This window comes from Staurois parvus, unplaced genomic scaffold (assembly GCF_062004578.1).
Source record: "Staurois parvus isolate SC_StPar_1 unplaced genomic scaffold, SC_StPar_1.0 ptg000187l, whole genome shotgun sequence".
NCBI classification, from domain to species: Eukaryota; Metazoa; Chordata; class Amphibia; order Anura; family Ranidae; genus Staurois; species Staurois parvus.
Window position 1 is genome coordinate 5446900 of NW_028317983.1, and position 144179 is coordinate 5591078.

The following is a 144179-nucleotide window of genomic DNA, read 5'->3' on the forward strand; positions in this document are numbered from 1 at the left end:
AGGATGAGCAGGACACCTTACAACCAAACAGCCAGGGGTGGTCTTGAGGGTGACAGGCTGTAAACCTGCCCAACTACTTAGCAATTTCATGATTCTAATAATCCAACCTGACCCAGATAAATGCAGCACCCTCCACTGAAGAACAGTGTGGGGATCTTAATAACATCATCGGATTGAGGACAGCAAACAGGATAAAGTATAAGGGGGCTTCCTCATAAGGCTGCAGTTCAGCCACAGAAGGAGGACCTATTTCCTGGTGATCAGGCCCCACAGAGGCCTCTGGACTAATATTATTCCCCATAAGGGAGATATGCAGCAGTTTCCCAGTGTTTTCTGCTTGCTGACTGTAATAGGCCATCAGCAATGCACACTTTCTTCCAAGCTGGAAAGAGGCACCCAAGTGCAAAGGATTGAGAGTCCACACGGAAGGAGAAACCATACTAGAGGGACATCTCCCAACCACCTCACATACCCCAAAGGTGGAATGCAGAGGAATTTTTGTGACATACAGAAAGAGTCTTGGCCTGAAACAGCAGGCTAATCCTCTAGAAGCAAGTTAGAACACACTGCATCAATCACGTTAGAAACTACCCCTTACAAATCTGACATCTAAAAGTGGCTCAAAAACAACCTCTCCAGGAGTAATATGTTGGGTCTCTGAATCAGAATCAAAGATGGCAACAGTGGCCTCAGGCACAAATTGATTAATGGGCCCAGAAATGTCAGAGACAGACCTTGTGGAAGCTTGCAGAGTGTGCATAGAATCTCTGCAAGTGGACTGCTCCAGTAACTGGGCACAAACGCATAAAGAAGTCCAAAGGGGGCCTTATAGATAAGGTGGGGGACTTGCCCCCACCCTGAAGAGCTGAAGAACACTCCAACCCTATAACAATAGGACTCCTGGGTTCTAGAATGCCGGTGTGACTTCCGAGTGGGGATAACACCAGGTAAAACCCCCCCTGAACCACTGGGCAAGCTCAGATCCATTGCTGGGTTTGATCTTAGGGAGCATCTTTTAAGGCTACAGCAGGTGAACACATAGTGAGGTAATCCACTGAAAAGCATGTTTCTCACCGTATTGCAATATGCAATTCAGAAGTGCTGAAGCCAGAAGCAGCATTCTTTAGGAGGTCACCACTAGCAGTCCACATATTTACTTCATGACAAATTTCCTTGACACTGGGATCGGTTTGACAAGCCAACAATAACAAATCTTGGATTTCTTGAAAGTATAGCTAAAGCCAAAACTTTCTTTATTAGTTTTAGATTTGAGTAGGAAATGGTTAACACTGGTGAATTTTTTTTTTTCCCCTCTATCTTGAGGTTTATGTCCCATTAGAGACATTTCCTTTCGCTTCCTATCTTGTAGACATAACGGGAAGTGAGAGGCTCTCTTCAAAGGCAGAGAAAATCCTCTCTTGGATAATTGCCACCAGAAGAGGAGCCCCGATGGAAGACTTACTCTCTGTCCTGTTTTGGTGGCAACTTAAGAGTGTTGGATTTTCCCTTTCCCTCAGTTCCAGTGACAATATCATTAGGACAAATTGAGAGGGTGAATCAGACAAACCAATACAAACCTAACAGGGGTATTTTTCTCCATCTTTACCTGAAGAACAAGCTTTCCAGCAAAAGGATAGTGATGGAATGGGACAAACTGGAACACTGGGGACTTTCCCTTCCAACCCTGGTTGAATTCATGATTGCAAGTCAGCCTGGAAATGTGAAAAAAGTTCTAAGTATGTAAAACAAAACAAGGAATTATAAACTGAATATTATTATTGCATGCATTACCAGCATACAGTCGCATCAATCCATTAGTAACACTTGTTTATTCATGCAAATTGCATGGCAGCAAAAAGTCATGTAGATCCAAGGCAGGAGCTTCAGTTAACTTCTTGCCGACCGCGCATAGCCGAATGACGGCTTCACCGCGGCCGGCCAGTTCTGAGTGGACGTCATATGACATCCTCCCAGAACGCGCTCTCCTGCGCGCCCCAGGGGGCGCGCACCCGGCGATCTCCGTGATCGCTGTGTCCTACGGACACAGCTGATCACGTGATGTGGTGAAAGGCCGATCCCACCGGCCTTTTACCACGTGATCAGCGGTGTCCAATGACACGCTGATCACAGGGAAATGCAAGTGCCGGTTCTCGGCTGCACTTTCCTCACGCTGTCAGATCGTGAGGAAAGTACTGCCGAGAACCGGCAGTTGTCAGAGCGGGGATCGGCACCGATCATCAGGGCACTGATGATCAGTGCCCTGATGATCGGTGCCCAGCAGTGACACCCGCATGTTCCGCCCAGCAGTGCGCCCACTAGCCCCGCCCACCCGTTCCCAGCAGTGCCCCCACCTGTGCCCAGCAGTGCCCCCACCTGTGCCCAGCAGTGCCCCCACCTGTGCCACTCTGCAGTGCCACCTACCTGTGCCCAGAAGTGCCACCTACATGTGCCCAGCAGTGCCACCCACCTGTGCCCACCCACCAGTGCCGCCCACCAGTGCAGCCCAGCAGTGCTGCCAGTCAGTGCCCAGGGGTTGTGCCAGTCAGTGCCGCCAGTCAGTGCCCAGAAGTGATGCCAGTCAGTGCCGTCTATCAGTACCCATCATCAGTGCCACCTATCAGTGCTGCATATCAGTGCCGCCTATCCGTGACCCCTAATTAGTGCTGTCTATCAGTGCCGCCTATCCGTGCCACTTCATTAGTACTGCCTATCAGTGCCCTTTAGTGCCGCCTATCAGTGCCCATCAGTGCCGCCTCATCAACGCAAATCAGTGAAGGAGAAAAAATACCTGTTTGAAAAATTTTATAAAAGAAACAAATAAACTTTTTTTTTTTTCAAATTTTTTGCACATTTTTAATTTATAGCGCAAAAAGTAAAGCGCCCAGTGGCGATTAAATACCACCAAAAGAAAGCTCTATTTGTGAGAAAAAAATGATCAAAATTTCATATGGGTACAATGTTGCATGACCGCGCAATTGTCAATCAAAGTGCGGCAGCGCTGAAAGCTGAAAATTGGCCTGGTAAGGAAGGGGGTATAAGTGCCTGGTAGGCAAGTGGTTAAAGTAGTTGTAAACCCCTATATATACCCAGTGAAGTGACTATTCTCAGATGCTACTCATAGATAAAACAAATCCTCTTACATACAGTAAGCTGTACCTGTATATCTGCAGTTTTCTCTTCACATCTGTTCAAGATGCTGAATTTATAAAGCTTGTCTGATCAGAAAAAAAGGGACGGAGAGATGAAATTACACACTGCAGATCTCAGTGAGGAGAGATCTTAAAGATGTTTAGAAGGAAGGGACACACCATATCCACAAAACTCAAAGGAACAGAGCTGAGGCTGTGAATCTGCTGGAGGTTCCTGTCACCATTTTTCTCTTTTGTCAGGAAAACTTACCAGAAGGGATTCATGACGATAGAGGAACAAGGCAGCAGACAGAAATGACACTTAGTGCTCTTGAGACAAATACACAATGTAGAAGGGTATACTTTGTTCATATTTCATGTCTGAGGTTTACAACCAGTTTAACCCCTTTGCGCCGGCCGCACACAAATGTGCGGCCTCCCGGCGTCTGGGCCTAGATTTGCGTCCATGTAACTAATTACATATGTGCTGAGAGTGCGCGCCCTGCGCGCTCCCAGCACACATGTGTGGTACTCACGGAAAGGTCCTGGTCCGCTCTTTCGAACGGGACCTTTCCTGATCATGTGACCGCCGTGACGCGTCATCACGGCGGTCACATGATTCCTAAACCACGCCCCAACCGCCCCGCCTCCCGGCGTCTGAATCTCTTAAAGGGCCGGGAGGCGTCAGCGGGAAGGGGTTAATGTTCACATCAAACACCAAAATGGGGAAAACATTCTCAGTGGTTGCTGGTGCCAGTCGGGCTGGTTTGAGTATACCTGAAGCTGATGAGCTCCTGGGATTTTCACGCATACCAGTCTGTAGAGTACGAAAACATAAATAACAGCCAGTATTGGCAGTTCTGTGAACGAAAATATGCCTTGTTGAGAGGAGAATGGACAGAGTAGTTCAAGGCTCATAAAAGGGCTATGGTAACTCAGATCATTTTACAATATTGAGGAGCAGAATGTCAACTTTGAATGTACACCTCGAATTTTGAGCCACATGGACTACAACTGCACAAGACCACATCAGGTTCTGCTCCCATCATTCAAGACAGAAAAACGTGGGCTCTAGTTCAACAGACTCACCAAAACTGGGTGGTTCAAGACCAGAAAATGTAGCCTTGTCAGATGAATCTCCATTTCTAATGAGTCACGAGATTGTCCATCTGGCCAGGAAGGCCAGTCACTGGATCTAAATCCAATGAAACACCTTTTGGGATGTTGTAGAACAGGAGATTCGCATAAGGCTTGTAAAGCTGACAAACCTCCTAAAATGGGGAGCTGCTTGGTGTAATTATGTCAACTCCAAACAGAATCTCAAAGAAATGTTTGGAATCCATGTCACAAAATATGAAGTCCTTTTTCCGTAAGGTGCTAAGAAAGGCCCTACCCAGCAATAGCATAGCCTTAGAAACTGCTCAGTCTGTACATTTTACATTAAAGGTCCTTTAAATGATATGTCTGAAAAGTTTTATCACACAGTCGCTACCTTCTACACTCACTCACTTGCTAGTGCCAAGAAAATATCTCCCACACCATTACACCACCACCAGCTTGAACCGTTAATACCAGGCAAGATGGATCCATGCTTTCATGTTGTTTATGCCAAATTCTGACCCTACCATCTGAATGTCGCAGAAGCCAGTCTGTCCATTCTCCTCTGATCTCTGACATCAACAAGGCATTTTAGTCCACACAATTGCCACTCACTGGATATTTTCTTTTTCGGACCATTCTCTGTAAACTCTAGAGATGGTTGTGCGTGAAAATCCCAGCAGATCAGCAGTTTTTTAAATACTCAGAGCAGCCCGTCTGGCACCAACAACCATACCACGTTTAAAGTCACTTAAATTCCCTTTCTTCCCCATTCTGATGCTCAGTTTGAACTTTTGCAAGTTGTTTTCATCACGTCTAGATGCCTAAATGGATTGAGTTGCTGCCATGTGATTGGCTGATTAGCAATTTGTGTTACCAAGCAACTGAACAGGTGTACCTAATAAAGTGGCCAGTGAGTGAAAAGTTTGGAAAAATTTAATGTGCAAAATCTGTAAAAATGTGAATGCCTTACTATTACACCAAATAAAATGCATTTTTACAAACTGGCTGATACCAATGACACCAATAGTAGCCAAAACTTGACACATTATTATTAGGTTAGATGCAATAAAAGAAAACCAAATTTGTACCCAGAAATTCTTCAATACCTGGAGCCATTACTTATACACAGTGACCTACGAGAGGACCTACTGACAATATTCAAAACCAATGCCAAGCTCTCCCAAACCAAATTTTGCTGGTGTTGCTTCATAGAGGTCGGCACACATACCCATACTTTGTGGAGCTGCCCATTGGTTCATAAGACCTTTTCTAAGATAAGATTTCCCACATTTCTGATAAAATCTCCTCTAAGTCTACCCTTTCTTCTACTCCTCTACAATCACTGGCTCTATTTCAGCTGCTGGATTCTTCCTTTCTTTGCAGCCAGAGAACCTATCCCTAGGTACTGGCCTTCCATTAAAGCTGAATTTCAGCTATGGATTGTGCAGTATAGTTCCACTGGTTCCCCTTAGACCAGGAAAGTATGCGAAAGCCATAAATTGTGGAAAAATGTTATCTTTCGCTTGATGAAATTATAAAGGGTGTGGCAACCACAAAAGTTTGAATACTAAAACCAAGAAAAACAACGTAAAAAAAGTTGCGCTACTCCAAATCTAGTAAATCAATAATTATCATGTGACAGAAGCGTAGGCAGGACAGAACACACAAAGAAGATGGTAAACACACAAAGAAGATGGTAAACACACAAAGCTTTATTAAACCATGGCAAGCACGCAGTTAGGGTACTAAGGTAAGTAGGAGAAGAGGGGGGAGGAGTCCAAACAGTTATAATCCGGCCCACGATAGGGCGATTTGGGTAGCGATGGCCCGAGCACTCGGGGACAGTCCAGGTAGCTACAATACTCCAGACACGCAATAGGCAGTTCGAGCGAGTATTAGTCTCGACACACAATAGGGGCAGTTGAGGCAGCAAGAATCCCAGCACGCAATGGGGCAGTTCAGGTAAGGGTAATCTGGGCACACAATAGGGGCAGTTCAGGGCACTCCGCAACATGCGGCTTGTAGGGACACTCACGGCAGGTGGCTTCCAGGGACAGTCACGATAGGCGGCTTGCAGACACTCAGCAGCAGGCGGCTTCCAGGGACACTCGGCAGCAGGCAGCTTCCAGGGACACTCACGGTAGGTGGCTTGCAGACACTCAGCAGCAGGTGGCTTCCAGGGACACTCGGCAGCAGGTGGCTTCCAGGGACACTCACAATAGGCGGCTTGCAGACAGCAGCAGGCGGCTTCCAGGGACACTCGGCAGCAGTCGGCTTGCAGGAACACTCACGGTGGGCGGCTTGGAGACAGCATCAGGAGGCTTCCAGGGACACTCAACAAAGGCGGCTTGCAGACACTCGGCAGCAGGCGGCTTCCAGGGACACTCACGGTAGGCGGCTTGAAGACACTCAGCAGCAGGTGGCTTCCAGGGACACTCACGATAGGCGGCTTGCAGACACTCAGCAGCGAACAGCTTCCAGGGACACTCAGCAGCAGCAGGTAGTGATACTCCTTGGATAACAGGCAGGGGCAGCTCCCCAGGGACACAGCGATCAGCAGACAGGGGGCAGCTTCCCAGGGACACAGCGATCAGCAGACAGGGACCCTCACGGTGCTCACCCTTCTAGGGACACAGTGGTCAGCAGGCAGGAGAAGCTCTCCAGGGACACAGCGATCTGCGGACACTCAGCGGGGTCTGGCCTCAGCTCAGACCCCACACAGCCATTCTCTTCTAAAGAAGGGGACCAACAACGATCGGCTTTCCAGCAGGCCTAGAGGGACTCAGCGGGAGTTCTGGCTGTGGGGTCTGGCCTCAGCTCAGACCTCACACAGCGCTTCTCCCGAGCGCAAGAGACCAACAGCGGGCTTGGTCCTGCTCTGGTCTTCTTAAGCCAGAGCAGGACACTTCCCGATTGCCTCAGCAATGGCCAGCCCAGCGAGGCACGCCCCCTCACTCGGGCCGCGCTCTGGGAGCACGGCCTTTGTCTCCGGCGAGCACAGAGCGTGGGGAGCCTCCTGCATTCTTGCAGCCATTGAGAAATACTGTGTGAGCTGTGATTGGTCACAGCTTGTCACATGGTACAAGGCGGTTGTGAATAGCCTTGTACCATGTGATCTCTGTGATCATTCACAGATTTCACACGTAGGAAGCAATGATGTCAGAAGTGACATCTTGCTTACTACTTTGCATGTGATCACTGATTGGCCAATGAGTGATCACATGATCGGGACCTCGCACAGAGGTCCCGTACGATGATCAGTGTTCCACTGTGTCTGGAGAACACAGTGGGCACTGGATCGTAGTGCTGCGCGCTCCCAGGGAGCGCGCACAAGCAGGGGGTGGGGAGGTCGTTTATAAATGGCCACCCGACCCTGCACTGCCACCGTCCAGCCGTTTATATACAACCGCCGGACAGGAAGTGATTAAAACTGAACACATATTAATGACACAGGTTCTGGGGCTGGTTAAGGAGGTAATTAAATTCACATAAGTGCCTTATCTGCATTAAGTTAGCCCCAGAATCCGTTTATATATTGTGTTCGGTTTAAAGGGATGAGGTGGCAACTATAAGGTCCTCTTGCACACAGGCAAGAAAAAAAAACTACTATTTTTGAAACAGATCTAAGAAGAAAAAAAAAGCCACACAGGTACACACAGGCTTCAGCTTGTACAAGAGCAGTGTGAACAGCACTTCTTAAAGCCTACTGAAGCCTGCTAGCAGCTGCTTGTTTACCCTGTTCCCACCCGGCTAATAGCAAAATGATGGCCGAGCAGGACTGTCGTCGTTCCGGGTGGGTGTCATATGATGTCCTTCCGGTCCACCTCCCGTGGGGCTGCACTGTGGCAAGACCTGTCACTGGCCAGTATCGTGACTGCTGTGACCAATCACAGCAGGTCACATGACAATTGTAAACAATGGATGGCTTCCTTTCATGCCATTGTATACAATTGTGTCACTAGCTGTGATTGGTCACAGTGATCACATGTACAGACTGGGCCAATCACAGCCCATCTGTGTCATGTGATTAGCTTTGGCTAATCACAACAAAAAAAAAAATCTGAATTTTTTTTTTTTGCCTTCCTCTGGCTGAACTGTGGGTATAGGACTATAACGTTTTTTTTTTTTCTTAACAGTTGAACTGGATGGACTTTTGTCTTTTCTCAGCCAGACTAACTATGTAGTTGATGTCATCCCATTAAATGTCTGCTTATAGCAAATAAACTTTCCTATAAGCAATCGTGTAAAAAAAAAAAAAAAAAAATACTGATCACTTCCCCAGAGTAGTACAATGTTACTATGGGAACATTACACTACTCTGTTTACAGTGTGTCATGAAAAAAAAATTTAATAAAAAATTTTAATTTTTTTAAATTTGTTTATTATTTTTTAAATTTTTTTCATGCTTTTTTTAATGGTTGAACTGGATGGACTTTTGTCTTTTTTTCAGCCAAACTAACTATGTAACTATGTACTGTCACCAGTCAGGGTCCCTGATCACCACACCTACCCATGTGAATTGTGAATTATTTTTTTTTTAATTTCTTAATTTTCAAAAATTTTTGACAAAAAATTACAACTTAAAAAAACTCGCCATGCCGCTTACTAAATACCTTGGACTATCTACTTTGCAATAAGGGGTCATTTGAGAGATATCTGTGCTGTCCTGACATTTTGGGGCCTCAAGAAATTAAATAGGCCATTAGTACTTCAGGATTGATCGATGTTCAGATATATATATTTTGTGAACTGTATAACTTTCCTACAGACTAAATAATAAACACTGATTTGGGTGATTTTCACCAAAGACATGTAGCAGAATACATCTTGGCCTAAATTTATAAAGAACAATTATTAATTTGCAAAATTTTATAACAGAAACTAAGAAAAACTTGGGTTTTTTTTTTCCAAAATGTTCAGTTTTTTTTCATTACTTTAGCAAATAATAACCCCCCCCCCCCCATAGTGATTAAATACCACCAAAGGAAAGCTCTAGTTGGGTGAACAAAATTATAAAACTTTAGTTTGGGTACAGTGTTGCATGACCGCTTAATTGTTCAAACTGCTCTTATACAAGCTGCAGTCCGTGTGAAACCGACCCTACTGATCTGAGCTCAGGTGCATCCTTGCCCGTGGGAGAAACACTCAGCCACGTAAGGATCCATGATGCAGCGATATGTTCACAAAACGTTTTAACATTTTACATTTGACTGGCAGTTAGAAGAGGATGAACAATTGGATGCAATTATACGCATGCACCTGTATGCAAGGTCTTCAATTGTGTTTTTCTGCCAGCAAGATCCAGCATATAAACATCCGTAAATTGTTACATTTGTATGCTAGAGGCCTTACCAGATCAAAGAACATTCAGCCTGGGTTCACATACAGTAGTGTTCAAAATAATAGCAGTGTGTTGAAAAAAGTGAATAAAGCTCAAAATCCTTCTAATAGCTTTTATTTCCATCCACACAAATGCATTGGGAACACGACACATTCTATTCCAAATCACAACATGAAGAAAAATACATCAAATTTGTGTTGTTCCTCTAAAAAAATTGAAGAAAAGTGAATATTAGACGGTTCAAAAAATCGCAGTGTTTGTATTCTTCTTTACAAACTCAAACATTCACTATATAAACTGAAAAATGTTTGAAGATTTTGCTTTCCTTTGAATCACTTAATGAATATTTGGTTGTAGTCGCACTGTTTCTGAGAACTGCTGTACATCTGTGTTGCATGGAGTCACCCAACTTCTGGCCCCTGTGATCAGGTATTCCAGCCCAGGATGATTGGACTACATTCCACAGTTCTTCTCTATTTCTTGGTTTTGCCTCAGAAACTGCATTTTTGATGTCACCCCACAAGTTTTCTATTGGATTAAGATCCGGGGATTGGGCTGGCCACTCCATAACGTCAATCTTGTTGGTCTGGAACCAAGATGTTGCACGTTCACTGGTGTGTTTGGGGTCGTTGTCTTGTTGGAACACCCATTTCAAGGGCATTTCCTCTTCAGCATAAGGCAGCATGACCTCTTCAAGTATTCTGATGTATTCAAACTGATCCATGATCCCTGGTATGCGATAAATAGGCCCAACACCGTAGTTTGAGAAACATCCCCATATCATGATGCTTGCACCACCATGCTTCACAGTCTTCACAATGTACTGTGGCTTGAATTCAGTGTTTGGGGGTCGTCTGACAAACTGTCTCCGGCCACTAGACCCAAAAAGAATAATCTTACTTTCATCAGTCCACAAAATGTTGCACCATTTTTCTTTAGGCCAGTCAATGTGCTCTTTGGCAAATTGTAACCTCTTCAGCACATGTCTTTTTTCCAACAGTGGGACTTTGCGGGGGCTTCTTGCAGATAGCTTGGCTTCACATAGGCGTCTTCTAATTGTAACAGTCCTCACAGGGAACTTTACACCTTCTTTCATCTTCCTGGAGCTGATTGTTGGCTGAGTCCTTGCCATTTTGGCTATTCTTCTATCCATTTGAATGGTAGTTTTTCGCTTTCTTCCACATCTTTCAGGTTTTGGTTGCCATTTTAAAGCATTTGCGATCATTTTAGCTGAGCAGCCGATCATTTTCTGCGCTTCTTTATATGTTTTCCCCTCTCCAATCAACTTTTTAATCAAAGTACGCTGTTCTTCTGAACGATGTCTGGAACGACCCATTTTCCTCAGAATTTCAGAGAGAAATGCACTGTAACCGGCGTGTACAACATTTGCTGCCTTCCTTCCTTAAATAAGGGCAATAATTGCCACCTGTTTTTCAAAGAATGAATGACCTCACTAATAGAACTCCACACTGCTATTATTTTGAACATGCCCCTTTCAATGAGTGATTCAATTACACAGAATCAGCAGCATGCATGTCATGACTGTTGGGTCTGTTGGATTTCTATTACTCTACTACACCTGCTAGTAAATTATTTGCCATGTAGAAATATCATTTCTACCAAAAACAGTGATTGATCCGGTTAGTGATGTCTGACCGCTATTATTTTGAACACAACTGTATATGCGGTGCGGTATGTCGCATGTGATTCGCACAGGCACCGCACCACATTCCTGTGCAAATCACATGCAATTTGTGTGCAGTGCGATTGGAGTCATACATTATGTATGGCTCTAGTCGCACCGCGCCCACACCAAAAAGATGCAGGACCCTTTTTTGGGTCCGCACTAGAATCGGATCACACGGGTATTCACACCTATGCGATCCGATTCTGCACATCACACCGCGTTTTGCAGACCATTTTCGGGGTGTTGTTAACATACACATCCGCAGCAGTTCGCATGAACGGGGTGCAATTCTAATGCGGTGCAGAATTTGCATATTAAACACTGTGAATTCTGCCCCGCATCAGTGTGAACCAGGGCTAAAGGGTAACTCCACTTTAAAAAATTTAGCAAATTTAAAAAAAAAACAAAAAATACAGCCTATACAATTACGACATGTCGGATTGTGATTGTATGTTATTAAAATGACTTTTTCTTTTCAATCTGCAGCTCTGTACATTTTTTGTGTCATCTGTACCGCAGTCGAAGCTCCCACGCGCATGCGTGGTAGTGACATCATCGCGGCTCAGCCAGATGGCTGGAGCACACGAACCCGGAAGGAAGGCCGGGTAAAGATGGAAGCCCTGTCAGCAGTTATAGCACCCTGCTGAAAGGCTTTGTTCTAAGGCAAGTACTTCATAATGTGCTAGTATGCATTGCACATGCCATTGCCTTGCAGGGTTTAAAGCGGAGCTCCACCCAAAAGGGGAAGTTCCGCTTTAAGGACTGCTCCCCATTAAGGATTGGCACCTTTGGGGGGGAGGGTACCCGAATTTGACAGGTACCCGCTCCCACTTCCGCTCTAATTGCCTAGGCGATTGGAAACGGAAGGTGTCCTCCCTCCCTGTAGTCTTTTGAGACACGTGACAGGTCCCAGAAGACTACAGGACCAATTAGGAAGCGCAGCGCTACTCGCACATGCGCAGTGGGCACCCGGCTGTTAAGCCGCAAGCTGCACAGCCGGGTGCCCACACTGAAAATACCGGCCTCCTGGAATACAGGACAGCTGGTGAAATGGGCTGCGGGGGACACACCACGGGACAGGTAAATAGCTGTTGTTTAAAAGTCAGGAGCTAGTTTTTGTAGCTGCTCGCTTTTTTTTTTTTGCCAGCATGAGTGGAACTCCGCTTTAAGGACGCGGTGGCTGGTAGTACACCCCACTCCTTAACAATCAGCTATTCTTCACAATTAATTCAAATGAGTTTTATATTTTTTATTCAAATTTAATTTGAATGCTTTAAATCCATTAAAAAATTTTTTAATCTGGTCAAAAAAACAAAAACAAAACTTTTTTCATGCTGAACTAATCAAAGTGACCACAGCTGATCAGTTTAAAGTCAAAGGGCTTTGTGTGCCATTGAGAAGGTGATTAGCTTTACAAGTCGTTTTTAGGAAGGGGGTGATCTTTTTCCCAACTCGGAGTCTGTTTTTGAATTTTTTTTTTTCTTTTCCCTCGGAAATGTTGGGTGTTATATCTTTCACTTGCATGTTATAAGTTGCGTTGAGTAGACAGCTAGATAAAACAAAAACCGTGTCTTCATTTCAGGCTGCAAAGTAACAAAATGTGATTCTGTACATACACAACTCTCATAATTCAATGGGGGGGGGGGGTTGTTTTAACCACCTCCCGTCCGGCCATTGTATATAAACAGCCGGACGGTGGCACTGCAGGGTCGGGTGGCCGTCTATAAACGGCCTCCCCGCACCCTGCTTGTGCGCGCTCCCTGGGAGCGCGCAGCACCGTGATACGGTGCCCGCTGTGTCCTCCGGACACAGTGAAACACCGATCGTCGGACGGGACCTCTGTACAAGGTCCCGATCATGTGATCACTGATTGGCCAATCAGTGATCACATGCAAAGTAGTAAGCAAGATGTCACTTCTGACATCATTGCTTACTACGTGTGAAATCTGTGAATGATCACAGAGGTCACATGGTACAAGGATATTCACAAAAGCCTTGTACCATGTGACAAGCTGTGACCAATCACAGCTCACTCAGTACTTCTCAATGAGTGCAAGAATGCACACAGAGAGAAAGCGAAATGATTGCTTTTACATCCTATATGGGTGTAAAAGCAATCAGTGTAAAAAAAAAAAAAAAAATCTTAATCACCCCCCACAAGTAGTACAGTGTCACCATGGTGACACTGTACTGCTAGGGTGACAGTATGTAAAAAAAATAAAATAAAAATGTAAAAAAAAAATGTTTAAAAATTATAATTTTTGCTTATAAACTAATTTGGATTTTTTTTTTACTAAAAAGATAACGGAATAAATTTTGGCCAAGATTTATGATGAAATATTATTTATTTGCAAAATTTTATAAAAAAAAGACTTTTTTTCAAAATTTTTGGACATTTCATTTACATAGCAAATAAAATACAAATCCCAGTGGTGAATAAATACCACCAAAATAAAGCTTTATCTGTCTCAAAAAAATGGTAAAAAAATTCATTTGGGTACAGTGTTGCATGACCGCGCAATTGTCATTCAAAGTGTGATAGCACTAAAAGCTGAAAATTGCCCTGGACAGGAAGGGGGTAAAAGTGTCCGGTCTGGAAGTGGTTAAGTAAAAAAAAAAAAAAATAATTATGATGTTCATACTTACCTTACATCTTATCCAATGAAACTTAATGGTGATTAAAGTTTATAAATACAGTGAATGAGATCCCTGCTTTGCACATTCACTGCCTATAGTCCAGAACAATTCTTAGGGCATTGTGTGTGTACTGCACATGTCACACTCACACCTACTGACAGATCTTCACTACTCAAATTCAGCAAACCACTGTTTTACAGCGACAGGTTATGTTTTTGACATTTTGTGGTGTCTTCATGTCAGCACCATTTTCATGCAACTGTAAAATCAGGTTTAATTAAAGCCCAATACTTAGTAAAAGAAATAGGGCAGCACAGTGGCTAAATGGTTAACACTTCCGCCTGGCAGTACCAGGGTCGTTGGTTCAAATCTCAACCACGGCACCACCTGCCTGGAGTTTGCATGTTCTCTCTGTGCCTGTGTGGGTTTCCTGAAGGTGCTCCAGTTTCCTCCCACCCTCCAAAGAAATGCTGGTAGGTTAATTGGCTCCTGTCTAACTTGGCCCTAATATGTATGAATGTGAGTTAGAGACCTTAGGTTGTACGCCCCTTGAGGGTTATGTGAATGTACAAATATATATACACACACCAAAAGTAATTGTACAAATAAATATAGTCATAAATAAAATGTTCATTTTTAATATTTTGTTGAGAATCCTTTACTGGCAATGACTGCCTGAAGTCTGGAACCCATGGACATTACCAAAGACGGGGTTTCCTCCTTTCTGATGCTTTGCCAGGCTCTAACTGCAGCTGTCTTCAGTTGTTCTTTGTTTGTGGGTCTTTCTGCCTTTAGTTTTGCCTTCAGCAAGTGAAATACATGCTCAATGGGGTTGAGATCAGGTGATTGACTCGGCCATTGCAGAATATTCCACTTCTTTTCTTTCAAAAGTTCCTGGGTTGCTTTTGCAGTGTGTTTTGTATCATTGTCCATCTGTACTGTGAAGCGCCGTCCAATCACCTTTGCTGCTTTTGGCTGAATCTGGGCTGACAGTAAATCTCTAAACACTGCAGAATTCATCCGGCTGCTTCTGTCACATCATCAATAAACACCAATGACCCAGTGCCACTGGAAGCCATGCATGCCGATGCCATCACACTGCCTCCACCATGTTTTACAGATGACGTTGTGTGCTTTGGATTAGGAGCTGTTCCAAGCCTTCTCCACTTTTCTCCACTCAAGCCTTCTCCGTCATTCTGGTACAGATTAATCTTAGTTTCATCCATCCAAAGAATGCTTTTCCAGAACTGGTCTGGCTTTTTTATTTTTTTATAGATGTTCTTTGGCAAAATCTAATCTGGCTCTTCTATTCTTCAGGCTTATGAATGACTTGCACCTTGTGGTGAACCCTCTGTATTTGCTCTCGTAAAGTCTTCTCTTGATTGTAGACTTGGACAATGATACGTCCACCTCCTGGAGAGTGTCCTTCACTTGTCTGGATGTTGTGAATGGATTTTTCTTTACCATAGAGAGGATCCTGCGATCATCCACCACTGTTGTCTTCCGTGGACGTCCATGCCTTTTTATGTTGCTGAGCTCACCGGTGTGTTCTTCTTTCCTCAGAATGTACCAAACTGTTGATTTGGCCACTCCTAATGTTGCTACTACCTCTCTGATGGATTTGTTTCGTTTTCAAATCCTCACAATGGCCTGTTTCACTTGCATGGACAGCTCCTTTGAACACATGATGTAGGTTCACAGAAATAGATTCCAAATGCAAATACCACACTTAGAATCCACTCCAGACCTTTTACCTGCTTAATTGATGAAGAAATAATGAAGAAAGAGTAGCCCACACCTGGCCATGAAACAGCTTTTGATTCAATTGTCCAGTTTCTTATGGTCCCTTGAAGAAAAAAAAAAGGGGGGGGAAGGCTAATCTTAAGAGCAGTAATTCCTAAACCCTTCCTTCAATTTGGATGTACATACCCTCAAATTAAACCTGAGAGTGTGTACTTTCAGCCCATATCCATTATATAACTATAGCTTGAATATGTTTTGGTAAATACTTGAAAATAAACAAACACATTTTTATATATATATATATATATATATATATATATATATATATATATATATATATAAAAATATATATATACACACATACACACACACACACACACACACACACACACACACACACCAAACTGTATATGTAAAGCGCTGCCTAAATTGGATGGGGCTATACAAGTACCTGAAATAAATAAATGGGACAATATTTCCTTAGGATTCAAGTTGTTTATTGAAGAACGGTGGTTCAAGTGAAAATGAAACATAAATTACATGCTGCAAAAATAGAACATTGCAGACGTTTAGAGCTGACAAACGTTTATTAAATCCCTGGTGTCAGACAGGTACAATGTCCAGCTGGCTCTTTAATCCCTATAATTGCGGGGTCGGGTTACATAGCCCCACCAGAGTGGAGGAAGATCCCCCTCCTTACGGGCTGGTGGCAGAGCTTCAGTGCGTGGTCCATCAGCTGGGGTCTCCTCCATCAGCTGCTTAACCTGAGGGAATACAAAGCAATACATTCTGATCCATAACAAATGGCTTAATCCAGGGCACTGACTAGAATGAGGACAAAAGCCGATACTAGGCTATGCTGAGAGTAGAAAGAGATGTGTTACCAATGATTTTTATTTGATATTGAAAGAGTACCTAGTCCCTCATGATAACCATGGTAAGATCAAGGACTCATGAACACTGGGCTTAAAACTGATCTCCACTTTTTGATATACTTTACATAGTTAATTTGGGACAGCTTGGCCCAAACAAACTACCGTATTTTTCGCTCCATAAGACGCACCTGACCATAAGACGCACCTAGGTTTTAGAGGCAGAAAACAGGAAAAAAAAATTCTGAACTAACGGACTGCAGACATAGTACAGGAGGTGACCAGAGACTGCGGACAGTACAGGGATGACCAGAGACTGCGAACATAGTACAGGGATGACCAGAGACTGCGGACAGCACAGGGATGACCAGAGACTGCGGACAGCACAGGGATGACCAGAGACTGCGGACAGCACAGGGATGACCAGAGACTGCGGACAGCACAGGGATGACCAGAGACTGCGGACAGCACAGGGATGACCAGAGACTGCGGACAGCACAGGGATGACCAGAGACTGCGGACAGCACAGGGATGACCAGAGACTGCGGACAGCACAGGGATGACCAGAGACTGCGGACAGCACAGGGATGACCAGAGACTGCGGACAGTACAGGAGAAGACTGCTGACCTTTGGGGAGGGGGGGGGGGGGGGAGCGGGTACCTGAATTTGACAGGTACCCGCTCTTACTTCCGCAGAGTTGTTCTTTGATCTTACCTGTTCCTCTATCCAGCGGCGCGCTGTCTTCCCGGCTTCTGTAGTGTCGGCGCTCGGCATGACAGCCGGGTGCCCAGTGCGCATGAGCGAGAAGCGCTTGCGCTTTGTGATTGGTCCGGCGGCTTCTGGGATCTGTCATGTGTCCCAGGTACCGCCTTACCATTCACAAAAAGCACCGCTTCTTGCGCATGCACACTTGGCACCCGGCTGTCAAGCCCAGCGCCCACACTACAGAAGCCGGGAAGACAGCGCGCCGCTGGATAGAGGAACAGGAAAGAACAACTCCGCGGAAGTAAGAGCGGGTACCTGTCAAATTCAGGTACCCGCTCCCCCCCCCTCCCCAAAGGTCAGCAGTCATCTCCATAAGGTCCCGCTGCAGAGCTGAGCGGCCAGCCCGGTATTCTGACACGGCGGCGGTGGAAATACCGGACCGGCCGCTCCATAAGACGCACTGACATTTCTCCCCCTTTTTTGGGGGGAAAAAAGTGCGTCTTATGGAGCGAAAAATACGGTATGTCCCTCAATAACCTGTGAGGCCACTGGATGTGCAGTATAAACTTAACGTAGCTGTGGCTACCGTACATACAGCATACCGCACTGTGTTCCGGGTGCGAGCCAAGACTACCCAGAACACAAGAGTATCACAGCGGCGCTCAGCCATTCAGAATAAGCGATGTATTCGATCAATCAATGCAAAGCTTCCTCGGATTGGCAGAGTCAGAGAGGCGGGCTGATGAGGTCACAACCAATGTACTATGTACCCCATACTCATTCACATGGGGGGGTTGCCAGGATCTGGGGGCCCCCCCTTGTTAAAGGGGGTTTCCAGATTCCAATAAGTCTGCAGCCTGCAGACTCCCACAACCAGGAAACCATTTAAACAATAGACCCGTTTAACGCTTGAGCATTCATTCCAATGGGCAGAATAAATGAATATGCTGGCCAATGGAAATCAAATGCTCAGCGCTTGATGTGCCTTAATGCACCTAAGTGCAAATATGTGGCTTTAGGCGTGGGGTATTTTTTAAGCAGCCTATTCCAGCCAAGAGTAAAAGGCATTCAGCTTAGCTGAGCAAATGTGTGCATGAGGCCTAAATGGCAGGTGATAAAGCTTTGAATACACAACGTTTAGCTTCCAGCACACTTTCAAAAAGCTTTAGTGCCACTTCATAAATGTGTTGAGAGCCAGCTGGCAGCTTGTTTACCCTCTTGTGACCGGGGTCATTGATGTCTAAATGCACAGACCAAGCTAGAGACTGCACTGTCCACTTAACTCTTTCCTGTAAAGACCGGAAGTTCAGGGAAGCAGCACAGACAGAAGGAGCCAGCAGCGCTGAAAGTTGTAAACTGCAAATGCTGGGGGAAGAATTTTAACAAAATAGTTTACTGGGGAATGTTTATTTTATTGTGCTCAGTGTGTGTGGTTTCATGTACACTGTACATTTTGCTATCTCTCCTCAAAAGTCTTTCCTCTCAGCAGCAGCATTTTGGCAGAAAAAACACTTGGTGCTTGTAAAAGGGTGTAACACGTTTAGGCGCGTCAAGTGTTTGGGCATTAATTCACCCTGAGGTCATCACAGAGGACAAGGGGGCACTCTTTACATCTGGAGGAATGTAATCTCCAAACACGGAAAGGTTTCTTCACAGTAAGAGCTGTGAAAATGTGGAATAGAATCCCTCAAGAGTTGGTTCTGGCCAGCTTGGTGGATGGCTTTAAAAAAGTCCTGGACTGTTCCTTGGATACACCGAATATAACATTTATAGGTAAAGTTGATCCAGGGAATATCCGATTGTCTCTCGGGGGATCAGGAAGGAATTTTTTTCCCTGTAGGAGCAAATTGGATTATGCTTTGCTGGGTTTTTTTCCTTCCTCTGGATCAACTGTGGGTGTAGGATTATAACTTTTTTTTCTATGGTTGACCTGGATGGACTTTTGTCTTTTTTCAGCCAGACTATGTAACTATGTAGAATATGCTGCACTATGAGGCTTTATATTTTACATGTTCATGAACGTGGGAGTGGAGTCTGAGCAGAGTGCAGAGCCGGAACTTCATCCCATCATCAGCTAAGGATTTTTTTTTTTCAGCCAGCCTAACTATGTAATTGTGTAAATTCATTTCACTGGCCAGAATAATAATTTGCACATTTAGCTGCATATACAGATGTCAAGTGTTTTTTTCTGCCAAAATGCCACTGCTCCTGGATGCACTGCCAGTGTTTTGTTTTTTTTTTCCTGCCTCCAAACTCCTTTAAAAGCCCTTGTGTGCATGGACAAACAGGCTAACATGCAGGGTGGTTTAGAGGCAGAAAAAAACAAAAAAAAAAACAAATTAGAAAAAATAGAAATAAATAAAAATGTCAGACGCCCCTAGAAGCAGCTGGAAACACATCCAGTGTGCATGAGGCCTCAAGCTAAAGAAAGGAGGGTTTAATACTTACTAGATGTCGCCTGCCAACTGCTTCTGTTAAAGTGCCTCTGTTGCAAGCACAATGCCAGTACAGCATCCAGTGTCAGCTAGTTTGTAAACATCATGTGATCACTATGGTCTTACTGTGATCACATGACTGGGAACCATTGGCTCCTGATTGCTGTATCTGACAGCCTGGCTTTAAGGCAGGGACGTTGGTTGGTTGTACTAATCTGTTCAGTCATTTATACAATGAGATGCTACAAAGACTGCCTTGCGCTAGGTTGGCTTCATGACAATAGCAACAAATATGTCATGGCAATAACTTGCGCGTTTTGGATACCAACTAGTACATTCAAAAATGAAAAAATAATAAAAAAAGAAGCGCCAATAAAGCAAACACAAAGCTGCAATCCTAACCAAAAAAAAGGTAAATATTAAAGTAATAAAGGAGTGCGCTAAATAAAATAAAAAATAAACACAAAATAAAAGTTCAACCACCATTCAGAGTGATAACAAATAAATACAACGATCTTGTGTGAAAAAAACCTGTGCAGGAATCCACCACCGAATGAAATGAATACGCTCACCAGAGCTATATGCTGATCAAATTATAAATCAGCGTAATAGCAATTGCTCTGTGAGCGATGATCTGCAGGGATATCCGGAGTATGGGAGCAATAAACTGCAATCAGCCAATCAGCACAAATGGAACAGCCTTATAGCAAGTGGTGATCATTTTCTCCATAAACAGTGGTAATGCTCGAGGAATCAGACGAAATATAATGGTGCAGCACGTTTAAAACCATTAATACTTTATTAACATAGCCAATATAAACTCACAAAAATGGTGTCTCAACCGACACCAGCATGAACAGCATCTGAAACATCCACTAAGGAAGACAGGGACGGACCTCGCACACCGCGATCTCACAGCCGACAGCTCCAAGGAACGTCCTGACGTCACATCCGTTAGGCCACGCCCTACACGTTTCGTCACACGTCTTCAAAGGGCGGAGCCCGCCCTTTGAAGACGTGTGACGAAACGTGTAGGGCGTGGCCTAACGGATGTGACGTCAGGACGTTCCTCGGAGCTGTCGGCTGTGAGATTGCGGATTCGTGCACAGTTTTTTTTCACACAAGATCATTGTATTTATTTATTATCACTCTGAATGGTGGTTGGACTTTATTATTATGGACATTATTTTGTGTTTTATTTTTTATTTTATTTAGCGCACTCCTTTATTACTTCAACTAATACATTCGCAGGGTTGGGGCTCTCAATGACACTCAGACACTGACCTCTCTGTCCCAACTCTCCTCCCGAAGTTTCTTCCACTGCTCTCTCTTTGCAAAGTAATCTGGGTACATGGCCTTTTCTGATGGGTGCCAGTAGTCCAGGGCCCATTCAGGAACCTGGATTAAAATGAAATATAAACATCATTAAAGCAAAACTCACAGAACCCGAGTTCTAACAGAGTGGTTTAGCGGTCTGCCCCTAGTTATACTACGCTAGGTTACGCTCTACTCCACTATTCATTTATTATTGCACACTGCTGGCTTAGGAAGCCTTGCGCACATTTGTGAAGCACACCACCATGCTTTATAAATGTGTGGTAAGACTGTGGTATGGCTGTTACCATTCACTAAATATAGCAGAGTGTGCCAGGGCACCATACGCTGAGATTAGTGGTGCACCGAAACTAAAATTCTGGACCAAAACCAAAAGTTTCAGGATGCACTTGACTGAAAACCGAAATGGACAGTTTAAAAAAAACAAAAAAAGAAAACTCAAAATAGTAATAAAGATACATACATATATAATCAATATCATAAATTTAAATGAATATGTATAAAAAATACAATCAAGTAATGCAAAATAACTTACTGAAAGTAGCACAGGAAAATTGGACAGAAAATAAAATTAAATATATATATATAAAATGAAAAAAAACTTAAATAGAGGTGTCTCTGCACTGAAGGCAACGGGGGATGGGGGTGTGTGACGTCTCTGCACTGAAGGCAACAAGGGGGAGGGGGGGCATCACTCCACCGAAGACTGGCAGGGGGGGGGATAGGGGAGGCGTCTGCACTGAAGGCAACGGGGGGGGCACGTCTCTGCACTGAAGGCAACGGGGGGGCGCGTCTATACACTGAAAGCAATGGGGTGACATCTCTGCACTGAAGGCAACAAGGGGGGGGGGGGGGGGCGTCTCTACACTGAAGATGGGCGGGGGGGGGAATGGGGGCATCTTCACTAAAGGCAACGGGGAGGCACGCCTCTGCACTGAAGGCAACGGGCGGCCTCTCTGCACTGAAGGCAACAGGGGGGAGGGTGGGGGGGCCTCTCCGCACTGAAGCCACCGAGGGGGGGGGGGGTTTGGGGCGGGCGTCTCTGCACTGAAGGCAACGGGGGGGGGGCACGTCTCTGCACTGAAGGCAACGGGGGGGCGCGTCTATACACTGAAAGCAATGGGGTGACATCTCTGCACTGAAGGCAACAAGGGGGGGGGGGGGGGCGTCTCTACACTGAAGATGGGCGGGGGGGGGAATGGGGGCATCTTCACTAAAGGCAACGGGGAGGCACGCCTCTGCACTGAAGGCAACGGGCGGCCTCTCTGCACTGAAGGCAACAGGGGGGAGGGTGGGGGGGCCTCTCCGCACTGAAGCCACCGAGGGGGGGGGGGGGTTTGGGGCGGGCGTCTCTGCACTGAAGGCAACGGGGGGGGGGCACGTCTCTGCACTGCGGGCAACGGGGGGGGGGAATTTTGTGTCTTTGCACTGCTGGTAACTACAGGATTCTTAAACGTCAGCAAAAAAAAACTGAAAAGTGTAGTAAGAATGTTCTCAGGAAAAACAAAATAATCTGTACTAGAGGTCCGGCCCCAACATCATGATTCACTGCTGGATGTGCATATGGCGGTATATCCAGAGGTCAAACCCCGTCAAACAGTAACTGCTGCTGACCTTCCAGCAGTCGTATCTCTCATAGCTGGTCCCTCCTGGGGAGTCTGGGAAGATGAATGGCTTGGGGTGCTTTCGAACGTAGAATTCTTCCTCTCCGGCCTTCAGCAGCAAAGTGGCTTTTACTAAATCTTTTTCATCTTTATGTTCATCGAAGCGCGCTCTCAGGATACAGGCCTGGTAGCGGCATTCGTCTCTGCAATGAAAAGAGAAAAAAAAAAGAAAAGAATTGAAGAGTTTTCCCCACTTTAGAAAATGTCAGAATCACCTCACTGACCAGGAGACACACCAGGAAGAGATCTGTATTGTTCATTTATGATCACAGAAGGCTCCATGATGCTGTAACCTTTAAAAACTTTACATCCAGCAGTTGTACCTGAACAGGCAGATGTGTCCCTATCAGAGCGGGTGGACGTACCTGTATGACTTTGAACTTTAGTCTGCACCAGTAAACAACAACCACTGGCTGCCTATCCACAGTAGATTTACTGCAGGCGGGTGGCAGAGCCAAGCCAGGCAAAGCACAGGTATGTCGTCTGGCACATGAGCAGTAGCTTGCCCCTGGTGCGAGCAGCGTCACGGTCCAGTGGACACAGCAAATTGCAGCACTTGGTGCCTGGCTGCTATGAGAGGCCAGGATATCATGTGATTACTATAACCGCTCATAGCGATCACCAGCAGACTGTCATGGATGGCTTTCCATTCAGGATCGCTTGATTACTGTTGTGATGCTGTGATTGGCCTACAGCTATCACATGGTACCTTGCTAACTGTACCATGTGATTAGCTGTAGTCAATCGCAGATCACAGTAATCAAGCTGTCATTAATGGCAGCTAAAATTATTGCTTAGAACAGTGATCATCGTTCTAAGCAATGACAGAGTAATAAAAAAAAAAAAATTAAAAAAAAAAAAAAAAAGGGAAGATTTATCAAAATCAACCCTTGTGCCACCAGAGCTTTTTTTGTGTTTTTCTGCACACATTAAAAAAAAAAGTCAAATCTCCAGACACCCTGGAGAATGAAAGGACAGTAGTTACAATTTTATGTCACAGGACATTTGCATAACAGTTTGTCAAGGGGAAATTTTCAGGAAAAAAAAAAAATGGCAGTTGATGTTAAGGAACAGAAATACAATATTACCCATTTTTTGGTAAAGTATAAAAGATGAAGTTGTGCGGAGTGAATATACAGTATACCCAACGCGTCAAGCTTTAAGGGCTCATGTACACTGCAGCTGATAAACACACATTTAGGATCTGTTCAGCCTGTTTTTCAGCAGCCCCTGAACTCTCCCTAATGTTTCCTATGTGTCCATGTACACATCTTCGTTTACAGTCGTGTACAGGCATTTGAGATAACAGTTGTTTTTTTGAATGCAGAAAACTTGCGTTCAGCAGTCGATTTTGCCAGCATTGCAAATGCAAAAACGCTTGTAAACGCGGCAAATCGCATTAATAAGCGTTTAAAAATTTTTTTTTAACTCTTCCAGTTCCCAAGGCTGTCCAGAGCCTTTTTTCATCATGAAAAATGCATGCAAAGTGTTAGATGGACAAAACACTGAACACAGGATGTTCCTACCAAGCTGGTCACACATTGTAATGACCAATTCACACCTCAGACCTCTCCCACCCTTGGAAACAAAAGATATGTTAAATGACCATTCACACCTCAAATTCCTCTTGAAGACCCCCTGCCAGGTGACCTTAATGGCTCCCTCCACCAGACACCTTTCCCACCCTTGAAAACAAAAGAAATGTTAACGAGCAACTCACACCTAAGCTAATCTCAACACATACTGCTGTCTCTGCTTCTACTCTCTGTATTTCTCTGAAACAGTCTGAAATAGTTAATTTACCACTTTTCAGTGCATTCTGGGCATTTGGGAGGTTCTCCTGTGCTTATCTTTAAAAAAAATGCTTCTAAACGCAAACACACATAAATGCATTATGCAAACGCAGCTAACTAAACAGCCGTTTTTTAACCTACGTTTTCCAGCTGTCAGTTTCCATCGTTCAGAAGTGTCCCGTGTATGTGGAGCCTAAAACTGCATGTGCCCTCAAAACAACAGACTTAGCCTTCCTATATTTTCTATAGAAGACCCTTTAAAAGCCCCTACAGGTCATCAGTTCAGAGTTAACTGTGAATATGTGCACAAGAATTATTGCTCTCACTTTGGGGTGTGCAGCTACATGTAACATGTGTAGTACAAGTGATGCTTTCATACAAAGGTGTACCCAGCGGGCAAGTTTACATTACTAAGTGTTTGTATGTGGGAGTGGGGTGGGTGCAAATTTTTTTTGGGTGGGGTCGGTAGGAATGCATATGCTTAGGCTCAACCTTTTTTTTTTTTTTTTTTTTTTTTTTTTACATGTTTCTAGGTTACCTCCAAACTCATGACCTACCTCGGTTTCACAGCGCTCTCCTTACATTAGCCGGTGGTTGTGTTCCCAGGCTCTGGTAAGAGCGGAAGATCCCTGGTACCACAGGAGGAGGGGGACTGCCGGCACCATGCTGCCAACTCTTGTGTACCACTAACAAGTCACATGACTAATGGCTAATTGGGCCCAATTTGGACCTGGTCACTTAGGGGTGGACTCACTTTTGTTGCCAGCGGTTTAGACATTAATGGCTGTGTGTTGAGTTATTTTGAGGGACAGCAGATTTACATGTTATACAAGCTGTACACTGACTACGTCACATTGTAGCAAAGTGTCATTTCTTCAGTGTTGTCACAGGAAAAGATACAATAAAATATTTACAAAAATGTGAGGGGTGGACTCACTTCTGGGAGATACTGTATACTTCTTGCCTTTACCATAACCTACCACACAACCCAAAATAAGTTCTGCTCCTGACAATTGCAGCGACACCACATATGTGTACGTTAGGCGTTTGTACACGTAGTAAAGCCCAGAAAAAAAATTGTGTGAATTTTGAGGTTTTTTTTATACTAACTAAAATATACTGACCATGACCTTTGCCCCCAACCTTGAGCCTAGTACACATGATGAGAATATCTGAGAAATGATCATCCATTTTGTTTTCTTTTTGCATGCTAGTCTCATATCAAAAGTGAAGGTTACTAAAGTTATGAAAATATTCAGAACAGAAGAGACAACATACACGGCTCAAAAAAATTAAAGGAACACTTTGAAAACACATCAGATCTCAATGGGGAAAAATCTCCTGCTGGATCTCTATACTGATATGGACGGGGTAGTGTGTTAGGAACGTAAGGATGCCCCATCATTTGATGGAAATGAAAATTATCAACATACAGAGGACTGAATTCAAAGACACCCTGAAAATCAAAGTGAAAAAATGATGCAACAGGCTAGTCCATTTTGCTGAAATGTCATTGCAGCAACTCAAAATGGTCCTTAGTACTTTGTATGACCTCCACGTGTTGTATGCATGCCTGACGTCGGGGGAGGCTCCTAATGAGACAACGGATGGTGTCCTGGGGGATTTCCTCCCAGATCTAGACCAGGGAATCACTGAGCTCCTGGACAGTCTGAGGTGCAACCTGGCAGCGTTGGATGGACTGAAACATGATATCCCAGATGTGTTCTATTGGATTTAGGTCAGGCGAGCGTGGGGGCCATTCAATGGTAGCAATTTCTTCATCCTCCAGGATCTGCCTGCATACTCTCACCACATGAGGCCGGGCATTGTCATGCACCAGGAGGAACCCAGGACCCACTGCACCAGCGTAGGGTCTGACAATGGGTCCAAGGATTGGCCTTACACCAATCCAGTGTACTATGCCAGTCATTAAAGAGTCCCTAAAAATTAGAAACACTGGCTTTGCAATGACAGAGCTCAATTCTTTAACCATTAGCCGCCCGGCCAATGGCCGTTTGGCGGCTTCAAATGTGCTGCTGTATTCCGGGTGCACGCCATTTGGCATGCTCCCGCACATGCGCAGTTTGCACTAATGCAGAGCGCCGCAGCAGCGCGATCTGTCACCGGCCGTGCACCTCGGACACGGCCGAAGACAGATCCGAGTACCGGCTCCCGTTGCTGGAACCATGTGACCTGCTGTGACCAATCACAGCAGGTCACATGACAGTTGTATACAATGGATGGCTTCATTCATGATGCCATCCATTGTATACTAGTGCCTAGCTGTGAATGGTCACAGCTAATCACATGCACATGTCATGTGATTAGCTATGACCAAATCACAGCTAAGCACAAAAAAAAAAAAGCTGAATGAATCGATTTCATTCAGCTAAATGCTTGCTTATAGCAAAGTAATTCTTTGCTATAAGCAAATTGTGTAAAAAAAAAAAAAAAAATACTGATCACTTCCCCAAAGTAGTACAATGTTACTATGGTAACATTGTACTACTTTGGTCATAGTAAACTATGAAAAAACAATCTTAAAAAAAATAAAAAAAAAGGTAATAAAAAATTAAATATAAAAAAAACAAAATTAAAAAAAAATATATATATATTTTTTTTCATACTGTCACCAGTCAGTGTCCCTGATCACCGCCATGCCAGTAATATGATGACGCTGTACTGCACTGGTGACAGTATGTAAAAAAAAAAAATAGTGAAAATAATTTTTTTAATTTTTTCATTTTCCGAAAAATGACAAAAAAATACAACTTCAAAAAACTCGCCATGCCTCTTATGAAGTACGTCGGACTGTCTACTCTGCAAAAAGGGGTCATTTGGGGGATATCTGTACTGTTCTGACATTCTTGGACCTCAAGAAATTAGATTGGCTGTCAGTACTTCAGGATTGATCAATATTCAGATCTATACCATAGTTTGTGAACTCTATAACTTTCCTACAAACTAAAAAATACATCCTAATTTGGGTTATTTTCACCAAAGACATGTAGCAGAATACATCTCGGCCTAAATTTATGAAGAACAATTATTTATTTGTAAACTTTTATAACAGAAACAAAGGAAAAAGTGTTTTTTTTTCAAAATTTTGGTCTTTTTTTGTTAGTTTAGCAAAAAATAAAAACCCCGGCGGTGTATGCCATCCGGTCCAGGGGCTTTATTCACCTTTATTCTGTCTAAATATTTTTCAGTCATATCAATTGTGAGCCAATGTGGATCATCTGGAGCTGCGTCAATACCATGCCCATTATGGACAAGAGCTCCCCCATGCTCCTTTGTATACACAGAGCTGAAGAAGGTATTTAATAAATATGCCTTCTCTTTGTCCCCAATCACCCACTCTAGATTATTCTGTAAAGGGCCTACATGCTCGGACCGAACCTTTTTACTATTGATAGATTTGCAATCTGTCGTTCGTTTTTGCATATTCTGTTATATTCTTTGTAATCTTTAAACGATGATATCATTCCTTCATTTTTATATTTAATAAAAGCTCTTTTCTTATTATCTATAGCTTTCTTAACTTTGACCGTAAGCCACATAGGTTTGATTTTTAGCCTTTTAAACTTGTTGCCCGTGGGATTATATTTTGCAGTGTGTTCACATACAGTCTCTGAAGAACTCCCATTTCTGTGTTGTGTTCATCAATGCCAATATTCCCTCCCAGTCTAAGTCTTGGAGAGCAGCTCTCAGCCTATGTGGCCTCTCGGAGGCTGGGCCTTGCAAACAAACGTGCTGAGAGCGCGCACCCAGCACATGTGTCGGCGTACCATGGAAAGATCCTGATCTCTCCTTGCGTTCGGGACCTTTCCAATCATTTGACTGCCATGACAGCCAATCACGGTGGTCACAAGACCCTAAACCTCCCCCCCCGGCATCAGAAACACCTTAAAGGGCCGGAAGGTGCCGGCATGAAGGGGTTAATATGCTTCATCAGCGATATTTCTGGAAGTGTCTTTTATTGTGTGATATATATTGCATTTTACGATTATGGCTAAAATAAACGATTACGTTTTAACTAACAATTGTGTCGGGCTCGTGCCTACAAAGCCACGTGGTCTCTTCTCCTGTTCTGCTCCAGCTAGTAGGATGTGGCACAAGCTATAATTTATGTATCCATGGCGCCACCCAGTGGTTACAAAAAGTATATTATGTACAAAAATATTCATGCAACAGAATACAACTTCAGAAGCGATGTAATGTGTTGCAATTAGTGGTGCACCGAAATGAACATTCCGGTGCCAAAACCGAAAATTCAGAATCCATTTATTTAATATGGCTAGCAATTTTGCTTCACAGTCTATGGGACACAATTTTGGATCTGTCTATAGGACGCAATTGTGCACTGAAGTCACTAGGGGGCGTTTTTGCATTGAAGTCTATGGGGCACGGTTTTGCATTGAAGTCTATGGAATGCAGCATGCCTTTATCGGCACCTTTTTTCTATCGGCAAAATGCTGATAACCCCATTGTCGGTCAATCATTTTTGACAGCCAATATTATACAGGATTTATATATTATTATTATACAGGATTTATATATTATTATTATTATACAGGATTTATATATTATTATTATTATACAGGATTTATATATTATTATTATTATACAGGATTTATATATTATACAGGATTTATATATTATACAGGATTTATATATTATTATTATTATACAGGATTTATATATTATTATTATTATACAGGATTTATATATTATTATTATACAGGATTTATATATTATTATACAAGATTTATATATTATTATTATTATACAGGATTTATATATTATACAGGATTTATATATTATTATTAGACAGGATTTATATATTATTATACAGGATTTATATTATTATTATACAAGATTTATATAGCGCCAACAGTTTGCTCAGCACTTTACAATATAACGGGAGACAATACAGCAACAATACAGTTCAATACAAGAGGGATAGGAGGGGCCTGATCCTGGGAGCTTACAATCTAGGAGATATCAGTGCATCCCTAGGTGTATTGTATCGTAATGTATTTCTTTCATTTCTGAGCACTAATGGTCTTGCTCTTCCGATTTGTTTCAGACAAATACTGTACTGTTTAAACAAAACTCGTACGATCTGGTATGTATGAAAAAAAAAAATTTGTATTTGTCCCTTTGAATCATTTTGGATGAAAGCTGTGTACCAACGAACAGATTATCGTACGATCGCCTCAAAAGCAGTATCTGTCACCCGATTTTCTGATCATGTGTACCAGGCTTCACATGAACCCTGACCTAGATCAAACCATGATTTTTTTTTTTTTTTTTTTTTTTTTACACACACACACTTTTATTTACATCTTTTTCCCCTGTAAGGGGAGGTAGACACAATGTTTATAAGAATACAATAAAGCTTTCTCTCCATTCAGAGGAGAAAGAAAACAAAGGGGTGGGTTGCACAGTGACAGCCAATAGGAGGCTTTCACAGTCATCAGGTGACCGGCCAGTATGAGGCTCGGGGCTCTCGGTGAGAGATTGGTCTCTGTGCTGGGAATATGCTGTACAGTGCGCTCCCAGCACAAAGACAGTTACACATACATGGGGCCCCATGGATAAAGAGCCACTTCTGTGAGGCCAGATATATCAGCAGGAAGGGGATGGGAAGACATTGGGGTATAAAAGACCCCTGATGTCTCGTCTGTCTTCCAATGAAGCTAACAGAGCACAGATCACACTCCCATTTGTTTCTTCCCTGGCTGAAGAAAGTGACACCAGGACCCAGAAGTGACATTTAAAGCATCACGTACGGGGCTGTAACAGTGAATGGAGATCAGTGAACAGACATTTGCTGATCTCCATCGCCTCTGTGCAGCGACACCTGCCATGCTGGTCCTGGATGCATGGATAGGCTCGCAGAGCCCAAGATATAGGGTCATGGCAGACTCAGAACTGCGAGATGGCCTCCATCTGACAGCTGGCTTGTCAGATTTGCACACAGTCCCAGTGGCTGCAGCCTCCAGGCGTGTGTGTAAGCCCCCGCTATTGCAATACATACATCACTGGCAGTACATGGGTTAAGCATGTAAAAGCTCCCCCTACAGGTCAGGCGTTCCCAGCCATTTGCCCGGAGCTCAGCTGTAGAGCCATCCCACACGGGATATGTTTCTCCACCCTTGTGAAGCGAGATATAACCAGCCTGGTCCTCCATTTCTGGCGTCCAATCCTGTGCTGCAGATGTTCCCTTGCTAGCCAGTCACTCCTGGGCAGAACCCGTTGCTGGATAGCCAATAGGAAGCACTCAGGTCATCCTGCTCCAAGACAGCAGTGCCATCTTTGTTCCGGAATCATCTACTTGCCACGTAAATCCTGGAGCTTGTGCTGTTCTAGGCTGTGCTCCCCAATGTATGACACAGATCAGCCCCTTGCTGCACCCTCTCACCTTGTAACAATGTACAGTCTGATCAGTGGGGGAGGGGAGACTGAGGACACCCCCCCCCCCCCACCTGCCTGCAGCATAATGACATCATCTCAGCCTAGGCCAAGTCACTGATGGAGCTCAGGGAGGGCTTTCTGATGAGAAGAGGTGGAGCTTTCTGAAATATGAGACTGTCAGTGTACACTAGGACATGTCAGGGATTGGTTCAGTCACTGACAGGCCCTCTTTACCTGATCAATACAAGTCATCCCCTCCCCCACCTGTCATTGAATGTCCTCCCCGCACAGACCCCCCCCCCTCCAAAGCACCCAGAAGGCCCCTCTCCTCCTCCACCATTACCTGTGTACCACCCACGACTCCACGTGCCGCACCGCCTTCTTATACAGGCGCAGCACCTTCTGCTTGTGGCTCAGGTACGCCGCCATCTTGCCCCCAGTCCCACCGAGCTCCTGAGCCGAGTTCAGAACGTCCTCTGTTTCTATTGGCCTACTGCTGACACGTGATCCTCCAAACCCATCGCGAAATCCTATATGTCTTTAGCGCTCTAGTCAGTGTGCATCGGGTGTCAGCCATTTTTCCGGAGACCTCGCTCTGTAAAATTCAAGGACATTCCACTACAGTAAATGGCTTCCGACATGGAGTCATTTCAAACCCATCTCGACCTCTTCAGTGATTGGCTGGATGCTAACCCCTAGGTTACCGGAAGTAAAGCACTGATAGACTATGTCTAGAAGGGTGAGGCGGCGGCCATTGTTTCGTAGACCAAATTTGACCTTTCAAAGTTTTTACTGCTTTGTATTATGAGTGATTATTAATTTGGAGAATGAGAAACTACTAACACCCCTTTAAAGGAAACTGCCGACGAAGTAAGATTACGCAATTTATGCACGGAACTTATTTGGTTTTAATTTGCAAATTTTTTTATGCTAGTTAAAATAGTACCACCATCTTGGTACACCCATAGGTTCCGTGTGTCACGCCATCTTAGTACACCCACTAGGTGAGTGTGCCAATATATAGGATGTTGCAGGGCATGATGGGATTGGAGAGAAATACAGCCACGCTGGATCCACCATGGCTCTCTTCAAGTTCATTGGTGAGATCTGACAGCTGCCCTCCCCCCCCATTTTGTTTTGTGAATAATCACTTCATTCATATAGTTGGGGCTTCTCTATGTTCTGTACCCACAATACCTCCATTGACTGCATTTATTCATATGGTGTGGTCTCTTCTATGAAATGCACCCCAAATCCCCCCATTGACTCTATTTATCTATATAGTGGGGGCTCCTTCATGACCTGCACCCTCCAATCACCCTTCTGCCTCCATTCATATAGTGGGGGCTCTTCCATGACCTGCACCCTCCAATCACCCTTCTGCCTCCATCCATTCATATAGTGGGGGCTCCTCCATGACCTGCACCCCCCAATCACCCTTCTGCCTCCATCCATTCATATAGTGGGGGCTCCTCCATGGACTGCACCCCTAATCCTCCTATTGACCCCAATCATATAGTGGGGGCTCCTCCATGGACTGCACCCCCAATCCCCATTGACTCCATTCATTCATATAGTGGGGGCTTCTCCATGTTCTTCACCCTACAATCCCCCATTGACTCCATTCATATAGTGGGGGCTCCTCCGTGACCTGCACCCCCCAATTCCCCTATTGACAATTCACATAGGTGATCCTCCATGGCCTGCACCCCCCCCCCCCCCCAATAACCCTTCTGACTCCATTCATGTAGTGGGGGCTTCTCCATGTTTGCACCCCCAATTCCCCCATTGTCTCCATCCATTCATATAGTTGGTGCTCCTCCATGACCTGCACTCCCCAATCACCCTTCTAACTGCATTCATAAAATGGGGGCTCCTGTATGAACTGCACTCCCAATCACCCTTCTGACTCCATTTATAGAGTGGGGGCTATTCTATGCACTGCACCCCCCCAAGCCCTGCACTGACTCCATTCACTCATATAGTGGGGTTCCTTCATGGACTGCACCCCCCCCAAACCCTCCACTGACTCCATTCATATAGTGGGGGCTCCTCCATGGACTGTATCCCCAATCCCCCCACTGACTTAATTCTTATAGTGGGTGCTTCTCCATGGGTTGCATCCTCAATCACTCCATCATAGACTCCTAGGGAAATGGTCTTTTTTTAAAAGAATATACTGTAAATCAGAACTCTGGCTGTGTATTGTATGTTGATGTGTTGTGCTGGAAAGCTCTGATGAAAGGTTTGCTGTATGTGATCTAGCACTTCTAGTCACACACCACAGTGTAGCCAAGTCCAAACATGCAGCAAAGTACTCCTGGTGTAGGGGTTCATCGTATACCAGCATCACATTTATCATATGTAGGAGTTCCTAATTTACACCCATCACATTCCCCAGGTGTAGAGGTTCTCCAAATACCAATATCACATTCCTCAGTGTAGAGGTTCTCCAAGTGCCAGCATCGCATTCCTCAGTGTAGAGGTTATCCAAGTACCTGCATAGCATTCCTCATTGTAGAGGTTCTCCAAGTACCAACATCGCATTCCTCAGTGTAGAGGTTCTCCAGGTACCAGCATCACATTCCTCAGTGTAGAGGTTCTCCGAGTACCAGCATCGCATTCCTCAGTGTAGAGGTTCTCCAAGTACCAGCATCGCATTCCTCATTGTATTCCTCAGTGTAGAGGTTATCCAAGTACCTGCATAGCATTCCTCAGTGTAGAGGTTCTCCAAGTACCAGCATCGCATTCCTCAGTGTAGAGGTTCTCCAAGTACCAGCATCGCATTCCTCATTGTATTCCTCAGTGTGGAGGTTATCCAAATACCTGCATAGAATTCCTCAGTGTAGAGGTTCTCCAAGTACCAGCATCGCATTCCTCAGTGTAGAGGTTCTCCAAGTACCAGCATTGCATTCCTCAGTGTAGAGGTTCTCCAAGTACCAGCATCGCATTCCTCATTGTATTCCTCAGTGTAGAGGTTCTCCAAGTACCAGCATCGCATTCCTCAGTGTAGAGGTTCTCCAAGTACCAGCATCGCATTCCTCAGTGTAGGGGTTCTCCAAGTACCAGCATCGCATTCCTCAGTGTAGAGGTTCTCCAAGTATCAGCATCGCATTCCTCAGTGTAGAGGTTCTCCAAATACCAGCATCGCATTCCTCAGTGTAGAGGTTCTCCAAGTACCAGCATCGCATTCCTCAGTGTAGAGGTTCTCCAAGTACCAGCATCGCATTCCTCAGTGTAGAGGTTCTCCAAGTACCAGCATCGCATTCCTCAGTGTAGAGGTTCTCCAAGTACCAGCATCGCATTCCTCAGTGTAGAGGTTCTCCAAGTATCAGCATCGCATTCCTCAGTGTAGAGGTTCTCCAAATACCAGCATCGCATTCCTCAGTGTAGAGGTTCTCCAAGTACCAGCATCGCATTCCTCAGTGGAGAGGTTCTCCAAGTACCTGCATTGCATGCCTCAGTGTAGAGGTTCTCCAAGTACCAGCATCACATTCCTCAGTGTAGAGGTTCTCCAAGTACCAGCATCGCATTCCTCAGTGTAGAGGTTCTCCAAGTACCAGCATCGCATTCCTCAGTGTATTCCTCTGTCAGATAATGCACCACTTCACCCAAAAAACTGTTGCAATTACAATGTTTAGGCATTCCCATGTTTATTTCTTTTGTTTTTATTGGTATGACACAAAAAAAGTGGCAAAACAAAAAGCCAAATCTGACACATTCCACGAAAACCCCCAAAAATAGACTGGACAAAATTACTGGCACCCTCAATTGAATATTTGGTAGCACACCTCTCTACCGGAATTTTGGACCACTCTTCTTTCACCAAATGCTCCAGGTCTTTCAGATTGAAAGGGTTCCTTTTCCCAACTGCTGTTTTGAGATCTCTCCCCAGGTGCTCTGTGGGATTGAGATCTGGCCTCATTGCTGGCCAGTTCAGTCCTCTCCAGCGCTTTGTCTGAAACCATTTTTGGGTACTTTTTGACATGTGCTTTGGGTCATTGTCCTGTTGTAAGACCCATGACCTCTGACAGAGACCCACCATTGTGACACTGGGCCCTACATTGCACCCCAGAATTCTTTGGTAGTCTTCAGATTTCATAATGCCATGCACACAGTTAAGACATCAAGTGCCTGAAGCAGCAAAGCAACCCCAAAACATCAGTGACCCTCCACCATGTTTGAATGTAGGGACTGTATAACCAATCTACACTCTCTAGACTGCTGAGCTGCACTTCGCACACTTCCCCTATACAATTGGAATAAAGCTGACCCCATGTTACAATATATATTTACAATCTCTATTAGATTGGATTATCTTTTTACCCATTATACTGTCATTTGTCCACCCTGATAATATTGTTATTTGCTATAAGCTATAGATTGGTCACAAGGATTATAGAAACCCTATGGGCATTGCGCTGATGAGATGGTGTATCTGTGCTATTCATAGGCAGGAGGAGGGAGGAAGGATCAACAAATGAATTGAGATGAATAATTAATGTCATAATTTTATTTTATTCATGAATAAGAGTGCTTCCATTTCTTTAGTTATTTCTGCTTTTGTTCTAGATATCGGGATAAATCTGACAGATCCAATGTTTAGAGGCATTTATAGAGGAACAAAAAAGCATCAAGGTAAACATAAAGCAATGCATTTGTCAAAATAAAATATAACCCTCAATACCATGGGGCCCATATAGGGCCTGTATTAGAGGCAGCCACGTGTCAAAAACATTGAATAAAAGAAATTCTTTATCTCAGGGGTTGGGGTTTCTTTCATTGATATCTCAGGGGCCGGGGTCTCTGAGTTTTCACATTTAGCTGCAAATTTATTTGTTACGTTGGCTTCAATTTTCATTTATCATCATCATTATCATTTAACATACTAAGGCAATGGTTAGAATTTTTGTCAGGTGTTTTTCTGTCTTTGATCCCATTGGGAAATCTTCCCTCACTTGCTGTCCCTTTGACAACAATTGAGGGGAAATCTCCCCAACAGGGTTTTTTTTTTAATGTCTGGGCAGTAAGGATGTGGAACTCACTTGCACAATCAGTAGTGCCAGCAGGAATTATTGATAATTTCAAAAAACCCTTAGATGGGCATCTTAGCAAGCACAATATACAGGGATATGGGATAGGATTTTTGACATGAGCGCACACACCCGCACAGGTTGAACTGGACAGACTGGTGTCTCTATTCAACCTTACTGACTATGTAACTATGACTCGGGTAGAAATAAAACCAAAACAAACTGAGACCTTATGATTATAATCATTATTCCAATGATGAATAAATAACTTGTGAGCATCCAAAAAAAAAAAAAAAAGACAATGTGAAAATAGGTCCATGTGATATTTGTGCTCTGTCACTTAAAGTAGTAATAAACTGCAGCATTAAAAAAAGAAAAAAGAAAGAAAAATCCCCTGCCAGGCAATGGCATAATGTGCTAGTCTGCACCACATACTAGCACATTATGAAAGACTTAGGGCTCATGTACAGTGCAGCTGCTAAACGGACGTTCACAAGCTGTTGAGCGTTTTTTTCAGCAGCCCCTGAACTCTCCCTAATGTATTCCTATGTGTCCATGTACACACAGTTGTGTACAGGCAGTTGAGTTTAAAGTTGTTTTTTTGAGCGCACCAAACTTGCATTCAGGAGTAGATTTTACCTGTGTTTTAAATGACAAACGCGGTTAACCGCGTTTAAAAGCGTTTGCGTTTAGAAGCATTCTTTAACTGATTTTCCTGCATGGTGGGGGTTGGGGAAAAACCTGGCAACCTACCCTGTAAAATAATTGCTAAGAGAATTCATAGAAAAAGTTGCTTACAAGTGACGGTCCATGCAATCGCCAAGGGTCGGATACGACTGAATGGATAGAGAGAGAGACATATCCAGATGCTGTCCAGAGCCTTTTTCATCATCAAAAATGCATGCAAAGCGTTTTCCATGTATCAAATGGACCCGGTACACCAGCGCAGTCAGTTTCAGGTTTCGCGTGAAGGAAAGAATGGTAAAACATGCCGCATTCTGATGGGATCCATAGTGAATACAACCAGAAAAGACAGGTCATCTCCACACATACTGCTCTCTCTGCTTCTGCTCTCTCTATTGCTCTCAATATGTCTGAAATAGTTCAATATTTACAGTTTTTCAGTGCATTCTGGGCATTTGGGAAAGTCTCCTGAGGTTATCTTTTAAAAACGCTTCTAAACGCGGTATACAAATGCAGCTAAACTGAGGTTTTTTAACCTATGTTTTCAAGCAGTCAGTTTCCATCGTTCAAAAGAGCTTTCCAAACGCCCCGTGTACATGAGCCCTTACCTTGAAACGAAGCCATCGAGTGGTGCGCTGTCACTGCTGTCGGTGCTTCCATCTTCACTTGGTCTTTCTTCCGGGTTTGTGGGCTCTGGAAGCTTGAATGGCCGAGCCACGATGACGTCACGTACCACGGCACAGCGCTCCGAAGAAATGGCACGGGTATGCCGTTTCTTCAGAGCACATGTACCAGTGACGTAATCAGCTGCTGAAAGAGCGAATATCTCCTAAACGGTGCATGTTTAGGATATTCATTTACCTACAGGTAAGTTTTATTATAAGCTCACCAATAGGTAAAAATCACAGAGTGGACTTTACTACCACCGTAATTGTTTAAAACACACAAATGAAGTAGAGCTTCCAGTGCCCAGTCCACACGCTACACGCACCGGATGATATTGACTTCTTGTATGGGACCAGAAAGTCAAATGGCGCTCATATATAGAGTTGTGTTCAAAATATTAGCAGTGTGTTGAAAAAAGTGAGTAAAGCTCAAAATCCTTCTAATAGCTTTTATTTCCATCCACACAAATGCATTGGGAACTCGACACATTCTATTCCAAATCAAAACATGAAGAAAAATAGATCAAATTTGTGTTGCTCCTCTAAAAAAAATGAAGAAAAGTGAATATTAGACGGTTCAAAAAAATCACAGTGTTTGTATTCTTCTTTACAAACTCAAACATTCACTATATAAACTGAAAAATGTTTGAATATTTGGTTGTATAAGCACTGTTTCTGAGAACTGCTGTACATCTGTGTTGCATGGAGTCACCCAACTTCTGGCCCCTGTGATCAGGTATTCCAGCCCAGGATGATTGGACTACATTCCACAGTTCTTCTCTATTTCTTGGTTTTGCCTCAGAAACTGCATTTTTGATGTCACCCCACAAGTTTTCTATTGGATTAAGATCCGGGGATTGGGCTGGCCACTCCATAACGTCAATCTTGTTGGTCTGGAACCAAGATGTTGCACGTTTACTGGTGTGTTTGGGGTCGTTGTCTTGTTGGAACACCCATTTCAAGGGCATTTCCTCTTCAGCATAAGGCAGCATGACCTCTTAAAGTATTCTGATGTATTCAAACTGATCCATGATCCCTGGTATGCGATAAATAGGCCCAACACCGTAGTATGAGAAACATCCCCATATCATGATGCTTGCACCACCATGCTTCACTGTCTTCACAGTGTACTGTGGCTTGAATTCAGTGTTTGGGGGTCGTCTGACAAACTGTCTCCGCCCACTAGACCCAAAAAGAACAATCTTACTTTCATCAGTCCACAAAATGTTGCGCCATTTCTCTTTAGGCCGGTCAATGTGCTCTTTGGCAAATTGTAACCTCTTCAGCACATGTCTTTTTTTCAACAGTGGGACTTTGCGGGGGCTTCTTGCAGATAGCTTGGCTTCACATAGGCGTCTTCTAATTGTAACAGTCCTCACAGGGAACGTCACACCTTCTTTTATCTTCCTGGAGCTGATTGTTGGCTGAGTCCTTGCCATTTTGGCTATTCTTCTATCGGTTCCAATGGTAGTTTTTCGCTTACTTCCACGTCTTTCAGGTTTTGGTTGCCATTTTAAAGCATTTGCGATCATTTTAGCTGAGCAGCCTATCATTTTCTGCACTTCTTTATATGTTTTCCCTTCTCCAATCAACTTTTTAATCAAGGTACGCTGTTCTTCTGAACAATGTCTGGAACTACCCATTTTCCTCAGAATTTCAGAGAGAAATGCACTGTAACCAGCATGAACAACATTTGCTGCCTTCCTTCCTTAAATAAGGGCAATAATTGCCACCTGTTTTTCAAAGAATGAATGACCTCACTAATAGAACTCCACACTGCTATTATTTTGAACATGCCCCTTTCAATTAGTGATTCAATTACACAGAATCAGCAGCATGCATGTCATGACTGTTGGGTCTGTTGGATTTCTATTACTCTACTACACCTGCTAGGAAATTATTTGCCATGTAGAAATATCATTTCTACCAAAAACAGTGATTGATCCGGTTAGTGATGTCTGACTGCTATTATTTTGAACACAACTGTACAGATGTACCATGTGCTGGATCCTCCACCAGATGGTCTTCGGTATCTCTCAAGACGGGAGCGTGTACCGTAAGACCAAATGGGTTCCTAACTATTCCTAACTCTTAGAGTTGTCTTAGAAACAGGAGATGACAGCAAATATTCCACCGGTGATATCCTGTTGCTTTGGTAAGATTTCCTCTTGCTTCTTGATGTATCTGTAGAAGGTGAAGCACAATTTATTGATTTCCCTCGTCCTGAATCAGGATGAGGGAAATCAATAAATTGTGCTTCACCATCTACAGACAGCTGGTGATATAATCACTGGGTCTCTGTGCTTCACTATGCTGGTGGGAGGGTTCGGCAGTGTGTGGTGTATAGCTTCCTAAAAACATCCCAGCACCCTGCATCAGTACTCCTCTCAGGAGCCCGCAGCCCTGATGCAAGGAGAAGGCTGACTCTTGGGAGGAATTATGCAAATAATAAAATGCCTGGATGGGTCGGTGTTAGTCTCAAGTAGCTGGGCATTCCAGGGCAGCCTGCCTAGGTAACACCCCCATCCAATGAATGAAGGGGGGGGGGGGTGAGGACAGTAAGGCAGGAGTGGAAAGCACTAGATGATGCTGGATGTCCTTCAGGCAGTAAAAGAGGCTGGCTCTATCTGACTGCAGCTTCTGATGCACATTTTGAGAAGCCCACAGTGTGCAGTGAAATCAGAGTAAGCCGTTTCAGTCCAGCAGAGGATCCTGTACAACTGTGCAAAACTGAAAGGAAGGCTGGAGTTCAGCTTTAATCTTAGAGGCGTAATAAGGAACATTGCACCTCCAGCCTCCCTCCAGAATGCCCAAGGACATGTCAAAGTATGCTAGTAACTTGAGTTTGATTTCTGTGCGGAGGCCTGAGAAGTAATGAACAACTCACAGGAGCAAGGTGGTGTGGATTTGGGGGAATTTCCCACATGGAAGAAAAATATATTTGAAATATATTTTAAAAATATTCTTCCCAAATATATTGACATATATTTGAAATGCTACAATTTTGGCCATATTCAATATATTTCAAAATATAGATAAACAAGTGCAGCACTAAAAATCAATCAGATAAAACATAAAGTTACTTCACATTAATATGTATATGGTGCTGTTGCACCAACTGAAGATATAGAAGCACAGTCTAATTATGCGTGAGAAAACGTGAAGGCTTGACTCCAAAGGGTCAGAATAAACAGATAGTGAAATCCAACTTCATTACTAATATGTCCTCGTGCTGTGACTCCGTGCACCAATCTTATAAAATGCGCACTCACCAGATGCACATGGAATTTGTGCATTAAACATGAAATCTCTGCGGGGTCCCCCTTTAGACTGATCAGCCAGCCAGGAGTATAGGATCCTACATCCGGACACCAGCCTCTTGTGCAGCCACTCTTCCTTTGGGGGTCTCCACGAGCAAATTGGCTCAGAACCAAGCCATCTCCTAGATTGTAAGCTCCAAGGAGCAGGGCCCTTAAATCCCTCTTGTATTGAACTGTATTGTTACTGTATTGTCTCCCATTATATTGTAAAGCGCTGAGCAAACTGTTGGCGCTATATAAATCCTGTATAATAATAATATATAAAAAAGGCTTATAGTGTAGTATTTAAAAGTAATTACATTTATTGTGGATCAAACGTCTTTACAAATCTATTAAAGTCCTCCAAAATATATTAAAAGCCCACCAAAATATCCTCAAACATTGAGGAAATAAAGTGCACATCAATAAATAGTAATAACATAGGGGGGACCCCGCAGATATTTCATGTTTAATGCACAAATTCCATGTGCATCTGGTGAGTGCGCATTTTATAAGATTGGTGCACGGAGTCACAGCACGAGGACTTATTAGTAATGAAGTTGGATTTCACTATCTGTTTATTCTGACCCTTTGGAGTCAAGCCTTCACACTTTCTCACGCATAATTAGACTGTGCTTCTATATCTTCAATTGGTGTAACAGCACTGTATACATATTAATGTGGAGTAACTTTATGTTTTATCTGATTGATTTTTAGCGCCGCACCTATTTATCTATATTTGCTTACACTGGGTTTTTAGGATATCCTATGTCGGTGCACATTGCTGCTGGATACTTATTTATTTATAATTATTTATAATCTTATTTATGTAAATATTTGGAGCTCTTGCTATACGTACGTTTATATTTCAAAATATAGTTCAATAACTATATATATATATATATACTGTATGTTGAAATGTGTTTTTATTACAAAATATATGAAAAATATTTTTAAAAATACATTTCAAATATACTGTGTGCCTTTAAAAATACAAATCTAAATTTTTGGAATGCATTTACAAATATATGTTAAAATGACTTTTTTATATGTTAAAAAGAAATCTGAAGAATATATTTTAAAAAAATATTTCTCATATATTTTGTAATAAAAACGCATTTCAACATACTGTATTTATTTATACAGTTTTTATTACAAAAATATATGAGAAATATTTTTTTTAAATATATTCTTCAGATTTTTTTTAACAAAGTCATTTTAACATATATTTTTACATATATTTGCAAATGCATTCTAAAAATGTAGATTTGTATTTTTAAAGGCATATAGTATATTTGAAATGTATTTTTAAAAATATTTTTTCATATATTTTGCAATAAAAATGCATTTCAACATAATAAATAAATATATATATATATATATATATATATATATATATATATATATATATACACATATTTATTGAAATATATTTTGAAATATATTGAATATGGCCAGCATTGTAGCATTTCAAATATATGTCAATATGTTTGGGAAGAATATATTTTAAATATATTTCAAATATATTTTTCTTCCATATGGGTTTTGGAAGAAAGAGAAGTTTGACGTTATTAGGGATTTTTCAAAAGTCATAGCTGGCTATAAATTTTTAACAACAGTAACTAACACAAATATGTAAAATGAAACTAGAGTTTTCCTTTAATGCGCCTCCAGTGTGGTTTGAGTGATGCAGAAGGTTCAGTGTGTGCGGACTGCAATGAAGACACCGTGCAAATTTTGATAATTAGCTAACTTTATCTTTATATTAATGTGACAGATGACTTTGCTGACATTATTGAACGAGCTGTGAAGATTGGCGTGCAGAAGGTAAGATATTACCCTTCACCACAAGTGTCCTCATCCAGATTTGTATTGTAGAGGGGTGTCTGACCTTTTCTGATACTGGGTGCTGATTACTAAGTACACAGTGTCTAACCCGTGCCTATTGAACTGCACATTCGTACCCTGCATTCATTATATCTGGTCTCCCCGGACCCTGCATTCACTATATCCGGTCTCCCAGGACCCTGCATTCACTATATCTGGGCTCCCAGGACCCCGCATTCACTATATCCGGTCTCCCCGGACCCTGCATTCACTATATTTGGTCTCCCCGGACCCTGCATCCACTATATCCGGTCTCCCCGGACCCTGCATCCACTATATCTGGTCTCCCAGGACCCTGCATCCACTATATCCGGTCTCCCCGTTTCCTGCATTCACTATATCCGGTCTCCCCGTACCCTGCATTCACTATATCCGGTCTCCCCAGACCCTGCATTTACTATATCCGGTCTACCCGGATCCTGCATCCACTATATCTGGTCTCCCAGGACCCTGCATTCACTATATCCGGTCTCCCAGGACCCTGCATTCACTATATCTGGTCTCCCAGGACCCTGCATCCACTATATCTGGTCTCCCCGGACCCTGCATTCACTATATCTGCTCTCCCCGGACCCTGCATTCACTATATCTGCTCTCCCCGGGCCCTGCATTCACTATATCTGGTCTCCCAGGACCCTGCATTCACTATATCTGGTCTCCCTGGACCCTGCATTCACTGTATCTGGTCTCCCTGGACCCTGCATTCACTGTATCTGGTCTCCCAGGACCCTGCATCCACTATATCTGGTCTCCCCGGACCCTGCATTCACTATATCTGCTCTCCCCGGACCCTGCATTCACTATATCTGGTCTCCCAGGACCCTGCATTCACTATATCTGGTCTCCCTGGACCCTGCATTCACTATATCTGGTCTCCCCGGACCCTGCATTCACTATACCTGGTCTCCCCGGACCCTGCATTCACTATATCCGGTCTCCCCAGACCCTGCATTCACTATATCCGGTCTCCCCAGACCCTGCATTTACTATATCCGGTCTCCCCAGACCCTGCATCCACTATATCTGGTCTCCCAGGACCCTGCATTCACTATATCCGGTCTCCCAGGACCCTGCATCCACTATATCTGGTCTCCCCGGACCCTGCATTCACTATATCTGCTCTCCCCGGACCCTGCATTCACTATATCTGGTCTCCCCGGACCCTGCATTCACTATATCTGGTCTCCCCGGACACTGCATTCACTATATCTGGTCTCCCCGGACCCTGCATTCACTATATCTGGTCTCTCCGGACCCCGCATTCACTATATCTGCTCTCCCCGGACCCTGCATTCACTATACCTGGTCTCCCCGGACCCTGCATTCACTATATCCGGTCTCCCCGGACCCTGCATTCACTATATCCGGTCTCCCTGGACCCTGCATTCACTATATCTGGTCTCCCCGGACCCTGCATTCACTACCTGTCCCTCGGTCCAACTCCGCCCTCACCACGGCTGGTTTCACCAGATGTCTTCTCTCTCCGGCATCTTCACTGTGGGCGCGCGGCTGTGACAGCTTGTGCCCATGCATGATTATTGCTGCACTTCCTGAATGGCCCCGTAGTCTTCTGGGACCTGTCACGTGTCCCAGAAGACTACGCGGAGGGAGGGGGGGCAACGTTTGCTTCCAATTACCTTAGGCGATCACAGCGGAAGTGGGAGCGGGTACCTGTCAAATTTGAAATTTGGGTACCTGACACGCCCTCCCCCGCCCGCTCCTCAATCCTGAACTGGGAACGGGGGACTAAGGCTCAAAGCGGGACTTCCCCTTTTGGGTGGAGCTCCACTTTAAATTGGGATTTAAAGGGCTCTAGAGGTAAGATCTCCTTTCCATAGATAACAGATGCATTTTTGTCACCTTTGGATCCTCCCTGTAGTATGGCTGTTAACACTTCTGCTGTTGTTCCCTCTGTAATATAAAATACATTTAAAAACAATCCACCAAGGATATTGGTACCCCATTGGTGCCCCAGACAGGTAGGCAGACCCAGGATCTTAGGGGAGATGTTTCCACCAAAATCCCTGATAGTGTAAAAAAGATCTGTCTCCCCAGTGTCTTCAAAGAATGGAACATATCAGTTTTGGATGGACTGACCTTTTAATTTTAAAGTGTATGCCTAGGAAATGAAAAAAACATATTCAGTACACCCAGTGCTGTATTTAGGTTTCATGCTGCCCTAGGCAATGCAAAAATCATGCCCCCACCACCACCGAGAGACCCTGACACCAACCAACACCTCCCTCCCCCATGAAGAGAGCCTGACATTGACCAACAACACTTCAGCCCTCCCCTCACCCAAGAGAGCCTTTCACTACCACCGCCCCCCCATACACTTACAACCCCCACCCTGGCGAGAGAGAGAAGTCACTTACCTTCACAGGTTCAGACATCCCTGGAAACAAGAGTCAGGCTCTGCATACACCATCAAGAAGCCCGCAGCCTCTCTCAGATCCCACCTGGTCCCCATGCTGCGTGTTTCACTTTTTCCAACCCTTCTTTTGGGGGGGGCGGAGCTGCCCCCCTGGAAAATGATGCTGCCCCCTTGAAAAGTGCCGCCCTAAGCAAATGCCTTGTTTGCCTTGTGGTAAATACGCCTCTGAGTACACCTATATAATATACATGATTTATCCCCTAATAAATGCTGAAAGTACATAAAAAGACCTGTTGGTCTGCTAGAAATCAGTGACCTCCTAACTTTTTATTTGAGCTGACAACACAGTGCCTTGGCTGCACTGAAATCCAAAGCAGTGTTGTCAGCCCTGGAGAATGGTGTTCTGTAGTCCAGCAGGGGAGAATTCAGAGGCAGCATTAGGAGCTCACTAGAGAAAATGAAAAGTTTACTAGATTCCTGGTAGATCAAGAGATATTTTCTGTACTTGCAGCACCTGTAAAGAGATAAAACATGGAGAATGATGCATTGTAGAGATGTGCTAGATATGGTTTTGCCCACACAAACACTTTCATTTTAAAATAATCCTTTGTTACCCAAACCAAGAAATACTGAGACACAGCTATCATATATGTGGATGAATGCTCCCCTCCCTCCTTACTTTTAGGCTTTTGCTGAGACTGTGATTCCCGAATCCCTTTAAAAAGCAATATTAAACCCAAAAACAAACATTTATTATATTGCAGCTTGCCATTTCTTAACCACTTCAAGTCCGGACACTTTCACCCCCTTCCTGTCCAGGAAAATTTTCAGTTTTCAGCGCTATCACACTTTGAATGACAATTGCGCGGTCATGCAACACTGTACCAATATTCATTTTTTTGCATTTTCTTTCAGACAGATAAAGCTTTATTTTGGTGGTATTTATTCACCACTGGGATTTTTATTTTTTTTTGCTATATAAATGAAAAAGTGCAAAGATTTTGAAAAAAAGTGTTTTCTTATAAAATTTTGCAAATAAATAATCTTTCTTCATAAATCTTGGCCAAAATGTATTTAGTTATGTTTTAGTAAAAAAAAATAATCCAAATTAGTTTATAAGCAAAAATTATAATTTTTAAAAAATTTGTTTAACTTTTTTATATTATTTTTTTTCTTTTTTTTTTTACATACTGTCACCCTAGCAGTACAGTGTCACCATAGTGACACTGTACTACTTGTGGGGGGTTATGAAGAATTTTTTTTTACACTGATTGCTTTTACACCCATAAAGGCTGTAAAAGCAATCATTTCTCCTTCTCTCTGGCTGCATTCTTGCAGCCATTGAGAAATACTGTGTGAGCTGCGATTGGTCACAGCTTGTCACATGGTACAAGATTGTTGTGAATAGCCTTGTACCATGTGACCTCGGTGAACATTCACAGATTTCACACGTAGTAAGCAATGATGTCAGAAGTGACATCTTGCTTACTACTCTTCATGTGATCACTGATTGGCCAATCAGTGATCACATGATCGGGACCTCGTACAGACGTACAACGATCGGTCCCGTACAACGATCGGTGCTCCACTGTGTCCTGAAGGACACAGCGGGCACCGGATCGCAGTGCTGTGCGCTCCCAGGGAGCACGCACAAGCAGGGTGTGGGGAGGCCATTTATAAACGACCACCCGCTCCTGCACTGCCACCGTCCGGCTGGTTATATACAACTTCTGGACAGGAAGTGGTTAAGTGTGATGGCTGCATTCATTTTCAGGCTTTCTTTTTTTTTTTTCTGTTTTCAACAGGGGATCTGGCCAGAACGTTTGCTGTTTTTCAAAAAGAACAAGCTCTCTTGCAGATGTATCAGTTTCAGGGATGAGACAAACCATTTACCACCGGCAGGGGTGCTTACAGTGATCAGTTTTTATTTAAGTAAAACCTTTATCCCAAAAGGAAAAAAAATGTTTGCCTTAGCTGCGTAAAAAGTATTAGCTGAAATTTGGCTTGTGTATTTAAATCTGCTAGTACATCTTACACTCCCCTTCCTCCAGACTGACAATGCTGCTGTCCAAATCTGCCCCTGTGCTCCTTTATCCAGAGTGGGGGCACTCTAGTACAGGAGGTGTGTTACTGGCCAGATCACCAGGTGAAAACATAGGGGAAAGGCTTACAAAAAAAGGAAAACTAATGCAGTCAACACATCTAATGATTGGTAAGCTGCAATACATTACATTTTTGGTTCCGGGTTTAATACCGCTTTAAATATAGATAAATCAGTTGTGATCACAATCGATCGTGGCTTTTGTTTATCCATTTACAATTCTAGAAATGGTAGGATATTCAGCAGATGGTCAGGGGACGTGATTGTTCAGTTGGTCTGCTTTAATATATCTGATAGTGAATAATTCTGCATCACAGCTGACTATCATAGAAATAAAATGTCATCTTTTATTTTTCAGTTTATGATTACTGGAGGAAACCTGCAGGAGAGCAAAGAAGCGATCGAACTTGCCCGGACCAATGGTATCAGTCCTTATTGCTTCTCCTATAGACTTACACAGTGCATGCAATCAATGACAGTGTGCTAATGAGAACCAGTCTGAATGTCCACTCTTCATTTGTTATATGAGCAGACCCTCCTCTCACAGAGCTTCCGATTATTTACTTGTATTCTATCCCTGTCAAAATGTTAGGCTGTAATGCTCCATAAATGGCTGCTCTGTCTTCTGCCTAAATTCAGGTCTGTTATCAGACATTTAAAATTGGCTCCTGCACCACCAGGTTGCGGAATAGCGTCTTTCCTCGATCTGTGTGCCTCTTAAATGCTAGAGGTCTTGTGCAGTGGTCTCCAAAGTGTGGCCCAGGGCCAAGATGTGGCCCTTTGCTTGCTTTTATCTGGCCCTCGAGGCATTATTCCTGCCATTGCAAGCCACAGTGTGGCATAGTTTCTCCCACTGACATCACAAATTGGGCACTATTCTTCCTATTGACACCAATGATGGGGCACTATTTCTCCTGTTGATACTAACAATGGGGAACTATTTCTCTCACTGATACCAATGATGGGGCACCATTCCTCCCATTGACACTAATGATGGGGCACTACTTCTTCCATTGATACCAATGATGGGGCACTTGTCCTCCCATTGATGCCAATGATGGGGCACTATTCCCTCCACAGACATCAATGATGGAGCACTATTCCTTCCACTGACACCAATGATGGGGCACTATTTCTCCCATTGACACCAATGATGGGGCACTTTTCCTTCCATTGATACCAATGATGGGGCACTTTTCCTCCACAGAAATGAATGATGGAGCACTATTTCTCCTACAGACATCAGTGATGGGGCACTATTCCTTCCACTGAAACCAATGATGGGGCACTATTTCTCCCATTGACACCAATGATGGGGCACTGTTCCTCCCATTGATACTAATGATGGGGAACTATTCCTCACACTGATACCAATGATGGGGCACTATTCCTCCCATTTATACCAATGATGGGGCACTATTCCTCCCATTTATACTAATGATGGGGCACTATTCCTCCACTGATACTGATGATGGGGCACTATTCCTCCCATTTATACCAATGATGGGGCACTATTCCTCACACTGATACCAATGATGGGGCACTATTCCCCCCATTGACAGCAATGATGGGGCACTATTACTCCCACTGATGATAATGATGGGGCACTATTCCTCCCATTGACACCAATGATGGGGCACTATTCCTCCCACTGATGCTAATGATGGGGCACTATTTCTCCCATTGACACCAATGATGGGGCACTATTACTCCCATTTATACCAATGATGGGGCACTATTCCTCACACTGATACCAATGATGGGGCACTATTCCTCCCACTGATGCTAATGATGGGGCACTATTCCCCCCATTGACAGCAATGATGGGGCACTATTACTCCCACTGATGATAATGATGGGGCACTATTCCTCCCATTGACACCAATGATGGGGCACTATTCCTCCCACTGATGCTAATGATGGGGCACTATTTCTCCCATTGACACCAATGATGGGGCACTATTCCTCCCACTGATGCTAATGATGGGGCACTATTTCTCCCATTGACACCAATGATGGGGCACTATTCCTCCCACTGATGCTAATGATGGGGCACTATTTCTCCCATTGACACCAATGATGGGGCATTATTCCTCCCACTGACACCAATGATGGGGCACTATTCCTCCCACTGACACCAATGATGGGACATTATTCCTCCCATTGATTCCAATGATGGGGCACTATTCCTCCCATTGATACTAATGATGGGGCACTATTCCTCCCATTGTTACCAATGATGGGGCACTATTCCTCCACTGATACCAATGATGGGGCACTATTCCTCCCACTGATACCAATGATGGGGCACTATTCCTCCCACTGATACCAATGATTGGGCACTATTCCTCCCACTGATACCAATGATGGGGCACTATTCCTCCCACTGATACCAATGATGGGGCACTATTCCTCCCACTGATACCAATGATGGGGCACTATTCCTCCCACTGATACCAATGATTGGGCACTATTCATCCCACTGATACCAATGATGGGACACTATTCCTCTCACTGATACCAATGATGGGGCACTATTCCTCCCACTGATACCAATGATTGGGCACTATTCCTCCCACTGATACCAGTGATGGGGCACTATTCCTCCCACTGATACCAATGATGGGACACTATTCCTCCCACTGATACCAATGATGGGGCACTATTCCTCCCATTGATACCAATGATGGGGCACTATTCCTCCCACTAATACCAATGATGGGGCACTATTCCTCCCACTGATACCAATGATGGGAAACTATTCCTCCCACTGATACCAATGATGGAAAACTATTCCTCCGACTGATACCAATGATGGGGCACTATTCCTCCGACTGATACCAATGATGGGGCACTATTCCTCCCACTGATACCAATGATGGGGCACTATTCCTCCCACTGATACCAATGATGGGGCACTATTCCTCCCACTGAGACCAATGATGGGGCACTATTCCTCCTGCTGATACCAATGATGGGGCACTATTACTCCCCCTAATACCAAAGATGGGGCACTATTCCTCCCACTGATACCAATGATGGGGCACTATTCCTCCCACTGATACCAAAGATGGGGCACTATTCCTCCCACTGATACCAATGATGGGGCACTATTTCTCCCACTGATACCAATGATGGGGCATTATTCCTCCCACTGATGCTAATGATGGGGCACTATTCCCCCCATTGACAGCAATGATGGGGCACTATTACTCCCACTGATGATAATGATGGGGCACTATTCCTCCCATTGACACCAATGATGGGGCACTATTCCTCCCACTGATGCTAATGATGGGGCACTATTTCTCCCATTGACACCAATGATGGGGCACTATTACTCCCACTGATGCTAATGATGGGGCACTATTTCTCCCATTGACACCAATGATGGGGCATTATTCCTCCCACTGACACCAATGATGGGGCACTATTCCTCCCACTGACACCAATGATGGGACACTATTCCTCCCATTGATTCCAATGATGGGGCACTATTCCTCCCATTGATACTAATGATGGGGCACTATTCCTCCCATTGTTACCAATGATGGGGCACTATTCCTCCACTGATACCAATGATGGGGCACTATTCCTCCACTGATACCAATGATGGGGCACTATTCCTCCCACTGATACCAATGATTGGGCACTATTCCTCCCCCTGATACCAATGATGGGGCACTATTCCTCCCACTGATACCAATGATGGGGCACTATTCCTCCCACTGATACCAATGATTGGGCACTATTCCTCCCACTGATACCAATGATGGGGCACTATTCCTCCCACTGATACCAATGATGGGGCACTATTCCTCCCACTGATACCAATGATGGGGCACTATTCCTCCCACTGATACCAATGATTGGGCACTATTCATCCCACTGATACCAATGATGGGACACTATTCCTCTCACTGATACCAATGATGGGGCACTATTCCTCCCACTGATACCAATGATGGGGCACTATTCCTCCCACTGATACCAGTGATGGGGCACTATTCCTCCCACTGATACCAATGATGGGACACTATTCCTCCCACTGATACCAATGATGGGGCACTATTCCTCCCATTGATACCAATGATGGGGCACTATTCCTCCCACTAATACCAATGATGGGGCACTATTCCTCCCACTGATACCAATGATGGGAAACTATTCCTCCCACTGATACCAATGATGGAAAACTATTCCTCCGACTGATACCAATGATGGGGCACTATTCCTCCGACTGATACCAATGATGGGGCACTATTCCTCCCACTGATACCAATGATGGGGCACTATTCCTCCCACTGATACCAATGATGGGGCACTATTCCTCCCACTGAGACCAATGATGGGGCACTATTCCTCCTGCTGATACCAATGATGGGGCACTATTACTCCCCCTAATACCAAAGATGGGGCACTATTCCTCCCACTGATACCAATGATGGGGCACTATTCCTCCCACTGATACCAAAGATGGGGCACTATTCCTCCCACTGATACCAATGATGGGGCACTATTTCTCCCACTGATACCAATGATGGGGCATTATTCCTCCCACTGATGCTAATGATGGGGCACTATTCCCCCCATTGACAGCAATGATGGGGCACTATTACTCCCACTGATGATAATGATGGGGCACTATTCCTCCCATTGACACCAATGATGGGGCACTATTCCTCCCACTGATGCTAATGATGGGGCACTATTTCTCCCATTGACACCAATGATGGGGCACTATTACTCCCACTGATGCTAATGATGGGGCACTATTTCTCCCATTGACACCAATGATGGGGCATTATTCCTCCCACTGACACCAATGATGGGGCACTATTCCTCCCACTGACACCAATGATGGGACACTATTCCTCCCATTGATTCCAATGATGGGGCACTATTCCTCCCATTGATACTAATGATGGGGCACTATTCCTCCCATTGTTACCAATGATGGGGCACTATTCCTCCACTGATACCAATGATGGGGCACTATTCCTCCACTGATACCAATGATGGGGCACTATTCCTCCCACTGATACCAATGATTGGGCACTATTCCTCCCCCTGATACCAATGATGGGGCACTATTCCTCCCACTGATACCAATGATGGGGCACTATTCCTCCCACTGATACCAATGATTGGGCACTATTCATCCCACTGATACCAATGATGGGGCACTATTCCTCCCACTGATACCAATGATGGGGCACTATTCCTCCCACTGATACCAATGATGGGACACTATTCCTCCCACTGATACCAATGATGGGGCACTATTCCTCCCACTGATACCAATGATGGGGCACTATTCCTCCCACTGATACCAATGATTGGGCACTATTCATCCCACTGATACCAATGATGGGACACTATTCCTCTCACTGATACCAATGATGGGGCACTATTCCTCCCACTGATACCAATGATTGGGCACTATTCCTCCCACTGATACCAGTGATGGGGCACTATTCCTCCCACTGATACCAATGATGGGACACTATTCCTCCCACTGATACCAATGATGGGGCACTATTCCTCCCATTGATACCAATGATGGGGCACTATTCCTCCCACTAATACCAATGATGGGGCACTATTCCTCCCACTGATACCAATGATGGGAAACTATTCCTCCCACTGATACCAATGATGGAAAACTATTCCTCCGACTGATACCAATGATGGGGCACTATTCCTCCGACTGATACCAATGATGGGGCACTATTCCTCCCACTGATACCAATGATGGGGCACTATTCCTCCCACTGATACCAATGATGGGGCACTATTCCTCCCACTGAGACCAATGATGGGGCACTATTCCTCCTGCTGATACCAATGATGGGGCACTATTACTCCCCCTAATACCAAAGATGGGGCACTATTCCTCCCACTGATACCAATGATGGGGCACTATTCCTCCCACTGATACCAAAGATGGGGCACTATTCCTCCCACTGATACCAATGATGGGGCACTATTTCTCCCACTGATACCAATGATGGGGCATTATTCCTCCCACTGATGCTAATGATGGGGCACTATTCCCCCCATTGACAGCAATGATGGGGCACTATTACTCCCACTGATGATAATGATGGGGCACTATTCCTCCCATTGACACCAATGATGGGGCACTATTCCTCCCACTGATGCTAATGATGGGGCACTATTTCTCCCATTGACACCAATGATGGGGCACTATTACTCCCACTGATGCTAATGATGGGGCACTATTTCTCCCATTGACACCAATGATGGGGCATTATTCCTCCCACTGACACCAATGATGGGGCACTATTCCTCCCACTGACACCAATGATGGGACACTATTCCTCCCATTGATTCCAATGATGGGGCACTATTCCTCCCATTGATACTAATGATGGGGCACTATTCCTCCCATTGTTACCAATGATGGGGCACTATTCCTCCACTGATACCAATGATGGGGCACTATTCCTCCACTGATACCAATGATGGGGCACTATTCCTCCCACTGATACCAATGATTGGGCACTATTCCTCCCACTGATACCAATGATGGGGCACTATTCCTTCCACTGATACCAATGATGGGGCACTATTCCTCCCACTGATACCAATGATTGGGCACTATTCATCCCACTGATACCAATGATGGGGCACTATTCCTCCCACTGATACCAATGATGGGGCACTATTCCTCCCACTGATACCAATGATGGGACACTATTCCTCCCACTGATACCAATGATGGGGCACTATTCCTCCCATTGATACCAATGATGGGGCACTATTCCTCCCACTGATACCAATGATGGGGCACTATTCCTCCCACTGATACCAATGATGGAAAACTATTCCTCCCACTGATACCAATGATGGGGCACTATTCCTCCGACTGATACCAATGATGGGGCACTATTCCTCCCACTGATACCAATGATGGGGCACTATTCCTCCCGCTGATACCAATGATGGGGCACTATTCCTCCCGCTGATACCAATGATGGGGCACTATTACTCCCCCTAATACCAAAGATGGGGCACCATTCCTCCCACTGATACCAAAGATGGGGCACTATTCCTCCCACTGACACGAATGATGGGACACTATTTCTCCCACTGATACCAATGATGGGGCATTATTCCTCCCACTGATACCAATGATGGGACACTATTACTCCCACTGATACCAATGATGGGGCACTAAATAAAAGATAACTAATTATTAATTTAACTCTCCTCTGGCAGCTGAGACAGAGCTTCTGAGAGAAGAGACAGGGTATGTAATGTATTGTTCTGTTTTCATTGGGAGAAACAGAATATTAGAATAATATATAAAAAAGAAAATGTATTTTTTAAATATAATTAGCTTTTTAAAATAATACTAAAAATATATTTTTTAAAACAACAAACATATCATACCTGCTCTGTGCAATGGTTTTGCACAGAGAAATCTGGAACCTCTTCTTTTTGAGTCCCCCGACAGGACTCCTGGCTCCTCCCTCTCGACAAGTGCCCCCATAAAAAGCTGCTTGATATGGGCGCACTCGTGCTTCCCTGCTCCCGATCCCCACTCTGTGTATCGATAGACACACAGAGTGCGGCTCAGCCACAACCCCCTGCTCCCTTCTCATTGGCTGTGATTGACAGCAGCGGGAGCCAGTGGTTCCAGCTTCTGTGTCTGAATCAATAGCGAGTGAGAGAACTGGTGGAGTCGCTGCTCTCGTGCATCAAGATTGGGCTCAGGTAAGTATTAGGGGGGGCTGGAAACGCTGCTGCACAAAGACTGTTGTTTTACCTTCATGCATAGAATACATGATGGTAAAAAAAGAAAAAAACCTTCAGCCTTTAGAACCAATTAAAAGCGGAGCTTCATCTAAAAGGGGAAGTTCCGCTTTAACACTTTGTTCCCCGCTCCCCGTTAAGGATTGGCAGCTTTGGGGAGTGGGGGGGAGGGGGTACCCAAATTTGACAAATACCCGCTCCCACTTCCGCTGCGATCGTCTAGGCGATCATAAACGGAAGTTATAACTCCCTTCCCTGTAGTCTTCTGGGACATGTGACAGGTCCCAGAAGACAACAGAACCATTCACAAAGCGCAGTGCTACTCGCACAAATGCCAATGGGCACTCAGCTGCTAAGCCGCAAGCTGTCACAGATGGGTGCCCACACAGATGCCGGTGCCGAGCAGACCGGATGTTCAGTCAGCCCGGCCGGTGTGAGTACACCGCGGAACGGTGGGACAGGTAAGTGTCTTTTTTTTTTAAATGTCAGCAGCTACAGTTTTTTTTTTTGTAGCTGCTGACTTTTATTTTTTTCAATCCTGACTCGACCTCCACTTTAAGATGATTGCAAATAAATGTTATGGAGCCTCACATGCTAAATATATGATTCAGCAGACAATCTAATTGTCATTTTATCAGGCTTGATCACATTCTTGACCGAGGCAACAGAGCAGGCTGATTCCCATTAAAAACCTTTACAAGGGGGCCCAACATAGTTTAGAATCCTAAAAGTCATGCTTATGCCAAACATTCCTAACAACCTGACTTTGTGGTTTCTTAACAACCAACACCTCTGCTCTGACAGGGAGAGCATACAAGCAAATAACAGGACACCTACCCATGCTTGAAAGCTGTATATCAACTTGATATTTCAGATTAAGATTATGGAAAATATTCATTCTTGTTCTCTTTAACAACCGGAGTTTGGCTGGATGGATGATAAAGTGTGAATGGGGTGGGGAAGACTCCTGCCAGTTGGCAGCAAAAAGCAATTACTTCCTAGAGGACAAGTATAGTGCTATCAAGCCCCGCCCTACATGTTTCGTCATATGACGTCATCAGGAGCATCATTGTCAGCCTGCTATTATAGCACATGCACATTTGTGGGGACTCTTTGTGTAGTAGGGGGTGCATTCATTTATTTATTAATTATTTAAAGTAGTTTTTGGGAGAGGCAACGCAGCAATTCTTATGTTTGCACTCACATTTGTTCACCGGTACACATTTGTGATTTTGCTAGCAGCAGCCAGTCTAATTGATTAGTCCTCTGCGTAGGTTATACTCACACACTTCTTCAGTCTTAGTTCTGTAGTCCATCAGGCAGGGCTGACTACTCTGGTGGGGAATTCAGTGCAGCAGAGGAATTGTGTTGAAAGCGTAAACAGAGAGTCGGGTGCACACTGGAATTCTGGCAGATCAATGGGTGTTTTTCTGAACTTGCAGCATTTTTAATGGGATAAAACACAGATGCGACAGGCGTCACTTTGGGTGGGGGGCCCATGGAACCCAGCTCACTTTGGAGAGCTGGGGAGACCCCTGTCTCAGCTCCCCATATCCCTCTTATGTGTAAATCACCCTGTGCCTGTTAGGGGTACAGGGTGATATGTCCTAATATTGTGTGGGGTTGTTGATTGTTTGATGTTATGTGGCTGCATCCCATTGTTCTATTGTTTGGGAGCAAACTATTATGGGATGTATGTGTTTATGTGTATTAGCTTAGTGGGGGGGTGTCTCCAGCAGCCCTCCCTCCTGATGGGACTGTCTGCTGGTGTGAAGTTGGAATACCTGTGTGTCTCTTGTTATTAAATGTAGATTGCCCCACCCTGTGTCATTATGCAGGGAGGGGGGATTGCCCTCTGAGCATATATATCTTGTATCTGTGTTCAAATAAACTAGTGTACCTCCTGGTTTACTTCAAGACTGGTGTCGTCTAGTCTTGTATGGTCGGCTGTGGTGTCTGTTGTCGGTGTTCGGACGGGGAAGCAGTATTCTAACGGAAGTTTCAAGCGCAGTCTGAGTCGGTTCCGTTACAACAGAGAACTCTGCATGTGTTTTAGATATAAACTGCATATTTTTAAAGGTTTTCTTTGTAATTCGTTACAGCATACACACATCTGCTCACCCCTTCAGTTGACCATTGAGCTGCCTATCAGGTCTCCAGGAGGCATGTGAAGACCTAGTAGCTCAATGGCTCCCTAAAGGAGTGTGCACAGAAACACTGCTGTTAATTGCGAGCCAATGGATTTATGTTGTCTGCTTGCATTGGAAAGTGCCATTACTGGCAGGATCTCTAGTAAGAAGCTTTGCAATTAAAAAAAAAACTGTTTTCCACTCCACTTCATACAATAAAGCATGATGTAAAACCTATAACAAAAAATAATTTGTATTAGTTTACATACACTATATTGCTCAGACTGATCTTACCCCAGTGAGGAGGTTTCTAATCATGGGATCTTGTCAGATCGATTTTACAGTACGGTCGGCTGCCACCCCACCCGGTGCGGGGAGTTCGAGGGTGGAGATCCGGACGGGTATTTATCCAACCTGCAGAAACTGATAGAAGACAACAGAGAAAAAGTTGTAGCCGTCGGAGAGTGCGGTCTGGGTAAGTCACTTCAAGGTGCCTGAAGAGGGACTCCTACCAAACGGTTACATTTGCAGCTAATATGCCAAGAAGTGTGTAACGTGACGCACATTCACTCCTAATGCCCTCACCTTGCTGTACCATAGGGCAATAAAAAATAAAGGGTGACAACCCTTTCTGAAACCCATATTGACACTGGCTTTGATTTCGAAAGTTAAGGTAGTAGCATTATAAAAACTAAAGCACTTTATTCATCTTTTAACCTTTTCCCGTCCTGCCCATATCGATAAACAGCCGGATGGGAGCGCTGCCGATGCGGGAGGACGTTTCTAAATGTCCCCCCGCATCCATTGCCTGTGCGTGCTCCCTGGGAGTGTGCGGCACAGCGATCGGACACAGATCGTTGTACTGGACCTCTGTGTGAGGTCCCGATCATGTGATCACTGATCACGTGAATAGTAGTAAACAAGATGGCACTTCCTGACATCATTGCTTACTAAGTGTGAAATCTGTGAATGATCACAGAGGTCACATGATACAAGGCTATTCACAACAGCCTTGTATCATGTGACAAGCTGTGACCAATCACAGCTCACACAGTAGTTCTCAATGGCTGCAGGAATGCAGCCGGAGAGGAGAAATTATTGATTTTACAGCCTTTATGGGTGTAAAAGCAATCAGTGTAAAAAAATAAAATCTTCATCACCCCCCACAAGTAGTAGTGTCACTACAGTGACACTGTACTGCTAGGGTAACAGTATTTTTAAAAGAATATAAATAATAATATAAAAATGTAAAAAAATTTTTTGAAAAATTATAATTTTTGGTTATAAACTAATTTGGGTTATTTTTTTTTTTTTTTAACTAAAAAGATAACTGAATACATTTTGGCTAAGATTTATGAAGAAAGATTATTTATTTGCAAAATTTTATAAGAAAAACACTTTTTTTTCAAAATCTTTGGACTTTTTCATTTATATAGCAAAAAAATAAAAATCCCAGTGGTGAGTAAATACCACCAAAATAAAGTTTTATCTGTCTCACAAAAATGCTAAAAAATTCATATGGGTACAGTGTTGCATGACCGCGCAATTGTCATTCAAAGTGTGATAGTGCTAAAAGCTGAAAATTGGCCTGGACAGGAAAGGGGTAAAAGTGTCCGGACAGGAAGTGGTTACCGTATTTTTCGCTCCATAAGACGCACCTAGGTTTTAGAGGCGAAAAACAAGAAAAAAAAATATTCTGAACCAATGGACTGCAGACACAGTACAGGGGATAACCAGAGACTGCGGACATAGTACAGGAGATGACCAGAGACTGCGGACACAGTACAGGAGATGACCAGAGACTGCAGACATAGTACAGGAGATGACCAGAGACTGCGGACAGTACAGGAGATGACCAGAGACTGCGGACACAGTACAGGAGATGACCAGAGACTGCGGACACAGTACAGGAGATGACCAGAGACTGCAGACATAGTACAGGAGATGACCAGAGACTGCGGACAGTACAGGAGATGACCAGAGACTGCGGACACAGTACAGGAGATGACCAGAGACTGCGGACACAATACAGGAGATGACCAGAGACTGCGGACACAGTACAGGAGATGACCAGAGACTGCAGACACAGTGCAGGAGATGACCAGAGACTGCGGACACAGTGCAGGAGATGACCAGAGACAGCGAACACAGTGCAGGAGATGACCAGAGACTGCGGACACAGTGCAGGAGATGACCAGAGACTGCGGACACAGTGCAGGAGATGACCAGAGACTGCGGACACAGTGCAGGAGATGACCAGAGACTGCGGACACAGTACAGGAGATGACCAGAGACTGCGGACACAGTACAGGAGATGACCAGAGACTGCGGACACAGTGCAGGAGATGACCAGAGACTGCGGACACAGTGCAGGAGATGACCAGAGACTGCGGACACAGTGCAGGAGATGACCAGAGACTGCGGACACAGTGCAGGAGATGACCAGAGACTGCGGACACAGTGCAGGGGATGACCAGAGACTGCGGACACAGTGCAGGAGATGACCAGAGACTGCGGACACAGTGCAGGAGATGACCAGAGACTGCGGACACAGTGCAGGAGATGACCAGAGACTGCGGACACAGTGCAGGAGATGACCAGAGACTGCGGACACAGTGCAGGAGATGACCAGAGACTGCGGACACAGTGCAGGAGATGACCAGAGACTGCGGACACAGTGCAGGAGATGACCAGAGACTGCGGACACAGTGCAGGAGATGACCAGAGACTGCGGACACAGTGCAGGAGATGACCAGAGACTGCGGACACAGTGCAGGAGATGACCAGAGACTGCGGACACAGTGCAGGAGATGACCAGAGACTGCGGACACAGTGCAGGAGATGACCAGAGACTGCGGACACAGTGCAGGAGATGACCAGAGACTGCGGACACAGTGCAGGAGATGACCAGAGACTGCGGACACAGTGCAGGAGATGACCAGAGACTGCGGACACAGTGCAGGAGATGACCAGAGACTGCGGACACAGTGCAGGAGATGACCAGAGACTGCGGACACAGTGCAGGAGATGACCAGAGACTGCGGACACAGTGCAGGAGATGACCAGAGACTGCGGACACAGTGCAGGAGATGACCAGAGACTGCGGACACAGTGCAGGGAATGACCAGAGACTGCGGACACAGTGCAGGGGATGACCAGAGACTGCGGACACAGTGCAGGGGATGACCAAGAGACTGCGGACACAGTACAGGGAATGACCAGAGACTGCAGACAGTGCAGGGAATGACCAGAGATTGCAGACAGTGCAGGGAATGACCAGAGATTGCAGACAGTGCAGGGAATGACCAGAGACTGCTGACCTTTGGGGAGTTAGGGGGAGCGGGTACCTGAATTTGACAGGTACCCGCTCCCACTTCCGAGGAGTTGTCCTTCCCTCTTCTTCCCGGGCCGGCTTCTGTGACAGCCGGGTGCCCACTGCGCATGCGCGAGAAGCGCTGTGCTTTGTGAATGGCCCGGCGCCTTCTGGGACCTGTCATGTGTCCCAGAAGACACCGGATCATTCACAAAGCGCAGCACATGCGCAATGGGTACCCGGCTGTCACAGAAGTCAGCGCGGGAAGACTGTGCAGCGCTGGAGCGAGGAACAGGTAAGGCCCTGCAGGAGAGAACAGCTGAGCGGCCGACCCGGTATTCTGACATGGTGGCGGCAGAAATACCGGACCGGCCGCTTTATATTCGCTCCATAAGACGCACTGACATTTTCCCCCCTTTTCTGGGGGGAAAAAAGTGCGTCTTATGGAGCGAAAAATACGGTAATTACCAGGTTATTTTTCAGTTTTCAGTGCAGTGATAGTTTGACTGACAATTACTTGCATACAACACTGGACCCAAATGAGTTTTACATATTTTTTTTATTTTTGTGGTATTTAACCCCTTCACACTGCACCTGGGCAGCCCTTTAAGTGGGCTTTAATACTCAGGAGGTAGCATGGCTTCTCTATCACGTGACTGCTCCATTTGGCGCTCACAGTTGTCACATCAGCAGGCGCTCATCCCACTTGCTCCTGATCAGAAGCCATGACCCCATCATGGTCATCTCATTTTTGCTACAATTCTTGAGTAATGATGGAATATGCTGGTCTTGAGGTTAAAATGTGAAAAGTGAGCAAGCCATAGATGATGCATAATACATTAGTACCGCACACGATTCCCCCATCAACACAGTCGATGTTGATGGGGGAATCCTTCCCGCGGCACTATTGTATTATGCCAGCAAGGGAGCCCTGCCTGCTGGCAGAACACAATGATCACTGCTAGTGGCTATAGCTGCTGGCAGTGATCATATGCAAAAAACTGACAGCTGGGTTGTACTGAAGTCGATTGTAATAAAGTGGATCCATCAACCAGCCTGCCTATAGATGGATCCAATCTCGGCCGGTCCCTGCTGAATTAGCTGAGATTGAATCCATCTATGGCCGGCTATAGTATTGCTGCACTAGATACAGCAGCACTATTGATGTACAGGTCACGTACAGAGAGAGAATGGAGATCAGGGGGTTGATGTTCAGGGTAAGGAGGGTGAAGGGTTAATATTCAGGTCACATAAAGAGATAGCATATAGCTGAGATGTACAGGAGAGGTGGGGTTGGGGGGAGGTAAAAAAAAAAATCCCACAATCAGTTAAAATCCTTCAGTATTAATCTGTTGCTCTTTTCTGTCATGTAATCTTTAATTCTTTAATCTTTTATAACTGGTAATTGTGTAATCTTCTATTTATCTGCTACTCCCTTCACTCATGTAATCTTCATAAATACTTCTTCCTGATAGGACGGAGAGGGCTCTCAGAGTGTTTATATTTTTGTGATGACGCTAGGATTGGCTCTGTACGTTGTATGTGTCGTACGATGATTGGCCCCCCATGTATATTTTCTGAAGTGTCATTTGTGAACGGCACTCTAAAAATGTCCATTACTCGGTCTTTTTAATATGTATGGTGGTAGTGAAGTGGTTAAAGGCCCCATGGAGCGTTCATATTTTGGCCAATTAAGCAGGAATCAAGGCACCACCCAGCTTGGTAAAGTTGACCAGGGTGGAAGATTATCGGCCAAATGGTGACATTGTTTTATCAGATGCAGTCACTGTTCTGCAGCATTATGGTGTTCAGGCAGCCACAGATGTGTACAATAGCTTGCAGTGGAGATTCCTTCATCCATGTTGCTAACATCAGTGGGGGAGTCTGTTGATTTTTCTTTCTTTCTTTCAGCTCGTGATCTGGGGAGCCTCTAGAATCTGCATGTTGTACACAATTCAGCTAAACCAAACCCCTTCAATGAGAAGTCCACTGGCAGAACCTCAGGGGCAGTGCAGGCATTCACACTCGACTGCTAAAAAGCAGGGGTGGGATAAGTTCCATTAGGGGGCGGTCTCAGATGCAGGATGGGTCGGACCAGGGCGGACTGACAACTCATGGGGCCCCCGAGCAAAAGGAGATCATGGGGCCTCTGTGTCCTTGCCCAAACTCAAAAAAGCCTATGAAAAAGATACCAGGAGCATCTCATGGGGCCCCCTACTGACCCCGGGCCCTCGGGCACTGCCCGAGTTTCCAAATGGTCAGTCTGCCCCTGGGTCGGACTCAAAACTCTCTGTTTAGTGTGTACAAAGGGTCCAGGGGCTCCCCACCATCTACAGTAATTACCTAGACTATAAGAGGTATCAATTTATCAGAATTCTTAGTCCTCATGCACACTGGACATTTTTACAGCGGCTGATTTTGGCTTTAGATGTTTTTTTTTCTACAGCCCCCCAGCATGTTATCCTTTGTGTCCATGCAAACATAGACTGTAATCAACGTTTTTTGGCTGGAAAAAAATCCCAGGACTAGTGGGTTTCTAGAGGAGTTTTTTTATCTGTAAAAACGCTCTAACTGGCATTTTTCGACGTTTTCTTGATCAGAGAAAAAAAATTTTTTTTTGGCTAAAAAACGCAAACGCGCAAAAAACCTGGCTAAACTCTAATGCAAAAATGATGAAAAACTCACGTTTTTAACGTGACTTTACAAAGCTAACGTAACCAGTGTTATTAAAACGCATGAGAGTATAAAAAATACAGTGAGCGCTCCAATGGTCAGCAGCTGAACATTCAAGGAAAACACATAAAAGTCCCAAAAATATATATATAAAGAAAATGCAGCGCTGTGTGATGTTACTATATTGCGGGCAGATATAAATAATAAATGAAACCAAAGCAAATGAATAAATGAATAAATAAATCAATAAATAAATAAATCACAGTCCAGTAATGGTGCTCGCTGATTCCCCTTGCAAAAGTTAGAAATGCGCACTAACCAGAAACGTATTAATAATACGCATGTGTATATGATATCATGGAGATTCCCCTCTCTTTTCTGGTCTGGTAATGGGCAGGAGCTGAAGATAGTAGAGATGAAGCGCCCTCGTGTGGCGAAATGGAGGTCCAGCAGGTCAAAGAAATCCTTACAGGAGTGTGTGAAGTGGAAAATTCCTCCTCTCAAAGACTAGTGCAGGGATCAATCTGGGTCTGCAGAAGCTAAAAAGGCTCATCGCAGAAGACACAGGAAAGAACCCATAGTGTAGTAGGTTGATGAAAATGATTTTATTCAAGAAAAACAGGAGTGTTCAGGAAAAACTCACAATGGTGCCAGGTTTAATCAAATGACTGACCCTTTAAGATTAAAGATGGCCGCCGGGCCTCCACGTGCCACCGGCGGCGTAGTGTCAATGGTGTCCTGGGCCCTGACACTATGGGTTCTTTCCTGTGTCTTCTGCGATGAGCCTTTTCAGCTTCTGCAGACCCAGATTGACCCCTGCGCCAGTCTTTGAGAGGAGGAATTTTCCACTTCACACACTTCTGTAAGGATTTCTGTGACCTGCTGGACCTCCATTTCGCCACACGAGGGCGCTTCATCTCTACTATCTTCAGCTCCTGCCCATTACCAGACCAGAAAAGAGAGGGGAATCTCCATGATATCATATACACATGCGTATTATTAATACGTTTCTGGTTAGTGCGCATTTCTAACTTTTGCACTGGGAATCAGCGAGCACCATTACTGGACTGTGATTTATTTATTTATTGATTGATTTATTCATTTATTCATTTGCTTTGGTTTCATTTATTATTTATATCTGCCCGCAATATAGTAACATCACACAGCGCTGCATTTTCTTTATATATATATAGTGTTATTAAAACGCCCCGTGTTCATGGAGCCTTAGGCTGGCCATACGTGGGTCGATTTTTGAACGATTTTTAGTTCGAAAATCAGACCTAAGACTAATCAGCCGATTTTCGCTCTGTTAGTGGGGCAATGGCACCGGCTGATTTTCGTGGTTCCTTCCTATTTAATTTATCGGGCATGCTGGAAAATTCAAGAAAAACTACCAATTTTCGAAATCATTGGTGACACCATCGGATTACAGAACGAAAAATCATTTGGTATTCAACCCATGTATGGCCTGCTTAACTATGGAGACATTGGGGGTAGATTTACTAAAACTGCAGCACTCAGAATCTGGTGCAGCTGTGCATGGTGACCAGTCAGCTTCTGACTTGTTCAATGAACCTGTGACATTAAATCTTGGAAGCTGATTGGTTTCTGTTCAGAACTGCACCAGATTTCACACCATGTAGTTTTAGTAAATAACCCCCATTTGATTATTTTAAGTGAAAGATTTATTTTTCATTCATTACTTAGCTTTATGTTCTGTTTCCGACACTTAGAAGGGGCCAGAGCAGGGGCGGACGGACCATTCGGGCTCTCGGGCACTGCCCGAGGGCCCGAGGTCAGTAGGGGGCCCCATGAGATGCCCCTTTTCATAGGTTTTTTTCATAGGCTTTTTTTTGGGTGTGGTTAGAGTGTAGACAAGAACACGGGCCCCATGATCTTTTATTACCCGGGGGCTCCATGAGTTGTCAGTCCGCCCCTGGGCCAGAGGTCACATGAAACCTTGCTATGTGTCTATACGCACTGCACACTCAAAAGCTGGGAGACAGCACGTGAGATCAGCCAGTTGACAGGCCAGCAAGGACTTTGGGTGACCTCTTCCCTTGCATTGGTGATCCCCTATTTAGGGCCCCTTCACACTTATGCGATGCAATATTGTACACAACCCCACAACGCATGAAAACGCGCTATGGTCTGCCAGATGCACTGCGGTGCTGTTCATTCTTAAGGGCACCTCAAATGCACAAGCCTACATGCGTAAATGAAAGCGTACTGAAACGCATAGTAACTTTTTGCCATGTGTTGTAAAAAAAAAATCTGTGCAGAAATCTTTGCAGTTTGAATTGAATGGGCTGCCGTAATTGTGATGCATCTAAACAAACACTTGTGACCAAGCCTTCCTGACAGGCTCCTTTAAAGGATGGTAACACTTTTATTTTTAAATCCGTGAGCAGCTGATTATTCAGAACAATATGTGTACCGTTGTTTTATGTTATTGTTGGTTTTTTTTTCTCTCTCTTTCTGATAGACTTTGACAGGCTGCAATTTTGTCCAAAGGAGACACAATTAAAGTAAGAGACATTTTAATAATTTTATTCCAGGAAAACTGACCTCAAAAGAATGTCCATGACATGCAGCAGTTGGGATGTTTTCACAATATGTCCATTAACTTAAAGTGTTACTAAACCCACAACAGTAAAATCAGTCTGTATATGCAGGAAAGCATGCTTGTTATACTCACTGTGGAACCTAAGGGGTTAATCCTCTGCATTGTGTAAAAAATCTGTTTGATCCTGTCTTCTCTGCCCCTCCTCTTGTTCATATGTCCACCTGATACAGACTGAATCCGTAGTCACATGCACATGGTCAGTTTGGTGTGTATTGCTAGAGAGGTTTTTTTTTTTTTTTTATTCTTGGGAGAGTGCATGTGATCAGCACAGGGCCAATCAGCACTGTCCAGGCAGAGGGTCAGGAGTCCTGCATCCTCCTAGAGTGTGTACTGTAGGAGACCAGATATAGTGAATGCAGGGTCCGGGGAGACCAGATATGGTGGATGCAGGGTACGGGGAGACCAGATATAGTGAATGTAGGGTCCTGGGAGACCAGATATAGTGAATGCAGGGTCCGGGGAGACCAGATATAGTGAATGTAGGGTCCTGGGAGACCAGATATAGTGAATGCAGGGTCCGGGGAGACCAGATATAGTGAGTGCAGGGTCCGGGGAGACCAGATATAGTGAATGGAGGGTCTGGGGAGACCAGATATAGTGAATTCAGGGTCCGGGGAGATCAGATATAGTGAATGCAGGGTCCGGGGAGACCAGATATAGTGACTGCAGGGTCCGGGGAGAGCGGATATAGTGAATGCAGGGTCCGGGGAGAGCGGGTATAGTGAATGCAGGGTCCAGGGAGACCAGATATAGTGAATGCAGGGTTCGGGGAGACCGTATATAGTGAATGCAGGGTCCGGGGAGACCAGATATAGTGAATGCAGGGTCCGGGGAGACCAGATATAGTGAATGCAGGGTTCGGGGAGACCGTATATAGTGAATGCAGGGTCCGGGGAGACCAGATATAGGGAATGCAGGGTCCGGGGAGACCGGATATAGGGAACGCAGGGTCCGGGGAGACCGGATATAGGGAACGCAGGGTCCGGGGAGACCGGATATAGGGAACGCAGGGTCCGGGGAGACCGGATATAGGGAACGCAGGGTCCGGGGAGACCGGATATAGGGAACGCAGGGTCCGGGGAGACCGGATATAGGGAACGCAGGGTCCGGGGAGACCGGATATAGGGAACGCAGGGTCCGGGGAGACCGGATATAGGTAATGCAGGGTCCGGGGAGACCGGATATAGTGAATGCAGGGTCCGGGGAGACCGGATATAGTGAATGCAGGGTCCGGGGAGACCGGATATAGTGAATGCAGGGTCCGGGGAGACCGGATATAGTGAATGCAGGGTCCGGGGAGAGCGGATATAGTGAATGCAGGGTCCGGGGAGACCGGATATAGTGAATGCAGGGTCCGGGGTTTAGTAACACTTTAAAGGATAAGTTCACCTTTAAATATAAATAAATGCACATTTTTTTTGCAGTTAAAAAAAAATGTACAATTACTATCAGGAGTCTGCAAAGCATTGCACCAGCAATCAACAGATCACTTTTGCCATGACTGACTCCTACAGACCGTCACTGTAAGCTGTCCGCCCCGTACATCGTACTGACAGGAAGAATCAATGAACTACCAGAGCACTCAACAACGTCATGATAGTTCATTGGGGACTACAAGCCGACATCCGCAAAGGACATCAGTACTTATAGTCGATACATTCACACAACTGTGGGTGGAGCCCCGTATGGCCACATTCTTTTCAAAAGTGACAGGTGGTATGAGGAATGTCTCCCTATACTGGTGTCACACAGACCGCTTGGATCCACGAGCAACTGCAGGAGCGGCAACATGTTAAATGTTCCACCCTAAAAATGGGTGGAATGTGTAACATGTTCCTAAAGGTGAACTTAGCTTTTAAAGTAGAAATCCGCTAAAGCCTAACTAGTTTTAAGAATGCTCCGTCCCCATCCTGACACCTATGCTGATTAATCTGTGTAAGAAGGATGTATGCCCTTGCCTGCTGTATTTTCAGCCTACTCATATGGTCTGGCTTCCCTGTGTCAGCCAATGGCGGCTGCAAGGGAGAAGAGGGACTGCTGACAACAGCTGCACCATGAGAACCTATAGGTGTTGTCATTGCTCCCAGTTTTCACAGCCATTATCAGGCACTCTCTCTTCTCCCCTGCAGCTGCCGCTGGCTGACACAGAGGAGCCGGATCACGTGACCGTACCGGGCTGAAAATAGGAAAGTGAATAGATCATATAGAGAGACAGGTTAGAACACCTGTCCTGCTTTTATTGTGGTCTGCTCCCCGCTAGGGAGGTTCACTCTCTCGCTTTGTCTTGTTTACTGTCATCATCGAAGCTAAAAGAAAATCCCAAATTTTGGGTTGTCCCTAGAAAAATAATAGAAGGGAAATCTTCCAATGAGGACACTAGTTCTGGTGACATGGCGGACCCCAAGAGATTTCTTTAATTTGCATAGATTTCCTCTCACTTCCTGTTTTGGCTATGGGACAGGAAGTGAAGATAAATCTTCTCAATGGGAAAAATAAACTGAAGGATGTTATAACCCTCCCTCTAAAATTAAAAAAAAATGTTTTACCTATAGTTTTACTTAATGGTGCACAGAAATTAAAATTCTGGTGCCAAAACCGAAAATTCAGGATGCACTTGGCTGGAAACCGTAACAAAAACAGACAGTTTTTAATTTTTTTTTCTATTATTTATTTAATTAATGCGCTGGTAATTTTGCATTGAAGTCACTAGGGGACGTTTTTGCATTGAAGTCAATGTGGACTCGACTTTGCACGAAAGTCTATGGACATGATTTTGCATTGAAGTCACTAGAGGGTGTTTTCCATGAATGTCTATGAGACGCGACTTTGCATGTATTGGCCCCATTATCTGCACCTTTTTTGTTATTGGCAAAATGCTATTATTTTGGACCGCGGATTTATATTGGTACATCCCTAGTTTTACTTTAGCCTCACCCAGGGACGGACTGACAACTCATGGGGCCCCCGGGCAATAGGGGATCATGGGGCCCCTGTGTCCTTGCCCAAACTCAAAAAAGCCTATGAAAAAGGTACCAGGGGCATCTCATGGGGCCCCCTACTGACCCCGGGCCCTCTGGCAGTGCCCGAGTTTCCAAATGGTCAGTCCGCCCCTGGCCTCACCATAACCATCAGTACATGCTCCCATTGCTCAGATCTGTAGGATTTGTTGGTGGGTCTGTGTAGGCACTTTCAGATAATAACTGGAGAGGCTTCAGCAGTCATTGTAAGAACTGGGGAGCGGTGGTGGGGGAAGAGGGCCAGAGCATACGGTGCATTCCCAGGGTTGTATGAGAAGGTTTTCAAGGCATAATCCATATTTCTATGGTCTTCAGCTGTTTATATTTGGCTGTAGATGTAATGTTTCCAAAATCCTTTAGTGTTTATCTCTGATATCTGCTTGTCTACTAGAGATACACACTTGCATTTCACTGCGTTAATCACTGCAAAGCATTAAAAGGGTTGTATTGTGTCCCCAGTGAAATCAGAAAAGTAACTGTTTGTATGCCTCTTCTTCTCTCTGGAAAGGTATTTTGAGAAGCAGTTTCATCTGGCTGAGCATTCCAAACTGCCCATGTTCCTGCACTGTCGGAACTCGCATAAAGAATTTTTAGGTAAGTGTCATATTTATAAAACACATATACACTATATTGCCAAAATTATTGGGCCACCCCTCCAAATCATTGGATTCAGGTGTTCCAATCCCCTCCATGGACACAGGTGTATACAATCAAGCCCCTAGGCATGCAGACTACTTCTACAAACATTTGCGAAAGAATGGGTCGCTCTCAGGAGCTCAGTGACTCCAAGCGTGGTCCTGTGATAGGTCACCACCTGTGCAATAAGTCCATCCATGACATTTCCTTGTTACTAAATATTCCACGGTCAGCTGTTAGTGATATTGTAACAAAGTGGAAGCAACTGAGAACAACAGAAACTCAGCCACCAAGTGGTAGGTCACGTAAAATCACAGAGCGGGGTCAGCGCATGCTGAAGCACACAGTGCGCAGAAGTCACCAACTGTCTGCAGAGTCAATAGCTAAACTTGGTGTGGCCTTCAGATTAGCACAACAACAGTGCGTAGAGAGCTTCATGGAATGGGTTTCCGTGGCCCAGCAGCTGCATCCAAGCCTTACATCACCAAATAGAATGCAAAGCATCGGATGCCATGGTGTAAAGCACGCCGCCACTGGACTCTAGAGCAGTGGAGACCTGTTCACGGAGTGATCAATCACGCTCTCTGTCTGGCAATCCGATGGACGTGTCTGGGTTTTGCGGTTGCCAGGAGAATGGTACTTGCCTGACTGCATTGTGCCAGGTGTAAAGTTTGGTGGAGGGGGGATTATGGTTTGGGGTTGTTTTTCAGGGGTTGAGTTTGGCCCCCTAGTTCCAATGAAGGGAACTCTTAAGGCGTCAGCATACCAAGACATTTTGGATAATTTCATGCTCCCAACTTTGTGAAAAGAGTTTGGGGATGGCCCCTTCCTGTTCTAACATGACTGCACACCAGTGCACAAAGCAAGGTCCATAAAGACATGGATGAGCGAGTTTGGGGTTTAGGAACTTGACTGGCCTGCTCATCCATGTCTTTATGGACCTTGCTTTGTGCACTGGTGCGCAGTCATGTTGGAACAGGAAGGGGCCATCCCCAATCTGTTCCCACAAAGTTGGGAGCATGAAATTGTCCAAAATGTCTTGATATGCTAATGCCTTAAGAGTTCCCTTCACTGGAAATAAGGGGCCAAGCTCAACCGCTGAAGACAAACCCACACCTTAACCCCCCCTCCACCAAACTTTACACTTGGCACAATAGAGTCAGGCAAGTTCCGTTCTCCTGGCAACCACCAAACCCAGACACGTTCATCAGATTGCCAGACAGAAAAGCATGACTCGTCACTCCAGAGAACACATCTCCACTGCTCTAGAGTCCAGTGGCGGCGTGCTTTACACCACTGCACCCAATGCTTTGCGTTACACTTGGTGATGTAAGGCTTGGATGCAGCTGCTCGGCCATGGAAACCCATTCCATGAAGATCTCTACGCACTGTTGTTGTGCTAATCTGAAGGCCACATGAAGTTTGGAGGTCTTTAGCTATTGACTCTGCATACAGTTGGTGACTTCTGCGCACTGTGCGCTTCAGCATGCGCTGACCCCACTCTGTCATTTTACATGGCCTACCACCTGGTGGCTGAGTTGCTGTTGTTCCCAGTTGCTTCCACTTTGTTATAATCCCACTAACAGTTGAGCGTGGAATATTTAGTAGCCAGGAAATGTCACAGATGGACTTATTGCACAGGTGGCAACCTATCATATCACGGGACCACGCTTGGAGTCACTGAGCTCCTGAGAGTGACCCATTCTTTCACAAATGTTTGTAGAAGCAGTCTGCATGCCTAGGGGCTTGATTTTATACACCTGTGGCCATGGAGGTGATTGGAACACCTGAATCCAATGATTTGGAGGACTGGCCCAATACTTTTGGCAATATTGTGTAGTTTGCTGAACTTGGCTATCAAGAACATAGGTGGGGGGTCCAGGGATGACACTTTGAAGTGTTTACTAATGGATGCAATATTTGACAAGTCTTTTCTGTACTTATTTGGTCTTTGTCTACCTGGTTAGCTCAGTTGTTAGAGCATGACACACTTATTTGGGTTCTCATTTTCTTTAATTCCAGATATTATGGGGAGGAATCGGGATCGATGTGTTGGAGGAGTGGTGAGTATAAGTGGAAATCAAGACTGATTCCAAATAAATGCTATTAGGATATAAAATGATGGCTGTGCCGTATTTTGCATTTCCACTATTTACGAGGGGGTCTTCAAAATGTTTCAGCACACACACACACACACATATATATATATATATATATATATATATATAAAATAGAGTTTTAAAAAGTGCGGAAACTTTTTGAAGAACCCTCGTATATAGCCCTGACATATTCCCCAGAGTTTTACATGCACAGAACAAACCACATCAATCCTTGCCGCTAAAACGTGCTACAATATACAGCTCAATCTACATTTATGTAAAAACATGTGCTGTAGAACAAGCTTGGTCAGACAGTAATTATCCAATCAGTGCGTCTTTCAGTGGGAATCAGAGTGTCTGGAGGAAAACCGCACAAAGCAAGATCATACACACTTCATGCATATTAGTTCCATGTTGGAAATTCCCCAGTGCTGCAAGACGAGCAGGCTAACAAGTTCACAAGTTCAAGTGCTGTATTATGTGATATATATATATATATTTATATGAATATATATACGAATATATATACTACGTGATGATATTGTGTGTGGGAGGTGCAGTAGCTTAGTGGTTAGCACTTTTGCTTTGCTGCACTGAAGTCAACATTTCAAATTGCAGCTAGGACAATGCCTGCTTGGAGCCTGCATGTTCCCCTGTGCTTGTGTCGAATTCCTCCAACACTCTTAAGGCCCCATGTACACGGGACACTTCTGAAAAACGGAAACTGACTGCTGGAAAACGTAGCCTAAAAAACGTCTAAATTATAACAAAATTGGTGCAGCGCTCCCACACTTGTACTTATATAAATAATTAAATCAAAATGAGGTTTCAATTACACCCCTAGTGAATCCTCCTGTGTGTAATTATCACAAACTCAGTTCTTCATGTTATTATACAATCTTATACAGTGATGTATGGTAAACCATATAGTAAATAAAAGTGCAAAACACATAAAAACACGATACATAGACCCACTTGTGTCCCTAAACAGGGTGAAATCACAAAAATGTACTAAGCCACACGTGATAAAACACTTGGCATAAAATGAATGCCCAAAGGTGCAGTGGAAATAAACTGACAAATGGCACTATTGTGCCTATAAAACAAACAATTCGACGGTCAGGATTAATTAACCCTGACTAAAAGACAATCCACAAGGACTATAACAAATCCTTCGACATAAATGTGCGACCACCACTTAACAAGTGCCCACATGTAACAAAATGTATATATTTTGCCGTGCTCTAGTCCTCAAACTTAGGACTATACTGCTATATAAATAGGAAAAAAAAAAAATGGGTGAATCCACAAATGAAAATCCAGTGACACTCTATGATAAACACATAACTTAAATCCATTTGTAAAAAAGTCCTCAAAAACACGTGCCACCAATTATTAATAAACAAAAACAAATCGTCCACGTGTGTAATCTTCAATATGGCTGGATATATAAAAACCTCCAGCGATAAATATAAATCTGGCAGGTGAACACAAAGTGTAATCCTTCACCGGTAGGATTGCCCCCTCTTCTTCATGAAGTGACCCCACAGGGTCAAAACACTTTTTTGCTATTAAGCACAGCCAACCGCTAAATCCTCCACGTCAGATTCGGTATCACAAACAGTGGTGGTAGCCCCCTTCAGAACTTACAGGTATCACCTCTCCTGATGTCCGGATGGTTTTCATATGATCTAATTCAGTGGTTCTCAACCTGTGGGTCGTGACCCCTTTGGGGGTCGAACGACCCTTTCACAGGGGTCCCCGAAGACCATCAGAAAACACATATTTACGGTGTGTAAAGAGCAGCTACTGTGTAGAAAGCAGCTGCTGTGTTGAAAGCAGCTACTCTGTTAAAAGCAGCTACTGTGCTGAAAGCAGCAGTATTGGAGGTAAAACGACACTCATGAATTATAATTACTGGGTAAATAATTTTATGGTTGGGGGGTCACCACAACATGAGGAACTGTATTAAAGGGTCACGGCATTAGGAAGGTTGAGAACCACTGATCTAATTGCAACTCAGCTTCCTCATCGGTGTTTATAAAACAAGAAGAAGAATCCTTCCATCGTGTGATATTGTTTCATTTAAAAAACTGTCCCAGTAATGATTTTTATACTTTTCCTTACCCAGCTCACACTGCTAAAATCCCAAGCCTAACAATCAATCATTGTGTTCATTCATAATTGAAGCATAGTAAACTGTGTTTTTTCTGTGTGTGTGTGTGGGGGGGGCTTGTCAGGTTGGCTGTATGGGGCCCCGTAGTTTGGGGGGCCCTGTCAGGTTGGCTGCATGGGCCCCGTGGTTTCTAACAGCAGCCCTGTATGTATGTACAATATGTGAGATAGGAACCTTAGATTGTAAGGTCTTCAAGGGCAGTGAGTGTGCAATATGTAAAGTACTGCATAAATTGTTGACGCGATATGAATACCTGTATCAAATAAATAAATCTAAGCCTTTGGTATATTTAGGTTCATTCATTTGATGGAACCAAAGAAGATGCAGAAGCTATAATGGATCTGAATCTCTACATTGGCATTAATGGCTGGTAAAAACTGAAGTTGTTCACTTAGATGTATCTGTATATAATAAACCACAAGCAAAGCTTACTGAGAGAATCATTCTAGCATGAGAGGTAAGATAGGGATTCATCTTCCCTTGGGTCTATGGATTTATCAGGATAGGGATCAGCTATTTCAGATGTTGCATGCATTTCCAGCAGTGGGTGAAACTTGGTATTAAAGGCTGTAAACCTAAGAGCCAGGCACTCTGTTCTATACAAATTTTACTTAAAACCTAAAGCCTATGTCAAGTCTGCAAATGATAAGCAGACTGTCCCATAATAAACGCTTCACATTAGTAGTAAATTCACCGTTTCATGACAACTTAAAAGGTGAACTAATTTCAAATATTCTGACCACCCCTGAAGACTCTGCTGCGCATAGCGGCCCTGATGCCATGTGCTGTCAATGTAGTGGGTCTGTACCAGTGGTGTATTTACTGTAGGTTTTGTACTGTCCCAGGCAACACAAAAATCTCCCCCCCCCCTCCCATATGGAGAGACCCTGACACTGACCAACACCCCCCTCCCCCCATGAAGAGTGCCTGACTTTGATCAACAACACCCCAGCCCCCCATCAGAGAGAGCATTCCACTACCCCCACCCCAACAAGAGAGAAGACACTCACCTTCACAGCTCCGGACATCCCCGGGAACAAGAAACAGGCTCTGCATACACCATCAAGCAACCCGCAGCCTCTATCAGATCCCACCTGGTCCCCATGCTGCTTGTGTCCCTCTTTCTATCCCTTCTTTAACCAGTTGCGGACCGCAGGTAGACGAATGATGGCTGCACTGCGCCCGGCCAGTTCTGGGAGGCCGTCATATGATATCCTCCCAGAACGCGCTCTCCTGCGCACCTGGCAATCTCCACGATCGCTGTGTCCTACAGAAACAGCTGATCACGTGATGTGGTAAAAGGCCAATCACAGCTGTCTTTTACCATGTGATCAGCCGTGTCCAATGACACGCTGATCACTGGGAAATGCAATTGCCGGTTCTCGGCTGCACTTTCCTCATGCTGTCAGAGTGTGAGGAAAGTACTGCCGAGAACCGGAAGTTGTCAGAGCGGGGATCGGCACCGATCATCAGTGCCCTGATGATCAATGCCCTGATGATCGGTGCCCAGCAGTGCCACTCACCAGCTCCACCCACCAGTGTCACCTACCAGTGCCCATCAGTGCAGCCCAACAGTGCCGCCAGTCAGTGCTGACTATCGGTACCCATCATCAGTGCAAGCTCATCAGTGCCGCCTATCAGTGCTCAGTACCCATCATCAGTGCCGCCTATACAGTCTGAATGCAGTCTGACCACATTAGAACAGATATGCTTCTCTACCTAGCATGGTCAGTATCAAATAAGAATCCCATCAGTGATTTGGGCATTGGCAGGGTCACCAAGTATCTGTGGAGTTTCTTTAAATGAAAGGATGTTAAACTGGTAGCAAACCGCAGCTTTGAAAAAAAAATAAATAAAAAAATCCCCTGCAAGGCAATTGCATGGCATACTAGTACATTATGAAATCCTTGCCTTAGAACGAAGCCCTCCAGCGGTGCGTTGTCATCTTCACGGGTTCCAGCTGTCTGACTGGCTGAGCCGCGATGAAGTCACTCACCCGGGAGTCATGGGGCACGGAACAGTGCTCCGAAGAAACGGCACGGGTACGCCATTACGTAAGAGCGCATGCGCCGGCTGCCAAAAAAGAGTGAATATCTCCTAAGTGGTGCACGTTTCGGAAATATTCATTTTATCTACAGGAAAGCTTTATTATACGCATACCTATAGGTAAAAATCACAAAGCGGACTTTACTACCACTTTAGATGTTTACTATGAGGGACAGAGGCATCTAGAGCCAGCACTGATGCAAACTGTCCGCGTTTGGTGCAGCTCATACGTCCCTGTACACATGTAATTGCTGACCCAAGCCCAAAACATGTTGACGTAGGTCATAAAACTAGCCAGACATGTTTTGGACTTCGTCTGATTTTTGCTGAATTGGCCAGAATTTGAGCTGTAGTTGGCCCTGTGGCCACCACCCGACTTGACAAAAGTCAATGCAAAAAATCAGCTTAGCCAGGTGGGAAATTCTCTGCAGTCTCTGTATTCTGACAGCAGCGGGTGCCAGCAGTTAGAATACAATATCAGACAGAGATTCCTTCTGTTTAGTATGGAGGAGGGAATCATTTTCTTTCATTCAATGTGTAGGAGGACAAAAAAATCAGTATGTGTATGGCTAGCTTAACTCAGTCTGCAGGGGCTGGACTGGGAGGCAGAATGAAGACACTGATGGTAGCTGCTCTTATTCTATACGGACTGCAGTATTACATTTTTTTTAAAGGTTTACATTTCTCATCTCACAGTTCATTGAAAACAGCATCAAACCTGGAGGTCTTGAAGACCATCCCCAGCGAGAGACTGATGATTGAGACAGGTGAGGTTTACCATTTTTGGAGGATAATGGTAGTTTTCTTTCAACAAAGTCTACTAATATATTTCTAAAAAAAAAAGTGATCCTCTGTGGTTTCTAGGTTTAAAGTGTTACTAGCCCCGGACCCTGCATTCACTATATCTGGTCTTCCCGGACCCTGCATTCACTATATCTGGTCTCCCCGGACCCTGCATTCACTATATCTGGTCTTCCCGGACCCTGCATTCACTATATCTGGTCTCCCCGGAGCCTGCATTCACTATATCCAGTGTTCCTGGACCCTGCATTCACTATATCTGGTCTCCCCGGACCCTGCATTCACTATATCTGGTCTCCCCGGACCCCGCATTCACTATATCTGGTCTCCCCGGACCCTGCTTTCACTATATCTGGTCTCCCCGGACCCTGCTTTCACTATATCTGGTCTCCCCGGACCCCGCATTCACTATATCTGGTCTCCCCGGACCCCGCATTCACTATATCTGGTCTCCCCGGACCCCGCATTCACTGTATCTGGTCTCCCCGGACCCTGCATTCACTGTATCTGGTCTCCCTGGACCCTGCATTCACTGTATCTGGTCTCCCTGGACCCTGCATTCACTATATATGGTCTCCCCAGACCCCGCATACACTATATCCGGTCTCCCCAGACCCTGCATTCACTATATCCGGTCTCCCCGGACCCTGCATTCACTATATCTGGACTCCCCGGACCCTGCATTCACTATATCCGGTGTCCTTGGACCCTGCATTCACTATATCTGGTCTCCCCGGACCCCGCATTCACTATATCTGGTCTCCCCGGACCCTGCATTCACTATATATGGTCTCCCCAGACCCCGCATTCACTATATCTGGTCTCCCCAGACCCTGCATTCACTATATCTGGTCTCCCTGGACCCTGCATTCACTATATCTGGTCTCCCCGGACCCCGCATTCACTATATCTGGTCTCCCCGGACCCTGCATTCACTATATCTGGTCTCCCCGGACCCTGCATTCACTATATCTGGTCTCCCCGGACCCTGCATTCACTATATCCGGTCTCCCCGGACCCTGCTTTCACTATATCCGGTCTCCCCGGACCCTGCATTCACTATATCCGGTCTCCCCGGACCCTGCATTCACTATATCTGGTCTCCCCAGACCCCGTATTCGCTATATCTGGTCTCCCCAGACCCTGCTTTCACTATATCTGGTCTCCCACAGTATACAGAACATGGAAGTGCAATTAGTTTAGTAAATATAAATTGCTAAATACCTTTTCTCAGCAGCAGTTAGAGCAGTCTTGTGACTTTTAGCAGTGTCCAGCAGAGCACTGGTTAAACCTCGTAGGAGTTTTCATTCTACCCTAATTGTCCTATGAGGCTGCAGGACCCGACCCTCTGTGTGGACGGTGCTCATTAGCCCTGTGCTGATCACATGCACTCTCCCAAGAAAAAAAAACTCTCTAGCAATACACACCAAAAGGAGCATGTGCAGCTTGCCCCTAAGGCTCTGTTCTATCAGCACATGAATTGGGGACTGTGGAAGAAGGGGAGAATCAGAGAAGTCAGGATCAAACAGCCTTTTTACAGAATGCAGAGGATTAACCCCTTAGGTTCCACAGTGAGTATAACAAGCATGCTTTACTGCATATACAGACTGATTTTACTGTTGTGGGTTTAGTAACACTTTAAATATCCCAAGTTTTACAAGACATATACAGGCTGTACTGGACCGGAAGCAATGTACTGGTTTAACAAGGGATTATCTTTGTACAGACAATATAAATGGGCCACTTGAAATAACACAATATGAACCAGTAGAACAGTGATTCTCAACCTGTGGGTCGCGACCCCTCTGGGGGTCAAACGACCCTTTCACAGGGGTTGCCTAAGACCATCAGAAAACACATATTTCCGATGTGTACAGAGCAGCTACTGTGTAGAAAGCAGCTGCTGTGTTGAAAGCAGCTACTGTCTTGAAAGCAGCAGTATTGAAGGTAAAACGACACTCATGAATTATAATTACTGGGTAAAGAATTTTATGGTTGGGGGTCACCACAACATGAGGAACTGTATTAAAGGGTCGCGGCATTAGGAAGGTTGAGAACCACTGCAGTAGAACATAAGTGTTCATGTGACAACTAGTATCAAAATAAATACAATTTATGATGGCTCCATGGAATTATCTCCCTTTGGGCTTGTTTACACTGTCGTCGCCCTTTGAAGAGCAAACCACTGTGGACCACTTTTCAGAGGATGTTTGGCAGGCAGTGAGGAGCTGTTATGTTGCTAACTCAATGCCTATTTGTACCCCTAAAGACCTGGCCCTGTTCAGTTGAATGAGTTGTGTTTGGCAGGGGGCACGGGTTGAAATGTGAGGGGGGGGGGGTTATTTGCCACAAAGCATCATGGCATGTGTATACCCCCATCCACCTCCTTTGCAACATAAGGGGGGGGCAGTTATAGGGTGGTAAATACCTGACCTAGCCACCTATATTTAGTGCCTCCCTTCCTATCACAAGTTTAAAGGAACCCTTAGACCAGTGGTTCTCAACCTGTGGGTCGCGACCCCTTAGGGGGTCGAACGACCCTTTCACAGGGGTCCCCTAAGACCATCAGAAAACACATATTTCCGATGTGTAAAGAGCAGCTACTGTGTAGAAAGCAGCTACTGTGTTGAAAGCAGCTACTCTGTTAAAAGCAGCTACTGTGTTGAAAGCAGCCGTATTGGAGGTAAAACGACACTCATGAATTATAATTTCTGGGTAAATAATTTTATGGTTGGGGGTCACCACAACATGAGGAACTGTATTAAAGGGTCACGGCATTAGGAAGGTTGAGAACCACTGCCTTAGGCTCTGTTCACAGGCCTTCCCGCACCCGCAGAGGAAAACGCACTGCTGCTTAGGAGATGTGTGGAGGTACCATTGATCCTAATGGCACCTGCATGCAGCTCAGCTTCCCATACTGGGATCTGTACTATCCGGTTTCCCTGTGGTCACGTTCTTGGAAAAGGTGCAATGAATGGGCTGCTCTGCTCGAGCAAACGCAGCCAACAGAAACCGCATAGATGTGACCTGGGGATTAATCATATCCTGAATGGTAAATCAACTGGGTAAAGGATACATGTGCCGGGCTCTACTACTACAACCTATGTATTTATTCCACCATAATGTGAAAACATTCTGCTGACAAAACACAATAATGGTCATATATACACATCGGCCTCTTTATTGGGTATACCTCTTTAACTGCTTGGTAACACAGATTGCTAATTCAATGCATTTAGGCATCTAGACGTGGTGAAGACGACTTGCTGACATTCAAACTGAGCATCAGAATGGGGAAGAAAGGGGATTTAAGTGACTTTGAACGTGGCATGGTTGTTGGTGCCAGATGCGATGGTCTGAGTAATTAAAAAACTGCTGATCTACTGGGATTTTCCCACACAACCATCTCTAGGGTTTCCAGAGAATGGTCCGAAAAGGACAAAATATCCAGTGAGCTGCAGTTGTGTGGACATAAATGCATTGTTGATGTCAGAGGAGAATGGGCAGACTGGTTGCTGCGACATTCAGATGGTAGGGTCAGAATTTGGCGTCAACAACATGAAAGCATGGATCCATCCTGCCTCGTATCAATGTTTCAGGCTGGTGGTGATGGCGTCCTGGTGTGGGGGAGATTTCCTTGGCACACTTTGGGCCCCTTAGGATCAATTGAGCATCGCTTAACCACTTCATGTCCAGACACTTTCACCCCCTTCCTGCCCAGGCCAATTTTCAGCTTTCAGCGCTGTCGCACTTTAAATGACAATTGCGCGGTCATGCGACACTGTACCCATATGAATTTTTTTGCATTTTTTGAGACAGATAAAACTTTATTTTGGTGGTATTTATTCACCACTGGGATTTTTATTTTTTTTTGCTATATAAATGAAAAAGTCCAAAGATTTTGAAAAAAAAGTATTTTTCTTATAAAATGTTGCAAATAAATAATCTTTCTTCATAAATCTTGGCCAAAATGTATTCAGTTATCTTTTTAGTAAAAACAAATATTCCAAATTAGTTTATAACCAAAAATTATAATTAATAAAAAAATGTTTTACATTTTTATTTTTTTTTTATATTATGTTTTTTTTTTTTAACATAGTCACCCTAGCAGTACAGTGTCACCATGGGGACACTGTACTACTTGTGGGGGGTGATGAAGATTTTTTTTTTTTTACACTGATTGCTTTTACACCCATAAAGGCTGTGAAAGCAATCATTTCTCCTCTCAGGCTGCATTCTTGCAGCCGTTGAGAAATACTGTGAGAGCTGTGATTGGTCACAGCTTGTCACATGGTACAAGGCTGTTGTGAATAGCCTTGTACCATGTGACCTCTGTGATCATTCACAGATTTCACACGTAGTAAGCAATGATGTCACAAGTGACATCTTGCTTACTACATGGCATGTGATCACTGATTGGCCAATCGGTGATCACATGATCGGGACCTCGTACAGAGGTCCCGTCCGACGATCGGTGTTTCACTGTGTCCGGAGGACACAGCGGGCACCGGATCGCGGTGCTGCACGCTCCCAATGATGTCAGAAGTGATATCTTGTTTACTACTATTCATGTGATCACTGATTGGCCAATCAGTGATTACATGATTGGGACCTCACACAGAGGTCCTGTACAGCATTCGGAGTTCGCGGTGCCGCGCGCTCCCAGGGAGCTTGCACAATCCAAAATGGCGGGCGCTGTCTATGAACAGCAACCCGCCCTTGCACTGCCAGCGTCTGGCCGTTTATATACAGTGATCGGACGGAAAGTGGTTAAACCCCACGGAATACCTGAGTATTGTTGCTTGTCATGTCCATCCCCTTATGACTACAGTGTCCCCATCTTCTGATGGCTCCTTCCAGCCAGATAATGCACCATGTCAAAGCTCAAATCATCTCAAACTGGTTTCTTGAACATGACAATGAGTTCACTGTACTCCAATGGCCTCCACAGTCACCAGATCTCCATCCAATAGAACACATTTGGGATGTGGTGGAACAGGAGATTCGCATGATGGATGTGCAGCCGACAAATCTGCAGCAACTGCGTGATGCTATCAGGTCAATGTGGACCAAAATCTCTGAGGAATGTTTCCAACACCTTGTAGAATCTATGCCATGAAGAATTAAGGCAGTTCTGAAGGCAAAAGGGGGTCCAACCCGGTACTAGCAAGGTGTACCTCATAAAGTGGCCGGAGAGTGTATACATAAAGCACCTCCCAGGTGAATTGGTGACTACAAAATAACTGCACAAACATGTCCACAAATGCTATGTAATATTTTAGATACATTCTATTTCCGGCATAATGGCTGTCATTTTCTGTGTTCTGATCAGATGCCCCCTGGTGTGGAGTAAAGAATACACATGCTGGGTCGAAATATGTCAAATCCACTTTCCCAACTAAGAAGAAATGGGAGGCCGGTCACTGCTTGAAGGACAGGAATGAGCCTTGCCACATTGTGTAAGTGATCGAGGTGCACAGACCATTAACACCATTATCCGTATAATCTGCAGGCACAGCAAATATCTTCCCGTAGGGTTCATTTACAACAGAAAATTGTGATTCACATTAAACAGCACATTACTGGAGCACCCAGTAGATTTGTTCTGCCTCCCAACACACATATTTATGCTGTCTGCCTTGCACTGGTGCAGGACCTATTTTTTTGTTGCGGGTTGAGGCGTACTGGCAGCCTTTCATTTTAACCACTTCCCGACCGGCCGTTGCATATAAACGGCCAGACGGTGGCAGTGCAGGGTCGGGTGGCCGTTTATAAACGGCCTCCCCGCACACTGCTTGTGCGCACTCCCTGGGAGCGCGCAGCACCACGATCCGGTGCCCGCTGTGTCCTCCGGACACAGTGAAACACCGATCGTCGGACGGGACCTCTGTACGAGGTCCCGATCATGTGATCACCGATTGGCCAATCAGTGATCACATGCAAAGTAGTAAGCAAGATGTCACTTGTGAACTACGTGTGAAATCTGTGAATGATCACAGAGGTCACATGGTACAAGGCTATTCACAACAGTACCATGTGACAAGCTGTGACCAATCATAGCTCACTCAGTACTTCTCAATGAGTGCAAGAATGCAGACAGAGAGAAGGAGAAATGATTGCTTTTACATCCTATATGGGTGTAAAAGCAATAAGTGTAAAAAAAAAAAAAAAATCTTCATCACCCCCCCACAAGTGGTGACACTGTACTGCTAGGGTGACAGTATGTAAAAATAAAAAATAATAATATAAAAAAATTAAATAAAAATGTAAAAAAAATGTTTAAAAATTATAATTTTTGGTTATAAACTAATATGGATTATTTGTTTTTACTAAAAAGATAATGGAATACATTTTGGCCAAGATTTATAATGAAATATTATTTATTTGCAAAATTTTACAAAAAAAAACAACTTTTTTTCAAAATTTTTGGACTTTTTCATTTACATAAATAAAAATCTCAGTGGTGAATAATTACCACCAAAATAAAGCTTTATCTGTCTCAAAAAAATGGTAAAAAATTCATTTGGGTACAGTGTTGCATTATCGCGCAATTGTCATTCAAAGTGTGATAGCGCTGAAAGCTGAAAATTGCCCTGGACTGGAAGGGGGTAAAAGTGTCCGGTCTGGAAGTGGTTAACCACTTCAAGTCCGGACACTTTCACCCCCTTCCTGCTCAGGCCAATTTTCAGTTTTCAGCGCTATCACACTTTGAATGACAATTGCGCTGTCATGCAACACTGTACCCATATGAATGTTTTAGCTTTTTTTTGAGACAGATAAAGCTTTATTTTGGTGATATTTATTCACCACTGGGATTTTTTTTTTTCTTTGCTATATAATTGAAAAAGTCCAAATATTTTGAAAAAAGTGTTTTTCTTAAAGTTTGCAAATAAATAATATTTCATCATAAATCTTGGCCAAAATGTATTCAGTTATCTTTTTAGTAAAAACAAAATAATCCAAATTAGTTTAGAACCAAAAATAATTCAAAAACATTTTTTTTACTTTTTTTTTTTTTTATATTATTTGTTTTTTTTTTACATACTGTCACCCTAGCAGTACAGTGTCACCATGGTGACACTGTACTACTTGTGGGGGGTGATGAAGATTTATTTTTTTTTTACACTGATTGCTTTTACACCCATAAAGGCTGTAAAATCAATCATTTCTCCTTCTCTCTGACTGCATTTTTGCAGCCATTGAGAACTACTGTGTGAGCTATGATTGGTCACAGCTGGTCATATGGTACAAGGCTGTTGTGAATAGCCTTGTACCATGTGACCTCTGTGATCATTCACAGATTTCACACGTAGTAAGCAATGATGTCAGAAGTGACATCTTGCTTACTACTCTGCATGTGATCACTGATTGGCCAATCAGTGATCACATGATCGGGACCTCGCACAGAGGTCCCGTACGACAATCGCTGTTCCACTGTGTCCAGAGGACACAGCGGGCACCGGATCGCAGTGCTGCTCGCTCCCAGGGAGCACGCACAGTCCAAAATGGCGGGCAACGTTTATGAACAGCAACCCGCCCCTGGACTGCCACCGTCCGACCGTTTATATACAGCACCTGGACAGCAAGTGGTTAAATGACACATGCATTGTAGCACACTTCTTTCTGGTGTGAATGAGGCCGGGTTCTTCTGCATTATTAAAAAATGACTTTTCCTTTTTAATCTTTAGTGCTGTAATTTTCTGTACAATTTACTGCAATATGGTGACCTGGAGGCGTTCTATACACAGTTGGTGTACAGATCACCCCCCGGAAATGTTATTTCCTTCTTGTGTGATTGTGGCTGATTTCTACATTAAGATACAAGTCAGATATTGGGCATCCTCTGTCATTTTTTGTGAGATACTCCCAAAAGGAAATCATGTCTAAAGGGATGCAGACCCTGCCAGTTTCCTTATTAGAACTCTGCAAATGCAGCAGCTCAATAATAATTATAAAGTCACTCCCAGTCAAATTAATTTTGCAGATGGACACAAACAAACAGCTAATTCTTCAGAATAACAAAAGGTAGGAATCTGCAACAAAGTTTGTTAAAATCCCTGCAATGTACATAGATCACCCAGAGGGGAAAGGGTTGGTTTTTTTTTTTGTTTTTTTTTAAACAAAACTGGAGTTGCTCCTTAAATCTGATGACAGCTGTGGTCTAAGGCAGTGTTTCTCAACCTTTTTTCAGTCAAAGCACCCTTTAAAATGATGGACAGTCCCGAGGCACCTCTTAAAATTATGGAATCTTGAGGTACCCCATTCTAAAATGGGGTGCCTCAAGACTGTCCATAAAGTTTAAAAAGGGCACCCCATTCTAAAATATGAAAAACTATTCTAATAGTTTTATATAATGCAGCAACATCCATACACGTAAGATGCCAAACGCTAGAGGTGACTTATTTTTCCAAAGCAATTACACTTTTGCACACTGGTACTGACTAGTATTCCAATGTTTCTCTTCTCCCTCAGTTTTACTCCATCAGTGAGCTAATGTGACCCCAGCACTGATGGAGAGGGGCAGGGGAGGGTTAGTCTAGGATGCTGTGAGGCAGCGGACATCCTCCTTATCAACTGATGTCATTAGTTGTCAGGACACCGGCGGCTAGAAGGTCCTAATGATGCACAATGAAAACCTGTGGCTTTGTGTAACTAAAAGGCAGGCTTGTTCCACCCGCTGGTTTGTGTACAAGTTTTGGGCAATTTGTAAACCTTTTTCCAAGGCACCTCTGAAGAAACATGAAATCACCCCAGGGTGCCTGGGCACCCTGGTTGAGAAAGGCTGGTCTAAGGGCTGTACATATATACTGTAACGGAACTGGACCCAGACCGCACTTGGGTATTTCCGTTAGACTCCCGCTTCCCTGTCCGAACACAAATCCCCGGACACCACCGCTGATCATGCAGGAAAGACAGCACCAGACTCTTCTTAAGGCTACGTTCACACTAGCGTTGTGTGCAGGCGGCAGAGAGGCGTTTGGGATGCAATTCTGCACATTACAGCACATGGTGCTGTTCTAACGGGAGCGTTTGTGTCGCGGCAAAACGGACGCCTCTGGTCGAGTCAGGAGGCGTTGAAGCCTCCTATTCTCGTCTATGGTGCCGCTCCGCAAATGCCCGGCCGGCGTTTGTGGTGCGGTTGCGGGGAGTTTGCGGAGCAGTAACACCACTCAAACTGCATTATGGGCGTTTGTGGGGCGTTATTAATGCTCGGCAAATGCCTAGCAACAGCCGCTAAACTGCGCATGCGGCGTTTGCCGAGCGTTAAAAACCGCTCCGCAAACGCCGGACCAACGCTTGCCAAGCTATAGGGGCGTTTGACAAGCGTTGGTAAAACAGCCAAGTGTGAACGAGCCCTAAGACAGGAAGTATACTGCTTTATTTTAACTCAAACACAAGATATATACACAGAGCGGGGAAATACAACCAGGAACAGGAAACACATCACAGGCCATCCCATCAGGAGGGAAGGGCTGCCAGAAACACCCCCCACCAAACCAAGACACATAATAGAACAAAGGGATACACCATGTGGCAGTAGACAATGGACAACCCCCCACCCCACCTATACATGTCTACACAATATCAGGAAATACCACCCTGTACCCCCAGGCACAGGGTGGGTTACACATAAGAGGAATCTAGGGAGCTGATACAGGGGTCCCCCCACCCCCAAAAGTCACTCCCGTCACATATACATTCTAACATTTGGCCTGCCTAGCTCAATTCCCCAGCCAGGGAATGTGAATTTAGCTATAGGGTGTATGTATAGTGCTTGGTATGGGTTAGAACCCTCTGTGAAAATTATACTGAGTGAATAAGCCCCGGTGAACATTCTTATACTGGAAAATTAGAACCTGCAACCCATGGCGATTTCCAAGATGGCTAATCTTGGAAACCCGGTCCATGCAGTGACATCATCCCTGCGCCCCTCTGCTACTCCCGGAGCCCTTTACACCACCGGAGGGCCGGGAAAACACCCAGAGCTCGGCCAAAGGACCTGATGCTCCCACTGGACCTCCATCACTTGACATGCCTACCTGTTACCTCTCTATGTGTGTGCAATTTTACCATTAAATCTGCCTGATTTTAACCATCTACACTTAGTGGTGCTGCTGTCTGTCTTCTCTACAGGATACTGTGAAATTGTAAATACATTATTGCTAGCAAATATCTTTAGCTTTCATGGTGTTTGGTTGATGGTTCTCTCTGATTAAAAACCATTGGGCAGCACAATGGTTAAATGGTTAGCACTTCCGCCTGGCAGTACTAGGGTCGTTGGTTCGAATCCCAACCATGGCACCACCTGCCTGGAGTTTGCATGTTCTCCCTGTGCCTGCATGGGTTTCCTCTGTGTACTCCGGTTTCCTCCCACTCTCCAAAGACATGCTGGTAGGTTAATTGGCTCCTGTCTAAATTGTCCCTAGTATGTGTATGTATGAATGTGAGTTAGGGACCTTAGATTGTACGCCCCTTGAGGGTTAGGGACTGATGTGAATGTACAATATATATATGTAAAGCGCTGCCTAAATTGACGGCACTATATAAGTACCTGAAATAAATTGTTCATGTTTTTTGCAGACAAGTCCTGGAGATTATGGCAGCTGTCAGAGAAGAAGATCCAGAGGAGCTAGCCAAAACCCTCTACAACAACACAAGCAAAGTCTTCTTCCCAGATAAATAGGAGACCGGCCACATCGCCTCTGGTTAGCCAGTACTTAGGACTCCACTATCTCATTGTCAGGTTCCATGTAGACTAAGGCCCTGTTCACACTAGTGTGTTTTCTCTGGTTTCTGCCATCGCACAACACTGGAAAACACATTGGTGCCCATTTACATTAATGCAACATGCTGCAGTGCGATAGTTGAAGGTGCTTCTTTTGGTGCAACCCACTGCATTTTTGGTCCCATAGACTCACATGGGAGTGCATGGAAAGTTATGTACATGCATTTTTGTTGTTTTTTTTTGGCAGAAAGTGTGCTCAACAAACTGTCTCAAAAAACAAAAACACATGAAGCATGAAAACATCATAAAAAAAGCATGTGAAAATGCATGATTATGCAGCATTACTAGTGTGAACGTGAGCTAACAGAGCTCATTGGACTACAAGCACAAGCCCCTCTAAGCTCTGGTAACTCTCACTGCCTCATCGCTATGATAGAGAGATGGCACATCACAGTGGCAGGCCCACCAGAAATAGTTGCATTCATTTTTGATCTGCTACTGTGTGGACTCATTAGTGCAGGTAATGTGCCTTACAGAAACCTCCATTCATCAGAGATCGTGGACTTTACACTTGTTTAAAAGCTCAATTAAAATGAACCTGTTTTATGAATACAGGGCAAAGCAATAGGTTCACACCATGCCTGTACAGGAACACACTGCGCGTTCCTGTGCAATTCACACCGCACTGAAAACGCACTCCATTTGCAATCTGCAGTGGGTATCAATAATAAGTTAGTGTCACCCCAAACGCAGTTTGCCCACACCAGATTGCATGGTTCAAAAGTACCATGCAATCCAGTTGCAGTGCGTTTCTAAAAGTAGTGCATGCACTAATTTCTATGCAGTGCGATTTTACACCATTCAAAATAAATGGGCTAAAATCGCACGGCCCAGAGCCGCAGAGCGCGTTCCCTGTGCTGGCATGGTGTGAACCAACCCTAAAAGTAGAATTCCAGCTTTAATATCACTTTAGTTTGTTTGGGCTAAGTTGTCCCAAACAAACTATTTCTGTTACTTAATGATGCTGCCACTGTAATGTATTGTAGTAACAAAAAAGAAAGATTCCCGGCTCAACTTACCAATCAAAAATAAAATACAAATAGGACTATCCTGTTCAACTTGCCAGCCTACCCCAGTGTAATAATGACTATTGTCGGCAAGGAACAAGGATAGGTATACCTTATCAAAGAGGGGGATAAGAAAGCCAGTTCAAACTGCCAGCCAGTTAGCTAACCATCAAATCCAAATTAACCTCCCTAGCGGTATGATTATTTCAGATTTTTGGTGCTGAAAGCGGTACCATTATTTTGCATGGAAATATGTAGTTTTTTTTTTTGTAGGCTGTAATTTTTAGGAATAACTCACTGAAATCTGTCCGAACAAGAGTCTATTAAACATCCCGGGTATGATAAAATTTGAAACCCAAAATCATAAATTATAATTTAATAAATAATCATAAAAAATAATAATATAATAATAATACATTTAATTCAATAATATAATCAAACCAAAAACACTGAAATTTGAAATATAGCGCCAAGTTTGCACATTGCTGAGCAAAGTCGCAAAATTGTTTTCAGTGTCTGATGACGAATTTCTCCACGAATCATTATCACTCAATTCTGCAAGTGGTTCTGATTTACTATCGCTGTTCTCTAGCCGGTCTAAAACCACTTTTGACCTAAAGGGACGCTTTTTGGACGCCATGGACTTTTCTAAGTTTCCAGGCAGAAAACAGTCAAAATGCAGACAGGGGACAGGACAAAGCACTAGGGACAAAATGCATGTGAAATGGGTTGAAACAGCAATGTTTTACTATGTAAAATCGTTTTGGAAAAAAATGAAATTTTTTTAAAATTTTCAAATTTCCCGCCGCCGGCGGCGCCCGTACGTCCCGACGTCACAGGGTCTGGAACACAGGAGCCGGATGCCGGCATCAGCCGGAGGAGATGGCCGGGGACGCTGCAGGGGACACATCGCGGGAGCGAAGGACAAGGTAAGTGCTGCAGGGACTCCCTATGCAGCGCCGCATGGTAAGCCCGAGTGTAGCTCGGGGTTACCGCTTTTGGTACTGACATTTTACCCCGAGCTACACTCGGGAATACCGCCAGGGAGGTTAACCTGTCTAAGAACATGCGTTTAAAAACAGGGGATTAGTTAGCACACATTTACAAATACATACGTAAGCCACAGAGCCACATCACGGCACCCTGAATATCTGTGGTCCTAACTCTATAAATCTATAAGTCCTATTTTTATTTTATATGCGATGCTTTCCATGTTCACTGTTTAAAAAGCCAGTTATAGACCTGGGTAGGTGGCCAGTTTTTTCTTTGTATGTTAATTTTGGAGGTTCAGTGGGTGCATTGGACACCCTGGCTGCCGTTGTGCTACATGTTGGGTGTCAGGTGCGCTCCAAGAACCTTAATGAGGGGTGGGCTCCCTCAGCTTCACCTGCCCTTGTTTCATCCACTTAAATGCATGTGCCTCTATTATGAGGACTCTCAAGATTTATAGCGTTAGGACCACAGATATTCAGGGTGCTGTGATGTGGCTCACGTATGTATTTGCAAATGTGTGCTAACCAAACCCGTTTTTAAACACATGTTCTTAGACAGGTTAATTTGGATTTGATAGCTAACTGGCTGGCAGTTTGAACTGGCTGTCTTATCCCCCTCTTTGATACGTTATACCTATCCTTGTTCCTTGCCAACAATAGCCATTATTAGACTGGGGTAGGCTGGCAAGTTGAACAGGATAGTCCTATTTTTATTTTATATGCAATGCCTTCCATGTTCACTGTTTAAAAAGCCGGTTATAGACCTGGGTAGGTTACCAGTTTTTTCTTTGTATGCAACTTACTAATCAGCCTGCAACCAACCGAATTGTCCTAACAGTTTTTATTAAAAACAGGGGTTTAGCTTGCACACATTTGTAAATACATGGGTAAGCTGCAGATCCTCTTCACGGCACCCCAGTATTATCTGCAGTCCTAACTATCAATTTTGAGCACGTGTATAATAATGGATAGACTGAGGGCAGGTGAGCATGGAGGGAGCCCACCCCTCCTTAGAGGCACACTGGATACCCAGCATATAGCACAATGGCAGCTAAGGTGTCCAGTTCGCCCCTCACCAGTATATGGCATTTACCCCAATCCCAATCTATTACTGGTGGGCTCCCTCCAGGCTTACCTGCCCTCAGTCTATCCATTATTACAAATGTTCTTCTTCTATGGAGGCTCTCAATTATAGAGTTAGGACCGCAGAAAATACTGGGATGCCATGAAGAGGCTCTGCAGCTTACCCATGTATTTGCAAATGTGTGCAAACTAAACCCGTTTTTAACGTGAACTAAGACCGGACAATTCGGTTGGTTGCAGGCTGATCGGTAAGTTGAGCTGGGAATCTTTTGTTTGTCATACATCGCCCTTCCATGTGCTCCTTGCTGCAAAGGCCAGTTGCCATTAGTAATATACTGTAGTAACATTAGCTACATACAGTGCGCTGCGCTATGCTCTGGAAGCAGTATGGGTAATTTTCCTCCTGCTGCAGAACTTGGGAGAGTCAGGTGCTACTCTGACCTTCAAAAGAAGCCTTATGTTTTCATCAATGAACACAAGACATCTTTTGATTGGTTAAGGTGGAAATCGGGACTTTATCTGCCCCCTATCGCCAGTCAGAGAAACCATTGTATTCAGAGAACATTGCACCCAGCAGCAGATCATGGGTGCAACATCAGACTCCCAGTAGAGATATCAGTAAAGTTGCCACCTCATCCCTTTAAAACTGAACACTTATTAATGACACCGGTTCTGGGGCTAATTTAATGCAGATACTGCACCAAGTGAGTTTAATTACCTCCTTAATCAGCAACAGAACCTGTGTCATTAATATGTGTTTGGGTTTAAAGGGATGAGATGGCAACCCTAATGAATAGCAGGAACAGTAATGAACTAAGAGGTTGCACCCTCACAGTTCATTGAGAACTACAAACCATCTGCCATGGTGGTAGTTCATTTATGCACAGACCCCTGTGAATGAATGACTCAGCTGTGTGGGAGGATCCCTGCACAGCCACGCTGTTTCAAAATTGCACCAGTGGGTGTGGGAAGATGGTCCCCAGCTCGCTGTCACATTGCAGGGATCAGGGGGTGTGGGCAGTTGTTTGTACCGATGCTGGAACACAATGCAATTTAGTACATGTAGTTAATGCTACTGCAGTGTATTGTAGCACATTGGCTCTATTGTTTTTCAATAGAAATAGATCATTTGGGCCAGCTTGGTCCAAACAAACTAATTTAGGCGATATTAAAGCTGGACGTTTTCTTTATATGCTAGCCCCACATGCTGCATAGAGCATGCTTAAGTGCAAAAATTATTATTAGGTGTTACTACGGAGGTTGGGGAGCATGTGGCTATCTCTAGATCATTTGGGCCAGCTTGGTCCAAACAACCTATTTTCGGTGATATTAAAGCTGGAAGTTTTCTTTATATGCTAGCCCCACATGCTGCATAGAGCATGTCTAAATGCAAAGATTATTAGATGTTACTATGGAGGTTGGGGAGCATGCGGCTATCTCTAGATCATTTGGGCCAGCTTGGTCCAAACAACCTATTTTCGGTGATATTAAAGCTGGAAGTTTTCTTTATATGCTTGCCCCACATGCTGCATAGAGCATGTTTAAGTGCAAAGATTATTAGGTGTTACTATGGAGGTTGGGGAGCATGCGGCTATCTCTTCTAAGTGCAGTACTGGGTGCCTGAGTAGCCAATTACCAGGCCCAAATGCTGTCCGGTTGCCACCTCATCCCTTTAAAACTGAACACAATAATTACACAGGTTCTGAAGCTAATTTCATGCAGATAAGGCACCAAGTGAGTTTAATTACCACTTTAATCAGCCAGAGAACCTGTGTAATGTGTTCGGTTTTAAAGAGATGAGGTGGCAACCCACGTGAGGTTTTTTTTTTCTTCGCTCCCACAAGCAAATGAAGCTGTAAGGGCCCTTTCACACAAGTGGCTTCAGTTCCAATCAGCAGAGGTTAGGTGAGCTGATCAGAGCAGAGCAAATCACAGGTCCGTATGCCCTCCATTTCAGCAAAGCTGCTCTGCTCTAAGGGCAGCCAGGAGAAAACATCCGTTTACACCTGGCTGCCTCCAATCCAGTCCGCCCAAAGTCTGTTTACACCCGCCTCTCCATAGGAATGCATAGACCTTCTGATCAGGTCTGCCTGAAAAACTGACAGATGGACCAGCTAGGAGTGGCCATGTAAAAGGACCCCAAGTGAAACAAAGGTGAGGATAGGCAGAGCACAGGTTATAATATGTAAGAATAAACAAATCATGGATTTCTAAGCAATAAATAGGGGGAAAAAACACCCAGATAATATAAAAGTTTCCCTGACCTCTTAGGTGTGTGCTGTGGTCACTTTATAGAGTAAGCAAGTGGGAGCTCCATTCGGAGTGTCTTGGGAGCCCTGAGACCTGGTGTGTGCGTTTCTGCAATCCCTTACAAAGCTCCTGTTCTTTCTCTCTTTACTTTTGGCCAATATCTATGACGGGTGATCTCACTAACTTGTACAGAAAGAAGCCCAAGCTTGATCAGAGAACAATACTCCATCTTGATCTGTCGAGGTAATAATTCCTCTCCAGAGTGAGACACTCTTACTGCTTTCTGAAGCTCTGTAGACACAATGCAATGACCAGCTACGTCATGTGAATGTTTTAACCTTATATTAAATCTATTACACTACCAGAAGACTCTGTTTCTAATTTCTGAGCATTGCACATGTATATGTTGGTACAAAAGGAGATTATGAAGTGCTTTAGACATCCCTTTAAATAGTTGGGAATTTTAATGTGGTGAGTTCCAATGTTGCCGGTAGTAGGATTGCAACTGGACTGCCAAGTGATACATATTCAAGATTGTACATACAGACATGGACTGTTTTGTTTCTTTTGATTAAGGCATGGACTGGGGGTTATGCAGGCCATAGACGGGGAGAAAAACGGCCAATTTTTCTTTTAAAAAACAAAAAAATCGGTCGTTCAAGCGGCCGACGTTACCACCAATGGTAAAAAAAAATCGGCCAATTTTCATCCCGTCTACAGCCGGCAAAAAGTGTCCCTGCAGAGAGCTCTGCTATTTCTTTGACAGTTCCTTGACATTTACAGAGGTTGCAACAATGTACCTATTTGTATCCATTTAGGATACAGATGTTTTTATTCGGAAACAAATAGATACAATGTTGCAACCGCTATAAATGTCAAGGAACTGTCAAAGAAATAGCGGAGCTCTCTGCAGGGACACTTTTTGCCAGACTGGAATTCCTCTTATTTTTCATCCTTCTTCATCATCATCATCCTCTTCTTCATCATCATCCTCATCTTCATCATCCTCTTTTCCTTCATCATCCTCTTCTTCTACTTCGTCATCATCCTCTTCTTCTACTTCGTCGTCATCCTCTTCTTCTACATCATCATCCTCTTCTTCTTCTACATCATCCTCCTCCTCTTCTTCTTCTACATCCTCCTCCTCCTCTTCTTCTTCTACATCATCCTCCTCCTCTTCTTCTTCTACATCATCATCCTCTTCTTCATCATCTTCATCCTCTTCTTCTTTTTGTCTTCCTCTTGCAGGTCACTGCTCATGCGCAGATTTTTTATCGGTAAAAAAATCGGCCGATTTGCCCATTATTGCCGCGAAAATCAGCCGATTTTTTTTCCAACTTTACCGATAAAAAAAAAACGGCCAAAATACCGAAAAACGGCCGAACAAATAGCCCACTAACGATCCAAAAATCGGCCGATTTTATTTTCGGACGATTTTCGACCCATCTATGGCCTGCATTAGCCTCTGTACAGCCAATCCCAGCATTTTGGTGCACCTAGCAGGCACAGCTGGAGTCAGCCTCTTAAAGGCTATGATAGGCTGAAAACTGCTATAGATGGACACTCTGCAGACTGGTACTATTGTTTAGGGCCGTATGCCTGGAATACAATATGTCTGTGTGACTGGGGGGGCCTTAAAGCAGAACTATGTGAGTAAACAAAAAAAGTTACACTTTGAAAACACATCAGATCTCAATGGGGAAAAATCTCATGCTGGATATCTATACTGACATGGACTGGGTAATGTGTTAGGAACGTAAGGATGCCCCATTGTTTGATGGAAATGAAAATTATCAACCAACAGAGGACTGAATTCAAAGACACCCCGAAAATCAAAGTGAACAAATGATACAGCAGGCTAGTCCATTTTGCTGAAATTTCATTGCAGCAACTCACAATGGTCTTCAGTGGTTTTATGGCCCCCACGTGCTTGTATGCATGCCTGACAACGTTGGGGCATGCTTCTAATGAGAGAATGGATGGTGTCCTGGTCTATTTCCTCCCATATCTGGACCAGGGCATCACTGAGCTTCTGAACAGGCTGAGGTGCAACCTGGCGCCGTTGGATGGACCGAAACATATCCCAGAGGTATTCTACTGGATTTAGGTCAGGCAAGCATGGGGGACCATTCAATGGTATCAATTCCTTCATCCTCCAGGAACTGCCTGCATACTCTCACCAAATGAGGCCGGGCATTGTCATGCACCAGGAGGAACCCAGAATCCACTGCACCAGCGAAGGGTCTGACAATGGGTCCAAGGATTTCATTGCAATACCTAATGGCAGTCAGCGTGTCATGGTCTAGCCCGGGTGTCGGCAACCCGCGGCTCCAGAGCCGCATGCGGCTCTTTTTCATCTTTGCTGCGGCTCCGGAGCACACTGCCCACCAGGTGGTCGGCAAGCCGCAGATCGCGAGCCACATGCGGCTCTTCTGTGTGCCGGGCGCCCGCTCCCCTCCCTCCTCAAAAATCCGGCCCGCGGAGCGTGGAACATTGGCTGTCAGGATGTAGGTGGGGCAGCCAGGATGTAGGCGGGGCAGAGTGACGAACTCCTCTCTCAGTCCGCCCTGAAGACCAGAACGGCGCGGGAACACAGCGAGAGGAACGCGCGGAGCAAAGGTAAGTGAATTGAGACAATATGGGGGATGAATTACTGTGTGGGGGATGAATTACTGTGTGGGGGATGAATTACTGTGTGGGGGATGAATTACTATGGGGGAAGAATTACTATATGGGGGAAGAATTACTATATGGGGGAAGAATTACTATATGGGGGATGAATTACTATATGGGGGATGAATTACTATATGGGGGATGAATTACTATATGGGGGATGAATTACTATGGGGGAAGAATTACTATATGGGGGAAGAATTACTATATGGGGGATGAATTACTATGGGGGATGAATTACTATGTGGGGGATGAATTACTATATGGGGGATGAATTACTATATGGGGGATGTATTTTCAGTTTTAAAAATGTGGCTGTCAAAATAAATTTCAATCGTGGTTTTGGCGAGATTTGGCTCAGTTGAAAAAAAAGGTTGCCCACCACTGACCTAAGGCTATGATTGTGATTATGAAGATACATTGTGGCCCTGATTAACCCTTTGCTTACTGGGCCCTTAAACCGCCTTCATGACCAGAGTGCTTTTTGCAATATATGCAGTGTCGGATTTGTTATAAATGTTGCAATGGTTTTGCGGCTCCCAGTCTTTTTTTTCCCTTCGGAAACGGGTCCAAGTGGCTCTTTATGTCTTAAAGGTTGCAGACCCCTGGTCTAGCCTGTAGCAGTCTGTGCGTCCTTCCATGTATGTCTCCCCAGACCATCACCAAATGGTCATGCTGCGCAATGTTACAGGCAGCATAACGTTCTCCATCGCTTCCTCCAGACCCTTTCACGTCTGTCACATGTGCTCAGGGTGAACCTGTTCTCATCTGTGAAAAGCATAGGGCACCAGTGGTGGACCTGCCAATTCTGGTGTTCAATGGCAAATACCAATCAAGCTCTATGGTGCAGGGAAGTGAGCATAGGGCCCACTAGATAACCTCAGGCCACCCTCATGAAGTCTGTTTCTGATTGTTTGGTCAGAGACATTCACACCCGTGGCCTGCTGGAGTTCATTTTCTAGAGCTCTGGCAGTACTCATCCTGTTCCTCCTTGCACAAAGAAGCAGATACCAGTCCTGCTGATGGGTTAAGGACCATCTACAGCCCTGTCCAGCTCTCCTACAGTAACTGCCTGTCTCCTGGAATCTCCTCTATGCTCTTGAGACTGTGCTGGGAGATACAGCAAACCTTCTGTCAATGGCACGTATTGATGTGCCATCCTGTGGGAGTTGGACTGCCTCTGCGACCTCTGTAGGGTCCAGGTATGGCCTCATACTACCAGTAGTGACATGGACCCTAGCCAAATGCAAAAATACTGAAAAACAGTCAGAAAAGAGGAGTATATGGGGGGGGGGGGGGGGGGTGTCAGTGGCCTCCACCTGTAAACAATTCCTGTTTTGGGGGTGGTCTTATTGTTGCCCATCTAGTGCACCTGTTAATTTCATATAGCAAAGACATGTAGCAGAATACATTTTGTCCTAAATTTATGAAGACATTACATTTTTTTAAATTGTTTTTATTGGAAATGTTTTATAACAAAAAGTAAAAAATATTGCGTTCTTTCAAAATGGTTGGGGTTTTTTTTTTTTTGTAGCGCAAAAAATAAATGCAGAAGTGATCAAATACCACTGAAAGAAAGCTCTATTTGTGGGAAAAAGTATGACAAATTTCATTTATGCACAGCGTCGCATGCTCGTGCAATTGTCAAAGTAATGCAGTGCTGCATCACTAAACATTGCCTGGTCAGGAAGGGGGGTAAATCCTATGGAGAGCAAGTGGTTAAGATATTCCCAACACTGTTGGAAGGGCAGTGATAACCAACCGTATTGGAAGTGTCAAAATAAATATACAAAAACCTCAAACAGAACATCCTAAAACAGAATACTAAACCATACCATTCCAGTTCATCAATTGGGTAATATAAAAAAAAAAAGTTTATATTCATTTTGACACTAACAATACTATTGACTATTTGGTTTCAAATATGATATTGTATTGATATGGAGGTATTCTTTCTAGCCCCAATGAAGGGGGCACTCTTGGACCTCCAAAACACATTGGCTACTTTTTGGACTGCCCGCCTGACTTTTATTGGAATTAAGTTGTATCTGGAACTCTTAGCAGTGGTGTGACGCTTCAAATTAAATTTTTGTTACACTACAATCCAAGGAAATCATGGAAGTCCTCAGGGGTGTAGAAGCCTGGGAATCTGATCAGCATCAATACTTTAAAGATAGCAATATCAGAGAGATAACCCTATGGCTCTAGCACTGTTTATCCACTTTCCTTAAATACATTTGTAACTGCTTCATCAATAGTACATTTCTGCATTACCAAAAAATCTTTGCAACAAAAAAAAAAAAAATTACCATGGGGTGTTCAAATTTAAAAAAAAAAAAAGGGCAAATATTTCTGTGTTCACCCAAGGCCCTCGTAACGCCAGCTTCTATATAAATATCTGAATTACCGTATTTTCTGGCGTATAAGACGACTTTTTACCCCTTGAAAATCTTCTCAAAAGTCAGGGGTCGTCTTATACGCCGGTATACGGCATACTGACACTTTTTAGGGGGGGCAGCGTGGTGCCGCCGCCGCCCCCCCCCCCCTTCCAACGGAAGGGACACTAAGTACAGGGCTGGGCAGGGGCTGCTGTCTCTTACCTGGCTCCGGTCCCACAACAATCCGGTCCAGGAAGCACGGCTGCTCCTTCATTCGGTTCGGCCACTGGATGTTCGTGTGGCTGCTCGGCTCCGCCTCCTCACCGGTGATTGGCCGCCAGAACTGTAGCTCAGGAAAGGCACACAGGCGGCCAATCACCGACGAGGAGGCGGAGCCGAGCGGCCCCGCAAAAATCGAGTGAAGGAGCGGTCGGTAAGTGTGCCGTGCAGAGGTGCTGCTGCAACCACATATGCTGGCTGCAGCAGGACCATACTGGAACAGGGGTCAGCAAGTGTCATTGGTAGGAATAGTGCCCCATCATTGGTGTCACTGACACCAACGATGGGGCACTTTCCCCCCCCCCCCCCCACTGACACCAACGATGGGGCACTTTCCCCCCCCCCCCCCCACTGACACCAACGATGGGGCACTAATCCTCCCCCCCCCGACACCAACGATGGGGCACTATTCCTCCCCCCCCCCTGACACCAACGATGGGGCACTATTCCTCCCCCCCCCCCACTGACACCACCGATGGGGCACTATTCCCCCCCCCCCCCCCACTGACACCAACGATGGGGCACTATTCCTCCCCCCCCACTGACACCAACGATGGGGCACTATTCCTCCCACTGACACCAATGATGGGGCATTATTCCTCCCACTGACACCAACGATGGGGCATTATTCCTCCCACTGACACCAATGATGGGGCACTATTCTTCCCTCTGGTGTGCATTGGAAGAGGGGTAGTCTTATACGACGAGTATAGCCCAAACACTACATTTTAACAGGAAAAGTAGGGGGTCGTCTTATACGCCGGAAAATACGGTATATTAAACTTTATATGCAACATACAGTGCTGGTTTTGCGTTGTGCTGTATTCTGCATATAAAATTGTAATGATGGGACCTAAAAAGGTGTCAAGGATAGGAAGTAGGAGTAACATGCTGGTCCTACAGTGGTGAAGAAAGAGCCTGAAAAAGCGTATCTGGGTAAATTAAAAGGAAAAAAAAAAAATAAGTACAGTCCTCCACTATATATTTCACTTTTGTTTTCTTTAACCCCTTCACGCCTAAGGGTAAAACAAATCTAAATGCCTAAGCACAATTTTGCAACGTTGACATGTCTTAGTAAAACCGTACATATCACAACTACTTTGTATATCCAGGTGGATTATACCTTGTTTTTTTTCAGGACAAATTGGGCTTTCATTTGGTGGTAAATGGTAATAGATAGTTCCTGATTTATTTTTATTATCAAAGGAAAACTGGACCAAAATGGTAAAAAAAAAAAAAAAAAAAATTTTTTTTTTATTTAGCTGTGTGTTTCTTGTTAATACCATAACCCAAAATAAATTCTCCAGCTCTTGACAATCGCAGTGATAGCATATATGTGTATGTTATTTGTTGTTTGTACCCGTAGTACAGCCCAGAAACAATCGTGCACATTTTGGTTTTAGCTTTTTTTTTTTACCTAAAAACACTGACACCATTTTTTTTTTTTTTTTAAACCTGAACTTTGACCCTGACCTTTTGACCTTGACCCAAACACTAACCCTGGCACTGAACGAGATCAAACCTTGATCTAGGTATTTTTTCTTTATTTTTTAATATTTATCTTTTTTTTTTTTCTTTTTTACAAACATTTTTCTCCTCTATGCCAGGAGTTAGAGAGATGCAATGTATCTCTCTCCTCCATAGAGGAAAAAAATCACAGCAATCGTGACCCAGAATCGGGAGTCCTGGGTCCCGATCGTTCGAACAGGACCCGGTGCTCTCAGTGACACTGCAGTCACTCTCAGTGATGCTGTGCGGCACACTCCCAGCACAGACAGGTACACAAATATGCGGCCCCACAGAAAAAAGCCCAGTTCTGTGAGGCCGCATTTGTGTTACGTTGGCGTCAAGGGGTTAAAGATGCTGTAATCACAGAACACCCTGTTGACCTGCCAGGAATCTAGTGTGCCATCACATAATAATAAAAAAAAAAGTGTTAGGGCTCAGTGGTGGGTCTGCAGGATAGTGAAGTGTTTTTAGCACCGCTGGGTGCCTGCACATTGCTAAACATGTCAGCAAGAAGAGTCACTATAAAGGGTTTCAAGAAAGCTGCCCAATGTTTTTCTGAGGCTGAAGCTCTTCCGATCAGTATCTACAAGCTGAAACCTGTGTGTAGAGGCAGGGCGAGCACACAAACCAAGGAAGCCAAGTCTATCTCTAGGTGGAATTTAAATAAAGTGGTTAACCCACCCAGAAAAAAAAAAAATTGTGGACTAGGTAAAAATTAGGTGCACTGGTATGGATATTGGTGCCGATACTGAGTACTTTTACTCGTACTTGTGAAAATGCTCCAGATACCTGAAAGCAAGACTTTGCGGTGCAATTTACATTAATGGACACAAATTGCACCGCAAAGAATAGCGTGCGACTTGAACAGAAATGAGGTACAATTCCTGTCCAAATCACATACGGTTTCCCTACTGCTCCTCTGTGAGCCCATGCTTGTCATAGCCTAAGTTCACACAGGAGCGGTGTGGGAAACCTCCCTGCACCGATCCCATACTGAGCGAAAAGTAGGCATGAGCATGTATACATGGTGGCAGATGCTCCGTTTTCTTAGCTCTAGGAGAGGAGAGAAGGCAGCGGTGATTTAAAATCCCTGCCGTTTTCTCTCCTCGCAGGGATGACAGTTCAGGCTTGAGGGCTTTTGATTGGTCAGCACCATCACATGGATGGTGCTTACCAATCAGATGCCATCTAGCCCGTACTGTCATCCCTGCAAGAAGAGGAGAGAAAGCCACGGGGATTTGAACCCACAGCATTCTCTCCTCTCTTAACAGCTGAGAATACAGAGCATCTGCCACCAGGTACACATCTCCACACGCCCTTCTCTCCCACTCTTTGCTGCGGGAAACCTCCCTGCATCGCTCCAGTGTGAACTCGGGCTATGACAAGCCTGGGATCACACAGGAGCAGTGGGGAAACCGCATGCAATCTGGACAAGAATCACATTCCTGTTCACACTGCATGCTATTCTTTGCGGTGCAATTTGCATCCATACATTTTGTACTGAAACAAAATCGCACGGCAAAGTATCAGTACAAAACATCAGCTAGGACTTGACCGAAAGGATCAGCACTCGTACATACCGATCAAACAAGGTTAATCGCTGCATCCCTAGTAAAAATGTTGAGTTCAGCACCAACTTGCCCAACAGAACAATAGTCTGATGGCTTCGGACATCTAAATAACTTCAGGACCCAGCATGGCCATTACATCTTCTAAGCAAGGCATGATGTGGCTTGCAGTATATCAACCAAAAATCCACGGGTTATACATTCGTTTATGTATTGAATGCCAACAGAGTAATCCATAACTGACTATTCTAAAGGGCTGGTCCCACCACCAATAAAAGTGCATGCAACAGTTTAATGGGCTTTCAAGAAAGCAAGTGATGCAAAATCAACTTTTTTATTTCATGTACAAGAATGTACACATTTTAATTAGGTCACAAAAGGGACCAAGAAATATATTTACAATAGCACTTAGACACTATCCATCCAGGCCTTGCTTCAAGATTCTGATTGTGCTTTCAGAGTTAAAGTATATCTAAAGCCAAACACTTATTTAGGATAGAGTAGGGATTGGTTACTGTCAGATTTGTCAGCAATCTGCATCTCTTTAGGGAGATTTCTCTTCAATCCCTGTCCAGTAAGGCCTCATTTACAAGGGGCGATTACATCCGTGCCCTGTGCCAGGGTCGTGTTTTACTGACTTGGGGATGCGCAGGTGATCTGTGCATCCCTGTGCAGGCAGTCCCATTCATGATAGAGATACAGCAGCTGCATGGACACAGCCACTGTGTCCAGTATGACATCCACATGAGTGCGTGTCCCCTAACTCATCCTGGGTGCGTTCAGGGCCAAGCAACTGCATGGATGGTACATTGGGAGCAGTGGCTGTGCCCTACTCGGGGCACAGATGTAAACTCTCCATGTGAACAAGGACTAAATTCAACAGGAGGTGCGAGGATATCCTTCCAATGAGAGGGAAAGTCCCTCAGAGACATGTAATGGAAAAAAAAAAAAAAAAAGTGTTCCCAGTGGAAGATTTCTCCTCTATTCCTGTTCTAGTGACAACCTAAAAATTTAGTTTTTACCTTCACCTTCCTTCCAGTTACAATGGTGATCAGGACAATGACAAAAAAGTAAAATCACTCTAAAAGTGACAGACAGCAATAAAACCTGACAGGAGACCTATCCCCTTACCACTCTATCCAAATAATAATTTAAAAAAAAAAAAAAAAAAGTTTTGCCATTAGCTATACTTTAAAGAAGTAAAGGAAAAAACTCCTCAGAAAACCCATCTTTTGATGTATTTGTATTGACACACAAAAGCAAAGAGAAATAAATAAGGTTTAGTCCCCCAAAGTGTGAATGTCATTGATAAATTCTTCTTCATCAGTGGCTGAATGGTGCTGTTCGGCTGTCCATTCCTCTTCCACGTCATCATCATCATCGCTAAGATCATGGTCATTGAGCTCCTGCTCTAGCTCCCCATCTCCAACATCTGGAACGGGTTCCTCATTTGGGGCAATGTTTCCATTGTTGTTCGAAAAGGTTGAGCTCTCTTTTGGCTCATCGTCAATATATACTTTCTGATGGCACATTGGGCAGGTATCTTGAATGTACAACCACTTACGGAGGCAAAGTGCATGAAAATAATGATGACATGGTGTAACACGGGCAGACGTGCGGAACTCCTGATAACAGATTGCGCAAACGTCGTCTATTTCATTTGTTTCAGAAACCTTCACTTCAGGAAGCGAGTTGATCTTCTTGACAGCAGTCCTGCGGTTGACAAACGTCTTCCACCCGTTCTTTGCTTGAAGGTATATATTGAAGTAGGCATGAAGACACATCATGCAGGCTCGGATCTTGCTTCCGGACTCAAACATCATTGTGTAGGCGCCATTGCCAAACATAATGACTCCGAAAATAAACTCTATGATACTGCCAGTTGAGCGCACGTAGTAAACGTAGTCGTCCAGCTTCTCCCACACTACACTGTAGTGGCCGTCTATCATAAACAGCGTGTACACAGTCAGAGAAACAATTACTTTCAAACAAAGTTCGACACAGAAGGCCGTCACAGCAAACAGCCAGGTGTTCAGGGCATAAAAGTGCCACAAGACGCAGCTGAGCAGGACTGGAAGCACAAATAGGAAGGCCGAAACCAGGAGCACTGGGAAATGCCTACGAAAAGAAGACACATGGGAGGCACTGAGTGACATTAACACTGGGTCGGTCATTCCATGGATAAAATGCAAAATGGCTGTCAACAAAAGGCACATGTTTCGACAAAGGCGTATGAGTCTTTCTTCGGGCTGTAAGCCACTAAGGCCGGTTTGCAGGGCCAGTATAAAAAACAATACGGGAGCTACAAAACCCAGACGTTTGTCCTCTTCTTCAGTAGAGCCAATAAAGGCGAGTATTCCTAGTCCCAGATAGTGTGCTATAGATGAAATCACCGCACTCATACCCAAAACGGTTAAGGTGGAATCGCAACCACTGATGATGAGGTTGCAGACAAGTTCCCAAAAGTCACTCCAAGGTAAAAGGTAAGATGCCTCTCCAGCGTTGGCGCTTGACACTTTCACCATGTACATTAAGAATACAGCTTGGGTGGCCAACCTGGTCAGCCAGAACACTCTAAGCACATCAGGAAAATGAATCTTCTTCCAGGCATCTTCAATCATCACCTGTATTCCATAAACCTGGTACATATGTTTGAGCAGGAGCACTGTGTATTTTGTGGAATAATAGAACCACTTAAACCTGAGCAACAGGCATACTGTAGTATAAACGGCAAGCACAAGGCCAGAAATAATAACTAAGGTCTCTTGAACGTCAGCTGGAAGTTCTAGAACAAACCCAACAGTGGGGATTATAAGATCCACTATGATGAGCTGGGAGTAGGTGGACTGGATCTCCAGCAATGTCACGAAACCAATACCAAATATGAGTTGTAAGACAATTAGTGGCATCCATAGCGATGGTCCGCTGGCGGGAAGGACTTCCAGTTTATAAGCAGAGTTGGAGTTCATGTGCAAAATGGTATAATAATTAACCAACACTGAAGTTGCAGCAATCACGAGGGCCATGCTGATGGTGTAAAATTTGAAAAGCGCTCTACGTGATAATACCAGCACAACGGTGGATGCCAGGATACCTGCAAAACAAAAAGACAACTATTAGCCAAGGACAGGGATCAATATTTTATGCACATGATCACACAACTGCATGTTTTGGGTGACAACTAAACAAATTACAGTAAAAGTTTACTTTTTAATGTAATATTCAATGCAACATTAGCATTTAAGGTTTCAGTATTTTTAGGAAGAGTATTTATTTGAGAGTGTCTCTAACCAAGAAGCAAATATAGCTGTCCCCATGAAGAGACAACCTTCACGTAGAGAACCCACATTTACATAACATTAAGTTGACCATATTAACATACACACAGTACATCACAGGTTGTTGTGTATGGGGCTGCAGAGATGCAGACCAGTCAGGGTGCCCATGGTGACTGGAGTCCACAGCCAAAAGTGCCTAAAATGGGCATGTGAGCATCAGAACCAGACCACAGACCAGTGGAAGAGGGTGGCCTGGTCTGATGGATTCAAGAATGGTTTGGGGAACACAGCAACAAGTTTGTGGTGTTGACTTGGCCTCCACATTTTCCAGACCTCAATCCAATCAAGCATCCGTGCAATGGACTGGAAAAACAAGTTTGAACCATGGAGGCACCAGCTCGCAACTTACAGGACTCAAGCTAGGTTCACATCTATGCAGATCGCATGATTTCACAGTGCATTTTTGCGATTTGCAACATGTGGGGTTTTTTACATCAGTAAAGTGTTTACTGTGACTTTGGATTGGTGCAACTTTGATGCACTTTTTTTTTTTCTTTGAATAGGAAAGCATAACAGTTTTGTTCATATAGTGCAACACTCTGCCGCTCAGGTACCATCAAAGTCGCATCAAAGTAGTGCAAGCCCTTAACCCTAAAAAGCAACTTCAGACACAAAGGGGTTTATTTACTAAAGCTGGAGAGTCCAAAATCAGACTCCCTTCTGCATAGAAACCAATCAGCTTCCAGGTTTCATTGCCAAAGCTTCATTGAACAAGCTGAGGTTAGAAGCTGATTGGTTTCTATGCAGAAGGGAGTCTGATTTTGGACTCTCCAGCTTTAGTAAATAAACCCCAAAGGTTCCTGCACTACTTTGATGTGATTGGTGCCAATTGAGTTCCTAAGAGTGTATCAAAGTTGCACTACATATTTTCTAATTAGCAAAAAAAAAAAAGAAGAAAAGTTGCATCAATATCAATACTTTGTTAGTGGCAAACCCCCCCCCCCCCCAAAAAAAACAAACCTTAACAAAAAGTAACACTTGCGTTTTTGGTGCAGATTCCTTTGTGTGTATAAAAGTTCCACTTTAAAGTGGCTGTAAACCTCAGACATGAATACAAAGAATATCCCTCTATAGTGTGTCCTTGTCTCAATGCAGAGCACTAAGTGCCATTTCTGTTGAAATGAATGGAAAACGTGTCAAAAGTGCACTGCATATTTTAGTTACCTGTACACTTTGCACAGGTACAAGCAACCAAAAAACACACCAGAAACATCTGAAAACACAGCAAAAATGCATGTGTTTTTGCCACGATTTCGCTACAGAGCAGTGTGAAAGCGCCCTAAGGATTTACATCCATTTTAAAATCACTGATTATTCCAGTCTGAACTGATGACAGAAAATCAGAATTCAGGTCCTGAACACATGGTCATCAATATCAGCCATGACTAATCAAAACGCAGGCTTCAATAAGCCTACAGGCTGAAGTTTGCAAAGTTTATCTGTTTAATACTGTAACTGCCAAATACAATTAGGACATTAGAACAAAAATACCCCCCCCCCCTTTTTTTGTTAATTTGTCATTTGTTACATTGTTAATTTGTCAACCTATAATAAAGAAAAAAAACAGTATATATTTATTAAAACTGTGTACCAAATAAAAAACTCTTATATGTTCTTAAAAATATATGTATGACATTGTAGGCATGCAAATTAATATTAGGGATACCATCAAGTAAAAAAGCACGCCAATGCTGTAATATTTGGCCTGGTCATCTATGCAGAAAATGACCTATGGTCATGAAATGGACAGAGAAAGGTGATGCCAGCCAATGACAATCTGAGACAACTGCCATTGTTACTGCCCCACAAATCATACAATGAAAGAAAATTCCTGTTTAGTTGCTGCAGACAACACCTCCTCTTCACCCTTCCACTAATTGCCTTCTTTGTCAATTTCTAACAGAAGAAAGAACAAAATTCTCATTTTGGATATACTGTGACAGGAGAAGCAGATTTAAATAAGTAACAAGGTCACCTCTTCCTTTTAAAAAGTTTCATAAACCAGGAGACACTGCAACACAGAAAATGGAGCCACGGAAATAACATTTCAGTCAAGCGTGTCCTACAAAGACATTTTTCTCATACAATCGTAAAGTTGTTCCTCTGAATGAAGGTTTGTTTTAATGTTACCTATTTCAAATAAAGCAAGTAATACCTTACGTTTACTGATTTGTAAAGGAAAATGAAGCAATCTAAGATCAAAACTACTTTTTAGAGAAAAAAAAAAAAAAAAAAGACGATGTAATCAGACAAGTTCATCAGCCCTGGAGCCTTCACTTTTAGCCTGCTGATAATTCCGGTCTGTTGACACTGCTGCACAGAAACAAATTTGGGAAGAGAAGGGAAGAGAAGGGAAGAGAAGGGAAGAGAAGGGAAGAGAAGGGAAGAGAAGGGAAGAGAAGGGAAGAGAAGGGAAGAGAAGGAAAGAGAAGGAAAGAGAAGGAAAGAGAAGGGAAGAAAGGAAAGAGAAGGGAAGAAAGGAAAGAGAAGGGAAGAAAGGAAAGAGAAGGGAAGAAAGGAAAGAGAAGGGAAGAAAGGAAAGAGAAGGGAAGAAAGGAAAGAGAAGGGAAGAAAGGAAAGAAAAAGAAAGGAAAGGGAAAGAAAAAAAAAAAGAAAAAAGATCACTTGGTTCCAACACAGTTTAACCACTTCAATACCGCGGTATGTATACATACAGACTGGTTATACCAGAATCATGCTTGAAACTACAACCATGATCCCAGTATAATTTTTTTAGTGCCGGTGATACTCTTATGTATGTGTCTTAAATATGCAGTCGCTGGATTACTTTCACAGGGTAGAAGGGGGTCCCCAATCCCCTACCACCACCTTTACTGGCCTCTCCAGTACAATCGGGAAGCCCAGTTAACATGCGTCCGGCAGCAATAAAAAAAAAAAAAAAAAAGGAAATTAGCACAAAAAAACAAAACAAAATTAAAGCACCAGTGTTCACGCGCAAAAGGTGAACGAATGGTTGTCCAGCATTGGAACAGTGCTTGCACCACACGTGAGGTATCAACGCGAACGCCAGAGTGAGAGCAATCATTCTAGCATCAGACCTCCGGTGATAATCTAAACTGGTAACACAAACCTTTTAAAACTTTTCCTATGGATAATTTAAAGTACTGTAGTTTCCATTCCACAGGCAATTTTAAAGTTTGGGAACTTGTAACTTTTTTTATATTTTACCCCCATATTTGGTATTCTATTGTGTACGCGTTCACTAAAATTAAAGTATTTTTTTTCCCACAAAAAAAAAAAAACCCACAATGGTGCTCATCTAACGTGACATAAAAAGTTGCAACACCGATCGTTTTATTCTCTAGGGCCTTTGAATAAAACAATATAATATATATGTTTGGGGAGGGTCCCAAGTCATTTTCTAGCAAGAAAAAAACCAATAATTTTTACATGTAGGAGAAAAATGGCAGAATTTGCCAAGTAGGCGAGTGGTTAAACAAGCAAAGGCCTCTTTGAAAGAACAGAATGTGTGTTCTGTGTACACAGTGCTCATGTATTTTTGGTCTGTGCAGTGTATTCCCATTTGTACATGAGCAGTAAATACGGATTTCACAGAAATGTCCTGGCAGCTCTGGCACAGTTAAAAATATATATTCTAAATGTCGAGGTACAAAGGTTAACGTGATTAGCAAAAGGCAGTTCAGGCAATGTGTGGCATGATGTAAGCACTCTTCATTTCTCCCTTTAGCATTCAGCAAGTATTTATAACCAGGGTGACACGTTCAAATCCATACATCAAGACAAAATGTTCTGTTCTTTGTTTTGGATAGAGAAATGATGGATTTGTACAACAGTCCAGACCTCTAGTAGGGCTCAGTCACACCAGCAGCACTGCCAGACACAGTCCCAACACAACATCAATGCAATTTGCTTCATGTCCTACGGCTTCAATTCACACCAATCTGCTGGTGTGTGTGGACATCTTGGACATGTTGTATTGACACGCTGCAGCACACAGAATTCTATAAAGGTTATTTAAAAAAAAAAAAAAGCACCATTGCAATACATTTGCAACAATGTGCAGTTACGTGCGTTATGTGTGTTTTAGCAGACAGGAAGTGAAGGAAACTCCACAACGGCAACACAGGAAGAAACGGAACCCCAGATTTTTGGGTGTTTTTTTTGTCTGTGTCTCAATTGCAGAAGGCCCTGTCTGCTAAGAGAAAGTGACAGCAAATCTCTCCAACATAGCCCTGTAGACAGGTTGAATCATTCCCCAATCTAGTCCAAAAAAAACTTTTGACTTGGCCTACACTTTAAAGGAAACTTTCCGCCCTGGTTCACGCTGTGTGGGCTGGTTGTGGGGATCACATCTCTTCCCGCACCCGCAGCCAAATCGTGCTGCTCTTACAAGACTTCTGTAGGGCTGCCACTCATTCTGAATGGTACCCCCAAGCATCTCAGCCCACAGTATGTTTGTGGGTGCAGGAACCAAGGGGAAATCTTTTTGCAGACTCGTTTTTAAAAAGATGCCTAAGTGTGAACCAGGGCTTAGTCTAGGTTCACACCTAAGCGTTTTGCAGAAGCTCACTACTGTCCATTTAACATGATTTCCTATGGGACACGTTCACATCTCCTCGTTTTCACCCAGTGCATTTTTAGGAAAGGGCCAGGGACCTTTTTTTTTTTTTAAATGCAAAACATTGTGTTTTGGTTCAATAGACTTCAATGGAGACGCTGCAGAAATGCATGTAGTGAATTTTGATAGTGGTGCACCGAAATGAAAATTCTGGTGCCAAAACCAAAAATGTTTTTTCATCAGTGTATTTTTTTCCAAAAAATATATATTAAAAAAAAAAAATAAAGATAGATACACACAATTGTTTTGTAAAATATGAAAGAGGACGTTACGGCGAGTAAATAGATACCCAACACGTCGCACTTTAAAATTGCGCACGCTCGTGGAATGGCGTGAAACTGCAGTACTTAAAAATCTCCACGGGTGATGTTTAAAAATGTCTACAGGTTAGCAGTGTAAAGTTACAGAGGAGGTCTAGTGCTAGAATTATTGCTCTTGCTCTGACATTCATGGCGATACCTCAAGTGTGTGGTTTGAACACCATTTACATAAGTGGGCATGGCCTATGTATGCGTCCACAACTACGTGCGAGCACGGGGGGACGGAGTACTTTAAAAAACTTTCAAGGGGACAGTGCAAAAAAATAAAATAACAAAATAAATTTAAAAAAAAAAGTTGAATCACTTTTATTCTTAATCACAAGGAACGCATCTGGGAGAAATAATTAGTGGCAAGTCCTCTTTACAGAGAGATATGGGGTCAATAAGACCCCACATCTCTCCTTTGCAATGTAAAGCATTAGATCAAAAAAAAAACCAAAAACATTTAGTGCTTTAAAACACAAAAAACAAAAAATGGCCAGAACTGGAAGAGACATCGCTCTGGTCCTCCAAGGGCATAGAGATGAGTGAAGGCCATCTTTCCTTCACTAATCTCTATGCCCAGCGCCGGGATCGTTTGATGGTTTCTCAGGTAAGGCTGAGAACTACAGAGCGGCAGCCAGTGGCAGCAGCGGTGGACAGCGAGGGGCGGGGTTTTTTCGGCACCTATATCTGTGCTTTTTTTTCCCCATATCGGCTGATGGCTGAAAGGCGTGTTTTCGGCCGAAATGTTTCAGCCACCGAAATTTCGGTGCATCCCTAGTTTTTGATGTGTTTCTAATTTGCCCAGCAACAAGTTGGCAAAAAACCCGCTTCAAAAAAGCGCTGCAGAAACGAATGAAACGCAAACTACATGTGTGCACCGAGCCTGAAGGAGTGAAATCTGTAGGCTGACCTTACCAACTCTCTGGAATAATGCTAGCTGCTGGTCTGTTGTATAGGTGCTTCAGCATCACAGCTTAAGTATAAGGAATTCAACTTCTAGGACTCATCTGCTGCATGCTTGTTCAAGGCCTGTGACTCAAAAATCATAGAAGGTAAACACAAACAGTCCAGCACGGCCCAAATCTCCTCTTGTAGGGACCCCCACCAGCACACCTGGCTCCTTCTCTTGGTCCAGTGTCAACATAGGAAGCAGCTTCCCATGGGGGCACCTGTGGGAGCTCGCTCTCGAGCCCTTCTTCTGCATTAATTGACACTGACAGCGGATCTCAGCCCCGCGTCCCTAGCTTAAATTGACAGCAGCTGGAGTCCCAGCAAAGCTAGTGAAACCCAGAAGTGAGGGGAGAGAAAAGCGGCAGATATGCACAGCGCTGGATCGAATGCGGGCTTAGGTAAATATATAATTCGGGGGATGGGGATACTGATGCCTAAACATTTTTTTACCCTAATTCAAGGAATGCATTAAGGTAGAAATGGTTAGGCTTTATACATCACTTTAAAATGAAAAAATGTACCATTTTAGGAAGAAAAAAAAAGGTCATTTTGAAATTGATGGCAGCAACCAGGGTGGATAAAAATCAATGATTTAAGAAAAAAAAAAAAAAATTGGATTTTGTTTTAAATCGGACTTTTTTTTAAATAAATGCTTTTTGAGGAAAATATATTACCATCCAAAGGGTATTCCATGAAATAAAGATTAGTTTTTTAATTATGTAGAAGAAGGCTGTATAGGTTTCATTTTTTTGGTAAATAAATTCCATGAATCCATTCACAATGTCATGCTCCTCCAGAGGTTTCTGTAAGATTATTGGGCAGTTTCTCTGCCTACAAGATATTATCACAGATGTTTGGTTTACTTTGCAGTTCTCAAAACTGAATTTGACTCAGCGGAGATCACATGCCTCTTCACAGCAAAAATGTTATAACATGAACAGAGTTAAGAAAAAGACCTTCATCCTAACTTCTATAAACCTATGAATACAGAATCAACCCCTTCACTGCTAAGTTTCAAGAAGTTCAGTGAATAGAAGAGAAACAATATTTTTCTGATTGTTTGGAGTGGAATAGATCTGCACAAGAAGAAAGTGAAACTAAGTGTGAGGAGGAAGGGGCTGACAGTCTACGTTTCTTAAAATATATATATTTTGTTTAGCCAAATTAGTTACCAAACATGGATGTTTAAGCAAATCACATCTGCTGGAATGTTATTGTTTCAGTTGAATAAATCTATTTAAATTGTTATTATTAAGGTAATGATTATTTTTCTCCTTTCTAAGTACAACAGAAAAGTTGTCCAAATATGAATGATTAACCTATTAAACTGGGGATAAAAAAACTAATATGAAAAGTTGTTATTCTAAAAATCTTCATCTACTTGTATATTAAAGTTATACCAGCAAGAATGAGTCTTTATGTAGAAAACTAGGATTTAAATCAAGCCTTACTGACTAGTGATTTAAATCAGTTTGATTTAAATCAAATCCACTCTGGCAGCAACACATCTCTAAAACGTTGGAACGGCCATGTTTGGAACGGTGTAGCATTCCCTCTTCTAACAACACTCTGTAAACGTCTGGGAACTGTGGAGTTTTGTGAGAGAAATGTTGTCCTTTTCTTGCCTGATAAAGAATTCTAACTACTCAACAGTTCTGGGTCTTCTATGTCATGTTTTTCATCTCAAGATGAGCCAAATATTTGTAAATTGGTGAAAGGTCTGGACTGCAGACAGGCCAGTTAAGTACCTGGACTATTCTACTACAAAGCCATGCTGCTGTCATAGATGCAGTATGTGATTTGGCATTGTCCTGCTGAAATATACAAGGCCTTCCATCTGGATGGGAGCGTATTCTCCCATTGATGGTGCCTTTCCAGATGTGCAAGCTGCCCATTCCATATGCACTAATGCCCCCCCATACCAAAAGAGATTCAGGCTTCTGAACAGAGCGCTGATAACAAGCTGGAAAGTCCCTCTTCTGTTTAGCCCTGAGGACCCGGTACCCATGGTTGCCAAGCAGAACATCAAATTTGATTCATCTGACCACAGAACAGTTTCCCACTTTGTAACAAACCATATTAAATGAGCTAAGGCCCGATTATTACAGTCAAGGTCATTTTCAGTGCAGCTGCCCTTTTGGAGTCGAAGGTCAACATATGCAAAGCAGTATCTAGGTTAGACTGGACCTACAGTTGCAAGAAAAAGTATGTGAACCCCTTGGGATTACCTGGAGTTTTGCATGAATTGGGCATAAAATGTGCTCTGAACGTCATCTAAGTCACAACAATAGAAGAACACAGTCTGCTGAACATAATACTACACAAACATTAGATGTTGCCATGGTTTAATTGCACATAACATGTAAACATTCACAGTGCAGGGAGGAAAAAGCATGTGAGGCCCTAGCTTAAGGACTTCTCCCAGAGCTAATTGGAGCCAGGAGTGAGCCAACCTTGACTCCAATCAGTGTGATGATATTGGATGTGTTGCTGACAGCTGTCCTGCCCTTACAAAACACACACCTGTTTTGGATTTACTGGTTTCAAGAAGCGCTGTCTGATGTGAACCATGCCTCGCAGAAAAGAGCTCTCAGAAGACCTACGATCAAGAATTGTTGACTTGCATGAAGCTGGAAAGGGTTAAAAAAGTATCTCCAAAAGCCTTGATGTTCATGTGTCCACGGTAAGACAGACTGTCTACAAATGGAGAAAGTTTAGCACTGTTGCTACTCTCCCTAGGCGTGGTTGTCCTGTAAAAATGACTGCAAGAGCACAGCGCAGAATGCTGCATGAGGTAAAGAAGAATCCCAGAGTGTCAGCTAAAGACCTACAGAAATCTCTGGCATGTGCTAACATTTTTGTTGACATATCTACAATAAGGAAAACATTAAACAAGAATGGAGTACATGGGAGGACACCACGGAGGAAGCCATTGCTGTCCAAAAAGAATATTGCAGCACGTTTGAAGTTTGCAAAAGAGCACCTGGATATTCCACAGCACTACTGGCAAAATATACTGTGGACAGATGAAACCAAGATTGAGTTGTTTGGGAAGAACACACAACACTATGTGTGGAGAAAAAAAGGCGCAGCACACCAACATCAAAACCTCATCCCCACTGTAAAACATGGCGGAGGGAGCATCATGGTTTGGGGCTGCTTTGCTGTCTCAGGGCCTGGACGGATTGTTGTCATTGATGGGAAAATGAATTCCAGAGTTTATCAAGACATTTTGCAGGAAAACGTACGACCATCTGTCTGCCAACTGAAGCTCTGCAGAGGATGGGTGATGCAACAGGACAATGACCCAAAGCATACAAGTAATTCAACAAAACAATGGCTGCAACAGCACAGAATACGCCTTCTGGAGTGGCCCACTCAGAGTCCTGACCGCAACCTGATTGAAATGCTGTGGCATGACCTTAAGAGCGATTCACACCAGACATCCCAAGAATATTGCTACACTGAAACAGTTTTGTGAAGAGGAGTGGTCCAAAATTACTCCAGATCGTTGTGCAGGTCTGATCTGCAACTACAGGAAACGTTTGGTTGAGGTTATTGCTGCCAAAGGAGGGTCAACCAGTTATTAAGTCCAAAGGTTCACATACTTTTTCCTCCCTGCACTGTGAATGTTTACATGTTATGTGCAATTAAACCATGGCAACATCTAATGTTTGTGTAGTATTATGTTCAGCAGACTGTGTTCTTCTATTGTTGTGACTTAGATGACGTTCAGAGCACATTTTATGCCCAATTCATGCAAAACTCCACGTAATCCCAAGGGGTTCACATACTTTTTCTTGCAACTGTATACTGTTATGGCAACTTTAAAGCAGATTCTTGCGTAGATAATGACACCCTGCTCCTGCATCGTCCTTTGATATCCCCATCATATATCCCTGGAGGGTGCGGGGATGCAAAAATATGACTGACAAAAAAAAAAAAAAAATTACAAGACTGAATGCGTAGACTTTTGGCCCCATTACTGGCACAGTATACTATTCCCCTTGGTGCACTATTCATCCCATCAAGGCTGATAAAAGAGCTTTAATGTAGAACTAAAAGAAAAACAATTTTCCTCAATTTCGACAGAATAGGAATATATTTTTGCCATCTCCGTTACTCTTCACAGTCTGTCCAGTAGACAAACCATAACAAAAGTGAGGGAATTCCCTCCACCGGAACAGATGTCCCCATTAGAAGATTTTCCCTCTATTTCTGTTTTGGTGACAACTGTAAAATGTTTGATTTCCCCCTCACATTATAGTTCCAGTGACAATTAGAAAGAATAAATCTTCCTAATGAGGACAATGCCTCACCAGTGCCAGCATCTTCTCCTTTGTGCGTGCTGCTTTTCAGCTAGCTTCATTGGCTGCCACAGGATGACGTCATTCCTGTGCATGCGCAGCAGGTCATCATTCCAGCACACAGGGATTGTGCCGGCCGCTGTACGCTGAGCAGCTCAGTTTCCATGCCACAGGATGCTGAAAACAGATAGGTAAGATTCACATGTGTGGTGCGGATTGAAGCTCAGGTTTCACAGCTCATTGAGCTAGTAGTTGCTCAGAGGTTCAGGCCAGGTTCAGACCAGGTTCAGGAAAGGTTCAGACCAGGTTCAGGAAAGGTTCAGACCAGGTTCAGGAAAGGTTCAGACCAGGTTCAGGAAAGGTTCAGACCAGGTTCAGGAAAGGTTCAGACCAGGTTCAGGAAAGGTTCAGACCAGGTTCAGGAAAGGTTCAGACCAGGTTCAGGAAAGGTTCAGGTCAGGATTTTATCCTGTTCACAACTGATGACAATGTGTGGTTTAGAAATGGTTCCCACAGAAGTAAATAATCTGCACCTGAACCAGACTGCACTGCTCAGAAATCGGACATGTCTCTTTCAATCTGCACTGCCAGTGCACCAGACATACATATGTGAACAGGTACCATAGGAAGCAATGCTATTTCACATGTCACGTGGATTGGATGCAGTTTAAACCTCATCTATGTGAACCGGCACTAAATGTATTTTATTGCAGGAGATATACTCAGCATATAAAAACGTGACCGCTCACAGCAAAACTTTAATTCTGCCTAAATCTGAATGTTATGATCAGCAACTCAAAATTCCAAAGCCAAAAGGCAGCCAGGCAACAAGTAATCTCAGAAACAGGTAAAAAAAATGGCTACACCTTTGAATCTCTGACCAGAAATGAGCAGCAAGCAACCAAATCAAAGAATGAAACCACAGCCAGGCAGATCGCATTCTCAGACAAACTACTCTGCCATATTTCCTGTTAGTTAAGAAAAAAAAATGGTATCCCTATGAATGAATCTCATACTGAGGCCTGACTTCAGGACTAGTAAAGACCCAGAACGGCTTAGCCACAATGTCAGGGGAAGTCAGTCTAATAAAGGAAACCGCCAGCATGCTGTGACATCTGCTCTCAGGCAGGACTTTTAAAAGCGTAAAACTGAGTACAGGATCACACCTCCTGGCCCACTCTATATGTAACAGCCACATAAACTGAAGGCGGCCATAGGTCTGAAGTACTCATTACCCAGAAATCAGAGCACACTGCTTACAAAATTGAGGAAAAAAAAAAAGAATCAATATAAATCACTTAAAAAGCATATACATGCACACATACACAATATCCTCAAAGAAAATGTCCGTGTGATAAATATCCCTGAGGAAGCCACGTGACCCTGTGGCGTAACATGTAGGGGAGGGGCACATGATGTCACGAGGCTCCAGGATTAGGTGGTAAGTGGTAACTATACCGATCCGAATCCCGATATGCACGATTGAAGGCTCTATTGTTTTGAGCTTGATGTGTGGTGTGCTGGAAACACCTTCTTAACGTGAGCTAATCCTATGGTTTGGGATAAATAAAAGTTGTTTTAAATGATATAAGCACCATGTGGGCACTCTTTGTTCTCCCCTTCATGTGGTCTGCCTGAATTGAGTAAGGGAAGAGTTATGGAATCTTTGCAGCATATGGAATAGAGGAGAGATTGGAGTTTAATCTGGGAGTATTGCATCTGGTCCCTGTGGGACAAAAGGTGCTCTGGCCAGGTTCACATATGTGCAGCCGTGATTTGCGTGGGCACAAGAGCTCATTCATTTGAATGGACTTCAGGTGCCCCGGGACACGCAGAGAAGCTGTCCCTGCACTTCTTTGGAAAATCACAGCCCGCACAGGAACCGAGGTTCCCAGTACAGTTGCGATTTCCAGTGCGGGCGGCATGCCATTAGAATTAATGGCAACCTCCCGCAGGTCCTGCATTCCTGTGTGGGCTGTGTGCGGGTGGTGCAGCTGCAAATATTTGTGTGGGTCCCGCAGCGGCACCACCCGCACAGATGTGAACCAAGTCTAACTGATCGTGCTATTTTAGTGAAATCAGATGCATCCAGGTAAGAGCACACCGGACGGGGAAATCACAGTTTCAACAAAGTAGAAGAGCACTGAATAGTGTTTTTCACTTCAATGATTTAGAAGAAACTTTAGGATTTGAAGCACTGGACCTTTTGGGACCTTATCACACAGACATTTTCTTTGAGGATATTGTGTATGTGTGCATGTATATGCTCTTTAAGTGATTTACATTGATTTATTTTTCAATTCATCTGGTAATATTATGTAAACATTGTAGAATGGTAGGAGCACGGCACAATATAGGTATTATATATATATATATATATATATATATATATATATATATATGGGATTGTGTTTGGTGCTAGCAGCTTACAAATTAGAAATATTTGCACAGCAGCTCACAAGGTTTTTTACCTACACTCGGCTACCAAAAAAAATGTTTTGTAAGCTCTATACTTGCTTTGCGATACATTTATTTATACATAGGCAATTGAGCACTATCCGTCATACTTTTTTTTAAATTTTATTTGCACTAAGCGCCAAATTTTCAGGACGGGCTTTCAGTGTGTCCCCCCTTCTTCACGGTCCAAGCAGTGCAAAGGTGTAGCAGATTGTTAAGACAATCTCTGACCCCTGGTTCACACCCATGAGGTTTCCGATAGCTGCGTTTGCTTAATGGGCTGCTGTGAAACCACAGCCACAGGGAAAATGCATAGTTTAGTGCAGTTTCTAGTGCATGGGGGTGTCGTTAGGATTACTGGTGCCCCCACACATCTCCTAAGTAGCAGCAGGTACAGATGTGAACCTAGCCTCAGGAATAGAAATAAAAAAAAAAGTACAAACACAGCAATAGTAAATAAAATCTGATACTTCATAAGATGAGGAAGGGAGAAAGCTATGGACTAGAAAGTGTGGCATCAGTACTGCTTGGACCATGAAGAAGGGGTACGGCCCAAAAGCTTGTCCTGGACATCGGAATGTTAGTGCAACTGGAAAAGCATCACAGACAGTACTCAATTGTTTTTGCTGCAAGTGCACCTCAAGCATATACACATGGGAGAACTATACTGCTCTCATCAATTAGTTCAGCATGGATCTCGAGAGGGGCCCAATGCAATATTAAGTAACACATACTGATATCTAAACAGAATTATGATACAGCTCACCCAGCACAGTGATAGAAGAACCCCCCTGCAACAGATTACATCGATACAAAGATATCTATAGAGGATGTATGCACCGCATAGGAGGAACAGGAGATATATCCCCTTTATTGGACAGTGACATGATATATAATCTTTCATACAGATCTCCCCCAGCAGTGTGAGCGGGATCTAGGACTGTATAGTGACGGGGGAATCCCTATTCTGGGATATACTGCAACAGGCATCATCAGTGTGTATACACACACACACACTTAAGGATGCCCCATTGTTTCATGGAAATTACAATTATCAACCTACAGAGGACTGAAGTCTGAGGTGCAACCTGGCAGCGAGTGTGGGGGCCATTCAATGGTATCAATTCCATCATCCTCCAGGAACTGCCTGCATACTCTGCCAACATGAGGCCGGGCATGGTCGTGCACCAGGAGGAACCCAGGACCCACTGCATCAGTGTAGGGACTGACAATGGGTTCAAGGATTTCATCCAGATACCTAATGGTAGTCAGGGTGCCATTGTCTAGCCTGTAGAGGTCTGTGCGTCCCTCCATGGATATGCCTCCCCAGATGATGAGTAAACTGCAGCCGGCATCATCAGTGTGTACACACACACGGGGTAATGTGTTAGGAACGTAAGCATGCCCTATTGTTTCATAGAAATTACTGAAGTCTGGGGTGCAACCTGGCAGTGAGTGTGGGGGCCATTCAATGCCATCAATTCCTTCATCCTCCAGGAACTGCCTGCATACTCTCACCACATGAGGCCGGGCATTGTCGTGCACCAGGAGGAACCCAGAACCCACTGCACCAGCGTAGGGTCTGACAATGGGTCCAAGGATTTCATCCCCATACCTAATGGCAGTCAGGGTGCCATTGTCTAGCCTGTAGAGGTCTGTGCGTCCCTCCATGGATATGCCTCCCCAGACCATCACTGACCCACCACCACTCTGTAAAAAAATAAAAGTCAGCAGATACAAAAGCTGTAGCTGCTGACTTTTAAAAAGCAGCCATTTACCTGTCCCTCGATCCTGCGGTGCCCCCACCGCAGCCTGTTTCATTGGCCGTCCTGTATTCCATCTTCAGTGTGGGCACCTGGCTGTGACAGTTTGAGGCTTCATAGTCGGGTGCCCACTGCGCATGCACGAGTAGCACTGCGCTTCATGAATGGCCAATGGGACGTGTCACGTGTCCCACAAGACTTCGGGGAGGGAAATTAGGACAACTTCCGCTTCCGATCACCTAGGCAATTGCAGCGGAAGTGGGAGCGGGTACATGTCAATTTCAGGTACCCTCTCCCCAAAGATTCCAATCCTTAATGGGGAGCGGGGGACCAATCTTTCAAGTGAAACTTCCCCTTTTGGGTGGAACTCCACTTTAAGGACCTTCAGCAGCCCTGTCCAGCTCTCCTACAGTAACTGCCTGTCTCCTGGAATCTCCTCCATGCTCTTGAGACTGTGCTGGGAGACACAGCAAACCTTCTGGCAATGGCATGTATTGATGTGCCATCCTGGAGGAGTTGGACTGCCTGTGCAACGTCTGGAGGGTCCATGTATCCCCTCATGCTACCAGTAGTGACACTGACCCTAGCCAAACAGGTGAAAAAAAGAAATGAGTAGGGAGAAAAAAAAATGTCAGTAGCAAAACCATTCCTGTTTTGGGGGTGATCTCATTGTTGCCCATCTAGTGCACCTGTTGTTAATTTCGTTAACACTAAAGCAGCTGAAACTGATGAACAACCCCCTCTACTACCTAACTGACCAGATCAATATCCCCGGAGTTTCAGTGACTTCATGCCACTCTCTGACTACAAAGTGTTCCTTTAGATTTTTGGGCAGCATACATATGTATTATACACACACTACCAGGCAGTGTGAGAAAAATCTGGCAAGGCCCAGGGATGGTGCCCCCCCCCCCCTGTATGCCTGTATGGGGCTATATGGTGACAATTATCTATACATTATGTATTTAGTATACAGGAGCAGAGCACAGGAATGGGGCCCTGTACAGGGATTTATAGTGACAATGATGTGTATACATAGTGTACAAGGGGGGTATGAATCAGCACAGTTATGGCCCCCCCCCGGTAGTGGAACACACCGCGATGGGGGCCCCCCCGGTAGTGGAACACACCGCGATGGGGGCCCCCCCCCGGTAGTGGAACACACCGCGATGGGGGCCCCCCCCCGGTAGTGGAACACACCGCGATGGGGGCCCCCACCCGGTAGTGGAACACACCGCGATGGGGCCCCCACCCGGTAGTGGAACACACCGCGATGGGGCCCCCACCCGGTAGTGGAACACACCGCGATGGGGCCCCCACCCGGTAGTGGAACACACCGCGATGGGGCCCCCACCCGGTAGTGGAACACACCGCGATGGGGCCCCCACCCGGTAGTGGAACACACCGCGATGGGGCCCCCACCCGGTAGTGGAACACACCGCGATGGGGCCCCCACCCGGTAGTGGAACACACCGCGATGGGGCCCCCACCCGGTAGTGGAACACACCGCGATGGGGGCCCCCCCCGGTAGTGGAACACACCGCGATGGGGCCCCCCCCGGTAGTGGAACACACCGCGATGGGGCCCCCCCCCGGTAGTGGAACACACCGCGATGGGGCCCCCCCCCGGTAGTGGAACACACCGCGATGGGGCCCCCCCCCGGTAGTGGAACACACCGCGATGGGGCCCCCCCCCGGTAGTGGAACACACCGCGATGGGGCCCCCCCCCGGTAGTGGAACACACCGCGATGGGGCCCCCCCCCGGTAGTGGAACACACCGCGATGGGGCCCCCCCCCGGTAGTGGAACACACCGCGATGGGGCCCCCCCCCGGTAGTGGAACACACCGCGATGGGGCCCCCCCCGGTAGTGGAACACACCGCGATGGGGCCCCCCCCGGTAGTGGAACACACCGCGATGGGGCCCCCCCCGGTAGTGGAACACACCGCGATGGGGCCCCCCCCGGTAGTGGAACACACCGCGATGGGGCCCCCCGGTAGTGGAACACACCGCGACGGGGCCCCCCAGTACTGGAACACACCGCGATGGGGCCCCTGTACAAGGACATACAGGCAGTCTCTAGGTCCCCCCCGCAGTGTATGCCGGGGTCCGGGTACAGACATGTATACACAGTGTATATCTTACCCAGCAGAGTGAGGAGGAGCTGGCCCAGCACAGCCAGGTAGCCTGCGGACGCATCATGGGCCGAGTTTAATATGGCGTCAATGATGAAGACAGGAGGGACCCGCAGGGCCACATCCAGCACGGCCCGCACCCGCTGAGTGGCCGCCATGGGGGTCTCCGGGGTGAGGGAACCCCCCGTCCTCCCCGGGGCTACTGTCCTCCGGTGTCCTCTTCCGTCCGCACCGAGTCCATGTCCCCCACACCGCACCTGCTGCGGCCAGGAACTCCGTCACCGCCCGCCCGATACCTCCTTTGACATCACTGGCATGGCGGACCGGAGGCCCCTCCCACTGCGCATGCGTACATTATCTTCGGATTTTTTTTCCTTCGCTAAACTTTATTGTATGCGAACAAACTAGAGGTAGAGCGTAGACTAGAGTGATCGCAGGGCTGGGTGTGAGAGAAATCCTCCCCCTGCAGGCTGGATGTGGACACTACACACAGACAGGTGACACTTGTGATGCAAGGTTTAATCTGACCGTGTGACTGGGCTGCTATTGCTGGAAAATAGGAGCACGTGACCTGCCTGCCCTAGGGTTACCATCAGTCCCTGTGTGCTGGGGGCAGGCTTCATAGTCCGGGGTCTATACCGAGAAAACAACCATCCATAGATTCCTCTCAGCGGGGCCTAAATACTGCACTACACTTCCTGCATTACTCCTGACCCCTGCACTCCACTGCTCATTAATCCTGACCCCTGCACTCCACTGATCATTACTCCTGACCCCTGCACTCCACTGCTCATTACTCCTGACCCCTGCACTCCACTGATCATTACTCCTGACCCCTGCACTCCACTGCTCATTACACCTGACCCCTGCACTCCACTGATCATTACTCCTGACCCCTGCACTCCACTGCTCATTACTCCTGACCCCTGCACTCCACTGATCATTACTCCTGACCCCTGCACTCCACTGCTCATTACTCCTGACCCCTGCACTCCACTGCTCATTACTCCTGACCCCTGCACTCCACTGCTCATTACTCCTGACCCCTGCACTCCACTGCTCATTGATTACTCATGACCCCTGCACTCCACTGCTCATTGATTACCCATAACCCCTGCACTCCACTGCTCATTACTCCTGACCCTTGCACTCCACTGCTCATTACTCCTGACCACTGCACTCCACTGCTCATTACTCCTGACCCCTGCACTCCACTGCTCATTACTTACTCCTGACCCCTGCACTCCACTGCTCGTTACTTACTCCTGACCCCTGCATGCCACGGCTCGTTACTTCTGACCCCTGCACTCCACTGCTCGTTACTTACTCCTGACCCCTGTACTCCACTACTCGTTACTTACTCCTGACCCCTGCATTCCACTGCTCCTTACTTACTCCTGACCCCTGCACTCCACGGCTCATTACTTCTAGCCCCTGCACTCCACTGCTCGTTACTTACTCTTGAACCCTGCACTCCACTGCTCGTTACTTACTCCTGACCCCTGCATTCCACGGCTCGTTACTTACTCCTGACCCCTGCACTCCACTGCTCATTACTCCTGACCCCTGCACTCCACTGCTCATTACTCCTGACCCCTGCACTCCACGGCTCATTACTTCTAGCCCCTGCACTCCACTGTTCGTTACTTACTTACTGACCCCTGCACTCCACTGCTCGTTACTTACTCCTGACCCCTGCACTTCACGGCTCGTTACTTACTTCCGACCCCTGCACTCAACTGCTCATTACTTACTCCTGCCCCCTGCACTCCATTGCTCATTACTTACTCATGACCCCTGCACTCCACTGCTCATTATCTACTCCTGACCCCTGCACTCCACTGCCCTTTACCTACTCCTGACCCCTGCACTTTATACACCTGTACTCTGTACATTACTTCTTCCTGACCCCTGTACTCTACATCCCTTCCTCCTGACCTCTGCACTCTGTACATTTGTTTTTCTTGACCTCTGCACTCTACATTACTTCCCTATGACCTCTACACTTCCAATACTTCATCCTGACATCTACACTCTATACATTACGTCACCCTGATCCCTGCACTCTGTACCTTACTTCCTCCTGACCTTTACACTCTGTACATTACTTCCTCCTTACCCCTGCACTCTGTACATTACTTCCTCCTGACCTCCACACTCTTTACGTTACTTCCTCCTAATCCCTGCACTCTACATCACTTGCTCCTGACCTCTGCACTCTGTACATTCGTTTATCCTGACCGCTGCACTCTACATTACTTCCCTCTGACCTCTACACTCTGTACATTATTTCCTCCTGACTGCTACACTCTTTACAATACTTCCTCCTGACCTCTACAATCTGTACATTACTTCATCCTGACCCCTGCACTCTGTACAGTACTTCCTCCTGACCTCTACACTCTGTACATTACTTCTTCCTGATCTCTGCACTCTGTATCTTACTTCCTCCTGACCTCTACACTCTTTACGTTACTTCCTCATTATCCCTGCACTCTTCCTCCTGGCTTCTGCACTCTGTACATTCTTTCCTCCTGACCCCTGCACTCTACATTACTTCCTCCTGGCCTCTGCGCTCTGTACATTCTTTCCTCCTGACCCCTGCACTCTAAATCACTTCCTCCTGACCTTTGCACTCTGTACATTCATTTCTCCTGACCTCTGCACTCTACATCACTTCCCTCTGACCTCTACACTCTGTACATTACTTCCTCCTGACCTCTGCACTCTGTACATTACTTCCTCCTGACCTCTACCCTCTGTATATTACTTCATCCTGACCCCTACACTCTGTACATTATTTCCTCCTGACTGCTACACTCTTTAAATTACTTCCTCCTGACCTCGACACACTGTGCATTACTTCCTCCTGACCTCTACACTCTCTACATTACTTCATCCTGAACCCTGCACTCTGTACATTACTTCCTCCTGACCTCTACACTCGTTATGTTACTTCATTCTGACCCCTGCACTCTGGACATTAATTCTTCCTGACCTCTGCACTCTGTGTATTACTTCCTTGGGGTTGATTTACTAAATGCAAATATACTTTGCACTGCAAGTGCAGTTGCTCCAGAGCTTAGTTAATGAGGTGAAGCTTCACTTTGCAAAGAATACCCAATCACATGTAAGGAAAATAAAAAACTGCATTTTTGCCTGCACGTGATTGGACTAAAGAAATCAGCAGAGCTTCCAATCATTTCAGAGCTTCCCCTCAGATCTAGAACCACTGCAGATCACAGAATATTTACCTTTGGTAAACCAATCCCAATGTGTTGCACATTCCCTATTCCACACCATCTCAATATGTACATAGTTAGTCTGGCTGAAAAAAGACAAAAATCCATCCAGTAAAACCATTAAAAAAAAAAGTTATAATCCTATACCCACAGTTGATCCAGAGGAAGGCAAAAAACCCAGCAAAGCACTATCCAATTATTATTATTATTATTATTATTATTCAGTATTTATAAAGCGCCAATAGTTCGCTCAGCGCTGTACATTACAAAGGGGGACAGAACATGTGACAGAACAATACCAATACAATGCAAAACATGAGGGGATCGAGGGCCCTGCTCTTTCAAGCTTACAATCTAGGAGGGAGGGATTTGCTCCTGCAGGGGAAAAATTCCTTCCTGATCCCCCGAGAGGCAATCGGATACTCCCGAGATCTACACCGAGTTCACTATATGCACCACTGATGTATCTATACATGGAGATCATATCCCCCCCCTTATGTATTATACATGGAGATCATATCCCCCCTCATGTATTATACATGGAGATCATATCCCCCCTTATGTATTATACATGGAGATCATATCCCCCCTTATGTATTATACATGGAGATCATATCCCCCCCTTATGTATTATACATGGTGATCATATCCCCCTTATGTATTATACATGGAGATCATATCCCCCCTTATGTATTATACATGGAGATCATATCCCCCCTTATGTATTATACATGGAGATCATATCCCCCCTTATGTATTATACATGGTGATCATATCCCCCCTTATGTATTGTACATGGAGATCATATCCCCCTTATGTATTATACATGGTGATCATATCCCCCCTTATGTATTATACACGGAGATCATATCCCCCCTTATGTATTATACATGGTGATCATATCCCCCCTTATGTATTGTACATGGAGATCATATCCCCCCTTATGTATTATACATGGTGATCATATCCCCCCTTATGTATTATACATGGAGATCATATCCCCCCTTATGTATTATACATGGAGATCATATCCCCCCTTATGTATTATACATGGTGATCATATCCCCCTTATGTATTATACATGGAGATCACATCCCCCCTTATGTATTATACATGGAGATCATATCCCCCTTATGTATTATACATGGAGATCATATCCCCCTTATGTATTATACATGGAGGTTATATCCCCCTTATGTATTATACATGGAGATCATATCCCCCTTATGTATTATACATGGAGATCATATCCCCCCTTATGTATTATACATGGTGATCATATCCCCCCCTTATGTATTGTACATGGAGATCATATCCCCCCTTATCTATTGTACATGGAGATCATATCCCCCCTTATGTATTATACATGGAGATCATATCCCCCCTTATGTATTATACATGGAGATCATATCCCCCCTTATGTATTATACATGGAGATCATATCCCCCCTTATGTATTATACATGGAGATCATATCCCCCCTATTTATTATACATGGAGATCATATCCCCCTTATGTATTATACATGGAGATCATATCCCCCTTATGTATTATACATGGAGGTTATATCCCCCCTTATGTATTATACATGGAGATCATATCCCCCCTTATGTATTATACATGGTGATCATATCCCCCCCTTATGTATTGTACATGGAGATCATATCCCCCCTTATGTATTATACATGGAGATCATATCCCCCTTATGTATTATACAAGGAGATCATATCCCCCCTTATGTATTATACATGGAGATCATATCCCCCCTTATGTATTATACATGGAGATCATATCCCCCCCTTATGTATTATACATGGAGATCATATCTCCCCTTAATCTCCTCTTTTCAAGAGAGAATACATTTAGTTCCTCTAATCTTTCCTCATGCCTTTTATCAGTTTGGTTGCCCTTCTCTGTACTTTCTCCAGTTCCCCAATGTTCTTTTTGTGAATTGGTGTTCAAAACTGAACTACATATTCCAGATGAGGTCTTACTAATGATTTTTACCGGGGAAATGATATCTCTCTCTGGAGTCTATACCTCTTTTAATACAAGAGAGGATTTTGCTCACTTTAGAAACTGCAGCTTGGCATTGCATGTCATTATTAAGCTTGTGATCTACCAGAACTCCCAGATCCTTCTCCACCATTGATTCCCCCAGTTGTACCCCCCCCAGTATGTATGATGCATGCATATTCTTAGCCCCCAAGTGCAGAACCTTACATTTATCAACATTAAGCCTCATTTGGCACATAGTCGCCCAATTACACAGAGCATTGAGGTCGGCTTGTAAGTTGGAGACATCCTGTAAGGACGTTCCCTATTCCACCCCATCTCCTCATGTACGTTGTGCTGCACATTCCCTATTCCACCCCATCTCCTCATGTACGTTGTGTTGCACATTCCCTATTCCACCCCATCTCCTCATGTACGTTGTGCTGCACATTCCCTATTCCACCCCATCTCATCATGTACGTTGTGCTGCACATTCCCTATTCCACCCCATCTCCTCATGTACGTTGTGCTGCACATTCCCTATTCCACCCCATCTCCTCATGTACGTTGTGCTGCACATTCCCTATTCCACCCCATCTCCTCATGTACGTTGTGCTGCACATTCCCTATTCCACCCCATCTCCTCATGTACATTGTGCTGCACATTCCCTATTCCACCCCATCTCCTCATGTACGTTGTGCTGCACATTCCCTATTCCACCCCATCTCCTCATGTACGTTGTGCTGCACATTCCCTATTCCACCCCATCTCATCATGTACGTTGTGCTTTACATTCCCTATTCCACCCCATCTCATCATGTACGTTGTCCTGTACATTCCCTATTCCACCCCATCTCCTCATGTACGTTGTGCTGTACATTCCCTATTCCACCCCATCTCATCATGTACGTTGTGCTGTACATTCCCTATTCCACCCCATCTCATCATGTACGTTGTCCTGTATATTCCCTATTCCACCCCATCTCATCATGTACGTTGTGCTATACATTCCCTATTCCACCCCATCTCCTCATGTACGTTGTGCTATACATTCCCTATTCCACCCCATCTCCTCATGTACGTTGTGCTGTACATTCCCTATTCCACCCCATCTCCTCATGTACGTTGTGCTGTACATTCCCTATTCCACACCACTTCATTTTGTAATATGATAAACGTGAAAGATTTCTAAACCTTCACAACTCTATTGAAAGCTAAAAGCAGAAACATTTGGGTTGGAATTGTGCTTTGAGAGAAGGAAAAAATGAAAGAAAATCTTTTTACATGAAATGTGCAAAAGTTATCAAATGCTGAACTGTTAACGCCTTATCAGGAGTCCATAATGTGAGTGTCTAGACTAGGCTGATACTCCATTCTATTCTGTTCTATTTTCATGTTTATATTTTATAAAGGTAATTTCCTCCATCTATTCATATGTAATGCAATGGGCAGAGGATATTGAACACAATGGGATGGGAACCAAGGACTTCAGTGCTGCAAGGCAGAAGGGCCAACAATTAAAGGATAAGTCCACCTTTAGAAAATAAATAATAAATGCACATATCTTTGCAGAAAAAAATTGTCAATTTATTGTTTGTTTCGTTTTTTTTTTTGCACAAATTAACCTACAAAGTATTACAGCTGCACTCAGTGGATTGTGGGTGCAATGTCAGGCTCCTACAGACTCTTCCTCCAGTTCCCTGCCCATATCGAGGTGCAGACTTTCAGTTAGAGGGCTGGAGGGAGTGTCAGTTTACTATACATGAAGTGATCACCACACTTGTGTTCAAATTAAGAACTACAAGTCCATCTGCTGCGGTGGCAGTTCTCTGTGAATGAATGATGCAACTGTACAGGTGGGGCCCAACGCAGCCGTACCGACTTCCAAAGTGACAGCTGCAGCAATGGAAAAAAACTCCTGGATGCTATCACAGGTGACAGGCGGACTGTTTGCACCATGTTACACCCTAAACACGAGTGTAACATGTAACATGGTGCAAAAGATGGAGTCAGCTTTCAGGCTACGGTGTTGCCCAAATTCCACAAATACAGATCTCCTTACCCCCTCTGTGCATAAGATGGAGAGCACAGGTTTCAGCAGTATGTGGCACACAGAAAGCAGGTGCCAGGACTTCATAATGCACAGGGTCAGGAGTGTGTAACACACAGAGTGCAGGGGTCATTAGTGTGTGATACACAGAGCACAGGAATCAGGAGTGTGTAACACACAGAGTGCAGAGGTCATTAGTGTGTAATACACAGAGCACAGGAGTGTGTAACACACAGAGTGCAGAGGACATTAATTTGTGATACACAGAGCACAGGAATCAGGAGTGTGTAACACACAGAGTGCAGAGGTCATTAGTGTGTAATACACAGAGCACAGGAGTGTGTAACACACAGAGTGCAGAGGACATTAATTTGTGATACACAGAGCACAGGAGTCAGGAGTGTGTAACACACAGAGTGCAGAGGTCATTAGTGTGTAATACACAGAGCACAGGAGTCAGGAGTGTGTAACACACAGAGTGCAGGGGTCATTAGTGTGTGATACACAAAGCACAAGAGTCAGGAGTGTGGGGAGGGTGGTATGTCAGGACCCAGGGCACCCCACAAGAGTTATGAGGGTGCCCAGCACTAGTGATGCCCATGGCTAATGGTAAGAAACTTCACAACAAAGTCACAAAATTTATTCCTGTGACTGGCCTGCTGTATATACTGTAATAGGTTGTTTATGTATTTTATTTGTATATAGGTCACCAAAATGCCGGAGGAATCTGATGGCAGTCCCAAGGTACAAGCCATAAGTTGCTAACAATTTGTCCTTTGTTGCTAGGCAACATCCAAACAAATTGGAACTTCTGGCAGGATCAGAAAGTAATAAAACTATGTTACAGGGGGACTATTGACTGACTGTAGCATATATGTAATTTCTTTTTTTTTATTTTGCATTTTATTTATGTTGAAGCAAAAACTTGTAAACGGCACCAATGCGCATCCTCGTCAATCTTCATAGAACCGGTTGGATGGTTTTTGATGCCATGCATCTGGGGAGTTCACTGCAGCTGTATGCATATTTCACAAACATTTAAATCCTAAAACCCTGAAATCCCTGAAAATGAAGACCGAGTCCAACTGCTGCAAACACCAGGTTTACTAAACAAATATGTTAGCCAGAGTCGTTCCAAAGCAGAAATAAATCCAAAGACTTTACGAAGTCAGAAAGTAGACAGCAAGGCAATAAAAAGAAAACTTTCGGATGGTTTCATTGCACTGTGCGACAAATCAATTTATCAGTGGCACATAAATCGCTGGTCTCAGAGGAGGTAATGAGATCCCCTCAGTCTGGTCAGATGTGCCTCCACTTCATCATCCTGACACCTGCGCCTTGCTATGGATAGCCTCCACTTTAATATGCTTTATGGTTTCTCTTTTGCTTGTAAATTGGTAACATGTCCATTCAGTGATAATAAAAGCAATAACCTACTGTTCTCATGTACCAGACTATGCTGGGTGGGTTATCCTTTTATAGTCACATTTAAAGAGGGATTTCATCCCCCTTTAGTTTAGGCCCCACCCCCTCTGGCACCGCCATCTTTGTTACTCTGGTGTGTGCGCAGATGTGAAAAAGTCTCCACCTGGCATTCAGGTCCTGGCAGATCCCTGCAGCACATCTGTGCACATGTAAAGGGATTTTCCATAGACACACTGTATGTTGAAGATGAATTCTCCTGCGCTCTAGGACTCAGACAGGTGGCGAATAGATGGAACCAGGCCTGGAGAAATCGTCCACCAATGCATAAAATAAGGCTGGGGAAGCCCGACCAATACTGCAGAATGAAATGAAAACGAGAAGCGCACCAACCTTGCGCATTACCTCAGTAACCAAAATTTATTAATTGTAAAAAATATACTCACAAACAGCGAATGAAATCAGGCATGTAAGTCCTCACAGGGACTTGAAGATAGCTCTGATGAAGAAGGGACTCCCTTCGAAACGCGTCAGCTATACTGAACACCCATTCCCTTGATGGGACTCACGCTATCTTCAAGTCCCTGTGAGGACTTACATGCCTGATTTCATTCGCTGTTTGTGAGTATATTTTTTACAATTAATAAATTTTGGTTACTGAGGTAATGCGCAAGGTTGGTGCGCTTCTCTTTTTCATTTCATTCTGCAACACTGTATGTTGAGACTTGCAGGGAACCCCCAAGCATGCACAGATGTAACGCAGGGCTCTGTTAGGACCTGAAGCTCCGCAGCACATCCACACACAAGCAGATTTTTTAGAACTATTGCATAGAACATCAATCTACAGGTAAAAAGTTTTGTTCACTATTTTTTGTAAAATATTAGGCTGCCCAGGCATATTGAAGGCAGTGGCTAACCTTGAAAGAGAGACATTCACCACACTTCCAGCACATGATGGCCTTTGTGTGTGCGTGATGGACCGTAGGATGCCCCTCCTGTTAAAGTGTGACTTAACCCACAACAGTAAAATCAGTCTGTATATGCAGTAAAGCATGCTTGTTATACTCACTGTGGCACCCACAGGGTTAATCCTCTGCATTGTGTAAAAAGGCTGTTTGATTCTGACGTCTCTGATCCTCCCCTTCTTCCAGTGTCCTCCTCTTATCTCCTGATAAGACATATCGTGTGGAGTCACTCTGCACATGCTCAGTTTGGTGTGTATTGCTAGAGAGGTTCTTTTTTTTCTTGGGAGAGTGCATATGATCAGCACAGGGCCAATCAGCACTGTCCAGACAGAGATCAGGGGTTCTGCATCCTTCTAGAGCAGAAAGAAAACTTCTCCTACAAGCTTTAACCAGTGCTCTGCTGGACACTGATAGAAGTCACAAGACTGCCATATACGGCTGCTGAGAAAAGGTATATAGAAGTTTATATTTACTAAAAAAAAATTACATTGTCATGTCCTGTGTACTGTGGGGGACCAGATATAGTGAATGCAAGATCTGAGGTTTAGTAAATTTTTAAGTTCCCCCTGGGCATGCAAAGCATCGGGCAGCCTGATCAATTTATGATTTTATTTCATGGTTTTGCAACACTCTTGTCTTTGTACAACATATGGTATACCCACGGCTTTTTTTCAGCGGGAATGTGGGGGAACATAGTTCACTGAAGAAGGTGCTGGGGGATATATTGTCACTGGGGGGGGGGGAGCCCTTTGTTGCTGGTGAAGTCTATGGTTGTGGGTGGTGGATCATTTTTTGCTGGAGGGATCTCATGTTTCTAGGGGGCTAATTGTTGATGGGATGGATCTACTGTTGAGGGAGGGGGTCTATTGTTGCTTGTAGACCTACTGTTTTGTTACATTGGAGGTCTATTATTGCTGGGGGAGGTCTATTGTTTTTGGAGGGGTTGATGCTGGTGGTCTACTGTTGCTGGAGGGGGGCTCTATTGTTACTGACTGAGATCTATCGCTGCTGCGGGGGGAGGAGGCTATTGCTACTGGCTGCAGAGGATGGTCCTCGGAGGTGGGTAGGGGACTGAGACAAGGGGAAGCAGAGAGTACCTACACCTATTCTATGAGAAAAAAAGCCCTGGGTATACCCCTCTCTTCCCCTGAAGAAGGAACTCTTTCCAAACGCATCAGGATTTGTCCCGATGACTACACCTAGACTGACCAAGGTGCTATTTTTTTTGGCAGTCCCTATTTCTAAATCCATGTGCCTGCATCCTCCTGGTGAGTCGGCTTTGAATCTTCTCAATTGTATCTCCTGTTTTAGTCGCACTCACCTCCCTCTTCCAGCAGGGTTGTAATAAAAAACATTTTAGTCTACTACTCCCAGCTAAACCCATAGCTTCATTTTGCCTGTCTCTGTTTCCTTTTCTTCCTCCTTTCTGTTTCTGCCATACAGACTTTGTTCTCATTACTCCTAGCTGTCAACTCCACAGGGACTTGGTCTGCATTTTTTGTTATTGTCTCGGCTGTAGTGATCCTTCATTTAAGCTGCAGCTCACTCACATATTGATTCCGTCCAGTTAAGAATAGAACCTACTTTGCAAGAATATCACATTGTTTAAGGATTGTTTATACTGTTCTTTTGTACGTCTCATTTGTGGCGCTTTGGTGTTGGTTTACCATTATTATTATTACTACTGTTATTATCACTTTTTTTTTTATATTGTTGCTTTAACAAGAGTGAAAGCACATTCAGATTTTCTTCTTTTCTTTGCTTTTCTTTTTTAGTGTTGCCCTGTACAGGAGCGTATTTACCACAAGGCAAACAAGGCATTTGCCTAGGGCGGCACTTTTCAGGGGGCAGCGCTGAACCCGGAAAGAAGGGATGGAAGAAGAGAGACACGCAGCATGGGGACCAAGTGGAATCTGAGAGAAGCTGCGGGCTTATTGATGGTGTATGCAGAGCCTGACTCTTGTTCCCGGGGATGTCCAGAGCTGTGAAGGTGAGTGTCTATCTCTTGCTGTGGTGGTGGGGGGGGGGTTGCCAGTGTATGGGGGGCAGTGGTAGTGGAAGGCTCACTCGGGAGCGGGGGGGAGGCTCTGATGTTATTAGTCAATGTCAGGCTCTCTTCATCTTCATGGGGGAGGGGGGTGTTGGTCGGTGTCAGGGTCTCTCCGTGGTGGTGGTGGGGGGGGGTTGCCAGTGTATGGGGGGCAGTGGAAGGCTCACTCGGGAGGGGGGGGGCTGTGATGTTATTAGTCAATGTCAGGCTCTCTTCATCTTCATGGGGGAGGGGGGTGTTGGTCGGTGTCAGGGTCTCTCCGTGGTGGTGGTGATGGTGGGGGGGGGGGGGTTTGCCAGTGTATGGGTGGCAGTGGAAGGCTCACTTGGGAGGCGGGGGGGGGGCTGTGATGTTATTAGTCAATGTCAGGCTCTCTTCATCTTTATGGGGGAGGGGGGTGTTGGTCGGTGTCAGGGTCTCTCCGTGGTGGTGGGGGGGTTGCCAGTGTATGGGGGGCAGAGGAAGGCTCACTCGGGAGGGGGGGGGGGGCTGTGATGTTATTAGTCAATGTCAGGCTCTCTTCATCTTCATGGGGGAGGGGGGTGTTGGTCGGTGTCAGGGTCTCTCCGTGGTGGTGGGGGGGGAGCCAATTTTTGTGTTGCCTAGGGCAGTACAAAACCTAAATACACTTCTGGTCCTCTAGCCCTAATAAGAACATGTTTTCTTCTTGGTTTTTATACGTCTTAGTCAAGCAATCTCTGTCCTTTTTGGCTCTGATAGTTAACACATTAAGGTATTTGTATTTTTATATTTATAGCTTTTAACACATTTTAAAGATTCTTTGTATTTTCTTTATTGTCTAGTTTTTAGGGGGAGGGGGGAGCCCCAGAAACATATTGGCTTTTACAAAATAAAAATCTTTTTAAAAGTCTGTACAAGCTGGTGTGGTGCTCCTATCCTTTCAAAACGTCCACAAACTTCTCTGAGGGTCCAGCAAGACCACACAGTTGCTGGTGAGCAGTCTGTAGGAACAAAAACTACCCAGTGTGTTAAAACGCATCCACATAAGATTCAGCGCTCCTATAAAGATATTCATATATCTCGGACCAGAAGGGTATCTCTGATTCTGAATCTATGTTATGATTCTCTACTGTTTGGCATCATTTTATTGCTTCATTGGTTTTTAACCACTTTCATAATAAAGATTAGCATTTGCCTTTTAATGAATATGCATCCTTTTGCCTGTAAAGCCCCTGGGGGGTCTTTGTTTATAATTTATGTTTGCTACAAAAAGGATCATTTATTGTTAGAAATTAATATAAGGATTAGGATAGTGTTGGATTAGACTAGGTTTATTTCGATGTTAATGATGGGTTTTTAGAGGGTTAGTTCTTTCCAATGTGGGGAAGAGGGGAGGATAAGCATTAACCTCCCTAGCGGTATGATAATTTCAGATTTTTGGTGCTGAAAGCGGTACCATTATTTTGCATGGAAATATGTAGTTTTTTTATTGTAGGCCTGTAATTTAGGAATAACTCACTGAAATCTGTCCGAACAAGAGTCTATTAAACATCCCGGGTAGGATAAAATTTGAAACACGAAATAATAAATTATAATTTAATAAATAATCATAAAAAATAATAATATAATAATAATACATTTAATTCAATAATATAATCAAACCAAAAACACTGAAATTTGAAATAGAGCGCCAAGTTCGCACATCACTGAGCAAAGTCGCAAAATCGTTTTCAGTGTCTGATGACGAATTTCCCCACGAATCATTATCACTCAGTTCTGCAAGTGGTTCTGATTTACTATCGCTAATCTCTAGTTGGTCTAAACCCACGTTTGACCTAAAGGGACACTTTTTGGACGCCATGGACGTTTCTCAGTTTCCAGGCAGAAAGAACAGACAAAATGCAGGCAGGGCACAGGACAAAGCACTTGGGACAAAATGTATGTGAAATGGGTTGAAACAGCAATGTTTTACTATGTAAAATTTGTTTGGAAAAAAATTACATTTTTTAAAATTTTCAAATTTCCCGCCGCCGGCGGTGCCTGTACGTCCCGACGTCACAGGGACCAGAACACAGAAGCCAGATGCCGGCATCGGCCGGAGGAGATGGCCAGGGACACTGCAGGGGACACATCGCGGGAGCGAAGGACAAGGTAAGCTCTGCAGGGACTCCCTATGCAGCGCCGCATGGTAAGCCTGAGTGTAGCTCGGGGTTACCGCTTTTGGTACTGACATTTTACACCGAGCTACACTGGGGAATACCGCTAGGGAGGTTAAAGTATATGTGAACCTAATCACTAAAATCTCAAACCATAACATTACAAAGTTGTACAAAGACAAGGATGTTGAAAAACTATGAAAAAAACTACGAAATAAAATCACAAATCAATCAGGCTGTCCGATGCTTTGCTTGTGCAGCGGGCGCTGTCCTACAGTCCATCACACACAAGGGCCATCATGTGATGAAATGCGGTAAACCCTCAAGGTCAGCCAGAAAGGAGGATAGTGACAAGTGTAGAGATTTGCTCTCACTTTGTTTTGTATCTATAGGACAGGAAGTGAAAGAATCTCCCAATGGAAATAGCCAAAAATTTAATACAATCATGGCCAAAAATATTGGCATCCCTGCATTTCCGTCAGATAATGCACCACTTCACCCAGAAATTTGTTGCAATTACAAATGTTTAGGCATCCTTGTCGTTATTTTTTTATGTTTGTATTGGTATGACACAAAAAAATGGAGAAACAAAAAGCCAAATCTGACACATTCCATGCAAAACCCCAAAAATGGACTAGACAAAATTATTGGCACCTCAAAATTGCTAGAAATAATTGCATTCCAACTTTGAGATGCTCCTGTAATTTGTAATTAAACTCACCTGTGTCAAGTAACAGATTTTAATGCTCCTGTGTCCACTGTGCACAAGATTGTCATAAAGTTTACAGCCCATGGCACTGTAGATAATCTCCCTGGACTTGGATGAAAGAGAAAAACTTGATCAAAGATTGCAACAAAGGATTGTTGGAATAGTAGATAAAGAACCTCAATCAAGTTCCAGACAAATTCAACCTGACCTTCAGGCACAGAGCACAACTGTGTCAGCTCGCACTATACGTTGACATCTGAAAGAAAAGGGACGCTATGGTAGGAGATCCAGGAGGACCCCACTGCTGACACAGAAACATAAACAAGCTAGGTTGGAATTTACCAAAACTTACCTAGGGATGCCAAAATCCTTTTGGGAGAATGTGCTGTGGACAGACGAAACAAAATTATAGCTTTTTGGTAAAGCTCATCATTCTATCACCCAGCACGCACACTCCGCTCCTCACAAGACCTCCTTCTCTCTAGTTCCCTGGTCTCCTCCTCCCATGCCCGCCTCCAGGACTTCTCCAGGGTGTCACCCATCCTCTGGAACTCCGTGCCCCAACCCATTAGATTATCACCTACTCTCCTCTCCTTTAGGCGCACCCTGAAAACCCATCTCTTCAGGGAAGCCTACCCCAGCCCCTGCTAACCTGCCGACTTCCTCCACTCTTCCTACCACTCCATCCCCCACAGCTATCGCCTCCTGTGCCACCACCCCCTCCCTCCTAGATTGTAAGCTCGAAAGAGCAGGGCCCTCGATCCCCTCATGTTTTGCATTGTATTGGTATTGTTCTGTCACATGTTCTGTCCCCCTTTGTAATGTACAGCGCTGAGCGAACTATCGGCGCTTTATAAATACTGTATAATAATAATACTGTTTTCAGAAAAAGCAATGAGACCTTTAAAGAAAAGAATACAGTCCCTACAGTCAAACTTGGTGGAGGTTCACTGATGTTTTAGGGTTGCTTTGCTGCTTGCTACCGTGTACAGGGCATTATGAAATCTGAAGACTACCAAAGAATTTTGGGGTGCAATGTAGGGGCCCAGTGTCAGAAAGTTGGGTCTCTGTCACAGGTCATGGGTCTTATAGCAGGACAATGAGCCAAAGCACACATCAAAAAGCCCACATAAATGGTTTCAAAGCGCTGGAGAGCACTAAACTGGCCAGCAATGAGTCCAGATCTCAATCCCATAGAGAACCTGTGGAGAGATCTCAAAACAGCAGTTGGGAAAAGGAACCCTTCCAATCTGAGAGACCTGGAGCAGTTGGCAAAAGAAGAGTGGTCCAAAATTCCAGTAGAGAGGTGGAAGAAACTCGTTGATGGTTACAGGAAGCAATTGATTTCAGTTAATTTTTCCAAGGGATGTGCTTCCAAATATTAAACGGAGGGTGCCAATAATTTTGTCCAGTCCATATTTGAAGTTTAGCATGGAATGTGTCAGGTTTGTCTTTTTGTTTCTCTACTTTTTTTGTGTCATAACAAATACAAACAAAATAAATAAATATGAGAATATCTAAACATTTCTAATTGCAACAATTTTCTGGGTGAAGTGGAGCATTATCTGACAGGAATGCAGGGGTGGCCATGACTGTAGGGGTTCAGACTCCTCACCATTCTTTCCAAAACTAATACAAAATAGTTTGCGCTTTAGCTACACTTCAATCACTTATAGGCTGTGTTGGTAAAATCTACTGTAGAACATTTTCAGAGCTCTGTATAGTTTGCTGAATGTGATTTATAATGGTGTTAGCAAAATTTCCAAAAGGCTACTAAAATCCAGTTTTAGTCTCATTTCTTTTAATCAGATTCAGATTTACTTCATAATCCCATGTGTTTATTAGCACTAAAAGCCCACAAAAGAGCAAAGTAATGTATTTTTAATGGATCTTAAAACATTTTATTACATTGCTACAAGCTATCAAATAAAGAACATCATAAACCAAACGAGCAGAGAGATATTTATAAAAAAAGAAAAGGTCCAATTTCTCATTTACATTTTCAGTTAACAGATTATTGATTTCAATTTAACTGGTAATTAGCAAACATTTACAATGGGGGCTTCTCTTTAGGAAGCAACAAAGTCTCAATCTATGCCATATTTATTGTTGTTTTTTTTTTTGGAAATTTCTCACTTGGCAACATTTTTTAATGCAAATCTAAATTTTTTTCACTTTTTACAGTAGAAGTGCAAATTTCAAACTATACAAGTTTTTTCGAGTGTGTCTGCACATTCCACCAAAAAAAGCACTGGTGGGGTCAGAACTAATGTTGGATGAGAGGAACTAGCTTGCAATGTTCCAATTGATCCCAAAGTGTTTAGTAGTGTTAAAGTATAACTAAAGACAAAACTTTTTTATTAAGTCTTGGATAGAGTGGAGTGGGATTAGAACGCGTCAGTTTTTATTGCTGTCTGTGCCTCCATTAGGGAGATTCACCCTCTCTGTTTGCCCCGATTACCATTATCATTGAAAGTAAAAGTAAAATAAAATCACAAATTTTGGGTTGTCCCCAGAAAAGAAATTAAGAGAAAATCCGGTGAACTGGAGGGCCCAAAGACATCCCTTTTAATTTGCAGAGATTTCTTTTCACTTCCAACTTTGGCTATGTGGACAGGACGTGAAGGTAAATCTCCCCAATGGGACAAAGATGGCAAAAATAAACCTTACAGGGGTGAACTAGACATGTAACATTTCTGGAAATTTTGAAGCCAAGAAAAAAAAAATGTTTTACATAAAGTCTCAGAAATCTTTTATTGAGGTCGTCATGTTATCATTGTAAAATAGCATATTCCACACTCCTTTCTTTTTCAAGTTTTCTTGGAAAAAACCCAAATAAACAGCTTTGGAAAAAATTTAAGAAAAAACCCAGTTTTTTCCAATTTGTTTTTGTTTGTTTTTTTTCCAGACCTTCCCATCTATAGTTATAATCCTCTCTTACTCTATCCAAAATGAAAAAAAAGTGTTGGCATAGTTCTAATTTAAAGTCAGGACTCCGTACAAGCCACTTGAATTCTCCACAGCAACCTCATGAAACCATGTCTATATGGATCTGGCTTTCTCACAGTTTTGGCTTGTGTCGATGGCATCTGTTTGACCTCAGTTTGAGATGTTTCTGAGATTCAGAATTCATTGACAGGTCCATTTTTCCTGCAGTTGACCTCCTTCGTATCTGTATTTGACCTGCTTCAGGCGGGTTTTGCATTCCCATAGACCTGTTCGAGAATGTAAAATCAATTTGAAGCTCATGAAATAGAAAGGCCTACATCAAGCTATCCACACCTCTCAACAGTCTCAGATTTTAACTGTCCCTCAGTCCCCAAGGGGATGATACCACTGTGACTTGCTCATTTGGAGCAAGAGTCTTGCCGATAGGTTGCAGGCACAGGGATTGGGTTCCACTTTCCTCCTAGTAAGGAATAGAAGATGTCATGCTAGTTGTCAGAGTTTAATTCCTGCTGCCCACTTCCAATATTTGGAAGTGAGAGTCTACTTCTCAAACTCCACCCACTAGTGTGACATCATCCTTTCATTAATTGCTAGGAGAAAGCAGAGCTCACTCCCCTGCCTACAATCCAACAGCAGGACTCTTTGTCATGAACTCTGCTCCTATGATGTCACTATGGAGGTGGAGCACAGACTGTGTCCTACATGAGTGGGTCATGCTAGATTAGGGGGTGGATGGTGCCAGGTTAGGGAGGGGAAGAAGCAGCCTGAGTAAAAGCAGAGGAAGAAGACCACAAACTCCGTCATTGCAAGGTATGGTAGATAGTGTGTTCCATCCATTATTGATTGCATTGTCTATGGTAGGTAACATACTAAATACAAACTTTTGGATAAAAACTGTTGTCAGTTGGTTTTTCTCCATTTTGTCTGCTTATGGAAGTTTCTCATTGCTTCCTGTCCTGTAGACTTAACAGGAAGTGGGAGGATATCTTTCCAATGCTTTAGCAGAAAACCTGTCACTTCCAGCTCTCCCACAAAGCCTTAGGGCCCCTTTGCACTGGTCAGGTCTGCTGCGGAGTATTTAACACATACACCTTAATGAGTGTTATGTTTTATGTTAGTGTGTGTTGCATTCACTGGTGTATTTAGGTTTTGTGCTGTCCTAGGCAACACGAAAATTGGAGCACCCCCTCCCCCCACAGAAAGAGCCTGTCATTGACCAAGAACACCCCTGCCCTCCACCCGAGCTTTCAACTACCACTTCCCCCCATACACCAGCCACCATCCCCCATGGCGAGAGAGAGAAAGACACTCACATTCACAGCTATGGACATCCCCAGGAACAAGAGTCGGGCTGTGCATACACCGCCATGAAACCCACAGCATCTCTCAGAACCCACCAGGTCCCCATGGCATGTGTGTCCCTTCTTCTGTCCCTTCTTCCAAGGGGTAGTGCTGCCCCACCTGAAAAATGCCGCCCTAGGCAAATGCCTTGTGGTAAATACACCCCTGGTTGCATTAGGGTTATACATAAAGGCCTATAAATTGAATGCACTGTCAACACACTACAGTGGATCTAAAATAAAACCTGTTGCATTTTTGGAACCATGCATTGCAATTCACTACAATGCAAGTATGTTGGGGTGTTATTCAAATGAATGGTGCCACAGAGCATCAATGCATGGTAACACACCACAGTGCATCAATGCATGGTAACACACATTACCACGACACAATGGCATAAAGGGGCCCTTATGCTCATCTGCCCATATTCCTCCAGGATCAGCCATTGCAAAGTTTACCAACCAGGCAGTGAAGTTGATTTACTAATGGCAAATAGACTGTGCACTTTGCAAGTAGAGTCGCACCTCTGTAAGTACAATTGTTCCACAGCTTAGTAAATGAAGGGATCTCTGTTGACTTCCATCATCCAATCATTTGCAAGCAAAAATGTTTTTCATTTTTAATTTTCCATGCATGTGATTGGGTACTATGTGCAAAGTGAATTCCTCACTGCATCAGATTCACACCCCGTTCATTCGAACCGCTGCGGGTGTGTATGTTAAGTTAACAACATCCTGAAAGCAGTCCGCAAAACGTGGTGCAATGTGCAGAATTGCATAGGTGTGAATACCCATGTGATCCGATTCTAGTGCGGACCAAAAAAAGGGTCCTGCACATTTTTGGAGTGGGGGTGGTGCGATTAGAGCCATACAAAATGTATGGCTCCAATTGCACCGCACACAAATCGCATGTGATTTGCACAGAAATGCAGTGCGGTTCCTGTGCAAATCACATGCGATATACCGCACCGCATATATGTGAACCTGGGCTCACTGCCAGACATTGGGCACTGTATTGTGTTTTGGACACCAGAGAGCGGTACAGATGGTAAAAACAAGTTTCCAAGTTTGTGAAATCAGAGAAAATAATGTTACCCAAATACTCTGAGCTCATAGGGCGTTCGCGTAGATTTTCCAACCCAGAAATTTGTATTTACTGTCTATGCACTAGAAGGTTAATGCATTATTAGGTACACTAACCTAATTCATGTTTTGATTGCCCTTCTTTACTATAGACCTGACAGGAGACCAAAACTGTTTAAAAAAAAAAGGCTTTCTAATAATATTCAGTATATGTCACAATGCGCTCTGGAATTAAAATGATACCAGTTCCCTTGGCAAAAAAAAATTCTGATACAAAGCGTTTTTATAAACAGTTTGGCGGGGATTTTTTGCCAGAAAGATCCAATCAAAATGCAAACCGGCAGGTTTTTTCCCTTGCCTCTAAACATTGACCTTAAAATATGTCTCTAATTGTCCTATTGTGCATGGACACATAGGCAGGGCTGGTGCTTCTACTATGCAAACTAGGCAGCCACCTAGGGCATGGACTTCCACCTGGCAGTACTAGGGCCATTGGTTCGAATCCCAACCACAGCACCACCTGCCTGGAATTTGCATGTTCTCCCTGTGCCTGCGTGGGTTTCCTCCCACACTCCAAAGGTATGCTGGTAGGTGAATTGGATCCTGTCTAAATTGTCCCTAGTATGTGTATGTATAAATATGAGTTAGGGACCTTAGATTGTACACCCCTTGAGGGTTAGGGACTGATGTGAATGTACAATATATATGTAAAGCGCTGCGTAAATTGACAGCACGATATAAGTACCTGAAATAAATAAGTAGCTGGTCTTGCCTAGGGCACAAAATAGCACCAGCCCTGCACATAGGATAACACTGAGCTGCTTCTACAGGCAAAACACAAAACTCCTGTAGAAGCAGCGATTTATAAGCCCAGTGTGCACAGAGCCTAAGTGTCATATTCAGTTATTTTATGACAACTTTCCATTTCTAGATACATAGTCATGCTATACATCAAATAAAGCAGCAGATGGCAGTAGATATTCATCAAAAATAGCTTCTGTAAAATAAGAAGCTTACTATAGGGCTCAGAATTGATATTTCACTAATTTTTGCTTACAGCAGAGTTCCACCTAAAATAAAAAAATAAATAAGCGTCAGCAGCTACAAAAACTGTAGCTGCTGACTTTTAAAATACAGACACTTGTGTCCTCACCACCGCTGGTTTCACCGGCCGTCTTCTCTCCCTGGCGCCGGCATCTTCAGTTTGGGCACCCGGCTGTGACAGCTTGCGGCTTCACAGCCGGGTGCCCACTGCGAATGCACGAGAAGCGCTGCGCTTTGTGAATGGCCCACGTAGACGTCTGCGACACGTGACAGGAGGGAGGGGGGAGGACAACTTCCGTTTCTAATCGCCTAGGCAATCGCATTGGAAGTGGGAGCTGGTACCTGTCAAATTCGGGTACCCGCTCCCCAAAGGTGCCAATCCTTAATGGGGAGCTGGGGACAAAGGCTTAAAGCAGAACTTCCCCTTTTGGGTGGAGCTCCACTTTAAGCTTGTCCCCCGTAAGGCAGAATCACCCTCATAGAGAGACAGACAGCATTAAAATTCTAAGAGAGGTTCTTTAGGTGGACCTGTGCCCAAACTATGACATCACTGGGTCCAGAAGGTAGGTAATTTATAAGATTAAATAAGAAGAATTAGAAATTTTATTAGCGTGTTTCTAGAGGTTTGTTATGTACCAATAAATTACAAATAAATATGGGTGTCCAGTGTATGGCTGCTACTTTGGGTAAAACTCATAGTTTCATTCAGCCTACGCAATACTGTAAGTACTAAACTTCCGACTCTGAAATTGAATGTTCTGTCTTCGATACAGTGAAGAAGAGCTTTGTTCACTCTCTGCCTCATCCATTCATAAAGCGTCTTGTATTCTATTCACAAAAAACATGGGGTTATGTTATTGTACAGGGGGAGGCCCTGACATTCATCTGCCCCCTTCTGTAAACAGAATACGAGGCATGCAACCATTTTGGACTGAGGCCCATCACTTACTTATCTACATTACTGATATCTCCCTGCCATTTCACCCAGTATCATTCCTGCTACACCATACTACCATGACCATAAAACTATACAAACATTCGTTAATTCCCCACTTGACGAATGCAGCCCAATCTCTAATTCTGTGACTGTGGAAGTTGCAATATTTGCCAGCCATTTGATATTGATTCTCCTGGATAAACTCGCTCTCCACCATGGAAGAGCCAATTCACATCAGCCAAGATAATACGTCTCGTTTTCTCTAAACTTGGACCAGATGGCACCTCTTGTGTAAGCATTCATAGATATACGCGTCAGGGTATAGAGAGCTCTGCCATCCCCCAAAGTCTCCTCATTCCTCTCCATCTTCTCCCTTACCTTTCTTTGACCTTACCCTATGTTTTCCATCCTCACACCACTTGAGATCCCCCACCATACATCCCTTCTCACGCTCCCTCCCCCTCCCTCCAACCAACTATAAAATCTCACCTCTGGCACCCTTATAGAGCAGTTCACACTACCAGAAATCCTTGTCACACCTCACCCGCTACCACATTTCCTACCCTATAACCCCCTCTTCTCCACTGGCAAGTCCCACTCTCCTACCTAAAAAGACACCCAAACATTCCATACCTACCCCACATTGACTTTAATACCTACCCCACTTTGGCTTTGATACCTGCCCCACATTGACTTTGATGTCCACCCTACATTGACTTTGATACCTGCCCCACATTGACTTTGATGTCCACCCTACATTGACTTTGATACCTGCCCCACATTGACTTTGATACCTGCCCCACATTGACTTTGATGTCCACCCTACATTGACTTTGATACCTGCCCCACATTGACTTTGATGCCTACCCTAAATTGACTTTGATACCTGCCCCACATTGACTTTGATGCCTACCCTAAATTGACTTTGATACCTGCCCCACATTGACTTTGATACCTATCCCACATTGACTTTGATACCTGCCCCACCTTGGCTTTCATACCTGCCTCACATTGACTGTGATACCTACCCCACATTGAGTGTGATACCTGCTCCGCATTGACTTTAATACCTACCCCACATTGATTTTGATACGTTCCCCACATTAACTTTAATACCTACCCTACAATGACTTTGATACCTGCCCACATTGACTTTGATACCTACCCCACATTGACAATAATATCTGCCCCACATTAACTTTGATACCTACCCCGCATTGACTTTGATACCTGCCGCGCATTGACTTTGATACCTACCCCACATTTTCTTTGATACCTACCCCACATTGACTTTGATACCTACCCCACATTGACTTTGATACCTGCCCCACATTGACTTTGATACCTGCCCCACATTGACTTTGATACCTGCCCCACATTGACTTTGATACCTGCCCCATATTGACTTTGATACCTGCCCCGAATTGACTTTGATACCTGCCCCACATTGACTTTGATACCTGCCCCGCATTGACCTTAATACCTGCCCCACCTTGGCTTTCATACCTGCCTCACATTGACTGTGATACCTACCCCACATTGACTGTGATACCTACCCCACATTGACTGTGATACCTGCCCCACATTGACTTTAATATCTACCTCACATTGATTTTGATACGTGCCCCACATTAACTTTAATACCTACCCTACAATAACTTTGATACCTGCCCCACATTGACTTTAATACCTA

The 144179-nt window shown here is 44.3% G+C and overlaps 3 protein-coding genes across 3 annotated transcripts; 1 reads left to right on the forward strand and 2 right to left on the reverse strand.

Annotated features, from left to right (window-relative positions):
• Positions 1-16112: 16112 nt before the first annotated feature.
• Positions 16113-31366, reverse strand: NDUFB9 (NADH:ubiquinone oxidoreductase subunit B9). Its single transcript, XM_089677519.1, has 4 exons — positions 31206-31366; positions 22600-22792; positions 20935-21048; positions 16113-16401 (listed from the first exon to the last, which is right to left on the reverse strand). Exons 1-4 carry the CDS (start codon positions 31289-31291, stop codon positions 16270-16272), a joined length of 525 nt encoding a protein of 174 aa, XP_089533645.1. The 5' UTR covers positions 31292-31366; the 3' UTR covers positions 16113-16269.
• A 477-nt stretch (positions 31367-31843) lies between these two features.
• TATDN1 (TatD DNase domain containing 1) lies at positions 31844-92688 on the forward strand. The gene is made up of 12 exons (XM_089677520.1): positions 31844-31962; positions 35435-35500; positions 42321-42370; positions 47264-47327; positions 57148-57291; positions 65288-65330; positions 68954-69039; positions 71104-71144; positions 73650-73726; positions 76099-76169; positions 81536-81662; positions 86785-92688. The coding sequence occupies exons 1-12, from the start codon at positions 31941-31943 to the stop codon at positions 86885-86887; spliced, it is 894 nt and encodes a 297-aa protein (XP_089533646.1). The 5' UTR covers positions 31844-31940; the 3' UTR covers positions 86888-92688.
• An 8360-nt stretch (positions 92689-101048) lies between these two features.
• On the reverse strand, positions 101049-120920 carry RNF139 (ring finger protein 139). The gene is made up of 2 exons (XM_089677521.1): positions 120594-120920; positions 101049-103822 (listed from the first exon to the last, which is right to left on the reverse strand). Exons 1-2 carry the CDS (start codon positions 120739-120741, stop codon positions 102009-102011), a joined length of 1962 nt encoding a protein of 653 aa, XP_089533647.1. The 5' UTR covers positions 120742-120920; the 3' UTR covers positions 101049-102008.
• Between the last annotated feature and the right edge of the window lie 23259 nt (positions 120921-144179).

Excerpts from the sequence above, each read along its gene's own strand:
- NDUFB9 (XM_089677519.1), bottom strand. The coding sequence starts at position 31,291 with ATGGCGGCGTACCTGAGCCACAAGCAGAAGGTGCTGCGCCTGTATAAG. Across the intron at positions 22,793-31,205 it reads GAGTCGTGGGTGGTACACAG|AGACGAATGCCGCTACCAGG; the intron begins GTAATGGTGGAG and ends TTTTCATTGCAG. Across the intron at positions 21,049-22,599 it reads AGAGATACGACTGCTGGAAG|GTTCCTGAATGGGCCCTGGA; the intron begins GTCAGCAGCAGT and ends ATTTTAATCCAG.
- TATDN1 (XM_089677520.1), top strand. The coding sequence starts at position 31,941 with ATGGCTCTCTTCAAGTTCATTG. Across the intron at positions 42,371-47,263 it reads TGAAGATTGGCGTGCAGAAG|TTTATGATTACTGGAGGAAA; the intron begins GTAAGATATTAC and ends TTTATTTTTCAG. Across the intron at positions 65,331-68,953 it reads CCAAAGGAGACACAATTAAA|GTATTTTGAGAAGCAGTTTC; the intron begins GTAAGAGACATT and ends CTCTCTGGAAAG.
- RNF139 (XM_089677521.1), bottom strand. The coding sequence starts at position 120,741 with ATGGCGGCCACTCAGCGGGTGCGGGCCGTGCTGGATGTGGCCCTGCGG. Across the intron at positions 103,823-120,593 it reads GCTCCTCCTCACTCTGCTGG|GTATCCTGGCATCCACCGTT; the intron begins GTAAGATATACA and ends TTTGTTTTGCAG.